Below are 144179 nucleotides of genomic sequence, written 5' to 3'. Positions count from 1 at the left end.
TTGGGAACTTGCCCACTCCATTTGAGTGGACGCGTGGCCTGATCACCCATGGTGTGCCTGTACTGGCACTTCGGTTTTTGTTTTTGACTTGACTTGGATTGCTTGATACTTTGGTTTTGGTTTTGGCCTGTCTTGGGTTTCTGGACACTCTGATTTTGGTTTTGATTTTGGTTTGATGCAAACTGCAAAAGTGTGTGTGTGCCCTTTTTACCTGTTCTTTGTTTTGTGGTGTGCTTGTGGTGTGAGCATGGTGTTTTGTCTCGAGGAAGCATAGGTCAGGCACAAATAAGCCCACCCTACTAGGAACTATGGTGAAAAATTTCAGAAAAGAATTTAAGGGAGACTATGGAGTATGGTGACACCAGGAAAACTTAAAACTTTCTGTAAGACAGACTGGCCAGCATTAGAGATAGGTTGGCCATTAGAAGGGAGCCTGGACAGGTCCCTTGTTTCAAAGGTATGGCACAAGGTAACCTGTAAGCCAGGGAACCCAGACCAGTTCCCGTACATAGACACTTGGTTACAGCTGGTTTTAGACCCCCCCGCCCCCAACACACAGTGATTGAGAGAACAGCAGAATAAGCGGCTGGCAGAGGCAAGGAAAGACCAACAGAGAGAGAGAAAGGAAAGAGACAGACAGGAAAAGAGGCAGAGAGAGGAAGAGACAGAGAGGAAGAGAAAAAAAAAGAGAGAGTCAAGGAGAGAGAGAGAAAGAAAGAGAGAGGCAGAGAGAGAGGAAGAGACAGGCAAAAGGGAAGTCAAAGAGAGAGAGACAAAGTCAAAGAGAGAAAGAAAGAAAGAGAGAGATATACAAGTAGTTAAGAAAAAAAAAGTGTACCCTATTCCTTTAAAAGCCAAGGTAAATTTAAAACCTGTAATTGATAATTGAAGATATTCTCCATAACCCTATAACACTCCAATACCACTTTGTTGTCAGTGTAAACAAGGGCATATCCCGAAAGCACTGAGGGCTTCCTATCAAAAATCCTTAACCCAGTAACCCGCAGATGGACCAAATGCATTCAATCTGTAGCGGCAACTGCTTTGCTAACAAAAAAAAAAAAGTAAAAAAAATAACTTTTAGAGGAAACCTCATTGTGAGCACACCTCACCAGTTCAGAAGTATCCTAAGGAAAAAAAAAAGGAAAAAAAGGGGGGGGTGGAATTTATATAAAAAGAGTATTATATGGTAAATTCTTGTCCTGAAATAAATTAACTGGTTGTTTAAAGAAAGAAATATTTGTAATAAGTCAGAAAGTTGAGGCATGTCGAAGAATTGTCTGCGAAAGTCATGAAAGAGAAAAATGTTATAAAAAAGAATTTATGCAAAAAATGTTGTATAATTTAAAAGTAACTAGGCCTCCTGAATGTAAAACTATTTAAAAAAACAGTTTATGTGCAAGGTGTATCAGAAAAGTAAAATATACCTTTAGTAAAAGGATTATAAGGAGGCATAAGAATGCACATTTTTACCTATATTAAAAAGTTTTTTAAAAATTATTGTTTTGAAGATTTAAGCAAGTTTTAAAACGTTAATTGTAAAGAAAATTCTGTGCGTAAACATATTAGCTAAAGTTAAAGAAGTATCATCCAGTTTTTCTGTGAACTGGACATTAAAGTAAAAGCATAACAGGTTTTTCTTAAAGCACTAACCTGCTCTTTCACAAAAATTATAAAAGGTTAAAAAGAGTCTATAAAATCTTACCTTATGGTCAAACATTAAAAATTAGATAAATATGTCTACAAGGTTTTATTAAAATTAGGTTTAACATTAATAACACCAATATAAAGATAAAATTTAGCTTATCTGGTATAAAAATCATATGAGAAGCATTGTTAAATGTAAAATGGTATTTGGCTTTCTTTGTTTTAAAACCTAATAAAAATAGATGCTAAAGGAAATTTCTCACTTAAAAGGCACTAAGGACTATAAAGTCCACTGCCAAGGTCCCCACATATAAAACAAAAGGTCAGTTTCTTAAAAATTATATACTTGGTTTATCTTCCACTTTCCTTTCTCTCAAAAACTAAAAGTCTTTTAGCACATGTACCACCCCTAGAATTTCTGGTAAACCAGCACCAGCCTGAAGATCACGTTCTCATCAAAGGGTGAAAAGAAGAAAAACTCGAGCCAACCTAGGAAGGACCCCACCTTGTGCTGCTAACCACCAAGACTGCTGTTTGTACAGCAAAAAAAAAAAAAAAAAAAAAAAAAGGATGGACTCATCACACCCGAGTCAAGAAAGTGCCACCTCCTCCAGAGTCATGGGCCATAGTCCCAGGGGAAAACCCTACCAAACAAAAGCTAAGAAAAATTTAACTCGTTTCCTCTATTCTATTACTCTTTCTTCTTTCCTCGTTCTATTGCTGACCATCTAGTTATTAACATAACCAAGTCAATTTCGCCTCAAACTATTGCATTTAATGCTTGCCTTGTTATACCCTGTGGGGACTTGCCAAGTCAAAGACAGCTTTCTTCTTCAGAAAAGTACTTCTGTCCCTCCTGACTCTCCTCAGACTGGGCACTAGTAAACTAGGACCATTTAATCCCAGGAGATTTTGATAAAGACCCCAGTGCCAACCAGGAGTCTTGCCCCCTAATGTGCAGCTTGCATGTCATAGTTGGACCAACGTTCTGTGGACCACTACAGAACAAGGATGGACTGCCCCAACCGGTTTTTGTAATTTCCTAAAACCATACATTCATTTTACTAGAGGATCATAGCAGTTAAAGACTTAAAACAAACTTTAGCAATTAAGACGGGATACCAAGATGCAACTGCCTGGTTAAAATGGATCAAATATTCCATCTGCATGTTAAACAAAAGCAATTGTTATGCTTGTGCACATGGCAGGCCAGAGGCCCAGACTGTCCCCTTTCCACTAAGGTGGTCCTCCGTCGACCAGGTGTGGGCTGCATGGTAGCTCTTTTCCAGGATTCTACAGCATGGAATAATAAGTCATGCCAAGCTCTCTCTGCTATGTCCCAAAGTCAGGCACCCTGCAGGTCAGCCCCCAAGGGCCATCCAGCTTCCGTCCCCCAACACTAAGTTCACTTCGTGTTTCTCACGACAGGGAGGAAACAGCATTCCTTGGAGACCTAAAGGGATGCAGTGAGCTTAAGAATTTTCAAGAGCTTATCCATCAGTCAGCCCTTGTTCATCCCCGAGCGGATGTGTGGTGGTATGTGGTGGACCTTCACTGGGCACTCTGCCGAATAACTGGAGAGGCACTTGTGCTTTAGTCCAGTTGACTATCCCTTTCACCCTGGCATTTCATCAACCAGAAGGAAAAAAAATAAGACATCATAAAGTGAGAGCAGCCTCCTATGGGTCTTTCGACTCTCGTATCTATTTAGACACAATTGGAGTCTCACGAGGAATACCAGATCAATTTAAAGCTTGAAATCAAATAGCTGCAGGATTTGAGTCAATATTTTAATAGGTGACAATTAATAAAAATGTAGATTATATAAACTACATCTATTACAACCAACAGCAATGAGCTTTTCATGAGTTAAAAAAAATTCATGTCAGCCCCAGCCCTGGGGCTACCTGACCTGACAAAATTCTTTGAACTCTATGTGTCAGTGAAAAAATGGCAGTTGGAGTTTTAACCCAGACTATGGGGCCCTGGCCAAGGCCAGTGGCCTATCTCTCAAAACAACTAGACAGGGTTTCCAGAGTCCAGCCCCCAGATCTAAGGGCCTTAGCAGCAACAGCCCTGTTAGCACAAGAAGCAGATAAACTAACCCTTAGGCAAAACCTGAATATAAAGGCCCCTTTGCTGTGGTAACTTTAATGACTACCAAAGGACATCATTGGTTAACAAATGCTAGATTAACCAAGTATCAAAGCTTAAAATCCCCACATAACCATTGAAGTTTGCAACACCCTAAACCCCACCACCTTGCTCCCGGTATCAGAGAGCCCAGTTGAACATAACTGTGTAGAAGCGTTAAACTCAGTTAGACTCTAGCAGGCCCAACCTCTGAGACCATCCTTAAACATCAGTAGACTGTGAGTGGTACGTGGACGGGAGCAGCTTCGCCAACCCCTGCAAAGTGACTCTGAAGAAGACGACAAGCCCTGCTCCAGTCACACCCGGAAGCTGACTGGTCCACGCACGGCCGAAGCATGAGAAAACTCATCACGGGACTCATTTTCCTTAAAATTTGGACTTTTACAGTAAGGACTTCAACTGACCTTCCTCAGACTGAGGGCTGTTCCCAGTGTATACATCAAGTCACTGAGGTAGGACAAAAGGTTGCTATGGTCCTATTATTTTATGGTTATTATAAGTGTACTGGAACTCTAAAAAGAACTTGTTTGTATAATGTTATTCTATACAAGGTATGTAGCCCAGGAAATGACAAACCTGATGTGTGTTATGACCCATCTGAGCCTCCCATGACCACAGTTTTTAAAATAAGATTAAAGACTGAGGACTGGTGGGGGCTTATAAACAATACGAGCAAAGTGTTAGCCAAAACAGAAGAAAAAGGGGTGCCCAAACAAGTCACCTTAAAATTTGATGCCTGTGCTGTCTTTAATAGTAATGTTAGAAATAAGGTGTGGTTCTCTCAATTAGAAAAGAGGCTATATGGCAGAAAATAAGTACATCTGTCATAAATTAGGACTGTGTAGAAATAAATGTAAATACTGGTCTTGTGTCATTTAGGCCACTTGGATTTAAAAAAAATGAAAAGGATCCAGTCCACCTTCAGAAAGGAAAAAATGGCCCTTCCTGTACTAAAGGGCAATGTAACCCCTTAGAGCTAGTAGTAAGCAATCCCCTTGATACTCACTGGAAAAAAGACGAGCGTGTGACCTTAGGAATCGACGGGGCCGGACTGCATCCTTGAGTAAATATCTTGGTTCGAGGAGAAGTTTACAAACGCTCTCCTGAGCCAGTGTTTCAAACTTTCTATGATGAACTAAATGTGCCAGTACCAGAAATTCCAGGAAAAACAGGAAATTTGTTTTTGCAATTAGCCGAGCATGTAGCCCAGTCTCTCAATGTCACTTCATGTTATGTATGTGGAGGAACTGTAATGGGAGATCAATGGCCATGGAAAGCCCGAGAATTAGTACCTACAGACCCAGTTCCTGATGAATTCCCGGCTCAAAAGAATCACCCTGATAATTTCTAGGTCCTAAAAGCCTCAATTATTGGACAATATTGCATAGCTAAAGAAGGAAAAGAATTCACTCACCCCGTCGGACGACTTAGTTGTCTGAGACAGAAACTGTATAATGGTACCACAAAAACAGTCACTTGGTGGAGTTCAAATCCCACAGAAAGAAATCCACTTAGTAAATTCCCAAAGTTGCAAACCATGTGGACCTACCCAGCGTCCCACCGGGACTGGACAGCCCCCACTGGATTATACTGGATATGTGGGCAAACAGCTTATGCCAGATTACCTGGCCAGTAGGCAGGTAGTTGTGTTATTGGCACTATTAAACCATCTTTCTTCCTACTGCCCACAAAAACAGGTGAACTCCTGGGCTTCCCTGTCTATGCTTCCCACGAAAAGAGAAGCATAGCTATAGGAAATTGAAAAAATGATAAATGGCCCCCTGAGAGAATCATACAATATTATAGGCCTGCTACTTAGGCACAAGACAGCTCGTGAGGATACTGGACCCCCATTTACATGATCAACCGAATCATACAGTTACAAGCTGTCTTAAAAATAATCACTAGTAAAACCAGCAGAGCCTTGACTATTCTGGCCTGGCAAGAAACTCAGATGAGAAATGCTATCTATCAAAATAGATCAGCTCTCGACTACAGCTGAAGGAGAGGTCTGCAGGAAATTTAACCTTACTAATTGCTGCCTACACATAGATAATCAAGGGTAAGTAGTTGAAGACATAGTTAGAGATATGACAAAACTGGCACATGTGCCCATACAAGTGTGGCATAGATTTGATCCTGGGGCCATGTTTGGAAAATGGTTCCCAGCACTAAGAGGATTTAAAACTCTTATAATAAGAGTTATAATAGTAATAGGAACCTGCTTACTGCTCCCTTGTTTGCTACCTGTACTTCTTCAAATGATAAAAAGCTTCATTGCTACCTTAGTTCACCAAAGTGCTTCAGCACAAGTGTACTATGTGAATCACTATCGATCTGTCTTGCAAGAAGACATGGGAAGTAAAAATGAAAGTGAGAACTCCCACTATTGAGTGAGATTCTCAAAGGGGGGGAATAAGGGAGGAGACCACCCCTCATATTGTCTTATGCCCAATTTCTGCCTCCAAAGAAAGAAAAAGTAAAAACCAAAAGACAGAAATGAAATCCACAAGCAGGCAGCCTGGCGCCACACCCTGGGCCTGGTAGTTAAAGATCGACCCCTGACCTAATTGGTTATGTTGTCTATAGATTACAGACATTGGATAGAAAAGCACTGTGAAAATCCCTATCCTGTTTTGTTCCGATGTAATTACCGGTGCCTGCAGCCCCCAGACACGTACCCCCCACTTGCTCAATCAATCATGCCCCTCTCATGTGCACCCCCTTAGAGTTGTGAGCCCTTAAAAGGGACAGGAATTGCTCACTCGGGGAGCTCGGCTCTTGAGGCAGGAGTCTTGCCAATGCCCCCGGCCGAATAAACCCCTTCCTTCAACTCAGAGTTTGAGGACTTTTGTCTGCGGCTCATCCTGCTACAGCATAAGCCGCCAAGCCCAGCCATAAAACATGTTTTAAATTAGAAGATGTTCTTCGCACTTTTGTTTTTCTGGAGGAATGTCATGGTACACAGAGTGAAGACCTAACTTAAGGAGGCCTTGGAGCCTGTCAAGCATACAATGATTCAGGTCTGTACCAGGCTGTGGCACTGCCTTCACTCCCCTCCACCCTGGGCAGAGGCAGAGGGCAGGAGAATCTGGTAAGCTGAGGCCACATGTCCACCTGGCGTGGCTGGTGTGGTCACACAGCTGGAATGATAAAAGCACCGCACTCATCCGTGCCAGGCCCGGTGCTACTCATGCTTCTCCTTCACTCTTCACCACATTCCCAGGACTGAAGCATTGGTTTATTCCCATTTTCCAAAAAAGGAAACTGAGGCTCATAGTGTTTAAGCCTCAAGCCTCAGGCCACCATGAATACTTCTTATCTGCAAAAGAGAACACCCAAATGTGCCCACCCACCCTACAGATTCTTGGAGGTCTGGCTCACTTATCTCCAAGAAAGCCCCCTCTGGACCATCCAGAAGCCACGAGATGGTAACAGTGCTTCCTCTGCAGGGGCTCTGATCGACCTTGGGTCTGCAAGGGGTAGCAGTCAGGGGTCGCCTGAGCCTAGCTCAGTGGGTGTGCTCCTCACACTGCATGACCGCATGCTGTGGGTGGGCCTGTGCACATGTGTGTTTGTGCACACAGAGGAAACGAGTGTAGGCGGGGATCGAGGTCATTTTTACAAACAGAAAAGCTGCAGCATCTCCATAACTCAGCTTGTGGGCTAGACACTCACCACAGAAAAAAGGAAGCCAGACCAAAACTGAACCATTGGACCACTGCAAGCCCGCCCCAGCAGGGAGCCAGTGCAGGACCCCTGTGACAAATGGGAACTCTCTGTACTATCTTTATAGCTTTTCTACAAATCTAAAACTCTTCAAAAATAAAGCATTTATTAACAACAATGACAACAAAAGCATTGACTAAGCTCTGTGAACTGAGAATTTTGTTCTTTACCAAATGGGGATTTCTAACACATCTTTTCAAGTGGTTTGGCAGCATCTTGGAGCTTCCCATTGCTAACAGCGTGCTAATGACAACTGCCCTTAAAGGAGGCCTCCTGCAGAGCACCTGCTGCCCCCGTGACCCTCCTCCAGCTGTCTGTGAGATAAGAGTAGTGATAACATAGCTGCTCTTGGAGGAGCATTGTGTGACGGCCAAGGCCCAGAGGCCCCGAAGAGGAGGCGCTGTTACCATCTCTATTTTACAGATGAGGAAACCCAGGCTCTAGAGGGTGAGAAAATGCCAGAGCTGGACCTACAGTTCTGCCTGATTCCAAAGTTCAAATCTTAACCATGGCTAAAGAAATAAAGCAGTATATATACATATATACATATACACACACACACACACACATACATATGTATATATATATACACACACATATACATGCATACATATATATATATGTATTTTTTTTAAATTGAGACACGGTCTCACTCTGTTGCCCAGGCTGGAGTGCAATGGTGCAATCATAGTTCACTGCGGCCTCAAACTCCTATACTCAAGCAATCCTCCCACTTCAGCCTCCTGAATAATTGTGATCACAGGCACACACCACCATGCCCAGCTAACTTTTTATTTTATTTTATTTTTGTAGAGACAGGCTCTCGTTATGTTGCCCAGGCTGGACTCAAACTCGTGAGCTCAAGCAATGCTCCTACCTTGGCCTCCCAGAGTGCTGGGATTACAGGTGTGAGCCACCATGCCTGGCCTCATATATTTTATAAATATGAAGGCTCTCTGTACCTCATCCCAAAGGGTATGGTTTATTACCGTCTCTCAGGATTTTACACACTCAGGAAACCCACATACTTCGAGTTCTAGGAACCAAACCCATAGGCCAGAGTATGGCTGCCCTCCAAAAAGTACTGTGTGCAGTCTTTGTTGTGAAGTGCCTTCTCAGGGTGGCCCCAAGTTTTCCCAGGCTCTTCCATATTGGTGAGATTCTGTGTGTCTCCAGGGCTGTCAGAGCCCTCATGCCTCAGCCATCCCTGTAAGGGCAGGAGGACAGGCACAGACAGGTAGACACTGACTCCCTTTCTACCTAGGTCACATGGCACATGGCAGGGCAGACAGGACCACATCCAGACCAGGGCTTTGGTCACCAGGGAAGGCCATTAAACCACTGCATTATGTGACATTCTCTAGAAGCCACCTGGGCAGGGAGGCCAGGGCAACTTAGGTTTAGGGCCAGGTTAACTGCCATGGCTTTTGGGGAGAGAAAGTGACCTAAAATAAATAGATACAGGAATTTAATACAAATATGACAGCACACACTTGAATATGATTTGTAGGTTCTGACAACTCAGATGAACCTGGCTTTTCATGAAATCAGCGCTAACCAAAGCCGGCATGTATAGCAATGGGAGCCCTTTCCTTCATCCCAACCTAGATCATTCCCTAATCCCTTTTCTATCCCATCCCACTCAGAACTCAGCTCTCAAGAAGCTCAGTTTCATGATGACCTTGAATTTAATCTACCTTCCCTGGGTGCTTTAAGAGTATTTTTTCTACACTAGATTGATTTACAATGCCTTGTTTGTTTCTTTGTAAGCATTCTTGAGCCTTTCTCAGGCGTCTATGTCAAGGCTTTACCTAAACTAATTGTATTGGGCCACAGCTGTGCACAGGGTAACCAATAATTCTGGTCTCCCTGGGACCATCCCAGGTTTCAAGTCTGGGCAAACCTCTCAGCCCCAAGCAAACCAGGAGGGTTGGTCAGCTTAGCTATGAAGCTCCTCTTCAGAAGCCCTTCCAGCTGGTCATAGCTAGAGCAGTATTGTCAGTAAGTGGTGTAGACCCTCACATGTGGTTCTTGGAGAGCAACAGGGTGTCCCCTGGGAGCTTATTAGACATGCAGACTCTCAGGCCCCACCCGGCCCTGCTCATCAGAATCTGCTCTTCAGCACAGTCCCTGGGGGCTCCTATGCTTGTCACAGTGGAGAACAGCTGTGCTGGGGGGGAGACTTCCTGCTGAGAAACACAGTGTGGATGACATCTGCTTTTGAGGCACACTTCCAGGGGAGTCCCCCATTTGAACTTAGCCCAAAGCTTTTGGGAAGCCAGTAAAGCACTAGACTAGACCAATTTGAAACCATCCTAACTGGGGCAGAGATCAGTGATAGTCTCCAACAAGGCTCAGGAGGGCTGCAGGCATGTAGGGCACCCAGCAGAGCCCCCACACTGGCCTTTTCTCTCTGAGAATGCAAGGGAAAGAGTTAGAGGAATGGCCTCATATCTGCTCTAATTATACATACATACATATGTGTGTGTGTGTGTATCTCTCTCTCTCTATATATATATACACATTATATTATATATATATATATTTTTTTTTTTTTTTTTTTTGAGACAAGATCTCAGTGTTGCCTAGGCTGGAGTGCTGTGGAGCAATCACAGCTCACTGCAGCCTTGACCTCCAGGCTCAAGCAATCCTCCCACCTCAGCCTCTCCAGTAGCTGGGACTACAGGCACTCATTGCTAGGCCTGGCTAATTCGCTTTTATTTTTAGTAGCGACGGGGTCTCACCATGTTGCCCAGACTGGTCTCAAGCTCCAGAGCTCAAGTGATCCTCCTGCCTCAGCCTCCCAGAGTGCTGGGGTTACAGGCGTGAGCCACTGCCACGGGCCTCTAATTTGCATATAATGACAAATGATTCACAGGTGTTGGCACCTTAACTATTGTTAGCTAGAAGTTATTTTTGACACCTCATTTCTGATCTTAATACCCTGCAGTTCTCAACTTGGGTGTTGATCAGAAGCTCTATAGAGCTTGTTGTTGTTGTTTTAAAATGCCTGGGGCACACCTCGTACTTCCTGATTCAGGGTCTGTGGTGAGGGTCCAGGTTTCTGTAATTTGGGGATGTCCCCGGGTGGTTCTGAGGGGCACCCAGGGACAAGGCCACCAGGAGAGGATCCTGCGCCGCGTTCAGCCCTGGCCTCTCGCTGCCATGCTGCCTGTAACCAGGTGGGGGCGCCCTCTCCCTCCTGGAGCTGAAGGGACAGCCCCGCCGCTCACCTACCTGGACCCGCAGGCTCTTTTTTGCAGGGGGAGGGAGGTGTGGATTATGAGTCTGGACTCCGGAGAACTCAAACCCTCGGGAGGCCTAGAGACTGCGCAGTGTCCGGATATAGAAATATTGACCCCGTTACTGAAACAGTAACAGCAGACTGCAGCTTTTCATGCACAGAGATGTTCCCGAAGGTGCCACGGGGCCTGTTGGCCCAGGCCTGGGAGTGCTTTCTCAGAGCCCTTCACTCTGCACTTCAGTTTCTGCCCCCCGCCCGCTATGACTTGACTTTGAGAAGAGCTCAGGTGAGGTGAAGGCTCAGTGCAGGACTGTGGGAATTTTTCTCATCAAGTGTCATGAAAGCTCCTCCTAGGAGCCTTTGTGGACACAGCCTCCCCTACGGTTCCCTTGGGGCTTTAGAGGTGAGCTTCCAGGGGCCGGGCGACCCGCACTCCCTTCCCTCTAGACCAGATGGAACTGAAGGCGCTGCGGCTGAGGAGCTGCCTGTGGAGCACAGAGCGGGGCACAGCGATAGAGAGGGCAGGCAGGGGGCCTGGCTCCAGCCCCGGCTTCCTAGGAAGTTGTGACCCTACGGCCCTCTCGGGACTCAGCTGTCCTTTCCATGTAGGATGGGTTGGTGCAGGTGATCTCCGCCTTGTGCTCTGGCTTTAGCAAGCCGTGATTCCCCGAGTGCTTTCATGTGGAGAAGGGTCCCTGTCCGCTAATGCCCCGGCAGAGAATACACGCAGGGCACATGCGTGCAAACAGACTTAGGACCCAGGTTCTGAGGAGTACGTTCCGGAAAGCTCATCTGCCCTTCTTCCCTGCTGGAGGCACAGGCCACTCCCACCCCAGCAATGGTCCCAACACTGGGGACTCTCACCCATCAATGTCCTTGATGTGCCCGGCACTGTGCAAACTCTTTGCACATGAATCTCACTCCACCCTTCCCACAACTCCATGAGGAAGTATCACTATCCCCATTTTGTTTTATCTTAGTTTTAGAGGACAATTTTTATGTCAGTTTAAGCTATCAAATGTACCAGGTCTGCTGAAATGTATAATTTTTGCCTTTTTCCCTGTTGGACTAAAATAGGGCCAATTGTGTCACCATTTGGCTTATAAAGTACCAAGCATTTTTCCATTAAGAATGAACAGATCACCGGGTGTGTGGCTCATGACTGTAATCCCAGCACTTTGGGAGGCAGAGGTGGGCGGATCACAAGGTCAGGAGTTCGAGACCAGCCTGGCCAATATGGTGAAGCCCTGTCTCTACTAAAAATACAACAATTTGCCAGGCATGGTGGTGTGCACCAGTAGTCCCAGCTACTCGGGAGGCTGAGGCAGAAGAATTGCTTGAACCTGGAAGGCAGAGATTACAGTGAGCCCAGATCGCACCACTGCACTTCAGCCTGGGTGACAGAGCAAGACCCTGTCTCAATAAGAAAAGAAAGAAGGAAGGAAGGAAGGAAGGAAGGAAGGAAGGAAGGAAGGAAGGAAGGAAGGAAAGAAGAAGAAGAAAAAAGAAAAGAAAAAAAGAATGAACATATCTCCCCAGCACTTTGGGAGGCCCAGGCAGGAGAATCGCTTGACCCCAGGAGTCCGAGACCAATCTGGGCAACATAGTGAGACCCTGTCTCTACAAAAAAAAGTTTAAAATTAGCTGGATGGGGTGGCACATGCCTGTGGTCCCAGTTACTCAGGGGAGCTGAGGAAGGAGGATCTCTTGAGCCTAGAAGGTCCAGGCTGCAGTGAGCCAAGATTGCACCACTGCACGGCACTCCAGCCTGAGAGATAGATCGAGACTCTGTCTCAAAAAAAAAAGATGAACAGATCTCAAGGTGGGACCAAATTAAGATTGGATTTTAAATCATCACCAAGTATTTAACACCTCTTTATCACATAACTGATTACCCTTAGAGGAAACTGAACTCTTCTAGAACATCAGTTACAGGCATGATTCAGTGTGACAGTGCATCGCAAAACAATGAATTCTAGGGTTTTTTGGTTTGGTTTGGTTTGGTTTGGTTTGGTTGTTTGGCTGGTTGGTTTTTGTTTAGTTTTGTTTAGTTTTGTTTTGTGGGATTGATTGTTTTGTCTGGTTTTGTTTGTCAAAAATTCTGGACATAAATGGCTCAAGATTTTGCTTAAAACTGCTGGAGCATCATCAATATATATTATTTCAAACTGCACCCTCACCTGCCCCACCCACCCTTCAGCCTCTGGGAATGGGAGTTGGGTGCTGGATTTTGAGGTCTGTGAAAACTCTTGAACAGTGAGATCTGATGAGCTTCTAGACTGCAGAACACATGGAGGTGCTGGAGGGTGGGTGCCCAGAGAGGACGTGGAAGCCCTACCCCCTGCCCCACCCCTACCTCGCCCTATCCATCTCCCATCTAACTGTTCCTGAGTTGTGTCCTTTATAATAAGCTGGTAAATGTAGTGTTTCTCTGAGATCTGTGGGCCACTGAATCTGTGGGCCATTCTAGCAAATTATTGAGCCCAAGGGAGGGGGCCATTGGAACCGCTAATTTATAGCTGTTTGGTCAGAAATACCTGAGACCCAGACTTGCCATTGGCATCTGCAATGGGGGCAGTCTGGTGGGACTGAGCCCTGAAAGTGTGGGATCTGACAGGAGCTGCAGCTTGATAGTGTCAGAATTAAATTGTAGGACACCCAGTTGGTGTTGGAGAATTGGTCACTGGGGGAAATAACCCAGACCTCTGGTGTCAGAAATGTTGTGTGGGTGTAAAGAAACTGTTTTTCTCATCTACCCAAGACCTTGTTTTCTGGCTAACTCCTACTTGACCTTCAAAACCCAACTCACGGCTCACCTCCTGGGGATCCTTCCCTGATCCCCAAGGTGCGAGGTAGGTGGTGCTCTTACGTGTGTTCCCTGAGCACAAGCACATGTACTTACCTCTGTCAAAGCACGGAAGACACTAAATGGCCATGATCAAATTTTTTTTTCTCTCTGAGTCTTAGAGAGCAAGACTGTGTCTTAGACAACTTGGGATCCCAACACCTGGAACACAGCTTGGCACATCACAAATGGGTAGTTTTGGTTTGTCAGTTCGATTACCTTGTATAGAGCCAGCGCTTGGAACAGCATGAGGTGTGGAAAGGAGCTGACGTGCTCACCTCATCAGTAAGGCGGCACAGCATGCTGGCACTAGTATGGGCTTTGCAAACAGTCAGACTTGGGTCCAAATCTCTGCTTTACCATAACTCACTAGCTGTGTGCCTCTGGGCAAGTGTTTTAACCTCTCTGAACTTCAGTTGTCTGGACAAGCAACCAGGCGAGTGAATAATGTAACTTGCGATAAGGAGGAGGGAGGAGCAGGTCTGGGGAGGAGGATGTCACTCCTGCAGCCTTCCGACTGGAAACTCCTGTAGGCAATGGATAGATGATCCGGGAAGGAGACATTAGAGATCTGGGGTCACCAACAGGTAATGACAGTGGAAGCCACAGAGGTGAGTGAGTAGGAGGTGTCTGGAGGGGCAGGTGGAGGGGAGCCTGCAGGGTAGAGTGAGGTGAGCAGAGGGTCACAGGCGGACAGTCACCAGCGAAACAGAGTGTGCGGGGAGGGGGTCTCTATCTTCATGACTTTGCCAAGCTCCTATTCTGATGAATCTGAAACCAGCTAAATTCTGCAACATTCATTAAATGAGGAATCTAAAATAGCTCTCCAATAAATGATTTATGTAATTATTGGCTGCTGCTTTCATTAGGAGCTGTTGTTAACAGTGTTAAAAGTGAGGGTTTTTTTAAGCCTAATTGAATGAGAAAGAAAATTAGAATAGAGGAGCAAATTAGAGGTGTCCTCTTCTCCCCGCAATCCTGTGCAAGTATAAACACTGCCCACTGTGATTGTCTTGGAAGGAAGAGATGGGGGGTGGTGAAAGGGACTGAAATAGGGCCCCTAGGGCATGAGGAAAGATAGGTACCAGACAGCAGCAGCTCAACCTGGCCCAGCTGGGTCCATTTCCCAGAAATGACCTTCCTTTCTTTCTGTGCCAAATGAAAGAGGTAGTGGTGGGGTAGGGGGGAGGGGGTTATAATTTGTACCCACGATGGGACAGGCCCAGAAAGGGAAGTCCAAAATTGGAGGAGAAGCCATTCCTCTGGCCACTTTTGCTCTCGCCACGAGTGCAGCAAGCAAGGCTCTCTGAGGCAGCCTCCTCGGAGGACAGCTGTGTCCAGGACCTGCAGCACCTGAGCCAGGGGGCTTTACCTGGCCCCTCAGGCCCTCAGTCCTTATCTACCTGTCCAGGGAACAGCTGCAGCTGCATAAAAATTCCTGGGTGTGCGCCACTGCATTCCAGCCTGGGTGACAGAGCGAGACCCCATCTCAAAAAAAAAAAAAAATTTCCCACAGTAAATGCGCTGCCTGGGACACATAGTCCCTGCTCACACAGCCTAAAGGTAAAGAGCTATGGAGAACAGGAGCCTCCCACGACCTTCTCAGCAGGCCTCACAGGTCACAGCTTCCCACTGCTTCCAACACAGCTTCCTAACAGACGAAAAGCCATTCAACAGAAGGCCTCCAGAAACTAAGGGAAAAGACCTATGTTTGTAAATTGTGACTAGAAGCACAACTACTAACTATACCTCTGTTGTGGGTTGAATTTTGTCCCTCAGAAAATATATGTTGGCATCCTAGCCCTCAGTACTTCTCAATATGACTTTTATTTGGAAATAGGGTCTTTGCAGATGTATTTAGTTAAGATGAGATCACATTGGAATAGGATAGGCCCCTAATCCAATATGACTGGTGTCCTTATGAAAAGGAGAAATTTGGCTACAGACACACACACACACACACAACCCCATGTAAAGATGAAGACAGATTGAGATGATTCGTCTCCAAGCCAAGGAACTCCAAAGATTTGCCTGCAAACCACCAAAAGCTAGGGGAGAGGACTGGAGCAGATTTCTCCCTCACAGCCCGCAGAGGGAACCCACGCTGCTGACACCTTGATCTTGGACTTCCAGCCTCTTGGACTGTGAGACGCTAAAGGTCTGTTATGTAAACCTCCCATTCCATTCTGTGCTACTATGTTACTGCAATCCAAGCAAACGAATGCATCTCTGTCCAGATTACTGTGTGGGCAGGACGCAGAGCGTCACACCTGTGAAAAGGGGACCTCTTTCAGAAGGAAACTCAGCTTCCCCTTGTGGTTTCTCTATCCAGCCAAATTTTGCAGCTGCTCCCAGCAAGTCACATGTGTCCCTACTCCACGATCTGCCCGTGACTGGCTCTGCACTTGTTTATTCACTTACTCATGTTTCCTTGTCCACCTGTGCATTTGTTTTTTCATTCACCCAACACATTCTCTTGCCCACACCTGTATGCCAGCTGCTGGTCCAGTTGCTGGGCACACAGCGTGAACAAGACAGAAAAGAGCCATGTCCTTGCGGAATATTCATTACAGTGGGAGGAAAGGTCGCTGATTAAACAATACTGACATCAGCGTAAAATGACAATGGTGGTTAAGTGCTGCCCATGACAGCAAGTGGATGCAAGAGCGATTAGCTGGCTGTCTTCATCGCCCAGCTAACCCTGACGTTGCCTCTGGCCTGTTTGTGAAGCCTGTGCTTCCATGTGAGGACAAAGACCACTCAGGTGTAGAAGAGCCTCGTTGTGCTGTTAAGTGTTCTGCCAGTTGCAAAACATGCATCTTGAGCACAGATGTGAGCATTAGTTTGTGCCTGTCCCCACTGCAGCAGTGTTTTTGGCAGATGACTGAGGGATGCTCTGGCTGAAGTGGCAGGGATGCATCCTGGATAAAGACCAAACAGTGATAACACTAGAGGGTTGTAAAAGCCCCAGGTGGTCTCTGCAGGAAGCTTGGGACCCCAAGTGTAGTGCAGCGCAGTGCTCTCAAAGGGTGGGTGCCGGACCAGCAGTACTGCCTGAGCTTTTGAGAAAGGCGAATCTGGGCCCCATGCAGACCTAATGATTCAGGAACTGGGAGGGCTCAGCAGGTGGCTTCACCATGCCCTCTGGGGGCCACTGATGCAGGATGCTGATGCTCCTGGAAGTTGAGAAGCCTGGGACAGGGTACAAACATGGCTCTGGGGATAAGCAGACTCCAGTTTAAGAACTGGCCTTCCACTTACTGAGGCTTAGTTCTCTTATCTTTTTTTTTGAGACAGCGTCTCACTGTGTTGCCCAGTCACCCAGGCTGGAGTGTAGTTGCATGATCTCAACTCACTGCAACCTCTGCCTCCCGGACTCAAGCAATTCTCCTGCTTCAGCCTCCCAAGTAGCTGGGATCACAGGCGCGCTACCACACCCAGCTGATTTTTGTCTTTTTAGTAGAGACAGAGTTTCACCTTGTTGGCCAAGTTGGTCTCGAACTCTTGACCTCAAATGATCCACCCACCTGGACCTCCCAAAGTGCTGGGATTACAGGCATGAGCCACTGTTCCGGGTCCATTTCTCTTATCTTTAATAAGGACATAAAAATAGCACCTAACTTCTAGTACTGACTTCTAAAATTGCAAAGATTACATTAGGTAATGCATGTCAAGTGCCTGGGACCTAGTACAAGTTCCATAAACATTAGCTAGTTATGATTTTATTAGAATGATAATTCTCCTGTGTGCTTATGGAGAACAGGCCTACTTAGCCTAAACATTGGAGCATTAGGAGGTTATCAAGCAAACCTCAGTATAACCATAGCCCTTTCTTGAGCTGGCTGCCTGCCTGGCCCTGTGCTCTCTGCCCACCAAGCAGAACTGGTGAGGCCGGAGATGCTTCCTGGCTCAGCACCTCCTTAGCCCGAGGGCTTATAGGACAAGAGTTGTCAGGAATCTGGGCCTCAACTTGCTCCAGGAACTGCAACCTACGATCAGGCTACATTTGCAAACTGTCATCACAACACCAGACAGTTCAAAATCAGTGCCTCATGCATGATCTAAACAAGGGTGTTGGCTTTGTGGGGAGAAGAGGGCACGGGAGAGTGACGTGCTAAATAGGTATGTGTGAAGGGCAGAGTGCCATAGAGTTTTCCATGGAAGAGCCTCAGCACTCCAGGGATTCATGTGCCAGAAAAGCCGAGTGTGTCTTGCCGCTTTGACTTCTTGATTAGTTTGTCTCTTTAAGCATCCCTATTTGTTTACCCAAATAGGAGGTTGCTCTAAGCTGTAATAAAGCTCTCAGCTGTGCCACTGCAGAGGACAGCTGCACAGGCAGGTCAGAAAGGCCAAGGGAGGCTTGCAAATGCACTGAGCTAATTTCCAGAACATGCACATTCTGTCCACCCCACTCCTCTGTACTGAAGTTTTAACTGAGTGATACTGGAGGAATCCTCCTGTGTCTTTAAGACTTCCAGGGCCTGCAGGGCTCAGTGGCTCATGCCTGCAATCCCAGCACTTTGGGAGGCTGAGGCAGGTAGGTCACATGAGGACAGAAGTTTGAGACCAGCCTGGGCAACATGGCGAAACCCTGTCTCTGCTAAAAATACAAAAATTAGCTGGGCGTTGTGGTGCACATCTGTGATCCCAGCTACTCGGAAGGCTGAGGCAGGAGAATTGCTTGAACCTGGGAGGTGGAGGTTGTAGTGAGCTGAGATCACGCCACTGCACTCCAGCCTGTGTGATAGAGAGAGACTGTCTCAAAAAAAAAAAAAAAAAAAGACTTCCAGGGCTGGTTGCATGGTGCAACTGAGTCACGGACACACCTGCTTCCCCCACTTGGGGCCCAGGCACAGCCTTGTCAGAGGACACAGAAATGGGTTTTCCTCAGCACCTTCTAAGAATTCCCTGGGAGGTTGTCAAGTTGTTGGGACAACATATCAGGTTCTCAGGTTCATCCTGTCCCAAAGGAGGAGACACAGACCAGTTTGGAGACGTCTTAGTCTGTGTTGTGCTGCTATAACAGAATACCTGAGACTGGGTACTTTATAAAGAACAGAGGTCTTACAGTTCTGCAGGCTGGGAAGTCAGAGGCGTGTGAACCAGAACAACTCCATCTTGAATAGGAGCTGGGTAAAATGAGGCTGACACCTACTGGGCTGCATTCTCAGATGGTTAAGGCATTCTAAGTCACAGGATGAGATAGGAGGTCAGTACAAATGCAGGTTATAAAGACCTTGCTGATAAAACAGGTTGCAGTACAAGAGCCAGCCAAAACCTGCCAAAACCAAAATGGCAACGGGAGTGACCTCTGGTCATCCTCACTGCTGCATTCCTACCAGCACCATGACAGTTTACAAATGCCATGGCAACATCAGGAAGTTACCCTATATGGTCTAAAAAGGGGAGGCATGAATAATCCACCCCTTGTTTAGCATATCATCAAGAAATAACCATAAAAATGGGCAACCAGCACCCCTCAGGGCTGCTCTGTCTATAGAGTAACCATTCTTTTATTCCTTTACTTTCTTAATAAACTTGCTTTCACTTTGCATTGCGGACTCGCCCTGAATTCTTTCTTGCGTGAAATCCAAGAACCCTCTCTTGGGGTCTGGATCGATACCCACTTCTGGTAAGATGTTTCTGGCGACCACAGAAGCGACATACAGCAGAAACCCCCGACCCAAAGGCTGACTTGGGGTAAGTGGTGGGGTCCAATAACATCTTTCTCTTGGACCACAAAAGGGACAATACTGAGGAGACCCCCGACCCAAAGGAAATAGACTGTTGCACTGATTGGAGGACTTCGGGTAAGTGGTGGGGTACCTGGGTAAAGAATGGGATTGGGTTAGAGGCCCAACTTAGGGGGGTTAGAGTCTCTCCTAAGACAGAGTGGGTTAGAGGCCCCTCTTAATAAAAGGCAAGGACACTTTACCAACCTCGGGTTAGAGGCCCAACTTAGGAGGGTTAGAGTCCCTTTTAAGGTTTAGGGGGTTAGAGGCCCCTCTCAGTAAAGTTCCTCTCGGCTAAAAACAGGTTACTGCTAATTAATCTGCCTTGCACTCTTTGCTGATAGCCGTGGATGACGGGGGTAGGCAGGTACAGGATCGTGGGACTTTGGCAGCTTTTTCCTCCCTAAACGGGGAAACTTGAGAGCTGATGGGATTGCTCGGAAAGATCCCTTTGCTACCGACAAGCAGCCACCTGAACTTTTCATTGTCGGCTGCAATGAGTGGGTCTTTCTCTGGCCTTCCTAAGCTCTTCACCTTCCCCACCCTGCCACAGCCAATACTTTCCTTCTCTGCTTTTCCTTTCCTATCTTTCCTGTTACTCAGTGCAACCATCTTGCCCAGAGACCACGTGTTGAAACTCCAAGCCAGAGGCTGGATTAAAGATGACGGGGCCTATCTGGGGGCAAATTTAGCCCTTGCCAGTTTGATATTGGGTGCTACGCAGAGTGGATAATGTCTATGTTTTATCACACGTATTTTGCGATGGCCAGAATGAAAAAAATAATTTTCCTTTATGATGCAACTTGGCCCTCAGGGTGATGGTGCCTCAAGCTGGATCACTAGGGCTACTCAGAGAAAGGGAACGCAGAAGCCTGGCATGCTGACAAAAGGGTAAGAATTTCTTACCAGTCAGATTTCTGGCTTCTCTCTCTCTGTGCAAACAGTTGAATGAATGGTTAAAAAAAAAAAATGAAATAAATCAGTGTTTATCTCCTCTGTAAAGTTTTGATTAATGCGAAAAAGAATTCTAAGGCTAGTCTTAAGTTGGTGTATTTTGCGCTATGAATTCGTTTTTCTGTGTTGAAGGGTACTCCAGGATAAAACACGGGCTTAGAACACCTGTAAGCCCGCTTTTCAAGATGACCTGCAAGCTGGTCAGTAACAAACTTGGCTGCAGGTCCCTGAAACAACCAAAAAAGTTGGATGAAGTCTCCACCTTGTTTTATGTCCTTGGGAGCTTGACATTTTAACCATGTGGCCATACTTTCTCTTGGTCTCCACCTTCCAGGGAACAGGAATTTTAGGGTTCGTATCATAGTTAGCTCTAAATATCATATGAGATAGTTAGAAGCCTTTGCAAACTCAAAATTAACTACTCTAGACTCCTTCTGGGAAAGCACCTGGACACGGCCCTGTGCTCTAGCTCAGCAGTGAAGGTTTTGCCCTTTCCGGTGGTGATCTGGATTCAATTCCCAACCTAGAAAGTAAGTTGTTTCTGGTTTAATATCTTCGTGACCTTGTCTATTCTCTTCTCCTCCACAGACTATCCTAAATTTTCCTTTCTCTAAGCACCTGGGAGGTTACCTTTGGTAAAATTCAGAAGCCAGAAATATCAGCCATTTGGCATAAGAAATTCTAAAAGTACTTTATTAAAGAGTGCTATGGTTAAAATCAGTTTAATTAAAAGCGAATATTCAAGCTCTAACAGCCTGGACCCCTTGGGAAAAGCAGGAAGCATCAGAGATCCCTTTCCTGGCCCCGTTTTTCCAAGGGCTCCACCATAAAGCCAGTAATCCAATTAAGAAACAAAAACTAGCAAATGAAAAATCTTACAACTACCGTAGTAATCTTCTTCTGCCTTTCTGTGTAGCTATATATGTGTTGTGTGTAATGCTTATATAAAAGAGCTCTACTTAATTGGCTTAAACAAAAATAAGCACTTAAATATTTTGAAAGCAAAATAAAAACTGTAAATAAAAATTTAGTAATCTTTGGGAAATAAAAACAGCTTTAAAAATTATTGATAAGCAAGGCATGGTGCCTCGTGCCTGTAATCCCAGCACTTTGGGAGGCCAAGGTGGGCAGATCACTTGAGATCAGGAGTTCGAGACCAGCCTGGCCAACATGGCAAAACCCCGTCTCTACTAAAAATACAAAAATTAGCCAGGTGTGGTGGCGCACACCTGTAATCCCAGCTACTCGGGAGGCTGAGGCATGAGAATCGCTTGAGCCCAGGAGGCGGAGGTTGCAGTGAGCCAAGAATGCACCACTGCACTCCAGCCTGGGTGATAGAGCAAGACTCCATCTCGACAACAACAACAACAACAAATTATTGATAAAAACATTTAGTCTAAATTATGCAGGTTAGATATTAAGTTGTTAAATGCTTTAAGGTCATAAACTCCTTCTTCTTTTTTTTTTTTTAGATGGAGTCTTGCTCTGTCGCTAGGCTAGAGTGCAGTAGCATGATCTTGGCTTACTGCAACCTCCACCTCCTGGGTTCAAGAGATTCTCCTGCCTCAACCTCCTGAGTAGCTGGGACTATAGGCATGCGCCACCATACCCAGCTAATTTTTGTATTTTTAGTAGAGACAGGGTTTCACCATGTTGGCCAGGATGGTCTCGATCTCTTGACCTCGTGATCCACTCGCCTCGGCCTCCCAAAGTGCTGGGATTACAGGCGTAAGCTACCAAGCCCGGCCTAAACTGCTTCTTTAACTTTAAAAAATTGTTCAATTTACCTACCTGAAAGCCATTGGATTCTAGATAAGGCCTGGGACATGTGGAATTAGCCATGGCCCCTAACTATACAAAGAAGATTATAAAGAAAGAGATTTTATATAAGAAAGGATCTTGTATGGTAAATTCTTGTCCTAAAGTAAAATGAATGGTTGTTTAAAAGGAGGGCAAGTCAGAAAGTCTGAGAATGTCTCAGATGGTCTGTGTAAGTCGTGAAAGGATTTGTGGAAGGGAATTTATATAAGAAATGTTGTACAATTCAAAGGTTGTTTGGCCTCCTAAATGCTTCATAAAATGCCACCATGACTCTTACTGTACAACTTTCCTGCTTCAGTAAGGTAAGGCCTGGGGACATGTGGAGTTAGCTTGAATAGGTTAACTCTCCTAGCTGTGCTAGAGACTCAGCCCTTAGCTGCACTTCTGCCTGGTGTGTCCTAGGCTAGATTCCACACCTAGTACACAATTAAAAACAATTAAAATTGCTTACTAGGAGAGTTAACCTATTCATCACCGCTATTCAGCCTGAAGAAGTGACAGAAGATGGATCTTTGTCCCTCTGCAACCCTTAGGATTAAGGGATCTCTTATAAAAGGGAGGGGGTCAATGTCAGGGGCATGTGAACCAGAGCAACTCCATCTTAAATAGGAGCTGGGTAAAATGAGGCTGAAACCTTCTGGGCTGCCTTCCCACACAGTTAAGGCATTCTAAGTCACAGGATGAGATAGAAGGTCAGCATAAGGTATAGGTTATAAAGACCTTGCTGATAAGACAGTTTGCAGTAGAAGAGCCGGCCAAAACCTACCAAAACCAAGATGGTGACGAGAGTGACCTTTGGTTGTCCTCACTGCTACACTCCCACCAGTGCCACGACTGGTGTTTACAAATGCCATGTCAACATCAGGAAGTTACCCTATGTGGTCTAAAAAGGGGAAGCATGAATAATCCACCCCTTGTTTAGCATATCATCAAGAAATAACCATAAAAATGGGCAACAAGCAGCCCTCAGGGCTGCTCTGTCTGTGGAGTATCCATTCTTTTATTCCTTTACTTTCTTAATAGACTTGGTTTCACTTTGCACTGCGGACTCACCCTGAATTCTTTCTTGCTCGAGATCCAAGAACACTCTCCTGGGGTCTGGATTGGGACCCCCTTCCTCTAACACAAGGTCAAGGGGCCTGTATCTGGCGAGGGCCTCCTTGCTGCATCATCCCATGGTGGAAAGTGGAAGGGCAACAGCGCACCTGTGGGAGAGAGAGCAGGAAATCAAACTCACAGCCTCAAGCTCTTTTTTAATTGGCATAAATCCATTCATGAGGGTGGAGCCCTCATGACCTAAACACCTGCCATTAGGCCCCACCTCCCAACACTGTTGCATTGGAGGTTAACTTTCCAACATGTGCTTTCATTTTCTAGGGGACACATGCAAACCACAGCAAGGCCCTTGACTGCTGGGATGAGGTCGTGGCAGGTTGGGATGCAATGGCCTTACTTGAGGCTGATGGGCCCCGGGCCTTTGTGTATAACTTGCTCTTGACTTAGGTTTCCCTCTGCAGGGCTCTGATCCCTTCCCCCACCCCACCCCGTCTCCACTGCTGCACAAACAACCAGCAAAGGCTCCAGTCCATTTCCCCATGTGCTCCCCTGGCTTCCCCATTGGGGCTCACAAAATGGGGTGAAAGAGCTAATACCCAGCAAAAGATATGCCAGGCCAGGGTCAAACCAGAGGGAAAAAGAGTTATCTATCCCCTTTGACCTCACATTCAGATATCAATTTTCTCTGGTCATGCTGATTTCTATTTTATTATTTATGTTTCTTTTGTTACTTGGATTCTTGAAAGCCACCTAAACTCATTTATAAAAAAAGACAGACTTTTTTTTCTTTTTCTTTTTTGAGACAAAGTCTCATTCTTGTCCCCCAGGCTGGAGTGCAATGGCGCAATCTTGGCTCACTGCAACCTCCGCCTCCCGGGTTCAAGTTCTCCTGCATCAGCCTCCCGAGTAGCTGAAATTCCAGGCATCTGCCACCACGCCCAGCTAATTTTTGTATTTTTTTTGTAGAGACGGGGTTTCACCATTTTGGCCAGGCTGGTCTTGAACTCCTGACCTCAGGGGATCCACCCGCCTCAGCCTCCCAAAGTGCTGGTAATCCCAGCCCAGGCATGAGCCACCATACCTGGCCCTCTTTTTTTTCTTTTTAAAGTAAGTCTACTCTTATCTCAAAAGCAGATACAGTGTGATTCTGGGGGAGAAAATTATCCCCTAGTATGATGGGGCACAGTTACGTCTAAGACATATGAGAAGGTGGGGGGAGCCTGTGGTGTGTTGACCACTGTGCTCACTCAGCTTCCAGAAACATCCTTTTACCTTATTCCTCTCCCTTCTCCCTGTTCCTGCCACCTGCTTCCCCTATTCCCCATCCACAGAAGGAGGGTCAGATGCCACTTGGGAAGAGACAGTTCTCTCCTGCTATTGCTTTGCCCCTCTGAGAGTTCTCACAGAGGTAAAGGAAGAGGGAACCCCCCTCTCATGGCCCCCACCCAGGCCCCTCATGCATAGGCCCCACAAAGCTCCTGGTGCACCCACCCTCACACGTGCTTCTGAAACCCTCCTCTCCCCACCTCACCGCAGCCTCAGGCCCCTCAGTGGCCCTCAGGCCTCCCCCTCGCCCCTTGTGTCTGACTCAAGCGCCCCAGCATCCTGTTGGATCTGACGCTCTCTCCCACTGAGAGCCCGGTGTGGGCTGCCAATCCCTGTTGGTAATAAACCCCTAAACCTGACTCTATGCCAGGCAGACACCTGTGTGATGGGGCTCAAGGCTCTGGGTCCATGTGACTTCTGTCCCGGGAGGCAGCCTATAGCACCGTGCACAAAAGCCTCCAGGCAGGAGCCTACTACTTGGGCTTAAATCTGCCACTTAACTGTGTGCCCTTGGTCAAATCACCTGACTGTTTTTTGTTGCTTGCTATTGTTTTTAAATTTTGTTAAAATACACACAACATAAAATGTACCATTTTAGCCATCTTTAAGTGTACCGTTCAGTGGCATTAAGTACATTTACAATGTTGTTCAAATTACTACCATCCATCTTCAGAACTCCTTCCATCTTGCAAAACTCTAACTCTGGGAAATTCTGACACAGTCTCCAACACGGATGAACCTTGAGGACGTGTGAGTCGGTCATAAAAAGACAAATATTGTGTGATTCCACTTACATGAAGTACCTAGAGTAGTCATGTTCACAGAGGCAGACAGTAGCAAGGATGCCAGGGCCTGGGAGAGACAAGAGCAGGGAGTTGTTAAACCGGCACAGAGCTTCGGTTTTGGAAGATACAGAGCTCTGGAGGTTGATTACACAACAATGTGAATGTACTTAACTCTAATGAGCTATACACTTAAAAATGTATAAGGTGGTGCCAGACGCAGTGGCTTATGCCTGTAATCCCAGCACTTTGGGAGGCCGAAGAGGGCAGATCATCTGAGGTCAGGAGTTCAAGACCAGCCTGGCCAACATGGTGAATCCCCGTCTCTACTAAAAATATAAAAACATCAGCCGGGCATTGTGGCGTGTGCCTGTAATCCCAGCTACTCAGGAGGCTGAGACAGGAGAATTGCTTGAACCTGGGAGGTGGAGGTTGCAGTGAGCCAAGATCGTGCCACTGCACTCTAGCCTGGGCAACAGAACAAGACTCCATTTCAAAAAAAAAAGTGTAAGGTGGTAAATTTTATACTGTGCATTTTTCCACAATTAAAACATTTTAAAAACCCTGAAACTCTGTACCTCATTTTTTTTTTTTTTTTTTTTTTTTTTTTTTTTTTTTTTTGAGACAGGATCTTGCTCTGTCACCCAGGCTGGAGTGCAGTGGTGTGGTCACAGCTCACTGCAACCTCTACCTCCCAGGCTCAAGTGATCCTCTTACCTCAGCCTCCCGAGTAGCTAGGACTACAGGTGTGTACCACCACGCCTGGCTAATTTTTGTATTTTTAGCAGAGATGAGGTTTCACCATGTTGTCCAGGTTGGTGAACTCCTGGCTTCAAGTGATCCACCCACCTCATCCTCCCAAAGTGCTGGGATTACAGGCATGAGCCAGTGCGCCTGGCCCGCTCATTTCTTTTTGCCTCTATTTCGTCATCTGTAAAATGAGAATAATCAGAATATCTACCTCCTAGGGTTGTGGTGAGGATTGGCCCGGGGAATCATTTTCCTTGGTGCCTGGCCATCTAATTGCCCTTGTGTTGGTGATTATGTTTCATGTTGAGAAGGGCAGGAAGCAGGTGTATTAGACGATGAACTTTTCTGAGGAAGCAGATAGGGGTGGAGTTGCAAGAAGGAAGTCCATTCCGAGTCCTTGGGCATCTACCCTGCAAGAGACATGGGTTCATCAATGTTTATTTGAACATCTGGATCCCAGGAGAACTGCTGATTTTTCCTAATTATGTAGACTCTAATAATTTTGAATTTGTGATCATTTATAAAGAGAAGGCAGATGTTCCTGAGTCTTTAACCAGGCAACAGTGAGGCTGACCTCATTTCTGACACGTACTAGACACACACTAGGTTGAGTGCAGAAAATATTTCTAAATTTCTTTCTTTTTTCTTTTTTTTTGAGACAGGGTCATACTCTGTCACCCAGGCTGGAGTACAGTGGTGGAATATTGGCTCACTGCAACCTCTACCTCCTGGGCTCAAGCAATCCTTCCACCTCAGCCTCCCTGGTAGCTAGGACGACAGGTGCACACCACCACACCGGTTGTTTGTTTGTTTGTTTGTTTGTTTTTGCATTTTTTGGTAGAGATGGGGTTTCACAATGTTGTCCAGGCTGGTCTCAAACTCCTGACCTCAGGTAATCTGCCCACCTTGGCCTCCCAAAGTGCTGGGATTACAGGCGTGTGCACTGGAGCCTGGTAATTTGGTGATTTCTAAATTTCTTAACAGAATAAACTGCCTCCCAAACCTTCAGCAGGGGTTTCTAGGAATATGGTTGCGAATTATCTCACCTTCTAGTTAAGCAGATATTCACAGATATTTTTTCTTAATTCATTCTTTAAAAAAATTTTAATAGTTAATTTTGGTACACATAACATTTACTATCTCTAACATTTACTATCTCTCCCAGTACTCACCACATGACTGGGAGGGGGCAGCTGAGCAGGGTCCCCATTCTAAGGAAAGATCCAGCTGTAGATAGGCAGCAAAAGTAAATGAAGCAAAGAAAGGAGATTACTCCAAGGGGCTTTACAGCATCTGTTAAACCAAATGTTTTCTGACATTTGCAATAACTCTTTTGGGATCTTACTCTGAGGACTATAATGACCTCATTTCCCCCTAATTTCCTCCTCCAGCCAACCCTCAGGCAAGCCTGGGACATTCTCTTGAGGTGAAGGGATTGACAGAGCCTGAGGTGAGAGGGGTGAGGGGCGGGAGGCGCTGCCTGCAGTCCAGTCCTGCAGATGTATATGTGCAAGCGAGTGGGCTGGCATGCTGCCACCAGGAGAGAGACCTCCCAAGCCCCTCAGTGCCTCATCCCCTCCCTCTGCCCCCATCCTAATGTGGTGGCCACAGCACTCATGCTGGGAACCTGGAGACACTGGCTTTTCTTTTTTTTCTTTTTTTGAGCTGGAGTCTTGCTCTGTTGCCCAGGCTGGAGCGCAGTGGTGCGATCACAGCTCACTGCAACCTCTGCCTCCCGGGTTCAAGTGATTCTTCTGCCTCAGCCTCCTGAGTAGCTGGGGTTACAGGCATGAACCACCATGCCCAGCTAATTTTTGTATTTCTAGTAGAGACGGGGTTTCATCATGTTGGCCAGGCTGGTCTTGAACTCCTGACCTCAGATGATCCGCCCCCCTTGGCCTCCCAAAGTGCTGGGATTACAGGCCTGAGCCACTGCACCTGGCCAACATCAGCTTTTATCTTTTAGTTTATAGCTTTACTGAGATTATAATTGACGTACAATAAACTGGACATATTCGAAGTATACACTTTGATAAGTTTTGACATGTGTATATACCTGTGAAACCATCACTACCAGATAGTGAGCATATACATCTTCCCTGAATGTTCCCTCCAGCCTCTTGTAATCCTTTCCTGCCCCTCAGTACCCCAGCCCCTTCCCTCCACTCTCAAGTAACCACTGATCTGCTTTTAAATTGTAGACTGATTTTCTTTTATAGAATCTTATATATATGGAACAGCACATTATGTACTTTTTTCAGTCCAGGTTTTTTCACTCAGCATAATTATTTTGATATCCATCTGTTGTTGCACATATCAATGGTTCATTCCTTTAATAGCCAAGTAGTATTCCTTTGTATTAACATACCATAATTGGTTTATACATTTCACTGCTGATGGACATTTGGGTTGTTTCCAGTGTGGGGATGATATGGTCTGGCTCTGTGTCCCCACCCAAATCTCATCTTGAATTGTAATCCAAATTGTAATCTCCACATGTTGGGGGAAGGACCTCATGGGAGGTGACTAGATCATGGGGGCAGTTCTCCCATGCTGTTCTCATGATAATGAGTGAGTTCTTACGAGATCTGATAATTTTATAAGGGGCTTTTCCCCTCTTTGCTCTACACTTCTCCTTCCTGCCATCATGTGAAGAAAGATGTGTTTGCTGCCCCTTCCACCATGATTGTAAGTTTCTTGAGGTCTCCCCAGCCATGTGAAACTGTGAATCAATTAAACCTCTTTCCTTTATCAATTACCCAGTCTCAGGCAGTTCTTTATAGCAGTGTGAGAACAGACTAATACAGGGGACATCACAGATAAAGCTGCTATGAACATTTGTGTTCAAGTCTTTGTATGGACACATGCTTTTATTTCTCTTGGGTAAATACCTAGGAGTAGAAAGGTTGGATCACATGATAGGTGCATGTTTATTTCAGAAACTATCTCATCCTTTTCCAAAGTGGTTGTACCATTTTATAGTCCCACCAGCAGTGCACGAGAGTTCAGGTTGCTCTATATCCTTGCTAGTATTTGGTACTGAAAGTCTTTAATTTTATACATTCTGCTAGGTGTTTAGTAATAACTCATTGTGGTTTTGATTTATATTTCCTTAACAGCAAATAATTTTGAGCATCTTATTTGTCATCTGCATATCTTTTCTGGTGAAGAGTCTATTTAAATCTTTTGCCTATTTTAAAAATTGGGTTGTTTATCTTTGAATCTTGAGAGCTTTAAAAAATATAACCTAAATACAAGTTCCTTATTAGATATAAAACTTGCAGTCTGAGATTTGTCTTTTCATTCTCTTAACAGTGTCTTATGAAGAACAGAAGATTTATTTTTAAAAGTCTAATTTATCTATTGTAAAATTGTATGGATCATATTTTGGTGTCATGTGTAAGAAATCTTTGCTTAACAGAAGGGCACAAAAGTTTTTCTTGTGAGTTCCTCCAGATATTTTGTAGCTTTGGTTTTACATTGATCAATTTTGAGTTAATTTTTGTATAGTAGTCCCTCCTTATCTGAAGTCTTACTTTCCACAGTTTCAGTTACTCATGGTCTGAAAGTATTAAATGGTAAATTCCAGAAATGAACAATTCATAAGTTTTAATGTGCACACTGTCCTGCTCCGTCTCACTAGAGTTGTGAATCAGCCCTTTGTCCAGTGTATCTGCGCTATGTAGTATGTATGCATAGGAAAAAACATGGTCTATACGGTATAGGGCCCTGTACTATCCCTATTCAGGCATCCACTAGGGGTTTCAGAATGTATCCCCTTCAGATAAGGGGGATGCCTACTGTATATGGTAAAAGGTATGAATAAAAGTTTATTTATTTGCATTTGCATATCCAATTGTTGATCATCGTTTGTTGAAAATACTTTTTTCTTCATGGAATTGCCTTTGCACGTTTGTCAAAATGAGTTATGTATTGTATTTGTTTCCTAGGGTTGCATAGCAAATTACCACAAATTTGGTGGCTTAAAACAACAGAAATTTATTCTCTCTCAGTTCTGGAGGCCAGACATCTGAAATCGATGTGTTGCAGGGCCACCCTCCCTCTGGAGGATCTGGGGGAGAACCCTTCCTCGCCTCTTCCAGTTTCTAGTGGCTCCAGACATTCCTTTGCTTGTGGTAGCCTCCATTTTTATAAGGCCGTCTAGCCATATGGCTCTCAGTGTGGCCCTCTTCTTATAAGGATACCTGTCATTGGATTTAGGGCATATTCAAAATGCAGGATAATCTCATCTTGAGATCTTTAACTTAATTACATCTGCAAAGATCCTTTTTCCAAATAAGGTCATTTTCACAAGTCCCAGTGAACACATTTTTTTGGGTGGGATATAAGTCAATCCATTACACACATTTATGTGCAGGTCTATTTCTGGATTCTTTTTTTTGTTCCATTGGTCTTTTCTGTCAATATTACACTGACTTAGTGTAAACTGTAAGCAAGGTATGTCTCTCCATTTATTCAGATCTTTTAAAATTTATCTCAGCAATATTTTATAGTTTTCAGTGTACAGGTCTTTCACATCTATTATCAGATTTATCCCTTTTAAAAAAAACTTTTATTTATTTAATTAATTAATTTATTTTAGAGACAGGGTCTTCAGCTTATCATTCAGGCTGGAGGGCAGTGGTGCAATCGTAGCTCACTTCAGCCTTGAACTCCTGGCCTCAAGCAATCCTCCCACCTCTGCCTTCCAAACCTATTTCATATTTTTTATGTGCTTAAAAAGGGTACCTGATGGGGTTTGGCTGTGTCCCCACCCAAATCTCAGCTTGAATTATAGCTCCCATAATTCCCATGTGTTGTGGGAGGGACCCAGTGGGAGATAATTGAATCCTGGGGGCTGTTTCCCCCATACTGTTCTCGTGGCAGTGAATAAGTCTCACGAGATCTGATGGTTTTATAAGGGGAAATCCCTTTAGCTTGGTTCTCGTTTTTTTTCTTGCCTGCTGCCATGTAAGACATGCCTTTCACCTTTCACCATGATTGTGAGGCCTCCTCAGCCATGTGGAACTGTGAATCCATTAAACCTCTTTTTCTTTATAAATTACCCAGTCTCGGGTATGTCTTTATCAGCAGTGTGAGAATGGACTAATATAGTACCATTGTTTTAATTTCAATTCATTGTTAGCATATACAAATACAATTGATTTGTGTATACCCACCTGAATCTTGCAATCTTGCTAAACTCACTTATTAGCTCTAGTAGCTTATTTGTAGAGTCAATCAGATTTACTTCATATAATCTGAGAATAAACACAGTTTTCTTTCTTTCTAATCTGTTTCTTTTCCTTCTTTACTTATGCATTGGCTGAAGTCTCTAGTAAAATGTTAATAGAAGTGGCAACAGCAGACATTCTGATGGGCTCTTGATCTTAGGAGGAAGGCATTCAGTCTTTCACCATTAAGTCTGATACTAGTTGTAGGTAAGGTGACCAGTGAGCTCGGTTTTCCTGGGACTGAAGGGTTTCCAGGGATGCACAACTTTCACTGCTAAAATTGGGATAGTCCTGAGCAAACCAGGATGTTTGGTCACCCTACTTGTAGGTTCTGGGTCTGTTTCAAGGATTAATTTTCCTCCTCATTATGGGTTGTATTTTCCAGTTTCTTTGCATGCCTGGTAAGTTTTCATTGAATACTGGACATTGTGAATTTTACTTTTTGGATGCTGGATTTTTTTTTTTTTTAACAGAATCTCACTCTGTCACTCAGGCTGGAGTACATTGGCACAATCTTAGCGCAATGCAACCTCCACCTCCTGGGTTCAAACAATTCTTGTGCCTTAGCCTCCCAAGTAGCTGGGACCACAGGCACATGCCACCATGCCAGGCTAATTTTTGTATTTTTAGTAGAGATGGGGTTTCACCATGTTGGCCAGGCTAATCTCGAACTCCTGACTTCAAGTGATCCGCCTGCCTCAGCCTCCCAAAGTGCTGGGATTACAAGCATGAGCCACCACACCCGGCCTGGATATTTTTTGTATTCCCATAAATATTTTAAAATTGGAATTTTGTTCTGGGATGCAGTTAAACAACTTGAAACCGTTTTTTTGTTTTTGTTTTTTGGGTTTTTTTTTAGATGGAGTCTTGCTCTGTCGCCCAGGCTGGAGTGCAGTGGCACGATCTTGGCTCACTGTAAGCTCTGCCTCCCAGGTTCACGCCATTCTCCTGCCTCAGCCTCCCGAGTAGCTGGGCCTACAGGTGCCCGCCACCACGCCCGGCTAATTTTTTTGTATTTTTAGTAGAGACGGGGTTTCACTGTGTTAGCCAGGATGGTCTCGATCTCATGACCTCGTGATCTGCCTGCCTCGGCCTCCCAAAGTGCTGGGATTACTTGCCCAGCCTTGAAACAATTTTATATTTCAGGTCTTCAAGATTTGTTAGGTGGGATGAAAGCAGTATTTAGCCTAGAGCTAATTCTCTTCCACTGCTGAAGCAAGATCCTCCTGAGTACTCTCCCCAATGCTCCGTAGATGATGAATTTTTCCAGGCTGACTGCTGGGGCTGGAAAGTAGTCCCAGCCCTGTGTGAGCTCAGGATACTCTTCTTTTATCCTTTTGGATGGTTCTTTCCTTGCACATATGCTGGTGAGTTCTCTGCTCAATACTTGCAGAGAAGGCTCTGCAGATTTCTGGGGTTCTCCCTCTGTGTGACTCTCTCCTCTTGGGTACTCTGTTCTGTGTGCTGCAGCTGCCTCAACCTCCCCAGACTCCCAGCTCCTCCTCACTTACAAAATCTGCTGGGCTCCACTTTGGTATCACTTCCTTGCACATTTCTCTCCCAAGACAGCAAATAGGGCATTGTAAGGTTTGCCTTGTTTGTTTCCCATCTCTCAAGTATCACTGTCTTTTGTTGCCTGACACACAGGGTCTTGGAAACCATTTCTCCTATATCCCTCCATTGGGCTAGGAGCTCCCAGAAGGCAGGGGCTATGCCTTTTTTTTTTTTTTTTTTTTTTATCAGACTGGGTGCTACTTGAGAGCAGGCAAGATCTAAGCCTCTTCCTTCCTCCTCATCCTTCCCTTAGAGCATGCAAAACAAGCCCATTCCAACAGATACTTAACGCCATAGCATTTTATGGAGTGGTTATTCTCACCCAAGTCCATGTTTGCTTTCATGTGACACAAATTAAGCTTCAGTCCCTTCAGTCTGCTGTTTCTTCCATTAGGTGGCTCCTGAGGTTACACATCCTCCAGGAAGTCTTCCTGGATGGAGAAAGATGACGTTTCTTGCCACGTTATCAGCCCAGGAGTTTGCAAATCCTCTTTCCTTTGTTTTCCGTTATCACAGAGAACGCCTCAGAACTCCTCTCCCCAATCTCAGGTTTCCCCAGGAACGTTTTCATCAACCCTACCAGTCCCATGAAACGTATGTGATTTACAGTTCAAATAACTTTGGGAAGTATTGCTGGCCACATCTCACCCATGAAGATTCACAGAGCATATGATGATTTTAAAGACCCTGATAAGTATGGTAGTGCCGAAACCTGTTTGCTTTGTTGACGCGTTTCCTAAATGTATTTGATCCCATTAACTCTTTTTGCTCTCAGAACCTCTCTGGATTATTTATTATTCCTAGGAACATACTTGAAGGAACACTAAACCAAGTCATCATGAACAAATATGAGATTCTTCTTTTTTTTCCCTTTTCCCTGAGAGCTCCAGAGATTGCATTAGATGAATGTTTGTTGGGTAAATGGTTAAATGAAATACGTGAAATCATTCTCAACAACCCATTGTGATTGTAACTGCCCTCATGGATCAGGTTGGATTACCCTGGGACTGCCCTCGGTCTCTCCCACTGCAGGTGCAGCTGCTCCCCCTACCCTGTGTTCTTCAAACCCCACTTTAGTTCATTTCCTCCTGTTTGGAATTGGTTGAATGCAACATGAGTAAGGCTGTGTGCGCAGACTGATAAGACCGCAGCTGAAGGGCAGCACCACAGTATTGCACAAACTCAGGGGACACCCTGAAGTGTCCCTTGGAGTTGTAAGGGAGAGTCTACAAGTAGAAGCTCCATGGCTTTGTCATTTCTAGATCTCTGATCATACTATTCTTCTGCTTGGAATGCTGTTCTGCTCATTTATTTGTCAAAATTCTATCCAACCTTCATGGCCGGGCCAAATACTAACTCAATGAAATCTTCCTAGGTTCCTCAGGGGGCATTAGAATCCTCTATGTCCCCCCATGGCTTATCAGAGTCTGTCTTTGAACATGATTAGTTGTGTCCAGGCTTTTCTCCCAGACTAGAGTATGTATTTCATAAACATAGGAGCTATGTCTTACTCATTTCTGGATCTCTGGTTCTTAACACAGCACCTGGCCTGGAAGAAGCTCAGTGGTTGTTTCGGGAGTGAATGAATGAACAAGTGAACTGATACCCAGTGGAAACACAAAAGAGCAGGCATTCTCAGCCCTTCTGGGAAAGTCTTAGGCGTAGCATAAAATAATTTTCAGGAACTCATGGCAGACTGACAAGGGAGGAAGAAAGTTTGGGACATTAGGGCACATGTGCATGTGTCATCTCTGGGTAAAGCCAGGGAAGTGGTGAGGCCCAGTTCAATGTCCAGCCTGCTGTGTGGATGTCGTCATGCTGCTGGACATTAAAACCTGGTACATGAACACTCAGTGTGTTTGCAAAAAAGGATCCAGAGTGCACACAACTATGCACACTCATGTATGCACAGGGACAACTTAGGCAAAAACAGGAACTGTCATACGTGATCACACCCACATGGATATCTGCAAACGTACACTTGGATGGCAAGCCATGCAGAGATACTTGTAAAGTGCCCATGAACACACACACGCTCAGCAATCTTTGTGGCCCAAGAAACAAAGCTGAGTGTGATAACGGGTGTTAAGGGGCAAGGACATGAGAGCCCCAAGCAAACATCTGAGCTCTCTCTTGATCACCAAAGTCAAATAAAGTTGTAAAAGCTAAATGTTGAACTACTCCCCACCCTCCTTTCTCTTTTCCAGAAAGTAGGACTTCAGGCAATAGGCAGGCGAGATCCTTACAGCTATTGCCTCCTATAAGGAGCACAGCATCCTGTGAGGATGCCCAGCAAGCAGCAAGCCAGTTCAGACCTTTATTTGCACAGCTCTGCACTAGATGGTAGGGAGGCCTCAGGGAGGTGGGCAACTTCCATGCTAATCTTCAACTTTGGGCCATGCCCCTACTGCAGTGGGGTTAGTTCTGCCTCCTGTTCAATGCTTATATCTTGCCTGTAATTCGTTCCAGCTCCTATCAATAGCAATCATGGTGGGGTGTGTGTGTGTGTGTGTGTGTGTGTGTGTGTGTGTGTGTGTGTGTGTGTGTGTCCACGTCCTCTGTCTGGCCAGGAGCTTCCTAAGAGCAGGGGTCATGCCTCCCACAGTTAGGCTGAGCATCTCTTTAGGGGAGACCATGCCTCTCCTGGGATCCTCCAGTGGGAAAAAAGCATTGTTTTTTGTTTGTTTGTTTGTTTTTGAGATAGTCTTACTCTGCCACCCAGACTGGAGTGCAGTGGTGTGATGTCAGCTCACTACAATCTCCACCTCCTAGGTTCAAGCGATTCTCATGCCTCAGCCTCCTGAGTAGCTGGGACTACAGGTGTATATCACCGTGCCCGGCTAATTTCTGTATTCTTTTGGTAGAGACGGGGTTTCACCATGTTGGTCAGGCTGGTCTTGAACTCCTGACTTCAAGTGATCCTCCGGCCTCAGCCTCCCAAAGTGCTGGGATTACAGGCATGAGCCACCATGCCTGGCCAGAAAAAAGCATTGCTTTTTCCTTGTCTTCACACTCGCCAAGGGCCCTGAATAAGCGTGGTTTCTGAGTCGGATTTCTGTCAATGATCTGTTGCTGTCTCACCCCTACAGATCTTTTGAGAAACGCTTGCTGCAGATAGCTTTTCACATGGGGCCCTCGTGAGCCATCAGACTTTGGGATTCAATCTTTGGCAGGCTCAGAGGCCTGCAGGCCTGGGAACTGATGCCAGCTCAATCCTAGCTGCAGCACCCCAAGGGCTGAGCGCTCTCAGGTTTCTTGGCATATTTGAATCGCTAGGGAATTGTTGAGAACCTGAGATTTCCTTAATAATTTACATCCATGTTCCTCCCTTTACAGGATCACAGGGCCCTGGACAAAGTCAGTGAACATTATCCTGGGGTAACCCAATCTCCTAGGTCTGGTAACAACAACAAGGGAAATAATCCAAAGGATTACCTTGAACTCTGGCCAGCACCATGGGAGACTTGGACCTAGTGAAGGCCAGTGACCCGGAAGGGCCCCTTAAGCTCAGTAATGGGCCTCCACTTGCTGGGAGGTAAAGGGTAATTCAGAAAAAGAAAGCCAAATGCTTTGGGAGACTTAGGAGAAAAGATGGAGGCTCTGTTTTTCCCAACCTCGTAGCCTGGTGGGAGACTGAGTGAGGTTACTCTCACCTTCTAGGGCACTGTCTAAACTGGAGTGTCTGTTGGTCATTCTTGTTCCTTTTCCTTCCACCTGTGCTCTGGGCCCTCCCCTTGTCCCATGGTTTTGCTTCTACTCCCTCCTCCTCCTCTCTCTCCACTGGCTCCATCCCCTCAACATAGAAACACTCCAGGTCTTTGGAATGTTAAAGTCCCTTTTGTCCTTCCAGTTGCTACTCTACCTCTGTCCTTCCCTTCCTGGATAAGCCACTGGAAAGTGACTAAGGACTCTATCCCCTTCCTCTCCTCCCACTGCCCACTGCCCCCTGGTCTCCTCCTCTTGCTCCACAGAAGCAGAGCCCCTCTGTGATTTATTTTATTTTTATTTTTATTTTTTTGAGTTGGAGTCTTGCTCTGTTGCCCAGGCTGGAGTGCAGTGGCACGATCTTGGCTCACTGCAAACTCCACCTCCCAGGTTCAAGCGATTCTCCTGCCTCAGCCTCCCAAGGAGCTGGGACTACAGGCATGCACCACTAGGCCCACCTCATTTTTTTATTTTTAGTAGAGCCAGAGTTTCACTATGTTGGCCATGCTGGTCTCAAACTCCTGACCTTAGGTGATCTGACCACCTCGGCCTCCCAAAGTGCTGGAATTACAGGCATGAGCCACCACACCCGGCCCCCTCTGTGATTTAAATACCCAAATACATCACAGACACCTGGGTGTTCCACAGGAAACTACAAACTTGATATTCGTCAAAAGCTGATTGAACACCTCCTCTGCACCAGATATTGAACTATAAAGTCAACACAATGAGGGTCAAGAAGCTTATGACTTGATGGTAAACAGAGATGTAAACTGACTATTACCAGTCTGGTTGCTAAGGGATACAATTGATATATGCCCAGATGTTATGGAACCCAGGGAAGACCATTGTACTGGGAGAGGAAGAGCAACTGGTCCTTCAGAGAAGGCTTACTGGAGGAATGGGACTGGAACTGAGGTCTGAAGGATGTGTAGAAAGTGAGAAGAAGAAATTGGGATTTTGGATATGGAATGCTTTCAGTTTCAAATGACAGAAACCTTACTCAGGCCAGAGGAAGCAAACCAGGGAACTGTATAACTGGGACGACTGGGTGAAGCTGGCCTCAGACACACAAGCATTCAGGTTTGCTGCTCTCCTCAGACTTATCTCTGCTGCTTCTTCCTCTGTATTGGACTCATTCTCTCCTAATCAGGTTAGCTTCCTCCAGGTTTCAGGGGCAGGAGGGCCCTGGCCACAGGCAGTTCCAGGCTTATATTAACCGAGTTTTTTGGCTCCAGAAAAAAGAGAGGACTTTCCCAGCACCCATATGTAAAATCCCAGGGAAGGGCTCTGATTGGCCCAGCTTGGGTCATGTGCCAATCCCAGGTCAATCACTGTGGCTGGGGGATGGGTACTGTGACTGAACAGGCCTGGATCTGCTACCCAGCACTGGGAATAGGGGACAGGAAACTGTGGTTGGCAGTTCCATTAGGACCACATGGAATGAGGGGGGATGCTGAGAACACTAAAGCAACAGATGTTCATAACAGAGAGCTTTCTAGACAGAGAGAATCACACATGCAAAACCATTCAACAGCCAGGGAACGTGGCTGAGAATTACTAGTAGTTTTATGTTGCTGGAACTAAGGATGAACTTGGGTGAGTGACAAGAAATAAACCTAGAGAAGAATGAATGTGGAGGGCCATACGTGCTAAACAATAGAGTTTGAATGTTATCCTGAAAGCTATAGAGAATCTTTCAAAAATGTTATATCAGATATTTGTATGATCAGGTTATATTATTTGTGGAAAAATCCTTTTGCCCATAGATCTATTCTCTTGCTTTCTTCCTTCAGTTAATGGTATCCTCCATCCCTGCAATGTCATGAACTAGAAACTGGGGGAATCTTGGGGCCATTTCCCTCTGCCAAGTCCTTTTTGGGGCCCCTCTCAAGGAGCCATTCCTCTCTATTCTGTGACGTTGCCTGTGTCTGTTCAGGCCTCTGCCTGTTCTTGCCAGGACTACTATGGTGGGCCCCCTAACTTGTACCAAGGCATCTGCTCTTTCAGGGAATTTCCTGTTCCCCAACCTAGCCTGGGGCAGACTGGTTCTCTCTGCTTTGGTAGCTAATATGGTTGGATGTTTGTCCCTTCCAAATCTCATGTTGAAATGTAATCTCCAGTGTTGGAGGTGGGGTCTGGTGGGAGGTGTTAGGGTCATGCGGGTGGATCCCTCATGAATGTCTTAGTGCCCACCTCGCAGTAATGAGTCTCATTCTATTGATTCACAACAGAGCTGGTTGTTTAAAGAGACTGGCACCTCCTCCCTTCTCTCTCTTGCCCTCTGTCACCATGCGATGTGCCTGCTCCCGCTTCGCCTTCTGCCATGATTGTAGGCTCCCTGAGTCCTCACCAGAAGTAGATGCTGGCGCCACACTTCCTGTACAGCCTTCAGAACCATGAGCCAAAATAAACTCTTTTCTTTATAAATTACCCAGTCTCAGGTATTTCTTTTTAGCAATGCAAACAGACTAACACAGTAGTCCATATCCCTCTCCTAGCAGTTATCACCCTGCCTCATAACCATTTACCGTCTGGCTCTGCACCATGTGCTGTGTGTGCATATGCTCTAAGGATGCCTCAGGGGCAGGAGCTCTGTTTTCACTGCTCAGCCCAGCTGCAGGGATAGCACCCAGTGCACTATAGACATTGCATACACGAATAAACCAACCCCAGCCCTTTAATAAGATTGGCAAATGAAAGCACCCTATAACTTTAAAAAAAAAATAAGAAAGAAAAAAGTTCTAAGGCCTTAGTGAACCACTCTGAAACAAAGGTTTTTCCTCATCAACTTCCAAGCTTCCAATGCTCATGTTTTTTTTTTTTTTTTTTTTTTTTTTTTTTTTTTTTGAGATGGAGTCTCGTTCTGTCAGCCAGGCTGGAGTGCAGTGGCACGATCTCGGCTCACTGCAACCTCCACCTCCCAGATTCAAGTGATTCTCCTGCCTCAGCCTCCCAAGTAGCTGGGATTACAGGCATGTGCCACCACACCCAGCTAATTTTTGTATTTTTAGTAGAAACGGAGTTTCACCATGTTGGCCAGGGTGGTCTCGAACTCCTAAACTCAAGCGATCCCCCTGCCTCAGCCTCCCAAAGTGCTGGCTTACAGGTGTGAGCCACTGGGCCAGGCCCATGTTCTTTTTCTCTATCCTTCTATCTCCCCTATGTAACTCTCTACCTTGTCCGACTATGCATGATACAGAACTGAAATCTATAGTGTGTGTGGATGTATGTGCGTGAGTACATGCAATGCTTTATTTACCTGTTTTAATTTGAAAATGTGAATAGTCATGTAGTTTTTCTGAATTGTGTGGTGAGTTTGAGTTTTAATTTTCATATTACAATAGCCCTTGGTGGTTTTAATTTTCATATTACAGTAGCCCTTATAGTAGGAATACAGGTTTTGTATTCCTAACATAGCTGTATAAAAAACACTCCTTAAGCTATGCACAGGCGCGTGCATGCACGCACACACACACACACACACACTCATAGTCACTCACTCTATCCTTGTTGTCCATGTTACAGGTATTGATGTAAAGTCCTTTAAGTAGTTTTGTAAGAAAACGTTTCTAAGTTGAATCCTCTGAACTGAATATCGTGCCATAGAAAATATATTCTCAAAAGCATCTCTTTGCAGCTCATGGGACTGAAAACATCTATGGGCTCAGCACAAATGCACCTAACACATTCCACTCCTTTTTCAGAGGTAACCATACGGAAATAAATGATAGGAATAATGCCGAATATATTTCAGTTATTTAAAAGTAAGTTATTTACATACTTAAGTACTTTGAGTACACAGAACAGCACCTTGACTTCACTTCTATTTGTTTATTCTGTTGATTTTTTAAAAATTCTGTCTGCTTTTTATGTAATGAGACTTTTATTATCAGAGTTGAATTCAGTATCTATTGCTTTGTAACAGATTACCCCAACATTTAGTGGTTTCAAACCACACGCGTGTATGATCTCCCAGTTTCTGTGTGTTGGGAATCCGGGCATGGCTTCGCTGGGAGTCTTACCCAGCTGCAGTCAAAGTTCAACTGGGCACTGATCCGCTTCTAAGCAGTTGGTGGCAGGATTCAGTTTCTTACAGGCTGCTGGACCAAGGGCTTCAGTTCCTGGTCGGCTGTTGGCGGAGGCCACCCTCAGTTCCTGGCCATGTGGGCCTCTCTAACATGGCAGCTCACTTCATCAAAGCCAGCAAGAGAGAGAGCCTGCATTACAACCTCTTGTGACCTAATCACAGATGTGATATTTCATCAACTTTGCTATATTCTACTTGTCAGAAGCAAGTTACCAGATTCAACTCACACTCAAGGGAAGGGAATTACACGAGGATATTAGTATTGAGATATGGGGGGTCACTGGGGAAAATTTTAGAAGTTGGTCTTCTACAAGATGAAGCCATTAAAAAAAGAGACTATTTGAATATGTCACCTTTGCTCTTTTATATTGAATGAGAGCTCCATCAATACTTTTTTGTTAACCCCCTGATTAAAACACACTGGTTTACTTAAATACTTTATTCTCAAATATTAAATGGAAAACAAAACATGATTTCTTTATTTTTTATTTTTATTTTTAGATAGGGTCTCTTGCTCTGTCACCCAGGCTGGAGTGCAGTGGCACAACCATAGCTCACTGCAATCCTGACCTACTGGGCTCAAGCAATCCTCCTGCCTCAGCCTCTTGAGTAGCTGGGACTACAGGTGTGTGCCACCATGCTCAGCCTGATTTCTAACATTGCCCGGCTTGATTTCTTTTTTTTACTGACCTCTTCATTACCAACATGAGCTAACATTTATTTTTGCAATGCAATGATAATTCAGACTGCTGTGGTTGCCAGTGACAGAAAACAAATGTGAACCTGTTTAGGCAAAAGAGGGGAAAGGGGAAATATGTTGGCTCAAGTAACCAAGGCATGGGAAGGGCCTTAGGGACAGCTGCAACTAAGATTCCCAGGTCCATCAGGCCTCCCTCTGCAAGCCCTGTGTCTGCTCTTCTCTCTGAAGGCCTTGTCCTCGTGGCCACCAGCAGCTTGATCTCCCAGCTTTGCCATTAGGATGGAACTGAGACTCACACTGTCAGGCCCTGATGTCTAAATTGCCAATTGGCTCTGTTTTCCTCAACTTGAATCACACACCCATCTCTGGACAAGTTGAATGCAGTCAAAGGTGTCAAGGGTTGGGCCCCAGGGAGCCCCTGTGCCAGGAAGAGGGCCCTACTAGAGCATGGTGGCCGCCACGGAGCCACGTGATTGGAAAAGGCCAAAGCTGATCTGCCAGAAGAAGAGAGAGGAGAGCTGGACAGGCAAGATAGCAGCTCTTTCCTGCCCTCACTGTCTGTCTTCCTTGCACATAACATACATACAAGGTGTATGTACGTGTGTAAAACTTGGGTGAGGGCCGGGCACTGTGGTTCACACCTATAGTCCCAGCTACTTGAGAGGCTGAGGCAGGAGGATCACTGGAGCCCAGGAGGTCGAGGCTGCAGTAGGCTATGATAGTGCCACTGTACTCCAGCCTGGGCGACAGAGAGAGACTCCATCTCACAAAACAAACAAACAAACAACAACAACAACAACAAAAACTTGGGTGGGGAAACAGTCCTAGAAGAGGAATTTAAATCTGGGATCTATTCCCACCAACTAACTATATAACCATAGGCCAGTTAACTTCTCTTCTCTAGACCCTGGCTTTCCAACTTATATAAAGGCAATAATAGTACTTGTCTTTCTTGCTCCAGTGGGCCACCGCAAAGATAGAATGGGTTGAATAGTGTCCCCCTAAAATTCATGTTTACACCTCAAAGTGTGACCTTATTTGGAAATAGGTTATTTGCAGATAAAATTAATTTCGGATCCTAAGAGGGAATCATCCTTGTTTTAGGGTGGGCCCTGAATCCAATGACTGGTGTCCTTAGAAGAAAAGGAGAGAGCACAGAAAGACTCAGAGAAAGGGGTGATGTGCAGATGGAGGCAGAGATTGGAGTGACGTGTGACAAGCTGGGGAAAGCCAAGGATTGCTGGCAGGCACCAGAAGCCAGGAGAGGCCTGGATGGTTTCTCCTCGACAGCCCTCAGAAGGGTCCAACCTTGCTGACACCTTGATTTTGGACTTCAGGTCTCCTGACCTGTGAAAGAAAAAGAGTGTTGTCTGAAGCCACCAGGTTTGTGGTAATTCATCACAGCAGCCCTAGGAGAGAGATTGATACATAAGATAGAATGAAAAGTGTGAAAAATGCACAGTGTCATGGGATCAAGGATGTTACTACAGCAAGCACAGTGATTACATAGGCTCTATGAAACTCACAGTTACTGTGCCTGATTCAGAGCACAGATCTGTGCCTATCTGTTGCCACACCTTAATCCAGTCAGCAGCCATCTTTCATTTGTGCAGGAGTGACCTGGAGCTTGGAAGTCAATGTTCAATCAGAGGCAGATGTGAAATGGCCTCAGTACCAGCTCAAGATTCTGTTTACTGAGTGTTTGCTACATGCCAGCCATTGTTCTAGGCACCCCATGAGCACACTGTGTGCTTGGTGCTCTTCTGCAGACAGGGGAAAAGGCACAACAATTAGTACATGGTTGAACTAAGATGTGAATCCAAGTGGTCAGGCTCCAGAACTTGTGCACTGACCGCCTCACTATGCTGCTTCAAGGCAGAGGAATCATCCCTTCCTGATTCATTGGGCACAATAGAGCTACCGCCAGAGCCCTGTGCTGCCAGCTGGTCCTTCCTCCTCCCTCTCTTTCCCCATTACCTAAGGGGAGAACAGGCTCTGAACTCCCACGTTCTCTAACCCAAGTCCTGCTCAGGCCAACCCCTGCCTTTCTTCCTCTCACTGGATGTCTAGCCCAGTAGCAAAATATCTTTTACATAGGGAAATTAGCTGGTTAGAAATACGAGCCAGCTATAATCCAGCTCAGGTGCTTAATGTCAGGTGGGACAGAATGAGGGCCTGGAGGAGCTCTGGATGGGCCCCAGGCTGGGTGGTAGATCCTGTTACTCACGGGGAGGCTGGGTTCCTGCAGCATCTGCAGAGCAGGGCTGCAGGGGGTGCCTCCTCAGTTTCTAAGCCCTGAGATTCCACATTTCTCAGATCCCCTTTTACAACTCTCACAACCAGAAACATCAGCTGCCTCTCAGCCTATACTCCCACCTCTGTGGACCCTGTCTGCACACCCAGCCTCTCTTGCCACAACCCACTTCTGTCTGAATCCTGCAGAGGTTCCCAAGTGCCCACCAACCTTCAGGGACCTCATCCAGTTTAATTGCTTCTCAATTTCTCTCTCCAATTCTGACACACCCCTGAGCTTGATTCATGTATTCATGAATACATGTCCTTAGATATTTAGCAAGTGTGTGAAACCTAACATGGTCATAATTGTCCTGCCCTAGTCATCCCCATCTCAGCAAATGGCAACACAATCCATCCAGCTGTTTCAGCTCAAAATCCAGGAGTCATCTTAATTCCTCTCTTTCACTTTCTACATTTAATTCATCAGCAAATCAAGCTTAACTCTTCCTCCAGAATAGACCTGAATCTGTCTCCAGTGCCACAACCTTGATGGAGGCTATGCCGTCTCAAGCCTGGATAGTGCAGTTACCTCCCAACGGGACCTCCACTTCCAGTCTGGTCACTTTGGCTCATTCCCCACACAGCAGCCGGGTATCTGTGAACACCATAGATCAGTTTCGTTGTTCCACTGAAAACTTTCCAGTGACTTTCATGGAACTAAGAATCAAAGCCACAGTCCTCATGTGGCCCTCAGGGGTCTTCTCTCTGCCTCCTCTTTTATTTTTATTTTTTAAATTCTTTTGAGATGGAGTCTCACTCTGTTGCCCAGGCTGGAGTGCAGTGGCGCCATCTCGGCTCACTGCAACCTCTGCCTCCCAGGTTCAGGCGATCCTCCTGCCTCAGCCTCCCAAGTAGCTGGGATTACAGACATGCACCATCACGCCCAGCTAATTTTTGTGTACATATATATATTTTTTTGTTTGTTGGTTTCTTTTAGTAGAGATGGGGTTTCACCGTGTTGGCCAGGCTGGTCTCAAACTCCTGGCCTCAGGTGATCTGCCCGCCTTGGCCTCCCAAAGTGCTGGGATTACAGGCGTGAGCCACTGTGCCCGACTCTCTGCCTCCTCTTGTGTGATGCTTTCCTCTTCCAGTTGCTCCACCGTCCAGCCGGGCTCTCAATCTGCCCCAGCCATGCCCACCATAGCTTTCCCACCCCAGGGCTGGTGCCCCTGCTGTCCCCATCCCCTGGAATTCTCTGCAAAGGTCCTCACGTGGCTGCCTGCTTCTTGTCATTGGGTCTTAGCTCAATTGTCACCTCCCCAAACAGCCTCCTGGATCACCAGCCCCCTTCCAATCATACTCAAATCTATCCCCACTTGATCTTCTTTATTGCACTTATAAATAAAATTACTGTCCTTCCTCATTATTTGGGGTAGCTATGCTTTATAAAGTCACCATGAACACTGAGCTAGTGAGTACTGAACTATTGGGTAAATGGAGGTTAGGTTTTTGCAAGCCACTGGCAACAACATTTCCATCCATCAAGCAATATATAACCTTGTTTTATGTGTGTTTCTGCTTAAAGACACCTTAGTTAATACAGTTGACCCTTGAACAATGAGGGAGTTAGGGGTACTAACCCCCACTGTGCATGTCAAAATCCATGTAGAATTTTTGACTCCCCAAAACTTAAATTACTAATAGCCCACTGTTAGTTGGAAGCCTTACTGATAACATAAACAGTTGATTAACACTCATTTTATATATGTATTATATATACTGTATTCTTATTACAGTAAAGTAAGCTAGAGGAAAGAAAATGTTATTAAGAAAATCATAAGGAAGAGAAAACATATTTACTATTCATTAAGTAGAAGTGATCATCATAAAACGCTTCATCCTTGTCTTCACCTTGAGTAAGCTGACAAGGAGGAGGAAGAAGAGGGGTTGGTCTTGCTGCCTCAGTGGTGGCAGAGGTGGAAGAGGAGGAGGTGTTGGAAGGGGCGGCAGGAGAGGCAGGCACACTTGGTGTAACATTTATTGAAAAAAGTTTGCATATAAATGGACCTATGCTGTTTAAACTCGTGTTGTTCAAGAGTCAACTGTGTATACTGCTGATTCATTTGTAGTGAACTCACGGCCAAGAGCACTAACTCACACCTGAACGAAGCTTATCTAACATACGTATTTTCTCTGTCGGGCCTGTCACTGCTTCCTTGCACTCAGAAACACGAGACAGCACTTCAGCACTAAGCTTGGGGGCCTTTTTAAATAGTGAACTCACCAAATAAAAACACAACAATGCAAAAAAACTGCAGCATCAAACAGACCGTGAAAAGGATGATTGTTTATGATATGAGAGCAGAAACAAGAAGGTCTCGAGCAACTCAAAATTACTGCTTCTCTGCACTTCCGCGAATGACTCCGAAAGTCTGTGAGTATTGATTTTGGTGTTTCAAGTAAGTTTCACTGAGTGGGCAAATTTGCAAATATGGAATCTGTGAAGAAGGAGAGTCAACCGTATTTTATTCAGTTGTTTTCCATCTCTCCTGAGTAGAATACACGCTCCAGGAGACCTTGTCTGTTTTGCACCCTACCGTATGCCCAGCACCTGGCACAGTGCCTAGCATGCAGTAAGTACTCAGTACATATTGACTGAAAGGAAGTGGAGAAGGAAGAATAAAATAATAAAGTCCAGGCTCCTTTTCACTCCCGATTATTGGTGATGCCTGTGCAGGAAGCTCCTGCTCCCAGAGAGACCAGAGGGCCACTGCCCACCTTGTCCCTTCACACAATTATATACCATTTCAAACCACCACCATGGTTCTTTGGCTCCTTCCAGGCAACCTATGTCTTCCTTCCTTCCTTTGTCTCTCTACTGCCCATCTATACGAGCCTGCATGTGCCAGGGAGTCAGTGGCCCCATGCTTGGGAAAGACTGCCAGCCCTTGCTTTACGCTTTCTCAGCTTTCCCTCCTTCCCTCTAGGTGCTTCTTGCGTGGTGCAGGAACAAACGTGCCACCTCCTTCATCTGGCCACCTCCCCAGTCCCGGGCTGTCTGGTCCCCTGCTGTCTGGCTCCTCCCTTCGGGTTCCTGCCAGTCCTCCCAAGACTTCTTGACATTTTCTTCTTCCTTTCCTGGGACTCAAATTCCACTCTATCCCCTCCCCTTTTCTTTGTTCTGACCCATAATAACCTTAATACAACCACCACCACCATAATGGTAAGGACTAACGTACTCCTGCCTAGGAAGAGGGTGAGTATTTATTTTGTGCACTAACTCTCAGATGTTCCAGAAAATGTTTCCAGATCTTGTCTCTGCCTCCCGGTCCACATTAGGCCTGATGAAAGGATGTGTGCTGTGGAATCAAGGTAGAAAGCTTTTCCCCCCAGTCATTACCCCCTGCATCTCTGCAGCGCTTGACCATCTAGCATGCCCCTGTGTAGAACCATTCGCATCTAGCGTGACCCTCCTGGGAACCCGGGAGGCAGACAGGGCAGGCATAATAACCTCCTTTGTCAGATGAGTCACGAGATGAGTCACAAGAGGCGATAGAAAATCAAGGAGTTTGCCCAAGGCCACGGAGCTCCGAAGAGCTGGATCTGTGCATTCCTGGCTCTGAACCAGGATCAAGTGCCCCTGCAGGCCTGAGACAACCCACAATCGGCCTGTTTGAGTGTCCAGTTTAGACTCCAGACCAATGGGAGTTTGACAAGATAATAAGTTCCACATAACAAAGCCCACTGTGTGTGCCACGGGAGAGCGTAGGAGAAGGCACAACAGCAGCAAACGGTGGTTATTAAATGTTATGTTTACATAAAACTCCATTGGTTAGAAAATTCCATTCTCAGGTGTGATTTCATTTGATCTCATGGCAGCTGATTATTGTCTCAAGATGTGGAAACTGAGGAAATGTGACCCATCTGGCTAGAAAGGAGCTGAGCTGGGGTATTTCCCTAAGATTCCTGTTTCCTATGCCTGGATCCTTCCCTCTCGAAGACTGATTAATAACTATGATCAGCTTGCTTCTCTGCTCGAAGATTCAGGGGTTCTGGCCTGGGTAGTTTGCCAGCCCATTTCTCAGAACAATGTGGGAGGCAACAAGGGCCTAGAAAGTGGTTTCGAGGAAATGTGGCCAAGAAAGAGGGCCTTGGGGATGGAAGAACTTGGCAAGGAGATCTGAGCTGGCCTGCTGGATCCAGAGCAGTGTCAGGCAGGCAGCCAGGTGGAGCCTGGATGCGAGCTGCTGCCCGGGCGACTGAGGATGGAGGCAGCACGAGTCTCCAGCATCCTTCTGCCAGCAGTGAAATGTGCTCTGAACCTTTCCCTGAGCTTTGTGCCTCCCTCTCTAGGCAGCCCCTAGGGATTAACCCCTGCCCCAAAGCCCTTCAGCATCGCCACAGCTAATCTCTGTGATGCCATCTGCACATGTCAACATGTGACTGTAATGGTGGCAGAGCTTGTGTCCCATCTCCAGGCCCCTTTCCAGTCTACCCAGTAGACACATTCTGCAAACACTAGCTGACTGATCCCACCCCTTTGTCCTGCTTTCCTGTGCAAGCTGGTTGTCGTTCCATGGTGTGACTGCACAGTGGGTGGGAAAGGGGGCAGCTCAAATAATGGACAACTGCAGTCAGTGAGGAAAGGAAGGGCACGTTAATTCACAGAGCACCACAAATGTTATTTTGTTCACAGACCTTGCAGACCCCACCCCATGCTGCACTGGGAGGCTGGTTCCTCGGGAAGTCTGGTGGCCCCTGTGCAGATGTCTTAGGCGCCCCTGGCCATGTTCCCTTGGCTCAGTGTTCAGCTGCCCTGTGGCAGGTGGCTCCTGCTCCGTGGGACTCATGCTTACCCCAGGCAGCATCTTTCCCACACCTAGAGCCTTTCAGCTTCAGGCCTTGAGGCTTCTCTGGTGCCATGGGAGGCTTTTCCACCCACTGCAGGGGCAGCCCTTAACCACCGGGGGATGGTCGGTGGATGCCTGGTCTCCTGGCCTTCAGGGCACAGTTCTGGGATGCCTTGGCGGGCTGAGCTTCCACACCCTACAGTTTGCTACTCACATCTCCTCCTCTCTAAGAACATCTTGTGCAGTGCCTTGGCAGGAGGGACAACAAGGGGACATGGACCACCCCCAGGGGCCTGGCTCCTTCCCATTGCTCATTTCCTCCTTCGTGGTTCTCATGACAGGGCAGCCTTCATGAGGTGCCTGCGTTTTACTGCTCTTCTGTTGCCGACTTGAAATTCGTAATGCTCTTTGAACAGGGAGTCACATTTTCATTTTGTACTGGGTCACACAGACAACGTAGCTGGTCCTGCCTGGTAGTTTGCTGCTTGGGGAGAGGCCTCTGTAAGTGATGAGAGCAAAATGAGACCTGTCCTCTGGCCAAGCTGAGCTCATTGTTTCTTCCCTCCTCTGAGCACAACAGAAACCCAGGCACAGTGGGAGCTTTTATCAGGGTCCCTGTGACAACGGCGCATGGAAGTTGGGGGCTGGGGGGAGACAGGCCTTAGGGGCCAGGGGGAGACAGGCCTTAGGGGCCAGCTGGTCCATCCCCCAACCAGAGTGGGTTTTCCCACCCAGCACCCTGGCACAGGCTCACCCAGCCTCTTTGTGAATTCTTCTAGTGACAAGAAAGGGCCTTTTTTTATTTTATTTTATTTTTTTATCGTGGACTCGAATTGTCATTGCCCTTCACTCTGGTGAAGTGTTATAAGGTTCTCCAAACCCTTCCATGAGGATTATCTCACTGGATTCTCACCACCCTCTCCTTGTGCAGCAGACATTTTCTAAAGAGTGGAAATTAAGGAAATTCCGGTAATTTTCAGATTAGCAGCCCTTGCACCTCCCACTCAGCCTTTTCCCTTCCTTCAACCAGCGATGGAAATCTCACCTAGGAAGCCTTTCAGCCTGTCAAAAAAGAAGAAATGCCTCCTAATTCCTTGTACTAAATTATTCCCTCCCCCCTCCACCCTGGGCTGTAGGTAATGTAATGTCTTTTTTCAGATGTCCTTCACTTTGAATAACAGTCAGAAAATGGCATGAGGTAGGCAGCCTTTTCATAGGCTTGTTAAATGTATTAGACCCCGGTGGAAAGATGGGAGAATAAAGGAGGATCACAGAGCCTCCCTCTCCTAGTGATGACGGTAGAGCACACACCTTTTAAAGTGCCAGTCAAGGAAAGAAACAGAGGCTCTTAAAAGGCTGTGGTTTTTACGCCACCCCCACCGGGAGGAAATACGCCCACCAAGAACATCCTGAGCACTTCACCAATACCCGTCAGTTAGGAAAGCGACTGCCAGAGGGGATGGGCAGGGACGGTACCCAGAGTGGAGGTCCCCACCAGCTTTAGCGTATGTCTTCCAGTGGGCTGCAGGGTTGAGGGGAAAAGCTGGAGCCCATGCCAGGAGCAACCCAGGCAGAGGAAGCCTCACCATGAGGCCCCCCTGGGGTGCACTGGCAGACAGACACACACACTGAGCCTTGAGATGTCTGGGGCTGAGGCTGTGGCAGGAGCCCCTGGAAGGAGACACATGTGTCCACTCCCACAGGCCCAGTGCTCCTCCTGCTAATGCAGCTTACAGCAAACCCTCAGATCTTTACTTTCACTTGCTTCTTGTCTGTGGTTTGCAGATTCCTAGTACCTATGCTCTGCCCACCCATGCCTGCCCCTCCTCTCCTCCCACTCTCCCCTAACAGTAAATACCTTTCAAATGAGAAACCCTCTGAGCACTCCTGCTTGCTGGCACCCTCTGTGCTAGAATCTCCTGCTGCAGTCAGACAGGTACCTGGGCGGGGGGTGAAGGGGAGCTGGAGCTGGGCTGGTGAGGTAACCCTGCTGTCCTTCCTCTCCAAGGCCTAATAAAGAGGAAGACAGAGTCTGAGGCAATGCTTCCTGTGACACCAGGTTTCTGCATCCCTCAGACATCGCTCCAATGACAATTTCAATTATTATTCCTGATCTGACATGGCACAGATTCTGAAGGCTGGCTTTCAGTAATCAGCTGTTCCATTTCTCTGCCTCCAAGAAGAAATGCTTTATTAATTCCACATTCATTAACTCATTCATTCCCTTGCTTTTTCTAGCCATCCTTTGGGAAAACAAGGACGGGTCTTCTTTATAATAAGCCAGCCCAGAACCACTCTGAATATTGTAATGCCTGAGCAGCCATCTCCATATCCATGAGTTGCTGTTTATGCCAAGCTTCCCACCAGATGATGGTTTGAAGTATTTCCAAATCTTCTCTAAGAGAACAGTTCCATAACCTCATCATGGCCCTGAAGCCTCTCTCTCCTGGAATTCCCAATTTCTGGTGTTACTCTGAAGTTCCGTGAATGGTGGGCTGGACAGCTTGTTGGATATTTGTCTGGGGAATCAAAGGCTCTTAGGGCCAGATGGGGCTTTGAAACATCACCTGCTTCTCATCTCCTCACCCCCACCCCCAGCAGGGCAGAGTTTCGAACACACACCTGCTAATCCAGCTTTGCCTCGTTTCTTTGTGCTCTACCATGATAACCTCAATAGCCATAAGCAATATCTTATTCTAATCTGCCCACTTCCTTCTGATACCCACTAAGAACTGAGCACCCAGAACTTACCACTGGAAGGTAAAGTGTCAATTCTCAAGATATAAACTTCTGAGACTTCTGCAACTAGAAAGGAGAAAGGTTTTCAAAATTACTTTCAATTTCCTGAAGCATTAGGACACTTTCAATGTAGTTTTATATTTAGAATCATATGAATTATACAGAGAACCGTGGGCTGGTGGACAGCTTCCAAATACTAGAAATTATATTTCCCTCCATTTTGATAATTAGTTCAAGGTCTTCACCACAAGTGACATCATGTCTCAGAAGCAAAAATAGGTCCCTATTAAGCCTATGTAATGTCTTGTCTAGCAGATCTGATTTCCTCTTTATGCCCCAGTCTCCTCACCTTCCTAATTGGCGCTCCAACCTCAAAGCTTTTTCTCACTGCTGTCTGGAGCCTTAGATATATTAAATATAGTCTGACTGTGTGGGGTTAGGGACTTGGCTATGCTGATTGCATGTGTCTAACTTAAAAACCAAGAGACCTAGGGCATGATAACAGCTCATTGCAGCCTCAATTCTCGCAGGCTCAAGTGATCCTCCTACTTCAGCTTCTCGAGTAGCTGGGACCACAGGTACACACCACCATGCCTGGCTAATTTTTTTTTTTTTTTAAGTAGACACGGGGTTTCACCATGTTGGCCAGGCTGATCTCCTGTCAGCCTGGTGTCAAACTCTTGGGCTCAAGTGATCCTCCTGCCTTGGCCTCCCAAAGTGCTGGGGTTATAGGCATGAGCCACTGCATTGGGTATGCATGGAACACATCACTTGGAGTTTAGGCACATCTCAATATGAGAATAACTTACATCCTCTGTTAAACCCAGTTGGGGTGAGATAAAAACAGCCTCCTTACTGCACATTCAGTACAATGTGCCAGTGTCTTATGTGCTTCCTGTATATAATCTCACTTAATACTGAAAAGAAGTCTTGGCCCGGCATGGTGGCTCACGCCTGTAATCCTAGCACTTTGTGAGGCCAAGGTGGGCGGATCATGAGGTCAGGAGTTCAAGACCAGCCTGGCCAACATGGTGAAACCCTGTCTCTAATAAAAATACAAAAATTAGCCAGGTGTGGTGGTGCACACCTGAAGTCCCAGCTACTCGGGAGGCTGAGGCAGGAGAATCACTGAACTGGGACCCGGGAGGCAGAGGTTGCAATGAGCCGAGATCACGCGGCTGCACTCTGGGCTGCAGAGCAAGACTCCGTCTCAGAAAAAAAAAAAAAAAAAAAAAAAAAAAGTTTTTGAGCATTTCCCATTTAACACATAAGGAGAGTGAGGTTGAGAGGATAAGAAACTTACCAAAGGGCCAAGGTCGAATTGAAGTCCCCGGTTCTGCTGCTCCTGGGCTCCTACTTGGACAAGCCCTTAACACTTGATGGCGCCATGACAGAGGGATATTTGGGCACTAGTGGCCATCGTGGCCTAGAATTTATTACCTACTCTAGTTCCACACTAGAATTCAGAAAGAAAGAAACTATTATGAGATTGAAATCTGTATCCCCTTTGGTCTAACATAAAAATGTTCTTTTTATCTTCTACTATATAGGGCAAAATTTTTAAAATGCACTTCACTTCCACATCCAAAAAAAAAAAATAATTAATTTCAGGGCTTTTTTCATGGTTAATTGTATCTCTGCAGCAGCTGAGAGGAACATTAATAAAAATTATCTTTTGGGGTTTTGGGATTATTAAAATTGAGGATAAGGATGTTATGGAAGCTTTAGCTTCTAGATCCATCGCCCTTTTAACAAATATACTTGTTCCTTTAGATTTCACTCTTATTTACGAAATACATAAATCTGAACCAAAGCAATATGCTGTTTTGGGGAAAATATATGAATGCAAATAAAAGAAAGCTGGTTCTAGTCCCCACAATTCTACTAAGTAGCCATTTGATGCTACCAGCAATGCACCAAAATTGTATCAGAGTGAAATCTGCCATCCCAAAACAAGGTGACTACTTGCTCTGAAATTCTAAGAGCCAATGAGTCATGCATGAATCGGTGCCAAAAATAATATAATGTCCAAACAAAACCTCCATTCTTTTAGCTAGGTGTCCATTTGATTAATGTGACTTATACGAATGAGGGATGGATCAACAAATCTAATCCTCTTAAGGTATTTGGGAACTCGAAATATTTCTAACTAATGGAAATTATGGGCAAGCCTGCCAAAGGGCAAAAACTCTTTTAGACCCATCTAGTGTTCTTTATTCAAATAGCTTAGGAATTTTTTTTTTTTTAACTGTGGTAGCTGATCTTCAAAGACAGCTCCCAATGAAGCATGCCTCTCAGTATTTGATAGTATTCTATCCATTTATAGACCTTCCCACATTGAATCTGGACTGGCTCTGTGACATGTTAACTAAAGGAATATAGCACCAAAAGTGACTCTGTGCCAGTCTTGGACCTATGCCATTAAGAAGTCTTGGTACCTTCTACTTCTGTGAGCCCTGAGCTGCCATTGCTGCCACTGTCCCACACTAAATATATCAGAATTCAATACAGCCAACGCAGGCCCAAATGCACCATTTCTAATGCCATCCTTTGTCCTTACTGAAACAAGCATAAATCAGAGAAACACAAAAAGCCTGATTGTGGGCTAAGATGCCTTGATTGAAAGAAGCTTCTGTGTCATCAATATTTTGAATTGTCCCTTTGTCACCCTGGAGGGGCATCCCTACTGGCTGAGGTATGCCTTTCCTCAGTAAAATGGGCAGTTATCTGAAATGGGAGGTGGGATCTTTTACAGGTGAGTTCCCAGGGAAGACACTCTGGGTCAGAGTTCTCATGGAAGTTGATTTCTTCCTTGGAAGTCTTTGTGTATGAAGGATATATGTACCTGTTTGTGGACAGCAGGCTCTGGTCTTCCTTTTGTCTTCCAGCACTCCTGGCTTCCTCTTCCTAGCACTCCAAGCTCTTCTGATCTCTCCACTTCTAGGTACCTATTTGCTTTTCCCTCAACTGTCCATCAGCTGGTCCTGATAGTGTGCACTGGTAAGAAACTGAAGGTAAGACCCCTTTCAGGGAGATTTTCCCATCAAAAATGCAACAAGGAAATAAAGATGCAACCACTGATATTTTAAGGGAAGTATCCCAGTGCCAGGTTTTTTCAATGACACCACACAGACAGCTGCTACAATCAAAGAATGGCTGAGTGTTCTCTTGCCTCGGTAAGTCAACAGTGAGAACTTTACCATCTCCATCTCTAGTGCTCCCACACCCAAAAGGCAAAAAGTATTCCAAAGTGGGGCACTAAAATCTTTCCAGGGGAGAACTCAGAAATGAGCTCTGTGATATGCTCCCTGCTCACTAGCAGAAAACATTGTTCCAGTTTCTTCCTTTGTACCTACTAGAGAGTGCTTTTCTGATCATGAAAGGGGCCCATCTCATTTCCAGCGGTTAGCCAACCCTCCTCCCACGTTCCATATGTCTGTCTGTTTCTATGTGATCTGAACTGTTGAGACTTGGTTTATGTTTCTCAAGCCTCTAAGAGTTAAGAACAAGGTTACCCAGATCCTGAGAGGTAAAAATTTATTGATTTCTATCATATCAGCATGTTATGATATGGTCACGCCTGCTCATACAGCTGACTTCTTAGAGCCAAAAGAGAATTTTTTTTCCTTTTAAAAATACATTTGTTCAGCAGGAAAAAACATTTTAAAAACAAGCATTTTCATATTAAGTGGAAATTAAAAACAATGGCTTTCCCCCCGCCAACTCATGAGGAATAGGGCTGGTCAGCAATAGATCTCTGAGTGCTTCCAATTTGTTTTCAGGCCTCTGTCCCCAGTCTGTTCCTTGTCTTCCACAGAAAGTAGTTCCAGGGGAAAAAGAAATTAGAATCTCACCAAAACAGCAGCCTAAATACAGATAGAAAAATAAGAGGTAGACACGACTGTAACGATTTAACTCATTTGGTAGACTGTGCAAGATATTTTAATATTTAAATTTTTCAGTGGGATCAAATAAATTCTACAAATACCTAAACAATTGATGTTTTAAATGCTAACATCTTAGAGATGCCTATACCACAGTTTACTTAGCTTTGAGAAATGAAAAGTATAAAGACGACTTTAGAAATATGCAAGCTTCCCATGTATTTCAGTAAACGTTTTCTTTCTGTCACATTCTTCTAAATCAAAAGTTCGCTGTGTAGGACTGACATTAATGCTTTTCCTACCCTTTAAAGCCCTGGCCAGGGTCAGTGATAGGAATTTCCTGAGTTCAGCAAGTAGATTAACTATGAGAAGTTTATTCAACACTAATAGTTAAGAAAAAAAGGATGGGGCAGTGGTGTGCTGGATACAGCCCCTACTGATTCCCAAGACCCAGTGGTCACATTTTAGAATTTTGCCTGCAGTTGTTAAGCATTGGTTATTAAAATTGAATCATATAAATTTACAATTAATGTTAAAGCTAAAAGTGGTTTCGGCTTAATGAGTCTAATATGTACCATGGTAAGAAACAGTTTTAACAGTAGATCACATATCAGATTGAATGATAATAAATTTATTGGGAAATGAGTTAGATTTGGACAGTCTGCCATTTTTCAAATCACAGTTGAAAGACAATCAATCATAGGTTGACTGTAGGAGTTGAGCAAAAAGCAATTAAGTATCCTTTTAAAAAAGCATTTTAGTTCTTTCCTGAGCAACTAAGTGTACTGTGAGAATCAACTGGCTATATGGGATTTACAATAAAGTATTTGTATCTTATTATTTGTTAATTGTGTTATATGTTCTTGCTATCAGCAAAATTTATAACAAACATGTATAGTTGAATACATAATTTTTTCCCAGAAGAGTGGACTGCTAAACATTTACCAGCACACCACTGGATTGGGAGAATGGGGAGAAAGGGGGAAATATTTTTAAACCAAAGAAGGAAGTCTGATGTTTTTTCATTTGGTTTTTCAGTTTGCCTTCAGCATCCAACTGCCACAGTGTGCTTTAAGTACATGCCTGCAGATATTAATGCCCAAATAGCTCTGGTAAAACACACATGTCCCATCCCCACTGCTAAGAATTAAAAGCACTTTAATTGAAAAAAATCAACTTTATTTTTTCTAGGTTTAAAAAAAATAGAACCAGCTATTAATTTTTGTTGAGAAAATGCTTCTTTTGGTGTTCACATCTAAATTTCTGAAAAGGTGATCTGGTTACCAAAATCATCCCAAATGCATTCATAAACCAGATCCACGTGTGACCAGCCCTTTACAAAAATTAATTACAGTTGCCACAGCCTTTACATTCATTCTTATCACACGTTACAACATGCAGATAACACAAAGAAAGGTCAACAAGCTGAAGTAAACATTACAGCATCAGGAAAATGAAAACCCATCTGTATAAAATAAATACAATTTTATAATAACTGTAAAGAAAATGAAAGCACTTAATAAAAATAATGGCAGTTGAAAGTATAACTGTCTCATCACCCGATCATAAAATAAGTTACTGTAAAATGCATAGACTCCTTACACGTAAAGAATTTGTGCATCACAGTCATGTGTTCAACAGTTTTACACAATAAAAATAAAGCCATTCAAGATATGTGTGCATACTTTGCAACTAGAATACACTTAAAAAACGTTTGCTCTTTAAACTGTTTTAAAAAAATATTAAATGTAAAAACCCTCAGATGGAAATTTTGCAGAAAAACCCATATTTTATCTTCCATATGGCTACAGTCACCCTTCCCCAACAGTTCAGCACCCTCAGCTTATTCCCAGGGTCCAGTTCCTAATTGTTGGGGATTGGTGCAAAATGATTACAATAAAGCACCAACCAATGACTGCTCCAGAGAATACCCAGCCCCTCTGTGATCTGGAAATCTCTAACTTAGATGGTTTTGGTCCCAAACATATTAGTCTCTACCCTTCCTGCTACCCACTGCTGCTTTTGACTTTGTCCTTCATATTAACAGATATAAGGCTCATAGCACTGCAGAGCAAAAAAACATAACAAACCATTTTTATCCATCCTCTGTGGACCAGAGCTGAACACACTCATAATGGTTAACTCTGGAGTGAAGTCCTGTGTAATGACTTCAAAAAAAGAACAAAGAAAACAATTAACTCTTCCTACTCAGTAGTGCAAATAAAACATTTTCTTTTCAAATATAAAAATAATCCAAGAAGACTATCCATGATTAAAGGCTACTCTCTATGATTAACCAGGTCCAACTAGTTCAGAAGAGTCTTTAAGGAAGTGATTGTCAAAAAACACTCAGACAAATCCACAAGAAGTGGGCAACATGAGCAAAGAATGAAGACGCTTCTTAACATGAATCCAAGACAGCAACACTAGAATAATGTTCCCAGGTTTACATTTGGTGATTTCAGATTTCATTTTCATAAAAAGGCTTGAGAACAATGTCAATACTGCCAATTTTTGATTATTCAGGGATGCTTTTCTAACCCATAGATTATTCAGGCTTCTGTATTTCCTCTTCCTGATAGCTGTCTTTCCGCATCATTTCACTACTCATTAACACAGTCATAAATATATAGGCAAAAAACCCCTAAGAAACAACTTAAATCATTTAATTAGTAAGCGTCCCTAGAAAAAAAATGTCTGATGAGAGTAAGAATTCAAACTCCTAAATAAAAGTAATTTTTGATTTACCTATCATTTATTACCAGATTATCTATCCAGAAAGTAATCAATCTAGTAATCCTTCCTTTATAGTGGAAAGTTAAGGATTGGTTGTAATATTAAAGACCGATAAGATAGATCTGAACTCATAGCTATCTTCTTTTTTAATATACTTTTGGAATTCTCAGTGAATTTGTTTGCTTACCCAAAATATTATTTTCCATTCTGTAATTTTTCTTTACCTTCCATTACTTACAGGTTTCTCTGCAATTTAAGTACAGTTCACCACCAATAATTGTTTCTGAAGTTAAGGGTGACCTGCTGGCTTGGTCACTTTTGCAGTGACTGGACCTGCCTGTGGCCAAGCACATGTTCCATCACTGTAACTCATCAATACCAAGATTCCAGCAATGGATTCTCAACCTTGTCTGCTGTGGGAATCTAGGCAGTCTAGCCAAGACCAAGAAGAGCTGAGCTTCTACAAGCTATTGATATAAAACTGGCATAGTTTTATCTTCTTTCCTCTTGACAAAATATATATACTTTAAACGTCCTTTCATCTCCCTTCACAAAGTACAAATTAGGAACTTTTCTTCAGTTTTGTACAGTGGCATATTGCTGCTTCCCCAGATTGCCATATAAGAATACTGATTCTCTCTTTACCTTCTCTAGTGCAAGCAGGAGAACTCCAGTTACTGATAAGGAAAGTACTACCAATGCTTTCAAACATATTTTGCAAACAGAAGAGAGAGAACACGTTAAAGAATCAAAGAAGGATAGGGCAGATCAAATACACATCTATTTACAACTCACGGAGATATTTTTAAAAATTAACCCACATATCTATTGGCATTTGTCACCCTGGAGACTGTGAAAATGACACTGTACTTGAAAAGTAAAGCATCTTATAGAATAGTTTAATGTGTACAGTATATTTAACAATATCATGTTCCTTTGGAGCACAGTGATGGCAAAAGTGGCCCTCAGCCACATTTATGTATGCATGTTCGCATTTATTTTTGGATAGGAGAACTGGTCACTCTACCCTGTGGCTTGCTGTAGCAATGAGGAAAAGGTCTATCAGCTAGGACCGTGCATGCTGTATTTGACAGTGAGCAACTTCTCCCCCAGATGGTTGACTAATCCCTCAAGTGAACAATTTCATTTCATCCAGTAATTTAGTGGTGCTTGCTGGGCCTCAAACAGAAGCATCATTAAGCTTCTATTGGGCTTTCTGTCATCATCCATACCTCTAAATTGAGATTGGTTTCATTTATTCACCGACACTGTAGAACACATAATGAAATGCTTAGATTTCAAAAAAAACTGCATTTTATAACAACCAGTCCCCAAACCAAACACATTAACACTGTCTTCTGCATTTTACCAGTAGTAGTATAATATTCAATGAGGTATTTCAGTTAATGCATCATTCTCTTTCACATATGCACTGAGTTATCCTAAAGATGAAGCTGCTGTGGGCTTTTATTTGGTGTTGCTTTACCTTTCCCACATAACTGGGGAAAATTCACATCTTTTCTGTTTTTTTTTGGTTTATTTAAAAATAGAAAACAGCAACCTTTTTTTGTTTTATAGCCTACTTCTCAAAATTGTTATTTGTGTGATTAGTGACAACGGGGGAATCTACAATGCTCACATCACAGTAAACTACCCTGACTTACTAGGATCTTAATAGTCTTACAATCCCAAACAAAAACCCTACTCATCTCACTGATGCAGTACCAGCACTTTTGGAGAAGGGTGTGGTTCTCTTATGAGATAAATTGTACAAACATCGCAACAAATTTCTAAAAAATGTTTTCTAGAAATAGAAACTTGACTTTACCCTCTTCAAAAGCAACTGGAGGCCGGGCATGGTAGCTCACGCCTGCAATCCCAGCACTTTGGGAAGCCGAGGTGGGCAGATCACCTGAGGTCAGGAGTTCGAGGCCAGCCTGGCCAACATGGTGAAACCCCATCTCTACTAAAAGTACAAAAATTAGCCAAGCATGATGGTGGGTGCCTGTAGTCCCAGCTACTCGGGAGGCTGAGGCAGGAGAATCGCTCGAACCCGGGAGGCAGAGACTGCAGTGAGCTGAGATTATGCCACTGCACTACAGCCTGGGTGACAGAGTAAGACCTGTCTAAAAAAAAAAGAAAAAAGAAAAAGCAACTGGAAGAGATTGGGGGGAGCCTTATGTGCTGGTCTCTTTCCTAATTACACTCACCCTGACAGGGGCAGCTCCTTGATGTAATGATTCAACAGACTACTGTCTGCACAGGTCCTAGGGGTGCCACATGAGAACCTGTCACCATTATAAGCCACTAGCTCTTATTTTTCTATAAACTAGCCTATTTCCCCTTAAACTGATCATTTAAATGTTCTATAGTAATTTGTTTTAACCATCCCCAAATGCATTTAGTGCCAATGTCAAAATGGAAAAAATAAAGCCTCTGAGCTGCAATAGAGGCATCACGTCAGGGTGGTGTCCAGGGCAGGATGGCGCTGGAGAGCACTGGCAGGCAAATAAACACACAGAGACAAGACAGTTCTCGAGAACCTCACACACTGCTATGCTCCCATTTGTTTTCAGGCTATATTACTAATCCTTTGCTATATCTGCATCTCAAAAAAGTGCATTTTGCAAAATTATCAATTTATGATATGCCTCTTATACAAAATGAGAAGTCAGATAAGGAAAAGCACGAGTGTATGTAAACACAGTGTTGGACTGAGCTAGCCTTTGTAAAGAACACATCCAGTACCAGAAGGGGTCCAGTGGACACTGCTTTTCCCCCACAGAGAATGTCAATATTCTAGAGTTTGTTACTGCAACAGACTGGAGTTTGTTACTGCAACAGACTGGAGTTTGTTACTGCAAACGACAGGGAAAGAGTTCTTCACGAGGTGCCAACCAGCTCCCCTCAAGTTTACTGAGTTGGTGGAAACGTGGGCGTTCTAGAGAACTGCCCTAATATAGACTACAGCTAAGAGGGATGAATATAACTTTCTGAGCTTCAACTAAATTGTCAAGTATAACTGGTGGCAACAGAATTTCTCTCAGATAGTCTTCTAGGATGATTTTATGATTTCCTCTTCTCCAAATGTGATGTTTGCTTAAATATGTGATAGAGTGTATCTTTTTAAAACATGTTCTTAAAATATATTAGCAGGTCATTATATTACTAATCCTCATTTTAGTAGAGTTTTAAAATATCCCAAAGGGGGATAAATATTAATCCATCCATTGAATTTCTTTTGCTTTTTTTTAAATATATTCTGATTTGCACATGTAAAATAATGCACACTTATGAAAGAAAGTCTGAACTCCTACGGTGACCTTGACAAGTCCACGTCAATTCCTAAAACAGGCAATGGTAAAAATACTGAATGATGTTGTACCACATATAGCCTGACAAAAATGCAAAAGACTGTATGAGAAATATCCACAAGCTGCTGAGGGTCATCTCCCTGGAAACAGCTTCCTTATGGCCCTTGGAAGGTGGAAAAGCTCCTAAAAGACAAGATAGAAATATTAGTTTGTTTTACTGTAATGGTAGGTCTCCTGGAATAAAAGTTGAATATTAGCTTAACTACATTTGTACATGTTAAAGCACCTTCAGTGACTTTCCAGTGCCCCAGAGGAGAGATTTTATTTGAAATACAATTTCTGTACTACCTAGCCCCTTCTTGCCTCTGAGCCTTTGCCTTTTCTCTGCCTGCAATGCTCTCCTCCTCCACTTAATGAATAGCTGGCTCATGTGCATCCTTTCCATATCAGAAAAGATATTCCCCCTCCCATCTCTGTTTATCTCCTTCCTGGAACTTTTTCCAATTGGACATGATCCCAATTCTCTTTCTTTCTGCAGACTTGTTTGCCATGTCTCCCACTGGAATATAATCTGCATGAGAGCAGGCACTCTAGCTGCCTTGTCTCTGCTGGATCCCTAGAGATTCCCACAGTGATCAGGACCCAGGATTATGTGAGATTGACATGAAATAATTTCTGAAATAGCACACTTTATGCTGATTCCTCTATTTACAAATTTTTTGTCAAAAAAGTAGTTGTATAACACTGACATTATTTTTAAAAGGCAATATGCTTTATGAAATGTATCTTAATAATAAAAGAAATACAAGTAAACAGATGTCTATAAATTCATTTCTGGAAAGGAATACTAGATAACTTCATAGAGCAATATTACCTAAGGTCATCTTGATAACACTCATCAGCATTTCAAGCAGTCTTTGTCCTTGCTGATAATCCCCAGGGTAAGCTGATTCATGAGGGGATTTGCTTCTCACAGGCAATTTACAGAGTGCATTTTCAAGTTTCAAGATCTAATATGCAAACAGCTTTCTTTAAAAGAGGCTTCCATTACTGTTGCTATAATTTAGCAACTATTTAAAGGTTACTGTGTACCTGTTTCATAAAAATGTGATAAGAGGTCTTCTTTTTCAACAAACCGCTGATAGAGCCAAGTGGTAAGGTCATCAGTCTCCAGGGGTACATCTTTAATTGGAAAGATCCTATTAAGGGTTAGAAGAAAAGAACAAAAACCATTTAGTTCAGAAGTCAAAATCATTCAGAACCACAACTTATGATGAAAAGCTGAATAAAATTGTGTTATCATCTTTTGCTTTAACAAGGGTTGGTTTCTTCAGCTTTTCAGGTATCTTGGTTATTAAAAATTGTTGATTACACAAGAGAGTTAATTTACGCATTAATTCAAACATTTACTAGTCTACTATGTTTAGGTCCAGTGTTAGATGCTGAAAACATACTATTAAATTACCTTATATCTATGAATAACTACAGAGAATAATTATGTCTTCCCATGTTTGTGGGTTTAAGTAGAAATGGTATTTAGAACAGATGAAGTTTTAAAATGCAGTTAAATCAGGATGTTCAGTCATTTAGTTAAATGTCAGGCAACGTTCTTTTGGTGGGAAAGTCTGAGAAGCACAGAGACTCTGCCCAAATCGGTAATATCAGTAGTATCAGAGATACTGCTTTCATGAATAGGGGTAACTTTTACCGGTTGGGAGTGGCTACCAGAACACTATTCTCAAGATCTGAGACCATGTCCTGACTCACCAGGAAACACGATTGTGATTAGTGATACCCATGGACTGAGAGGGGACAGGCAGCATGAGGACTATGTATTTGCTGACCTTGAAAAATAGTTTTATTTTTTGTTTTCTAATTTAGTGGGGGATTTTTTGTCCCCTTTATCAAAGGTATAAAGGCACATGGTTTAAAAAGTCAGCAAAAAATGTATTTGTATGAAAAATGGGAGTCCTGTCCCTCTTCCCTTCATTTCTGCCCTCCCCAGAATTGATTATCACCTCTTTTAGCTGATTATCTTGGTATTTATCACCATGTTTCTTCTGTTTTAGGCCTTCTCTACTGACTTCCCAGTATGGAAGATGAGGATGAAGTTCTTTCCTCTTCCTATTCCCATAACATATGCACATTCTTCCCATCTTCCCAATACAATTGTAGAGTAATTTCAGTTAGCTCAATATTAGGCATTTATATTAATACAATCATGTAAATATATTCATTGCTAAGCCACGGAGTAAATCGTGGCTACTTTTCCTTTCTTTACCAATTTTTATTTTCCCTGGATTGAGCAATTATGTATCATTTTTCATTTGCTTAATTTTCCATGTACATGTAACAAATTCAACCACAAACTCTCAGGCAATTGTCTATAATCAATGCTCTAAATCAGGTCTGTAAGGGCCAGACAGAAAATATTCTACGCTTTGCAGGTATAAAAATAAATAAAATTTAAAAGCTATTGGAATCCCCAAAACACTTTAAATCTTGAGAGAGATGTGACCTTGATCTGAGTCACGAAGCATGTAGTTGCAACTTCTGCTTCTTATAGATTAATTCTCCTCATTGTTCTTGTTCTGTAAATGACTAGGAGACACCAGAGACCAGACCTCCTGCCCTTCTAATCTCTGACCTTTGTTAGAGATTAACTACCTCCTTTATTGTCCTGTACCTAACTCAGACCAGATGGTACAAAAGACCCCACGACAGTTACACCTTCGGTGGGGAATGCTAAATATACCTTTCTGGAAAGAAAAAGACCACCTTGCCCAATCAGATCACTGTAACTATGCATTAAACCTTATGTAGAAAGGTGTTGAAATTTTGTTAAGCTTCCCTAAACCTTTTCTATATAAACAACCCCAAACTTCTACACTTTGGAATACTGACTTCCAATTTTTGGAATCTGTGCTTCCTGGGTGGCTGTCCTCAAGCTTTGTGCCTAATAACCTTTACATTTGACATATTTCTTGAATCTTGTTATTTAAAGTTGACACAGGCTATACTATCCTGTCACAACTACTCAATTCTATCTTTGTAGTATGAAAGCAGCCAGAGACAATGTATAAATAATACACAGTAGCTGTGTTCAAATAAAATTTTATTTAAAAAACAGGCAGTGGGCAGGCAGACCTGTGGTCTAAATCTTTCTCCTAAGCAATCCCCTTGCATCAGACATTCTTTCAATTTCACCTTCCTAAAGAAATTTCACCCAGATGCTGCCTGTAGTCTCACATTAGGAGGTCCCTTCACCATTGTCCTGGTGAGTCCCTGCACTCCTAAATCGAATAGAATGTTAACTATACCTCATGTCTCTTTCACTGATTACTTTTGATGAGGACATCCTTTAGCAGTTTCTTGACAAACAGTATTTGAAATCTTGGAGGTCTGCCAATGTCTTTTTTCTGTCCTCGAACTTGGTTGATAGTTTGGCTAGATATAGGATTCAAGGTTAAAAACCATTTTCTTCCATCTCTTATCTTTCTGACCTCCTTTCTGGAAGATTTCTTATTTAACTTCTAAATGTTTTATGGAGTTTTTATTTCCTTTATTGTATTTTATTTTTTTGCTTTTTTTCTTTTTATAAATGAATAAATTGCTCACACTCAGGTCTTTTTAATTTTTAAAGAGTTCCTATTGTTCTCAGTCTTTTTTATAGTATGCTATTATTGTTTTATTGCTACAATATCTTATGTTTATAATAAGTTTTTAAAATTATAATGGAAATTTTTAAACATTCACAAGAGGAGAGAAAAAGGTTAATGAACCCCCATGTACTATTAGGAATTCTAGAAGCAGACCTTGCCCTGTATAGTCTGGTCCTCCATGTCACCTTCTTGTGTTTGCTTTAGTCTTTATCTTTCAAGAGTTCAGGTCCATTAGATTACTAGTTATCTGACATTCTTTGTTGTTCCATCACATTTACAGATGTGGGACTGAATGGCTGATTGAAAGCTCTCAGCTTACAAGTGGAGTCTGTTGCCTGTTACCCTCACTGAGGATTATCTCGGCTGGGCCATTAAAATTGGTCTCTTCTCTTAAACTCATCCCCTTCCCCAAAGAAACATCCTCTGATTTCCTGCTTAGAGAGTGAAGGCCCAATTGCTAGCTTTCCGGTAGCCAGTGAGATAAGAGGGCTGGGAATCTTAGCACTCAGCACACTGACATCACTTCACCATGCTGTTTTAATTATGAGACCTCTGCCTCAGTTGTATCTGTTGTTCCTCAGTCCACAGAGCCCCTATTTCCCTCTCCAGAGTAAGCCTCCAATGTTTGCCAGGGTAGGGAAAAGTAATTACCCAGCTGTGGGATATAGGGTAGGGGCTGCGGGATCTGCATTCTTCTTAGATTTCAACCAGTCTTCCCAAGTTTAGCAATGCTTTCAACCTCATTTCCACAGGTGCTGATGCTGCCAGACTTTTGGAAGTTCTATGGTATAAGGTTGGCTCCTGGCTTTCCCACAGCTGGCTTGGGGTTCTGTTATGTTATTTACTGCTCATTCTTTTTTCCAACTTCCCAACTTTTGCTGCCATTGTCTTTCAGGCTGTTTTCCTCATCCTTGTGGGTTTACACCTTTAAAAACCCATTTAGTGTTATTTTATGGGGGTTTTAGGAGAGCAGGAAGTAAACATAAGTCCAATCTACTATGTCTTTTGAAAAGTTCACCTGTTATTTCTGAAAGATCTAAGATGATTTGCTATCTTTGGCCAGGGCCTACCACTTATCATTCTTAAAGGGGCCTCCATTGCTATTTTGGGTTTAGGCAAAATGAGTGTTAGTTCCTTACTAGGGATTTGAAAATTATAATGATGCATACCATTATAAAAACATCTTAGGCCAGGCGCGGTGGCTCACACCTGTAATTCCAGCACTTTGGGAGGCTGAGGTGGATGGATCACAAAGTCTGGAGTTCAAGACCAGCCTGGTCAAGATGGTGAAACCCCGTCTCTACTAAAAATAAAAAAAATTAGCCAGGCGTGCTGGCAGGCGCCTGTAATCCCAGCTACTAGGTAGGCTGAGGCAGAGAACTGCTTGAACCCAGGAGGTGGAGGTTGCAGCAAGCCGCGATGGCGCCACTGCACTCCAGCCCAGGCGACAGAGTAAGACTCAGTCTCGAAGCGACAGAGCAAGACTCCGTCTCCAAAAAAAAAAAAAAAAGCCAGGCGAGGTGGCTCACGCCTGTAATCCCAGCACTTTGGGAGGCAGAGGTGGGTGGATCACGAGGTCAGGAGATTGAGACCATCCTGGCTAACACGGTGAAACCCCGTCTCTACTAAAAATACAAAAAAATTAGCCAGGCGTGGCAGCATGCGCCTGTAGTCCCAGCTACTTGGGAGGCTGAGGCAGGAGAACTGCTTGAATCTAGGAGGCGGACGTTGCAGTGAGCCAGGATCGCACCACTGCACTCCAGCCTGGGCGACAGAGCAAGACTCCGTCTCAAAAAAAAATAAAAATAAAAATAAATAAAAAATTTTATAGTATAGATAGAAGAACATGATGTTTAGACCAGCAAATAAATATTGGGAAAAAATCAGAAAATAATATTACTTATGAATTACATTATAATGATACCTCTTTCTCTTGTTATTTAAACATTTAAATATCAGATTGGGGGAGTATTTTAAAACCCAAATTTAAGTGCGAGTAGACAGAAAAAAAATAGAGGAAAGAAGGAAGGAGTGTGGCATGAAAAATCTATTAAAAACCAATTTGAAAATCACACAGGGCTGGGCGTGGTGTCTCACACCTGTAATCCCAGTACTTTGGGAGACTGAGGTGCAAGACTCCATCTCAAAAAAGAAAAAAAAAAAAGAACTCACATGCTTTTGATTAAAATTTTACTTTCAAAAATTTGAAAGGATGAAAGATAACCAAAATAGAGTTTTATTTACACAGAAAATAACTCTCCCATTCTTAATAATCTTCTATCTCCCAAAATACAATACTACATTGCTCTACAGCAGTAATATAAAAGCATTTTGGTTGATGAAATATTTTAATGGAGTGGGAGATCCTAAGGTCCAGAAACTTCAAGTTTCAGCTTGCTGCTGTAAAATCCCCTATTATCTGCCTCACGCCTATAATCTCAGCACTTTGGGAGGCCGAGGCAGGTGGATCATGAGGTCAGGGGTTTGAGACAAGCCTGGCCAATATGGTGAAATCCCGTCTCTACTGAAAATACAAAAACTAGCCCGGCATAGTGGCACGTGCCTGTAGTCCCAGCTACCCAGGAGGCTGAGACAGGAGAATTGCCTAAACCCAGGAGGTGGAGGTTGCAGTGAGCTAAGATTGCACCACTGCACTCCAGCCTGGGCAACAGAGGGAGACTCCGTCTCAAAAAAAACCAAACCAAAACAAAAAAAATCCCCTATCATCCCTTATTATTACAACTTGAATTTACCATTGTTCTGAATAAGCTAACAACAGAAAGATGAATTAAAGAATGTCTTTTTTTTGTCTCACTCTGTCACTCAGGCTGGAGCGTGGTGGCATGATCACAGCTCATGGCAGCCTTGACTTCCCAGGCTCAAGTGATCCTCCCACCTCAGCCTGAGTAGCTGGGACCACAGGTGCGCATCATCATGCCCAGCTAATTTTTTTGTTGTTGTGTTTTGTAGAGACGGGGTTTCCCCATATTGCCCAGGCTGGTCTCAAACTCCTGGGCTCAAGAGATACACCCTCTTCAGTCTCCCAAAGTGGTGGAATTGAGTGAGCCACTGTGCTCAGTCAACTTTTAAAAAAAGAAAAAATATTGGAAATGCTGATGCCACATAAAATCATCCTATAGGTTAGCATTCGTAGCCCTTTTAACACCTTTACTCCTAAGTAATTTAAAGATCTCTTTCAAACTAAACATTTTTCCTCTGCATTCTCCAGCTCAGGTTTTGATATGCCTCATTGAGTGAGTGAGTGGGACTCCCTGGCTGAGATTCCCTTCTACAAACAGTGTTTGCTTTGGTTTTTTTTTTTTTTCTCTTCTTTTTTTTTTCCACACATGGAGAGTCTTTGCTTTTTGGGCACAATTAAAATAATCCCAGAAGACAGTGTGGCCTAGTGATTAAGCATACAAACTATCATGCCAGGTGCGGTGGCTCACACCTGTAATCCCAGGACTTTGGGAGGCTGAGGTGGGCAGATCACGAGGTCAGGAGCTCGAGACCAGCCTGGCCAACATGGTGAAACCTCGTCTCTACTAAAAATACAAAAATTAGCCAGATGTGGTGGCAGGTGCCTGTAATCCTAGCTACTCGGGAGGCTGAGGCAGAAGAATAGCTTGAAACTGGAAGGCGGAGGTTGCAGTGAGCCGAGATCGTACCACTGTACTCCAGCCTGGGCAACAAGAGTAAAATTCTGTCTCAAAAAAAAAAAAGCTGTTGGGCAGACTGCCTGGGGTTGAATCCTGACTCCACCACTTGCCAGTTGCGTGACCTTGGGAAAATTGTTTAACTGGTGTATGACTTACTTCCCTTGTGTTTAAGACGGGGCTAATCATATTACTTACCTTACAAAGTTGCTAAATATGTAAAGTGCTTACATATATACATATATTTGGCATATGGTAAACACTCATACAAATGCTAGTATTGGTTGTGCTGATTAAGTGCCAGATCATTTAAGGCCAGCATTATTGTGCTTCCAGGTTTTTTGGGTTCAGCAATAGTTGTAGTGACTACACTGGATCTGCAGGTGTCATGGGTTTAGCATTCCATGACTATTTTCATATAGTCAGATAATAAAGTCAATACCAAGAATTTAAAAGATGAAGTCTTGACAGAGATTCTGAAGACGCTGTTAATATCAATATTGATATAATCAGAGGAACAGAGACAAGGAGATAAAATTTCAAATGAAGAGTCTCTGCCTAATTAAACAAGTTTAACTTTCCATCTCTTCAAAGGGTAACTTCCATCTTTTGAATTGTAAGAAATGCTCATGTTAGAAAAGATGTCTCAATAATTTTATTGCCTCCTCTTTGTGCCCCCTACATTTTAACCAAAAATTCCTACGGTGGGAAAGTTATAGGATATAGAAGATCCTAAGTTTGCTTTGATAGGCTACTTCGCTTGCAGTATATATGAAATTCTACAGAATTCAGCCACCAGGCAAACATGTTTCCATGGAAAAATGTTCTGTGTTCACCATATAATGCTAGGCTTACATCTCCTCGCCCTGCTGTATCTTGGCTCCTTGGCTGCAAAAGGCCAAACTCCTGCCATCATGTCCATTTGAAGTGGATTTGAAAAGATGATTTAAAAATAGTTTCATAAAGTGCCTTTTCCTAACTTCTTTTCTAAGAAGTTTCCAGGTATCTGGTTATATGAAATAGCCATTTACATATAAGGGTTAGGCTCAATTTGAGTCAGTGAATGATTGAATGTCTGTACCTACCAAGGAACCTTACAATTTTAATTTGCAGGTAAAAGACAAATTAATGCAAATAGTGACAATTTTGTTTTTACCTTTCCTATGTTAACACTTTTATTTTTCTTGTCATATTGCTCTGGTAAGAACCTCTAGTACAGGGCCGGGCATTGTGGCTCACACCTGTAATCCCAGCATTTGAGAGGCTGAGGTGGGCAGACCACAGGGGTCAGGAGATCGAGACTATCCTGGCTAACACGGTGAAACCCCGTCTCTACTAAAAATACAAAAAATAAGCCGGGCGTGGTGGCAGATGCCTGTAGTCCCAGCTACTCGGGAGGCTGAGGCAGGAGAATGGCATGAACCCAGGAGGCGGAGCTTGCAGTGAGCCAGGATCGCACCAATGCACTCCAGCCTAGGCGACAGAGTGAGACTCTGTCTCAGAAAAAAAAAAGAACCTCTAGTATAATGTTCTAGTACAGTGATAATAAGCATCCTTCTCTTTCATTCTTAATCTTTCAGGGATAAATATTCAACCAATTAAGTATATTACTTGCTGTAAAATTTTTTATAGATACCATTAATCAGATTAGCCTTAATAGAAGAAATTCCCTTCTATTTCCAATTTGCTAAGAGTGTTTTCTTTTTTATCATCAATGAGTTGCATTTTATTAAAAATTTTTTTATCGATTGAAATGTGTATGTAATTTTTCCCTATATTTTGTTAATATGAACTACTTTGATTGATTTGAATTTTAAACCAACCTTTCAATCCTAGGATGTATGCTGTCACTATATAACATTACATATTTTAATATATATTGCTGGGTTTTATCTTGCATCTATAACCATGTAAGAGGTCTGCCTGTAAATTTTCCTTTCTTATAACATCTTTAGTTCAGGTTTTGGTGTCAATGTTATGCTATCCCGATAAAACAAGCTTAGGAAGTATCCTTTCTTCTTCTATGCTCTGGAAGAGTTGTGTTTAATGTCCTTTTACTATTTTGTTTTGGTTTTTTTAGAGACAGGGTCTTGCTATGTTGCCCAGGCTGGTTTCAAAGGATTCTCCTGCCACAGTCTCCTGAGCAGCTGGGAATACAGGTGCACATATACCATACCCAGCTCCTCTTTTTAGTAACTATAAGATTTGTAGTGATATCCCCCTTTTCATTCTTGATATTGGTAATGTAGTTAACAGTGTTTTCAAAGAAATGAAATTTTCTGGTATTGCTATTTCTACCATATGTTTCCTATTTCAACAAATTCTCCTTCATTTTTCCCGCTTTCTACTGTAATTGGATTTAATTTGCTTTTCTTTTTCTTATTGAGATAAATATTTAGATTACTGATTTTTAGCTTTCTTACTTTCTATAATATTAGCATTCTAAGGCTATAAATCCTTCCTATGCATAGATTAAGCTACATCTCACAACTTTTGATAGATAATATTTTCATTATCATTCTGCAAACAATATTTTTGAATTTTCATTGTAATCTCTTAATACACAGTAAACATTAAATTCCTCTTATGCTCTACTGATAAACAGTTTCTCATCTTTTGTTATTAGAAACAATGTGGCAACAAATAGCATTATACAAATGTTCATTCATATGTAAGTTTATAGGATAAATTTCCAGAAGTGAAATTGCTGTGTCAAAAGCTAAATGTAGTAGTAATTTTGAAAGATATTGCTATATTATCTTTATAAAGACTGTACCAATTTATATTTTCATTAGCAACTTGTGAGACTGATTCTTACTGAAAGATTTTTAAATTGGAGAATTACCAAGTCAGAAGGCTCTCACTTAGGTATAGAGGATGGCTAGTAGTGTTTCTTAACTAACTGGGCTATGCCTGACTGGGGACATATTCGTGGAAATCCATCCATGAAGTCTCTTTAAGAATAGAGATATCGGGCCGGGCGTGGTGGCTCACGCCTGTAATCCCAGCACTTTGGGATGCCGAGGTAGGCAGATCACCTGAGGTAGGGAGACCATCCTGGCTAACACAGAGAAACCCCGTCTCTACTAAAAATACAAAAAATTAGCCAGGTGTGGTGGCACATGCCTGTAGTCCCAGCAACTCGGGAGGCCGAGGCAGGAGAATCACTTGAACCTGGGAGGCAGAGGTTGCGGTGAGCCAAGATTGCATCACTGCACTCCGGCCTGGGCAACAATAGCAAAACTCCGTCCCCCCGACCCCCCTCAAAAAAGAATACAGATATATTGTGTTTTCATTTCAACATTAATCTTCATTAATAAAAACATTCTGAATCATAAGATAAGTATCTATAATTAAGTACTACCATTGGAATTTGGTGCCTATATTTATAATAATTTTGGTACAAAGCAGTACTAAAAAGTAAAGGTCCAGAAAAGGAAATGGGTGCATACTTAAAAGCAAACTCTATTTTCTCACCTCTTAAAATTGATGACCTCTGAACTATGTATGTATGGGGCAGACTCCGAGCAGAATAAAGCTCCGCAATTCTTAGCTAATACATTACGGTTCTAGACAGAAGGGTGCTCGGAGCAACATAGGAACTATTAACTATTCAGGAAATCTAATTGTTTCTTTCTCTTTCCTCCAATTTAAATGTCCTTAAATGTTTGGATGTTTAGGAAGGTCAATTAACTTCACCTTGATATTAGAGGCATGTCTTAAAATTTAAAAATCAGATTTTTCTTAAGTGAAAGGTATTACAAATTACTGAGTTTTTACTTTTAGATAATTTAATATGGTCTTAACACATTTTTGCAGCCTATGTAGCGCTTTTTTAACTATTCACCTTTACCATCCTGAGTAGCAGCCAAATACTTGAATTACTTTTTGACTCCTAAAACTATTCTATTTCTGCTTTGTTGACACTCACCGCTTAGTATAAAAGGCTTATGCATGCCACCACTTGCAGGAATCCTCTCACCAAGGGAAAGGATTATCTAGCTTTTCTTTAAAAAACAAAATAAATTTATCCAAAGCAAATGTCTGCCAATCTATTATCACTCAGCCAATTCTGGTAGTCTTGGCACCCTTCTCATTAAAAACCCATGTCAGACCTGTCATCATATATCATTCTCTTCATGACAAGTATTGGGGTGTAGCAATGGGCTCATAACTAATTAGGGCCAAGGAGATGATAATGAAAGTTCTGTGGGGCTTTAGGGAAAAGTTAAAGAGGGATTACAAGAAAAAAAAATCTATTTTTTCTCTTGTCTTTATCTTCATGGAAGTGTGAGGTCTTACATTTCCTCAGAGCTACTGGCTGAGGATGAAACCAACACAGAGAGGAAAGCAGAACTGGGAGAAACAGAGCTTGAATCACCAGATTAAGTACATCATCCTGTTCTATTTTCAATGTCCAATTATGTGAGCTAATAAATTCCCTTATTGTGAAAGTCTGTTTGAATTGGACTTTGAGTTACTTAGAGATACAAATAGTTAGCTTGGCTTTTAAGGTATACCAAAATCTGAACTCAACTTTCCAACCGTATTTCCCAGAACTTCAATTTATGTATGCATATTACAGACAACTTATTGTTTCTAACACGTGTGCTATACTTCCATAGTTCTGTGTGTTTGTTCATAGTTACTACTGCATAAAATGCCCACCCATCTACCCGTCCCATCTCTAGCTACCTAAATTCTATCCACCATCTTCTAAATCCTAAAATAAATAAAGCTTCCATAAAGTTTCCTCTGGTCTAAGAAGGCCATAGTCCCAGTGGTTAGCACAGAACAGGTACTCTTTGTAAGACAGATAAAAACTTGTTGACTCACATCAGATAATACTTGCAGTATGTAATTACTTTATAAGATTAATTTAGCTTCTGTTAATATAAAATTAGGTCTAATCAACTTAAGGATAACTTAGCAAGGGCCACAGGGCTAAAAGAGATCTCAAAATAGTATCTAAAATATCTTTATAAGGAGAAAATTGACATTAAAAATAAAGCTGAATTAAACAGAAGAACATTAAAAATAAGGCTGAATTAAACCGAGGAAGTTTGGGTTTACCAGTTGAATTCACAAAAGAATGCTGGTGAAGTATCTATTGCTTCAATGGGGTTGAACACGGGGACAGGGCTATGTGTTGAAAGACAACCTCTTCTACCATCTGCCCAGAATAGCTGGGATATTCTCTTCTCTTAGGAGACAGCCAGGAGGGCAGAACAAATGCTCCCTCAAGAGCAATCTACTTCTATTACTCTGATTGGTCACCATAGGATTAAAATATTAAAACGACTAATCCCCTAATATGGCAAAGGATTAAATACATTGAATACCAGTCCTCTTGAAATCAAATCAGAGGAGTGCTTGTGGGATTTAAATAAGTAAATACATATACACCAGAAATAAACCTTTACAATACCAATAGCTACCCAAATGAAAAACTAGCTCCTAATTTTCAAGAAATGAACATTCTTATTATCAATAATTCAGAATGTGCTCTTAAATAGAGAATATACTACCAAAATCCATAGTCAGATTTAAAAGCACTAGATGGAATTACACTTTCAAAAAAAATGTAAAATAATACTTAGCAGCTGGCACCCCCTATACTGGAGTTGGAGCATTTGAATTTTTACGTCAAGACTCCAAAATGTGAGCTGACAAACAACATGGCTAAACCCTCAATTCAATTATGTCAAGATTGTGTAAGGAACTAAGCACCAAAGAAGATTCTGAAATAAACAATTCCTGCTTTCAAATAGCTAATCATCTAGCTGAGGGAAAAGAAAAGTAACAACCAGAATGTGATAAATATTGTGTGAGGATTTTAGAGAACTACTGCGTGAGTTTAAATGAGGGAATGTGTGTATCTACTTATGGCATGGGACATATAAAAGAGATGTCACTTGAATTTGGCCTAAAAAAGTAAGAAGAATGCTATGGTTTGAATGTGTTTGTCTCTGAAACTCAAGTTCAAACTTAATCTCCAATGTCAGTATTAAGAGGTGAGGCCTTTAAAAGGTGATTTGGTCATGAGTGTTCTGCTTTCATGAATAGATTAATCCATTCAAGGATTAATGGATTAATGAGTTATCAATGGAGTAGGTTAGTTATCACAAGAGTGAGTCTGTTTGTTCTAAAAGCCACTTTGGCTCTCAGCGCTTCTCTCTCACCCTGTGATGCCTTCTGCCATGTTATGAAGCAGCACAAGGCTCTCACCAGAAGCCAACTAGATGCAGCCACCTGATCCCAAGATCAGCCTCCACAACTGTGAGAAAGAAACTTACATTCTTTATAAATTACACAGTCTCAGATATTTTATTAAAGCAATAGAAAATTAACTTAGATATAGGATTTTTTTACTTTGTTAAGTAACATACGTATATAATTTCTAAAAGTCAAAGCATACCACAGGGTAGACAACAAAAAATAATGGCCCTATACTTTCCTCCCTCAGACACCTGTTTCTCAGATACAACCCCTCTGTTTCTTTTGCTATTTCCATATAGATTATAAATGTTTTAATAGCACTATTTCCAGATTATCCTATTTAAAATTTATTTGTTGGTTTCCTATTACGGCAGGTAAGGATTTGACTATCTTAAACCATTGTCCTCTTCTCCTTCAGCTTCCTCCTTCTCCTCTCCTAGATAATTAAAAATTCCTTCTTGGGCTGGGTGCCATGGCTCATGCCTGTAATCCCAGCACTTTGAGAGGCCAAGGCGGGTGGATCACCTGAGGTCAGGAGTTTGAGACCAGCCTGGCCAAAATGGTGAAACTCCGTCTCTACTAAAAATACAAAAATTAGCTGAGCGTGATGGCATGTGCCTGTAATCCCAGCTACGTGGGAGGCTGAGGCAGGAGAATCACTTGAACCCAGGAGGCAAAGGTTGCAGCAAGCTGAGATCATGCCACTGCACTGCAGCCTAGGCGACTAGAGAGAGACTCCATCTCAAAAAAAAAAAAATCCTTCTCAGTGCCAACTCTGTCTTTTGTAACTGTGTCTATGATTATACCTATTAGTTTGTGCTCTATTTATTTTCTCATGTGCCTGGTTTGTCTAACAGACTGCGCTATTCTCAGCTTTGCACCCAGTGTATAAATCAGTGCCTAGTCCTTAGTAGGAACTCAGGTTTGCTGAACAGAATTAAATTACAGTAATCTGTGAGCACAAAACTTTATGTGGTGTCATCTGTAGACAATCATCAATGTTCATGGACACTACCAGGGTTAGTGTGGCAACAATAACTCAGAAATCCAGAAACTACTTGTTACAAAAAATAGATTTATGGACAAAAACAGAAACTGTCAAATTTAACGTATCAGAATATCTCCCAGCATTCAATTCCCAGAAGTTTTACTTTAAGCCATTATCCTGAGCTAAGCTGTTAGGCCTAACAACATACTAAAATGTAATATTTATAGCTTCCCCCTGGAACTATTAGAACAGTTTAAAAAAGAAACCACTCAGTTATCTGAAAATAAATTTCAGAAACTCAAATATAAACTTTTACCTACTTTAATACAGGAAATAAACCAAGGCAGATATTTCCAAAGACTATACAGGTAGCAAACCTAGGGACATACCAGCAGATACTTTTGAGTGACTTTAAAGTTTGTGTAGATAGGAAGATGGCAAATACTTAGCACCTAGGCCACTGCTTCCCCTTCTCAGTCAAGGATAACTGAGCCCTCCTCTTGAGCCTTGTTCCTTGCAACAGTCAAGAGCCCTCAAAATGCCATTTGGAGATACAAACAATGAGATGGCATTTTTAGAACTGGAATTTATTATATCTTTATTAATTTTATATCCTTTGAGACACACAGTAAGATGCTTAACAAATGCTTGCTGATTGAGCAGAAGTGAACTCTCCAGTAAGCAAAATCTGACATTGGTTTCTCTGCTTAAGAGAATCACTATTACACTTTCCATGTGTCTAACGATGTTTTTAAACTTTTTATTCTGAAATAATTTCAGACTCAAAGAAAAGTTGTAAAAATAGTATAAAAATTCTCATATGCTTCACCCAGATTCCCCAAATGTTAATATTTCTCACATTTGCTTTACTTTGTCATTCTCTCTATCCATATCTATTTTTTCTGTCATTTTTTTCATTCAAATTTTGAGAATAAGTTAAATGAAAAGGTTAGACAAAAAGATCTAGGTAGTCCTTCCATTTCTCAGATTCAATGACTAAGTAAAAAATAAACAGCAATTATCAGTGAGAATTATGTTTAACCATTGTCCAATTAAAATTAAAACCCTAGGAATTTTTGTATTTGGGGGCATAATATTTCCAACAAAACTATATTAGAAAATAAGAGGTATTTTTGGAATAACAATAGCACTTTGCTAGACCTTAAGGAGACCTAAAAGTGAAAAAGACATGGTAAACCCCCAAAGAGTCAAGGAGGTGGGGAGAGAATTCTTTATTTCCAATGCTTATTTCCAGTTACTTACCAAATTATAATATTTTCAAGATCATATTATATCCACATTCATCTATTGATAATAACCCAGTAAATTAGCTTTGTCTGTTATTATTTTAGTTCTATGTGTATAGGTTAATTTTTCATATCTGGGCTAAGTCTAGACTGGGCTAAGGGATGCCCAGATAGCTGGTAAAACATTATTTCTAAGTGTGTCTGTGTGTGTGTTTCTGGAAGAAAAGAGCATCTGAATTGATGAATTGAGTAAAGTGGACACTCCCTTCCCCCCCAATGTGGGAAGGCATCATTTAATCCATTGAGGGCCCAAGGAGAACAAAAAGGTAGAGGAAGGGCAAATTTACTCTCTCTGCTTGAGCTGGGCCATACATCTTCTCCTCCCCTTCAACATCAGTGCTCCTGGTTCCTGGGCTTTCAGACTGAGACTGGGACTTACACAGTTAGTACCCCAATTCTCAAGGCCTTTCGACTTGGACCAGGACTTACACCATCAGCTCCCCAGTTCTTCGGCTTTCAGACTTAGACTAGAACTGACAACGTTGGCTCCCTTGGTTCTCAGTCCTTCAGGCTTGGACCGGAACGACACCACTGGCTTTCCCAGGCCTCCAGCTTACAGACAGCAGACTGTGGGACTTCTCAGCAGCCATAATCACATGAGCCAATTTCTCATAATAAATCTCTTTCTACATATCTTTATACAGATGATCCTTGACTTACAACGGGGTTACATTGTGATAAACCCATTATAAGTCGAAAATGCATTTAATACACCTAACCTACTGAACATCATAGCTTAACCTAGCATACCTTAAATGTGCTGAGAACATTTACATTAAACTACAGTTGGGCAATCATCTAACACAAAGCCTATTCTATAATAAAGTGTTTAATACTGCACACAGATGGGCATTTTGTAGAGATGATGGGATGTGAAAACAAAAAACACAATATCCAAAAAGTACTGGCAACACAGTACACTGTGGAGTATTGGTTGTTTACCCTCATGATCATGTGGCTGACTGGGAGCTGCAGCTCACTGCCACTGCCCAGTATCTCCAGAGAGTAGTGTACCGCATATCACTAGCCTGGGAAAAGATCAAAATTCAAGATTCAAATTGTGGTATCTACTGAATGTCTATTACTTTCACACCATCATAAAGTCAAAAAATCATGAAGTTAACTACCTTAAGTCAGGGACCATCTATATGTCCTAATGATTCTGTTTCTCTGGAGAACCCTGACTTATTATGGTAACATAAAAAATTTCTTTCATGTATACTTTTTCTAAATATCTGAAATTAGGTATATCTTCCAATTAGAGAATAGAAATTTTACCTTATTTGTAAGGATGATTCACCTGATTCTTCAACATCATTACAGAAACACAGAATTTGATTCACAATATAGCTAAACCTCAATTAAGACCACTTATTTCATGTCTCCATCCTGAATGGCATCAAACTGAAAAGTTTTTTTATTTTTTTCTTTTGAGACATGGTCTCACTCTGTCACCCAGGTTGGAATGCAGTGGCATGATCTTGGCTCACTGCAACCTCTGCCTCCTGGGTTCAAGTGATTCTCCTGCCTCAGCCTCCCAAGTAGCTGAGATTAGAGGCACATGTCACCATGCCCAGCTAATTTTTTTTTTTAGTAGAGATGAGATTTCACTATGTTGGCCAGGCTGATCTCGAACTCCTGACCTCAAGTGATCCATTCACCTCGGCCTCCCAAAGTGCTGGGATTACAGGCATGAGCCATCATACCCAGCCTGAAAAGTTTTATTAGTTTTTTTTGAAGCAAAGGGGGAAAACCTGCTGGTGTGGAAAATAAAAACTTTTAGGCAGTGAACATTTAATAACAACAGTGAAGCAGAACTAAAAACTTGTTTAAAGTTAATATGTAATTTTCCATTTTCCAACTGGTAGCTCTGAACAGTGACTGATGGCGAAAAACATACAGACTTCTCTAGGGAAAAGCAGGATATGGAGGCAAAGCAATAAAAAACAAGTGATGATAAGAAAAGCAGAAAAGAAGAAGAAAATTATTAGATAGCTGAAGTAGGGATGAAATTATCAATAATTATAAGCAATGATAGAGAAAAGTCCTAGCATAAGAAAAACTAAAGATAGGACACTGTTTCCTTCTACTGGGGAAAAAATGAAACTATTAGCTCAAAAATCCTTAAAGGCAATATTATCATTAGGTGAGTAATTTTGGGGCTGGGGCTGAGGGTGGCAAAGACCTGAACATATATCATTACTGTACCCGAGGGTGTATACCTTAGAGTTACTCTCAGTTATTACAAAAAGTTGACCTAAAAGTTGGTCCCCAATATGTTGAATAACTGATTTTTACTATATTAATTTTATTTTACTTTGTTCTAACTTTTATGTCAAAAAAGAATTATGTAAATTAAAATCTCTTAAAGCTCAGTTTTAAATTATGGATAAAACACTAGAATATGAAAATCTAGACTATGTAATTTGAGTATTTCAATATCCTTGATTTAAAAGGGAAAAACCTATTTAGTATCTTATTAAATGGTATGCATTTGAAATGTGAGCTTATTAAATTTTTATACCTACCAGATGAAAATGCTTTTGTTGCAATTATTCAAATAGTTATTAAACCAAAATCCTAAATTCTGTGGGCAATTTCTTTTTTGAATTAGTTATTTTTAATTGAAGAATACATGCATATTGTAAAAAACACTCAAATAGTACAATGAAAAGTACGAGTCCCTCCCCAGAGGCACCCACTGTCAACAGTTGAGCTCTAACCACATGGCAGCCACTATGCTGCCTGCTCTTTTTTTGTGGGGCAGGGAAAGGAACAGCATTTATCATTTAGACTTTTGTTTGAAGTGCTGCCTGCCAAATGTCCAATTAAATTATAGCCAGTGCATTATTACATTGATTTTAAGATGTCTCCCAATTTCAGAGACGTTAATATGTGTCAAAACACATATCTCTATTGTGTGGTTTTCAGAGCTTAATTCTGGTATCTATGGTGTGACATTATCTCTATGAAATGAGCTTTGAATACCATTTTTATAACACTCAAATACAAGAAATATCATTAGAAAATCATCCCAAATCCTCTTAAGCATATTAGACTGAGGGGAACAACCGCAATTTGAAGTAGGGTGGTAAGAGGACATTTGAGCAGGTCTGAAGGCAGTGATGGCGATTTTCATACAGATTTCCAAGGGAAGACTTCTCGTGGAGGAGGAAACAGTCAGTAGGAACATGAAGTAGGAATACGTTTGGGATGTTCAGTAACAGCAAGAAAGCCAGTATAGACACAGGGGAATGACTAAGGAGTAGAAGGAAGAGGTCAAATAAGGCCTTAGATACCACTGTAAGACTTCAGGGGTTTTTAGATGGGAAGCCATGATGGAATTCTGAGCCTAGCACAGACACAATTTGACTTTTAAAAGGAGCACTCTGGATACTATGTTGGAATTCTCCAGGGGACAAAGGTAAAAATAGGATGACACACTAGGAGCTTATGTAGTAATCTAGGAGCAGGGTAGAGGTGATAGTGGCTAGGACCAGGATGAAAAGAAGTGGTCAGGGGATATGTATTTAAATTTAGAAGCAAAAAGATTTCCTGACTGAGTGGATGTGGAATATGAGAGAAAAAGAGGAGCCATGGACGACCCCAAGGCTTCTGATCTAAGTGACAGGAAGGATGGAGGCTGCTATCAGTAATGAGATGGTAAAGGCTATGAAGGAGTATATATTTTTAGGAAAATCCACAGTTCAGTTTGAGAGAGTGTTATGGGAAAGGGGTCCTGATCCAGCCCGCAAGAGAGGATTTTTGGATCTCGGGCAAGAATTCAGGGTGAGTCCATAGACTAAAGTGAAAGCAAATCTATAAAGAAAGTAGAGGAATAAAAGAATGGCTACTCCATAGACAGAGCAGCCTTGATGGCTGCTGGCTGCCCATTTTTATGGTTATTTCTTAATTATATGGTAAACAAGGGGTGGATTATTCATGCCTCCCCTTTTAGACCATATAAGGTAACTTCCTGACATTTCCATGGCATTTGTAAACTGTCATGGCGCTGGCAGGAGTGTAGCAGTGAGGAAAACCAGAGGTCACTCCTGTTCCCATCTTGATTTTGGTGGGTTTTAGCCAGCTTCTTTACTGCAGCCTGTTTTATCAGAAAGGTCTCTATGACCTGTATCTTGTGCCATAACCTCTTATCCTATGACTTAGAATGCCTTAACCACCTGGGAATGCAGCCCAGTAGGTCTCAGCCTTATTCTACCCAGCCCCTACTCAAGATGGAGTTGCTCTGGTTCAAATGCCTCTGACAAGAGGACTATTAGACATACTAGTGAAGGAGTCAAACACTCAGAAATAAAAATCTGTTAAGTATATTCCTTTGAAGAATACATGATATTTTTAATGCTCTCATAACAAAAAATAATACACAATATTTTATTTAGTCATCCCTCTACTAATGGACATTTAGATTATTTCTAATTTGTTACTCTTACAAAATATCTTGCAGTAATATCCTGTCTTTCTCTAGGATATATAGCCCCAAGTAGAACTGCTATGTCATAGATAATTTAAAATATTGCTAAACTGCTCTTCAGATTGGCTGCATCGATTTGTGTGTGTTAATTTCCCTAAAAGCTCACCAATATTTGATATTGATGAGTAAAAAATAGTATTTTGCCCTGTTTTGCATTTCCCTGATCTTTTCATATATTTTTATTTCTATAAACAATGAAAAGTCTTTGTGTCTTTTGCACATTTTTCTTCTGGGTTTTAAATACTATTATTGATTTGTAAAAACCATTGAGCTGTTTACATACATAGTCATGTGCCACATGACATTTCAGTCAACGACGGACTGCATATATGACAATGGTTCCCGTAGATTATAATGGAGCTGAAAAATTCCTGTTGCCTAGTGATGTCATAGTCATTGTAATGCCATAGCACAATTACTTTATTTTAAAAATAAATTTAGTGTAGCCTATGTGTACAGTGTTTATAAAGTCTACAGTAGTATAGGGTAATATCCTAGGCCTTCACATTCACTCATCACTCACTGACTCACTCAGAGCAACTCCCAGTCCTACTAGCTCCATATATAGTAGGCGTATCATTTTAAGACTCTTTTATACTGCCCAGGCACCGTGGCTCACACCTGTAACCCTAGCACTTTGGGAGGCCAAGGTGGGTGGATCACTTGACCCCAGGAGTTCAAGATCAGCTTGGACAACATGGTAAAGCCCCATCTCTACTAAAAATACAAAAATTACCTGAGCATGGTGGCACATGCCTATAATCCCAGCTACCCGAGAGGCTGAGGTGGGAGAATCACTTGAGCCCAGGAGGTGGAGGTTGCAGTAAGCTAAGATTGCGCCACTGCACTCCAGCCTGAGCAACAGAGAGAGAGACACTATCTCAAAAAAAAAAAAAAAAAAAAACTTTTATACGGTATTTTTACTGTACCTTTTCTATGTTTAGATACACAAATACTTACCATTGTGGTCCAATTGCCTACAGTCTTCACTACAGTGATATGATGTACAGGTCTGCAGCCTAGAAGCAAAAGGCTATGCCATATAGCCTAGGTGTGTAGTAGGTTATACCATCTAGGTTTGTCTAAGTACACCCTATGATGTTCGTACAATGATGAAATCACCTAATTTCACATTTCTCAGAAGGTATCCCTGTCATTAAGTGACACATGACTGTATACTCAATACTTATTTTTGTTATGTGCACTTCAAACACTTTATTGTGTCTCTTGAACACTCCAGTTTTTAGATTTTTTTTTTAATTGGACATTTTATTTTTATTCACTTATTTTTATTATTATTATTTTTTTGAGACAGAGTCTCACTCTGTCACCCAGGCTGGAGTGCAGTGGCGCTATTTCAGCTCACTGCAACCTCCGCCTCCTGGGTTCAAGCAATTCTCATGCCTCAGCCTCCCGAGTAGCTGGGATTACAGGTGCTCACCACCATACCAGCTAATTTTTTGTAGTTTTAGTACAGATGGGGTCACCACATTGGCCAGGCTGGTCTCAAACTCCTGATCTCAAGGGATCTGCCTGCCTCAGGCCTCCCAAAGTGCTGGGATTACAGGCGTGAGCGACCGTGCTGCCCAGCCTAGTTTTTAGTTTTGATGTACTCATATTTATCTTTTCCTTAATGACTTATGACTTCTCATTTCTGGGTCTTGTAAGGAAGGGGTACCCTACTTGAAGACATTAAGAGTCTCCTATATTTTCTTCAAATACTTTATTTTTTTTTTTAGAGAAACCCTGTTTCACTATGTTGCCCAGGCTAGCCTCAAACCCCTGGGCTCAAGCGATCCTTCTGAGTAGCTAGGAATACAGGCACGGGCCATTGCACCCACCCAAATACTTTAGGGTCCCATTATTGTTGTTGAGATAAAATCCACCGGGAATTTATTTTGGTATATGGTATGGAGTAAAATTCTAACTTTTCCTCCCATATTGTGAATCAACAGTCCCAAAGCCATTTATTGGATAGTTTGTCCTTTCTCCATTGATACGAAAGGGCTACTCAATCATAACGTGAGTTCACAAATAAATCTAGACCTGAACTTTCTAATCTCTCCATTGATGTGGACTTCCTCCTATAACTACATTGTTTTAATTACATTAGTGTAACTAAACTTGACATCTGGTAGGAAGAACTCCTTTGTTTTGTTCATCTTCAAAACTATCTTAGCTATTCATTTATCTTGACTCTCTCAAATGAATTTTAGAACCAAATTTTTGTCCATTGTCTTGAAAAACCATCCCGAATTCTGTTTGGAATTACGTTAAATTTATAGGTTAATCTGGAAGAACTGTCATCTTTATAATATTGAGTCTTCCTCTCTGTGAACACAAGTATTATCTTTCCATATATTCAGGTCTTTCATGTTTTTAAATTTTAGAGAATACACAATGAAATATTTACAAATAACATTATATGATGCCTGAGGCTTGCTTCAAAATAATCCACTGGGGTCTGAAAATAACGTAGAGGAAATAACATTGACCATAATTTGGCAATTGTCGAGGGGGTGTGATGTGCACATGAGATTTCATTTACAAGTCTGAAATTTTCTGTAATAAAAAGATTTTGAAGGAATAACTATTTCTGAAATTACAGCCCCTAAAATGTATAAAAACTCATGACTGTTTTGTTGTCTTAGGGAGTAAGGGTAAAAGCAGAAGGAAAGACCAAAATGATATATTAATCAAAAATACATACAGGTTTAGGCATAAAATTATGAAATATTATTCTCTGTTTTTAAGTTTTGGTAATTTTTCTCATAAATAACTTTTCCCTCATCTCTTTGACAATAATTCTCACTGTGCAGATGTAATTTTAATAATACTCTGCAAACTAATGTAGGCTATGTATGTGCCCAGCCATGGAAATTGCTAGATCACAGAGTATGTGCATTTTCACCTTAATAAGCATAGTCAATTAGTTCTCAAAGTGGTCACAGTAGATTATAATCTCATTAGCAGTATATATGAGATCACCTTTTCCCATATCGGTGTCAAAGTCACCATCTTTGATTTTTCCAAATCTGATCGGCTTGAAATGGTATATCATTTCTTTTATCAATTACAAATACCCTAAAGCAAATATGTCAAAATGTTAATGTTTGTTTACTCTTGCTAGACAGCATATGTATCTTTAAAAAATATTAATATTTCTTTTCCAAATTAATTCCCCCTCCCCAAATTAAAATAAGTTATTTCCCAAAGTTCATACTTGAATGCCTTCTCCCAAGTAACCAAAGTCCTAATCAAGTTACACATGAAAACAACACCTCTGCTTTTAGTAATCTATCTATGCCACTACACTTATGGTTATATCTTTTCTCAAGATTTTAAACATGAAAAGATAAGCTACTTCTGCACAAGGATCGTTTTCTCTAACTCACTGTCCTAATTGAAGTGAAATGGACATTTATATCAAGGACAGACATTACTTTTGCCTTTACCCCTATAAATACTCTCCCTGTAATTAAAATCTAATCATGTTTAATTTTCCTATTAACCACTGAACAGCAGTGCACTGTGCCCACTACTTGCTTAGCAGGAATAAGCTGTCTTCCAGTTTGATAGAAATAAAAAGAGGAGAGGAGGAGGAAAAAGTTCTTTACTCTCAGATGTTTCCCTTAGGTAAGTCTTAGTTCTTTTAACATAAGCATTACTTTTGAAAAAGTTCAATAATGTAGTTGTATGCATGCTAATAAAAATATTTACCTAGTTAAACAATAAATAATATTGGTAAGAAATGAATTTTTTAAAAAGCATCTTTTCTCTTAAAGTAATAAATGGCTGAGATCCAATATATGGAGAATGCTATTTATAAACACCAGACTTATCAATAATCTATCATTCTTTATATATCTTAATAATGGTGCTTTATATTTACAAAGTGCTTTGTGTTTTTTAAAAGTCTTTTTTTTTTTTTTTTTTTTTTTGAGACAGAGTCTTGATCTGTTGCTCAGGCTGGAGTACAGTGGCACAATCTCGGCTCACCACAACCTCCATCTCCCAGGTTCAAGAGATTCTCCTGTCTCAGACTCCTGAGTAGTACACCACACCTAGCTAATTTTTGTATTTTTGGTAGAGACGGGGTTTCACCATGTTGGCCAGGCTGATCTTGAACTCCGGCCTCAAGTGATCTGCCCATCTCAGCCTCCCAAAGTGCTGGAATTACAGGCATGAGCCACCGTGCACAGCCTAAAAGACTCTTTTACCTGTACATCATTTGCATCTCACAACAATGCATCCGCCAAAGTCAGGGCAACTTCTGGCCACCAGAGTCCCAGCATTAGCAAAGTTGCCTGGGCACTTAATCACCATTTGCCACAAATTTTCTGAGGAATATGCTCTAAATGCACGCCCTAAAAGTTCAATTTTTGAAACACAGCAATACTACCTATTTGTAAGACAGGCTCTAGCATACAACTCTGTCACAAATGTTTACTTTCTCATCTATGTGGTATCTTAAGTACTTCAGTAGTATTTTATATAAAAATAATGTGTATTTTATGGTGTTTCATATATAACATGTCATCTCTTCTAGAAATCCTAAAAACCAACAAAGCCTGGGTAGTAAATTAATGGAGAAAACTGCTATTGGAAGAAATAAACAGTTTCAGAGTATTTAAAATAAGTTATTACATTCTTTTGCTTTTTCCTAAGTGTCAGTACAGAAATTTTGAATCAAGAAAAACATTCTGCTCCACATTCTGGCAATCTAGATATTCTTTTTCTACTTAAATCATTTTTTTTTTTTAAAAAGAACTTATTAACACAGTATGAAGGGAGTTTTACTCTGTGGGAAAACGCCACTTTTGCTCAGAGATCTCCATATACTTGCTTGTCACATTATGTTCCAGTGAGGTACAGAACAGGTAGTGGAATTTATTTGGTAGCTTGGACTATAATTTATAAGAAGTGAAAGTAAATGTATTATAGAAAAATAAAATCTAGCCAGGCGTGGTGGCAGGTCCCTGTAAACCCAGCTATTTGTGAGGCTGAGGCAGGAGAATTGCTTGAACCCGCAAGGCAGAGGTTGCAGTGAGCCGAGATTGTGCCACTGCATTCCAGCCTGAGTGACATAGCAAGACTCTGTCTCAAAATAAATAAATAAATAGACAAACCACTGATTAATGTTAAATAAATTATGCTAACTATATTGTTTCCCAAGTGAATTCTGACGGTAAGGAATGCTATCGCATAACAATGTAATATCCCAGCCACCCAGAGCCACATTTTGTGGCTCTCAGCAGACACCAAGATGTACTACGTAGGAGAGGACAGTTATTGCCCTCTATGAAATCTACCTAAAATATAATAAAAGTATCTCAAATATATAGAAACTTATTATAGATTTAATACTTATGAATTGTTAACCTTTCTCTTAATCTGTACTTTCAACTGGGAGTTTCTCTTAGAATTGTTTCATGGCCGGGCGTGGTGGCTCATGCCTGTAATCCCAGCACTTTGGGAGGCTGAGGTGGGTGGATCACCTGAGGTCGGGAGTTCGAGACCAGCCTTACCAACATGGAGAAACTCCATCTCTACTAAAAATACAAAATTAGCCAGGCATGGTGGTGCATGCCTACTGTAATCCCAGCTACTCAGGAGGCTAAGGCAGGAGAATCGCTTGAACCTGGGAGGCGGAGGTTACGGTAAGTCGAGATCACACCATTGCACTCCAGCCTGGGCAACAAGAGCAAAATGCCATCTCAAAAAAAAAAAAAAAAAGTGTTTCATTTAATTACTACTACCTATGAATTTGTTTTGATTTGATCCATAATAACTGCCTTTTAAGTGGTACTAATGTTCTAGGACTTATCTATGTTAGCTCTTTTTTTTTTCTTTTAATTACAGAACTCTAGGCTTCTCATGCTTGTCAGCTCTATAGATAACATTTTACCAACTACATTATTTCTTTTAAAATGGAGAAATTAAAATACATGAAATATCTTAAGTGGGATCTAATAAAAGCTGAGCAGGATGGATTAACTACTTTCTGACTGTCATATGTCACATTTCCCAAGATTACACTAAAAAACTAGCAACAGGCCAGGCGCATGGCTAAAGCACTTTGGAAGGCCGAGGCTGGCAGATCACTTGAGGTCAGGAGTTCGAGACCAGCCTGGCCAACATGGTGAAACCCAGCCTCTACTAATAATACAAAAATTAGCCAGGCATGGTGGCATGTGCCTGTAATCCCAGCTACTCGGGAGGCTGAGGCAGAAGAATTGCTTGAACCCAGGAGGTGGAGGTTGCAGTGCCCACTGCACTCTAGCCTGGGCGACAGAGTGAAGCTGTGTCTCAAAAAAAAACAAACTAGCAATAGTACTGACTTGCCCAGCTATATACCAAAATCACTAAGTGATCACTTCAGTTAAATTCTCAAGAATGAGGGCTGCTTTATTTATTTATCTTTTTAAGTCTGCTAAGATGAAAACAAATCCTTTCTACATCATGTGAAACAAAATTGGCTAGTACCATATGGCTTAATGTTCTAGAGTTCTGGAGAAATTATGCTTAACTGCAGAAAAAAAAAAAAAACCTTCATGAATAGTTTTTCAAATCTCCCCATAGGTGAAGATAAGGAAGCCAACACGAAACAAAACTACAATTTTTTAGTGAACTTTATAGTTTCCAGACAACCTTTTCCTACACTTTGGGCACCCACTCCCCACTTTAAGCAGTTGATACTACCCAGTTTTTCTTGCCAACCTCCTCACATTACAAGAGAAAGGGATCTAATCCCAATTATTTATATTATTAACATTTGTATATATAATGTGATTTCTAATGCTGCATTTAAAAACTTTTATTGAAACACCTTGTCCTTGTTTAAAATTTTAAAAATATAACCAAATGAACGAAAATTCTGAATTAAAACCATTCTTTCTTTCCCTACGCCCCTTGGTGTCCTGATGGCCAAAAACAATATACAAGAAGTCACTCTACAGTTGATAGACACTATTCCTGGGAGCTGCTAAAGACATGGCCCAAATCTCCTCTCACAAGTTTCTTGCAAAACCACAGTACTATCCTGACACCAGGATACCTCTGTTCTTTCTTGCTGTTTTCATTTGCTCTCCATTTCTGAACACAGGTACTACCTCTCCTCTAATATTGGTTAGACACTAATCTTGATTAAACCCTGGGAAGAAAAGAAAAGTATATCTCCTCACTTGTCCTTGGTAGTTGCCACGGGTTGAGGTCTTTCACATGGAAACATAGTAAGGCTAAAAGGCCTATAAAGTGATCAAAACCAAACAGGCCTTATCATGAAGCCTATGCTTCATACAGATACCTGTCATATTTATATAAACTCCTTAAAAAAACTACATTAAAAAACAAGAAGCTAGCATAGATAATCAATAAATGTTTTTGCTACTGTTGTTTATGCAAATGACATATTAAAATGTTAAAAATTTAAAAGTGTAAGTCATAGCTAAATTACCAATTTAATCATTCAGAAAATCTTATGTGGATTAATGATTTAAAAACAAATTCAATTTCTATCACAGGTGTGTGAACCAGAGCAACTCAATCCTGAATACGGGCTGGGTAAAATGAGGCTGAGACCTACTCGGCTGCATTCCCAGATAGTTAAGGCATTCTAAGTCACAGGATGAGACAGGAGGTCAGCACAAAATACAGGTCATAAAGACCTTGCTAATAAAATAGGTTGCAGTAAAGAAACCAGCTAAAAACCACCAAAAGCAAGATGGCCACGAGAGTGACCTTTGGTCATCCTCACTGCTATGCTCCCACCAGCGCCATCACAGTTTACAAATACCATGGCAACATCAGGAAGTTACCCTATATAGTCTAAAAAGGAAAGGCATGAGGCTGGGCGCGGTGGCTCACGCCTGTAATCCCAGCACTTTGGGAGGCCGACGCAGGCGGATCACAAGGTCAGGAGATGGAGACCATCCTGGCGAACACAGTGAAACCCCGTCTCTACTAAAAATACAAAAAATTAGCCGGGCATGGTGGCGGGCGCCTGTAGTCCCAGCTACTCGGGAGGCTAAGGCAGGAGAATGGCGTGAACCCGGGAGGCGGAGTTTGCAGTGAGCCGAGATCACGCCACTGCACTCCAGCCTGGGCCACAGACTGAGACTCTGTCTCAAAAAAAAAAAAAAAAAAAAAAAGGAAGGCATGAATAATCCACCCATTATTTAGCATATCATCAAGAAAGAACCATAAAAATGGGTAACCAGCAGCCCCCGGGGCTGTTCTGTCTATGCAGTGGCCATTCTTTTATTCCTTTACTTTCCTAATAAACTTGCTTTCACTTTACAGACTCGCCCTGAACTCTTTCTTGCTCAAGATCCAAGAACCTTCTCTTGGGGTCTGGATCAGGACCCCTTTTCTGTAATATCTCTATTAATACATACCTTCTTAACCCAAGTGAGTATATATTTATCCTTGATGTTTGCCCTTTGAGTTAACTTTTACTCAAAAGTGTCAGGCAACCGAATAATCATAGTGCCTCTAGAATATCACTTTTAGAGATCTTTATAACTGAGCGAAATACCTACTTCAAATGATATTTTAATATTAAAAATGCAGCATAAGAATGAACTTGAGCCAACTATTTCTACTGTGTGATTAAAAACTAAATATTAAGACATTCATACTGTTCTGAGGTAGTATTGTTGGATATATACTGAGTACTAATATAGAATTCTTACCTGTAATGTACATGTGTGACTGTTGGTTTCCTGTATCCAAGGATCCAGGTTTGAATATCTATAGGTTCAGCTTTGGGATAAGCTATCGTTGTATCTATTATCCACTGGAGGCCTTTTGATTTGCTGTCTGAGAACAAAGAAAAAAAGACTTAAAATTAAATCAACTTTTATATTATCTGCAGCAAATAACATAGATTACTTGACCAGTGTAAGATATATCACTATACCTTTTGCTTTAAGAAAAATTCTAAGGATGAACTTTGGTGCTCCTGTTCTATAACGCTCTTCAGAAGAAATTAAGCATTACTTATATTATAAAATGGGTGAACCTCGAAACAAAGAACACTATTATCTACTGGACATGCACCATTCAAGTATCTGATACAATTATGCACTATGAAGGTCTAATTTATATTTAACACTCCTATAAAAAACTAACCTATGAAAAGGTCAGAAGCTAAACTCATCACAGAAACAAAAAACAGACTTCGAAACAAAACATCATTCACTAAATATAATATAATATAATATAATATAATATAATATAATATAATATAAACACCAAGACTTATGATACTGAGGATGGGCATTAATAAATATTGGAACATGGCAACAAAATTAAGCATTCTTTATGTACACATTTTGTTGCTGCTCTTGTTTAAGACAAAGCAGGCTGGGTGCAGTAGCTCACGCCTATAATCCCAGAACTTTGGAAGGCAGAGGTGGGCGGATCACCTGAGGTCAGGAATTCAAGACTGGCCTGGCCAGCGTGGTGAAACCCCATCTCTACTAAAAATACAAAAAATTAGCCGGGTATGGTGGTGCATGCCTGTAGTCCCAGCTGTTTGGGAGGCTGAGGCAGGGCAATCGCTTGAACCCAGGAGGTGGAGGTTGCAGTGAGCCAAGATCGCCATCATTGCACTCCAGCCTGGGCACAAGAGCAAAACTCCGTCTCAAAAAAATAAATAAATAAATAAACATAAAAAATTGGCTGGGTGCAGTGGCTCACGCCTGTAATCCCAGCACTTTGGGAGGCTGAGGCAGGCAGATCACCTGAGGTAGGAAGTTCGAGATCAGTCTAACCAACATGGAGAAACCCCATCTCTACTAAAAATACAAAATTAGCCAGGCATGGTAGTGCACGCTTGTAATCCCAGCTACTCGGGAGGCTGAGGCAGGAGAATCGCTTGAACCCAGGAGGTGGAGGTTGTAGTGAGCTGAGATCGCACCATTGCACTCCAGCCTGGGCAACAAGAGTGAAACTCCATCTCAAAAAAATAAAATACATAAAAAATAATTAATAAATAAATAAAGCAAAATATCTCCCTCAGTTTTAGCAAGAGTTATATACACAGAAAGCAATAAAGCTTCCTGCCCTTTGGAAGGTACAACTGGTGACTACTGTTGTAGAGAGAGGATGGTAAGTTCTGCTAAGTTTGATCCTTTGCACACTGTTTTTATCCCAGCATGGGGTACAAAGGTGAGCGAGAACTGAGAGGGGAAACATCACAGAGGATACTGATGGCCAGACTTTAGAGTATAATGGTCCATTCTTTATTTGAAGTATGTAAGAAATCCCTAAAAAAAGAAAACTCATTTTCAAGCATAAGTTCAAATGTGCATTAGGAATCAATGATATATTACTTTTGTATGTCAAATAATTTAAAACTGGCCTTAAATTCTGTAAAGATTTTAGAATAACATTGTGAAGGAGAAAAATATACTTGTAAAACAAGTAAAAAATTAATTTTTAAATAACATATTGCTAAATGAATGGAGTTTATGTAAAGAAACACACTTTACCAAGCTACCAATGATATACATGCTGAAATGTTTAGGAGTAAAGTATACTAATGAAGTTTATTTTTAGACACATTAAAAAATGAAACAACCAAGATGGATTAATGGATAGATAGAAGGATGAAGAGATAATCTAGTTAGTCAGCTCACAGATATCCACTGCAAAATTCTTTCAACTCTTATGTATGTTTGAAAATTTTTATAATTAAATGATGAGAAAAAACACCAAAATTCAGTTTAATATCTGTTAAATCATGTGATAACAAAAATACTAATCCTTTTAATCAGACAGAACTTAATTTTGGTATATATGTATGCATCACATATTAAACACAAAGGCATGGTTTGCGTATACATGGAATAAAATGCTAGTGAATATAAATGCAAAAGAAAATAAAATGCAAAATACCAAAATATGGAAAAGAAAATAATATAGGTAAAACTAGTTTTCAAGTACACTTATAATTTTTCTTCTAAACAGGTAGAATGAAAAGCTTTCAGGTAGGATTAAAAAATAAACTACTCTGCTTTAGTTATAAACTAGTTCTCTCTAAAAGAAAACAACCATTTTTCTTCACTATTATGCAGTCAGTATAATAACTGCCCCTACATTTGAGATCTAGACCACTACAGGGTATTGACTGGGTGGAACTATTTTAAAACAGCAGTCTTTATTAGTGCAACTAATCCTGTTTGGAAGACATTTGCCTTCAAGCTTTGGCTCGGCTGCCATTGCCACAGTGTCTCTCCGGTAGTGAAACTATTCTGAACTTTCCTTTTCTATTAAAAGACTCTTTCAATTTGTCTTTTTAATAGATGATGAAAGATTAAGAGAGCTGACTGCCAAGCAGCTGCTTGGGAAAAACAAATAAAAGGAAAACTCAGTTAAATCTGAGTTAAATCACAGACATTATTTCTACGTCTGGTCCTGATTGCCACTTAAAAACACATTGTTTCTGAGGGCCAATCATTTCAATTCTTATTTTATTTTATTTAAAGAATATGAAAAGAAATAGCAAAATACTGCAAAGGAAACAGGCCTAGTGAATGCCTTTCAGCTTTCTAACTTATAATCAAACTTTCACAGTAGTATCTTAGATAACTTGTTCAAAACAGTCTCCATGCTATGGGCACATATATCTTCTGCAAAACTTTGTAATTTACCAGACTATCTGCAAGATAGTTGCATCTCTGAGAATGATTTGCTTTTTCCTGGTGAGAAGGTAATACATACACATTATTTTTAAAAATGGAAAATTCAGAAAAGCATTAATAAATAGAGAAAAATAATACATAATGTTACAACTCAGAAAAGCAATCACTGCTAACATTTTGGTGTCTTTCCTTTCACGCATTTCCTACTGCCTTGTTGTTTACAGACTTGAATTCAAATTGTTTTCATAAGAGTTGTATGTTTGTCCACCCTATTAACATAAGAGCACAAACATTTTTCCAAGCCAATACAAACACTCCATAAACATCATTTGTAACAGCTGTGTTGTATTCCGTTGTATGGATATTTGATAATTACTAATCCATTCTCATTTCTGGCTAATTCCAATTTTTTGGCTATTATAAATAATTGGCTATTATAAATAATCTGTAATAAACTTCTTTGCCTGCATTTCAGATTATTTCCTTTTGATAAATATTTGCAGTGGAATAACTGAGTCATTTATTAACACTTAATGCTCTTAATACTATCAAATTGCATTAAATTAGTTCTCTGCATTAAAAACAAACAAGGCTGGACATGGTGGCTTACACCTATACTCCCAGCACTCTGGGAGGCCAAGGCAGGAGTATCACTTCAGGTTAGGGGTCTGACACTAGTCTGGTCAACACAGTGAGACCCCATCTCTACAAAACAACTAAAGAATTAGCCAGGCATGGTGGCATGTGCCTACAACCCCAGCTACTCAGGAGGTTGAGGTGGGAAGATCGCTTGAGCCCAGGAATTCAAGACTACAGTGAGCTATGATCATACCACCGCACTCCAGCCTGGACAACAGAGCAAGACTGTCTCCCAAGAAAACCCAGAAAAAAAACAACAACAACAACAACAAGAAAAACCCCAGAAAACCAAAAAGCTTTCTCAATTTGATAAATGAAAATATGTATTATTTGATAAATGAAAAGATTAGTTTTTCAAACATGTTATTTCTATAGTTATATCTTTTAGCCTAGCAATTCCACTTCTAGGAATCTGTACTACAGAAATAGTTCCACCAATATGTAAAGATGTTTATAAGAATGTTTACTGCAGCGGTGGGAATGGCTCCGTATAAGTAGGACAGGAGAAAGTTATCTTTGACTTTACGCATTTCTGTATTATTTGAGTAAATTATTATAAGCATGGACTACTTTTGTAAATGGAAACTTTTTTAAAAAAATTACAGTTTCATCTTCTCCCTGAGTACTATTTTTAACAAAAATTATAAATATAAAAAAGAACAATGATCATCTTCTGTAACTCCAGAAAATCCTTTAACTCCAACAAGGTAAAAAATGCTAAAAACCATCATACCTAATTCTTTAGCATCTCCTCCTGCTGGACTTCCATTTTTCTGTTGTGCTACAAGTGCATTCAAAATAATTTTTGTTGCCCCAGACCTTGGCAGAGTAACATTTGTAAGAAATGGCAAGTTATTTTTCTTGGCAAATGCCTGACTTGTTTCTCGCCTCTTCCTGAGGAAGCCCCCTTCTGGAAACAAAACAATCCATTTTCGATCTCTGCTCCTGTAATTATTTTCTAAGTGCTTCTTGAGAAGCAGCAGCTGTTGGTCACGATAAGATCTTCCCTAGAAGGTACACACACACGTAATAAGTACAGGTATATCCAAAATTAAAATGCCATAAAATTAAACAGAAATTACAGCTTCTAAATTAAAATCCAATCACAGAATAGAATAGTGATTCCCCCACCCCACCCCAACTTACTGCCCTTTTTGACCACAGGGGTAAAAAGAGAGAAGTTATTAGCATTTATATAAATAAACCTTTCTTTCTAAAGGAAAAGGAAATTGTTCTGATTGCCCTTGAAAGTGCAGTCATTCATCAATTCAGTGACTACTTACTGAGTGCCTGCTATGTGCCACGCATTGTCCTAGGCACTAGACATAGAGGAGGAAATAAAGAGACTTTCATGGAGCTTACATTCTAGTTTGGGAAGATGGTAAATGTGGAGTGCAAATTCAACTAGTAATATGTGTTAGGAAGAAAACAGTAAAAGGATAGAAAGGGTCAAGAGGGTCAGAGAAAGCTGCTATGAGGAGGTGACATTTGAGCAGAACTGATAATGTGAGGGAATAAGTCATGTGAAGATGCAAGCCATAATATTCCAGGTGACAAAACAAAAAGGACAAAGGTCATTTGGTGGGAACGAGTATGGCATGTTCAAAGAACAGCACCAAGGCCAGTGTGGCTGAAGTGTGATAAACAAGGAAGTCAGGGGTAGGAAATGAAGCTGCAGAGGGAGGTGGAGACCAAATGAGAAAAGCCTTATGCATGGTAAGTAGTTTTGGAGGGGACATCTTTGGATAGTTTTGAACAAGGAAGTGTTATAATCTTATTTCTGTTTAAAAAAATCTGACCAGCCTGGGCAACATGGTGAAACCCCGTCTATACAAAAAATACAAAAATTAGCTGGGTGCGATGGCACATTTAGTGGTCCCAGCTACTCAGGAGGCTGAGGCAGGAGGATCACTTGTGCCCACAAGTTCGAGGATGCAGTGAGCCCTGATGGTACTACTGTACTCCAGCCTGGGTGATAGAGTGAGACCCTGTCTCAAAAAAAAAAAAAAAGAAAAAAGAAAGAAAATCTGCTGGTTCCTGTGACCAAAAGACCACAGGAGATAAGTTAGAAGACTTGCAGTATTCCACACAAGGGAATTTGATGAGATTCAATTATATTGTATTGATAATAAGTATTTACATTCAGGAAAAATGTGAAAGTAAAGCTAAAAAAGACATTCTAATGGACTATATCTTAGTTGAGAGGGAAAGAGACAAAAGAAGATGACCTGAAGTCTAAAAAGAAGAATCCAGAAAAAATTGTAGGAAGGCCCAAAGCTTACAACTAAATATCACAAAGCTTCTTTTTTTTTTTTTTTTTTTTGAGACAGAGTCTCGCTCTGTTGCCCAGGCTGGAGTGCAGTGGTGCGATCTCGGGTCACTGCAAGCTCTGCCTCCCGGGTTCACGCCATTCTCCTGCCTCAGCCTCCCGAGTAGCTGGGACTACAGGCGCCTGCCACCACACCCGGCTAATTTTTTTTGTTTTTAGTAGAGATGGGGTTTCACCGTGTTAGCCGGGATGGTCTCAATCTCCTGACCTTGTGATCTGTCCCCCTTGGCCTCCCAAAGTGCTGGGATTACAGGCGTGAGCCACCGCGCCCAGCCGGTTCTTTCTTTCAGTGTGATCAGTTTGCCAACATTTTCCAGCCAACAAAATTACAGAAACTCCTCAAAATAATTAGTATGCTTTCAGTCTTTAGATCAAATGTATTCCAAATGCAAAACATGTAAGACATTTTGTTAGTCAGTTTGCTGAAGTGAACTGATTATGATTAAGATAGCTATTAAGTTCTCAAGATTATACGTAAAATATTTTTACTATTCTTGGAAAAGCTTGTCAAAATGGTCTAGTAGCAAAGTCTCAAGAGAATTTTTCTTTTAAACATTAATGCTTTTTCCCTTCCTTCCCCTCATGTTATAGATTTTTATTACTAATCTATCAGGGAAAAACACGTTGCTCTTTAGAAATAAATTTGTAAACTTTCCAGAAACTTCGAAATATAATCTTTATGTATGCAAAACTTCACATAGTAATCACAAGAAAATATTTTGGAGTACCTAATTTTCAACTTTTATCTAAAAGTACACCGATAATCTAGTATAATTTAGCCTCTTTTTTTTTTTTGAGATGGAATCTTGCTGTGTCACCCAGGCTGGAGTGCAGTGACGCAATCTTGGCCCACTGCAACCTCTGCCTCCCAGGTTCAAGTGATTCTCCTGCCTCAGCCTCCCAAGTAGCTGGGACTACAGGTTCATGCTGCCATGCCCAGCCAATTTTTGTGTCTTTAGTAGAAACAGGCCTTCACCATGTTGGCCAGGCTGGCCTCGAACTCCTGGCCTCAAGCAATCTGTCCACCTCGGCCTCCCAAAGTGCTGGGATTACAGGCATGAGCCACCGAGCCCAGCCCCTCTTCTTGATGCCTGATGATCATCATTAGAATCAACTGTTACACTACACTATAAATTCAATTATTTCCTAAAGCTGGAAATGAGGTAAGGTGCTCAGCTAGCTTTTCAGATCCCTGAGACTGCTAAGCTTTCTAATTGTTGGTTCCGCTGCCTTCTCTGAGCTATTACACTAGGATCTTTGTTAAGTTGTCCTGATCAGTTTATTTTGTCTTGACCTTGTGTCCGCTCCCCATTGCCACTTCTTGTGGTTCCAGGGTATGCTTACATTTGTTTCTCTGCTCAGAAGAACAAAGGATGTTTCCAAAATGAAATGATATAATGTCCAGTACATAAAACTGTCTGGAGTAAAGTACATGTGTTTTGTGACACTTATTTTCACAGAACTTAGAAGTTTCTCTACTCAATTCCAGCTTATTTCTGAATTTGTGGTTCTTGGAAAAGGCTTAATTAGATTCACCAATTATTCATTAAGTAATAATTATGTGCAAAGCACGGCACAATCCAGGTTGTTAAATATGTAAACACCAAATAACTGTGGTATTGTCATGCATAAAAGCTCGTACATACCATATTTCAGTTATCCATTCTGGTGAAAATAAAGCATATAATACTAGTAACAAGTCAAGAAAATAATGTAGTGCTGATAAGAGGCTATCATTCTTCTTCCTACACTAAACTATTCCTAATGCTTGGGACTTCCCAATTCACCTTCCTCCATCAAATCCATACCTATTCTTTAAAACTTGTGCCAAATATCTTCTCTGAAGTTTTTCTGGATTCACATAAAACTGATATACTTATTTTTCCTACTATGAATTCCCAAAACATCTCCCATTATTATTATTACATTAACTTATTTATTAATTTATTTAATAATCTGCCTACTAATAATTTAGATATCTACTATATTATACAACAGTGCCTTGTAAATAAAAGTAATAGTGATACAATAGTAGTAATCAAGATAAAGATGATGATGAAGGTAGTAGGCACTGTTCTGAGTGCTTTATAGGTATTACTTCATTTAATCCCCACAACAACCATTGTGGGGGATACTACATATTATTCAAGTTTGGAAAACAAGAAACTTGAGGATTTAAATAATTTGCCCAATTCACATAGCTAAGAAACTGAATAGTGGGGAATGTTTACTAAACTAAAAATGTACCTTCTAAATGGGAGAAGAGTAGAGATTAGAATATTTGCATTTTAAGTATTTTAATACTTATCCATACTCAAATTTAGATTGAAATAAATGGTTAGGGAACAAAGATTCAGAGAAAGAGCTCCCTGAGCCTGGCACAGTGGCCAGTGGCTCACACTTGTAATCCCAGCACTCTGGGAGGCCAGGCGGGTGGATCACTTGTGGTCAGGAGTTCGAGACCCTAACCAACACAGTGAAACCCCATCTCTACTAAAAATACAAAAATTAGCTGGGCGTAGTGGCATGCCTATAGTCCCAGCTACTCCAAAGGCTGAGGCATGAGAATCACTTGAACCCAGGAAGTGGAGGTTACAGTGAGCCGAGATGGTGCCAATGCACGCTAGCCTGGGCGACAGAGCGAGACTCTGTGTCAAAAAAAAAAAAAAAAAAAAAAAGCTCCCTGAGACTGGTTAGAAGCAGCCCTACCTATTATAATTGGTTTTGTTATACCTCTTTTTATAATCAAGAATCAATTTGACCAGGCTATCACTGCGGGGAAAAAGTGCTCATTACTTACCTGTCTTATAAAGAAGTCTCCATGAACTAGAGAAACAATTCCAAAGTTTGTGTACTTAAAAATATGATCCATCAACCACATCATCTGAGCAACAACCTAAAATATTTAAAAGCAAGAAATAATATTGGATAGAAGAAACCTGACTATAGTTGAGCTGAGTCTCCAAGCTTTAAATATAATCATCCAAGCATACTTTTAATTAACCAAAATATCTTAAGTCTAACTCTATTTCTACAAACAAAGCACAGTTACTAATAGTGTCTACATAAAAAATTACAGGTCTTGATTCCAAGTCTTCGAATCCTAAGTCACAGGTACATATATCACTATATAAAAAATGAAACTCAATTAACTTCTTAAATTTGGACTTAATGATTTCAAATTTGTTCTACCCCAAAGTCTCTGATAATTCTTATATAACTTACAAAATTATTTTGAAACAATATAATAAAATGGTTAAGTTATCAAACAAGACTATATATTTAATGAACATTCACTGTGGCTTTATAAAATCTGAGTGTAGCTTCATGGCAAAGTATAAAAATGTAGTGTCCCAAATAAAACATTTAAAAATTAATATAATAGAATGATTTACGTATTCTATTATGAATAATATTTATTAGTTTATGCAAAATCATGGTCTTTGCCAGGATAAAAATATTTATAGTGCCTCAGTCCTTAAACAGAAAAATATTATCCACTGCTGATAAGAGTTAATACCAATATTGAGGGCAGAAGACTTTCTTTCATGCAAATTCAAAAATTAAAACTACAGGCCAGGCACAGTGGCTCACGCCTGTAATCCCAGCACTTTGGGAGGCAGAGGCAGGTGGATCACTTGAGGTCAGGAGTTTAAGACCAGCCTGGCCAAAATGGTGAAACCCCATCTCTACTAAAATACAAAAATTAGCCAGGCGTGGTGGTGCGTGCCTGTAAACCCAGCTACTCGGGAGGTTGAGGCAGGAGAATTGCTTGACCCCGGGAGGCAGAGGTTGCAGTGAGCCAAGATCGAGCCGCTGCACTCCAGCCTGGGTGACAGAGAGAGACTCTTTATTAAAAAAAAAAAAAATTAAAAGTACAAACGGGATCTAATTAATGAATCGGTTAATTGTTCTTTCCTGCTGAGGAAATAGCATTCCTTGCTATAAGCCTTAACTAAAGTGAAAGCTACAACCTCAGTCAAGAATGCAATAAGCTCTACTTTGGTTTCCCAGGGGAACAGTAGATGTAAACATCATCTCTAAGAACCAACTGATGTGAACCTACACATATGGAAAAAACTAAAACACTGATATCCATGTGCTGCTTTTATAAAAGCATTATAAAAGCCCACAGATGATATAATATTACAGCTTCTGCCTTAGTTTTCCAGCTACACAACTCCTACTCCATCAGCTTTACAATATTAAATCTTTTTTTAAAAATGAAGATATATGCCTAGTAAAGAAAGAACTGATTCCTCAATCAATTAATATAGAGTAAGATAATCACCAGCATCCCATCTTGTTTTGCTTTGCAATGATGATTACAGTACTATGTTTAAATAAACTGAGATTTGGACTAAATGAAATTTGTTGAACAGTGTCCCCAAAACAAACAAAAAGCAGTGGATTCAACCTATAAAGCATTTTAGCTTTAGATACATTAAGAAGTGTAGTTGTAATTTATTGACTTCTGGGTTTTAAATGCCAAATAACTAGCTTTTATATTTAACCTTTCATTCATGGTGGATTTATCTCTTCAGTTAGAAGGGTCACTTAAAACATAAATTCAGTAAAGACAGCCAAACTATTTCCTGAGATTTGTAAGGACAGCTCTGTTCCAACTTATTTTAGGGGAAATGTTATAAGTCAATAAATGTTTATAAAACATTTAATAAAGTTCTTTTGACAGAAATAAAAATTCTTAGTTTTATCATAAACTGTCATAAAAGGCCAAGACAATTCACAGACACTTATTATAAGGGTACCAGGCTGGGCACGATGGCTCACGCCTGTAATCCCAGCACTTTGGGAGGCTGAGGTGGGCGGATCACGAGGTCAAGAGATCGAGACCATCCTGGTCAACCTCGTCTCTACTAAAAATACAAAAATTAGCCGGGTGTGGTGGCGGACACCTGTAGTCCCAGCTACTCGGGAGAACTGAGGCAGGAGAACTGCCTGAACCCAGGAGGCGGAGGTTGCAGTGAGCTGAAATGGCACCACTGCACTCTAGCCTGGCGACAAAGCAAGACTCTGTCTCAAAAAAAAAAAAAAAGTACCAACACTTTCAGAAAACACAATTAATCCTTTGTTTCATATTCTTCAAAAGAAGGATGAGTAAACATAAGCTGCCTAAATCAACTCTGTCAATGTTTGATAGGTCTGTCACTCAGAACTTTTCCATTATTTCTAAGAGACAAAATCAATCTATATCAATTATTCTTTATCTGGATGCACAGATTTTCTACGTATCAAAACATCGTCTAGAGACTTAAATGACTGCACTCTTTCTGTCCTTTTGAAATTATAATAAGGTCAATGGTTCTCCATTGGGTGAGTATGGAAACTGCAGGATAATTTTGGTCCTTGTGACAAGAAGGACTAAGGAGTGCTACTAGCATTTAGTGTGTGGCAGTTGGGTACACAAAACGTCTGGCAATGCCCAGGACAGTTCTCAGCAACACTGTTGTCCTATTAAAATGCCAACAGTACTCCCACTGAGAAACTAATGGGGGCTTCAAGAAGTCCCCTGAATTCAAAAAGCTATGTTATAATTACATTACCATCAAAGTAATATTTTTCAACTGGCCCGCAATAGCCTTCCTTCTTCGAAGGTATCCATAAAGTATAAAATAAATCAAGTAAACATTCCTACTAGTGAATACAAATTATATTGCTCTGTAATTATTAGGCAGCAGGGAAAGATTATAATGCTTCCACCCTTATATTCTCAGTTACTCCTTTATGAAAGAAAATAAAATATTCTTCTAGATTTCAAAGTATTCAATATTATCAGAGCATTATTTAGTATTAACTAATCTCAAAATAAAAAAAAAATTACTTGGGATAGAAAAATGAACCTAGCCTAACTAACTTAAATATTTTTATAAAGGCAAACAAGCCAACCAAACTTTCTTTTGTCCACATGACTGGGGAATTTTAAATTACCTAATATTCTAGTTAATACAGTTATCATCTATGCCAAACTGGTGTTAGAATACAGTTAGACATGTTTATATTGACCATTTTAATCACGAGTTTCAAAAAACACTTAAGGACATTGTAGGCCCTCAGGATAATCACTATAAATGTAATGATCCTATCTGTAAGAGTTACAATGTTAACTAATTGGAGATTCTCTTCTATAGAAAGCCAAATCAACAAGTTTTGCAAAATTTTAACAGCATGAACTTAGAGGACAGGCAATAAATATTATTATAAATGCAAATATATCTACATGGTGATACTCTTTTAACAATTCAAGATCCTGAATCTAAGAAAGGATTTAATTTATTCCACATTCCAGTGAGATTATGCCTCTGCTTTTCAGATAGACAAGAAAAACAGATTCTGCAATAATAAAACATATTTTTATTTAATCTCCTCTCATTTTCTGACCCTACCCTAACCTAGTGAATCAAAATCTCTGGAACCTAAACACACCAGGGCTTATTCTCACTTTGATGTTTTTGCCAAGATTGTTTCATTAAGAAAGAAGTCCTTGCTTTACCAGTCTACCTAAATTCTACTCATCCTTCAAGGCCAAGTTTATGTCCTCTCCCCTTCATAAAGTTTTCTATGTCCATGAGGTACACAGTGCACTTACCCTCCACTGAAGCCATCTCACTTGTCAATTAAGTATTGTTTATGGCTCATGCCTGTAATCCCAGTACTATGGGAGGCCAAGAGTGGGTGGATCACCTGAGGCCAGGAGTTTGAGACCAGCAGCCTGGCCAACATGGTGAAACCCCGTCTCTACTAAAAATATAAAAATTAGCCAGGCATGGTACCCGTGCCCATAGTCCCAGCTGCTTGGGAGGCTGAGGCACAAGAATTGCTTGAACCCAGGAGGCAGAGGTTGCAGCAAGCCAAGATTGTGCCACTGCACTCCAGCCTGGGCAACAGTGCAAGACTCCATCTCAAAAAAAAAACAAAAAAACAAAAAAAACATTGTTTGTGATACCCTTCTTCCACCTGCCACTAGGCTGTCAGCACCTTGATAAGATGAATTGTATCTTACAAGATGGTGTTTACACTTCCTATAGTCACTGATCATAACTACTAAGCCCTTAATGAACTTCCATTAGGTCACACATTAACTCCATTAATTTATACACCTTATTTAGTTTTCTATGAACATAACCTCTTTAACTTCTAAGGTGATAATTCTCCTAAGGCTAAAGACTGAATTTATTTTTTAAATCCACTCAGTTTATAAATATTTATTCTATCATAAGCAATATTCCCCAATCTTTTGTTTTAGAGATGGGGTCTTGCTGTGCTGCCCAGGCTGGAGTGCAGTGGCTCTTCACAGGCATGATCCCACTACTGATCAGCACAGGAGTTTTGGCCTGCTCCATTTCCACCCTGGGCTGGTTCACCCTTCTTGTGTGACCTAGTTGTTCACTGCTCCCAGGAGGTCACCATATTTATGCTCAACTTAGTGCAGACTGCCTATCAGCATAGAGAACTATAGCCCAAACTCCTGGGCTCAAGTGATCCTCCTGCCTCAGCCTCCCGAGTAGCTGGAACTACAAGTGGCACCACTGTGCCAGGCTAAAGCTGCTTTTTGTGTTTGTATTTTTCAAACTAGCAATCCACTGCTTCACCTCCAGACAGCCCTCAATTTGAACTATATTAACCTGCTTTCATCCCAGTTACTATTTTTTAAAACAGTCTTATTGAAATATAATTCACATTGTCCCAGTTTTTTTTTTTTTTAAGTCTCTACATTCCCACTTCTGGGTGACTTAGAATGATATATTTTTCCTTTTAATATTTTCTAAATTTTTATTTAAAGTATACATATTAAAGTCTATGTCTATATTTCAAAGCACAGTAAGATATTTGAATCGATTCCCTTTTTTTTTTTTTTTGAGATGGAGTCTTGCTCTGTTGCCAGGCTGGAGTACAGTGGCGTGATCTCGGCCCACTGCAATTTCTGCCTCCCGGGTTCAAGCGATTCTCTTGCCTCAGCCTCCCGAGTAACTGGGACTACAGGTGCACACCACCACGCCCAGCTAATTTCTGTATTTTTAGTAGAGATGGGGTTTCACCCTGTTGTCCTGGATGGCCTCGATCTCTTGACCTCATGATCCACCCACCTCAGCCTCCCAAAGTGCTGGGATTACAGACATGAGCCACCATGCCCGGCCAAATGGATTCCTTTTTAACCTTCCTTTCTGGATGTCTATCTACTGCCTTCAGGGTAGCTTACCAGTCCTTTGTCCTGGAGGCACATCATCAGTGTGCACACATCTCCTGTTGCCTGATGATTCACCAACATCACTGCTTCATCTTTTGAAACTGCTTTAATATCTTCTCCCCATTCCATCACTGTAAGAACAAAAAAGTTTCAAAGCTGTCATTTTAAAGATTTTTATATTATCACAAACCTTATATTAGAAAAAATGATGTATATTAATGATGATATGTCACCTAGCTAAAACATCCGAAAGTTTAGAACTAAGTTTATTTCCTATGCAAATCAGAATGTTAATATAACTTTTATAGAGCCCCCAAATACACATTAAAATATAAAATTATCATACTTTATTTATTTATTTATTTATTTATATTTGAGACAGAGTCTAGCTCTGTCACCCAGGCTGGAGTGCAGTGGTGCGATCTTGGCTCACTGCAACCTCTACCTCCCGGGTTCAAGCAATTCTCCTGCCTCAGCCTCCCAAGTAGCTGGGATTACAGGTGCACACCACCACGCCCAGCTGATTTTTGTATTTTTAGTAGAGATGGGGTTTCACCATATTGGCCAGGCTGGTCTCAAACTCTTGACCTCAAGTGATCCACCTGCCTTGGCCTCCCAAAGTGCTGAGATTACAGGCGTGAGCCACTGTGCCCAGCTATGGTCATACCTTTGATCTAGAAGTTCTATTTCCTAGAATTTATCCTACAGAAACTTGTTCAAATAAGCAAAGATATATGTATAAAGAATGTTTATCACAACTTAAATGTTCACCAACAAGGGAATGGACAAGAAAATTATGATGTAATAGGAGAGTATAAACCCATTAAAATAATGGAAAATATCTCTTATTCACTAACCCAAAAAAGATGTATTATCAACTAACAAAGCAAATCACAAAACAGTAAATATAGCATGATCCCATCTTTTTAAAGCAGGAATACCATCCATGTGTTGTTCAATGCACTGAAAAAAGTCTAGAAAAATAAATTTCAAACTGTTAATACCGATCATCAATGAGAGGTGGTTCCCAACCCTTCAGATTCTATTTTATAAGAAAACATTCAGACATAATAATGCATACTTTCACCTTAAAATAATAAAACTAATAAAAATGCCAAATTATTTGAAGTTATCAGATGAAAAGTCACTGCGCCAAAATCTATACGTACATTCTAAGGGAAACAGTGGTATTTCTATGTAGTTATGCCTCATTTCATTTTATATTTATTTTTAACTTTTTTGAGACAGGATCTTGCTCTGTTACCTTGGCTGGAGTGCAATGGTGCAATCACAATAGCTCACTGCAGCTTCAAGCTCCCTGGGCTCAGTGACCCTCCTACCTCAGCCTCCCGAGTAGCTGGGACTAGAGGTGCATGTCACCAAGTCCAGCTAACTTTTGTATTTTTTTTGTAGACACAGGGTTTTGCCATGTTGCCCAGGCTGATCTCAAACTCCTGGGCTCAAGCAATCCACCGGCTTCAGCCTCTCAAAGTATTGACATTACAGACATGAGCCACTGCACTCGGCCACCTCATTTTACAGTAAATTTATGTCAAGCCTCAGTTTTCAAACATCAGAATTCTGCAAAGAATCTTCTAGCATTTTTTGATATGAATTATCAAAGGCCAATTCTACATTAGTATTCTTTACCCTAACCTTATCTCACTCACTGATGCAAGGAAAGAATTCAAGCCACCTGTGTGTAAAAGCTCAGGATGAAATAGGGATAGGGAGACCTGTTTAGAAGCCAATTTTGCACTATATTTCAAAATTAATAAATGCACAAACCTTTTTACCTAGGAATTCTACTTCTAGAAATGCATCCTACAGATACACTCATTTATGTGCAAAATGACATGTACACAAGGCTACTCACTGCAGCTTTGATTGTAAAAGCGAAGATGAAAACAACTAGAAAGAGAAGCTAACTCAAATTCATAGAAACAGTAGAATGGTGGTTGCCAGGGGCTGGGGGAGGGGGAAATTGTTGTTTAATGAGTACAGTGTTTCAGTTTTACAAGATGGAAAAGTTTTAGATATTGGTTCCACAACAATATGAATATACTTAACAAGACTGAACTGTACACTTGAAAAATTAAGATGGTGAATTTTATGTTAGCACATTTTACCACAATTAAAAACATTTTTAAGGGAGACTAGCTAAATAAATTATATCTATGCAATGGAATATTACGCAAACATAGCACTTATGTACTAAGATGAAATGATATACTTTAAGTAATAAAAGCAAAGTGTAGAATAGGATGATGGATGCCACTAGTTGTGTTTTTTGTTTGTTTGGTTTTTTGTTTTTGAGACGGAGTTTCGCTCTTGTTGCCCAGGCTGGAGTGCAATGGCGTGATCTCAGCTCACTGCAACCTCCGACTCCCAGGTTCAAGCGATTCTCCTGCCTCAGCCTCTGGGATTACGGCATGCGCCACCACGCCCGGCTAATCTTGTATTTTTAGTAGAGACGGGGTTTCTCCATGTTGGTCAGGCTGGTCTTCAACTCCCAACCTCAGGTGATCCGCCCACCTCGGCCTCCCAAAGTGCTGAGACTACAGGCCTGAGCCACCGCACCCAGCCTAGTTATGTTTTTAAAAAGGACAGAGAATATACTAACCAAATGAAAACTCCCCATATGCCCCTGTTGACAACCCTCCAATGGAGACACACGGACATACAAACACACAAACACACACACACATGCACAACATTCTTTCATTAATACAATCTTCATTCAATAAATCAGCATCAGGCATGGTTAGGTGTTGTGGATATAAAATAAGTAAGAACATTTCAAGTATTATTCTAAAGTGAACAGCAGTTAAAACTCAAGAAAAATCTAGCTTGGTTCTATAAATAGTGGGCTATTAAGAGGTAATGTGGAAAGTTTTCTGGCTCTCCATCTGTATTAATAGATGTCTCATCACCAAATAGTCCTTTAACGCAATCTGTGCTACATGAGTGGAAAATACTAGATACCTAGGCCCATGCAGTGGGAAGGCATATATGTCAATATAACTGCAAATAAGAATAAGTTTTTACATAAAATATATCTTACCTGTTTGCTTTATATAAATCAGATAAATCTAGTAAGTGTGACTGGTTTAAATATGAAAATATAAATTGAATTTGGAACCCTCTGTACTGGGTTGAACAGTATACTCCAAAAATTCATGTCCCCCCAAAATCTGTGAATTAAGATGAGGTCATACTGGATTGGGGTGGGCCCTAAACCTAAATCCAATAAGACTGGAGTCCTTATAAGAATAGGAAAATGTGGGTCAGAGAGACACACAGGGAGACCACCACGTGATGACAGAGGCAGAGATTGAAGTGACGCACCTACAAGCTGAGGGACACCAAGGATGGTGGACAACCACCAGAAGAAGCTGGAAGAGGCAAGGGAAGAGCCTCCCTGAGAGTCTTTCGAGAGAGCATGGCCCTGCTGATGCCTTGATTTCAAGACTTCTAACTTCCAGAACTGTGAAAGAATAAAATATCTGCATAACAAATTTGTGGTAATTTGTTATGGCAGCCCTAAGGAATTAACATAACCCCTCCCTCAATTTTCCCCATCCTCTCTCTTCCCTTTCCATTCTATTTTCCCCAAAATTATAGTCTTTCTTTTCTTATCAAGTATAGGAAAAGAATTGCATTATCTTTTAATATTCAGCACATTATATATAATCTAACATTATGTATTATAAATGGTTTTTAATGTTCACTTCTAAATACTTTCAGAAATTATACTTTAAAGTATAATTATTAAGAGTTAATCCACTACATGTTTTATCTCTCAATCAGAACTTAGCCAAAATTTATTTTCAGACCAAATGTCAACTTACCAAGACTCACATAGCATGCTGAATCAAAAAAGTGAAGGTGGTCAGGTGTGGTGGCTCACGTCTATAATCCCAGCACTTTGGGAGGCCAAGGTGGGTGGATCACTTGAGGTCAGGAGTTCGGGACCAGCCTGGCCAACATGGTGAAACCCTGTCTCTTCTAAAAATTACAAAAATTAGCAGGTGTGGTGGCATATGTCCGCAATCCCAGCTACTTTGGAGCCTGAGGCACAAGAATCGCTTGAACCTGGGAGGCAAAGGTTACAGTGAGCCAAGATTGAGCCACTGCACTCCAGCCTAGGTGACAAAGCGAGACTCTGTCTCAAAAAAACAAAACAAAACAAAATGAAGGTACCTAGATCAACTTTTCTTTTCTTTTCTTTTTTTTTTTTTTTTGAGTCAGGAACTCCTGGGCTGAAGCAATCCTTCTGTCTCAGCCTCCCAAAGTGCTGGGATGACATGCATGAGCCACCACACCCAGTTTGGATCAACTTTTTGCCAAGAAATTATCCTGAGGTAGCAATAAGGTCGTGTTGAATTTTATAATAATTCTAATTTTATTCAACAACAAATTTAATTTCCAATATATATGGTATTCTTCTTTTAGAGCATAATTTAAGGACGACTATTAGAAAGTTAAATGACTAACAAAATCAGTATTAAAATGTTTGTAGTGAAAGAGCAATTTATTACACAGATGAAGTAGCTATGCTCCTCAGTTATGCCTTGCTATTCCAGGACCAGTAAATATAGTAATAAAGCTAATATCTTAACCAAGGGATAGAAAAGAAATTATGGATGTCTACAGTTCTTACACTGCACTTGATTAGAAGAACAAAAATATTCTAACACGCTGCTCTATGAAATGAATTCTCAAAAAAGAATTGGGTCAGGTCCACTATTTCCAAAGGGAAAAAGGACAACTGAATAAAAACTGGAGGAAAAATTTTCTAATTGTAATAAATTTTAAAATTCTTATTGAAAACCAAAGCTAAAGGTTATCATCTACTACATACACACAACACACACACATACACACACATTCTAACATGTATATCAATATACTTTTCCCAAAAGTTATAGATTAGAATTAATCTGGACAGTTCACATCTCAAAAAGAAAATAGAAACAACCCATCAAAAACTCCTTAACAACAGTGACACTAAAGCCATTATACTGGCCTACAAAACAGAATTAACAGAGAGAAGAAAGGTTGCTTATTATGCCCGCAAGCTGATGCAACAAACTATTTTATCCTTCTGTGTCTTCATTTTCTCACTTATGAAACAATAATATCATTAATGCTACGTAAACATGTTGCAAAAATGAGGAAGATCTAATTGACAGTACCATAGAGATCCTGAGTAATGGGATTAAAGTCACTTTTGGAATCACTAGTAACTAAAAGAGCCCTATGCCTACTGTGTCATATGAAAATCAGTCTAATAGTAAAGATTAAAGAGCCAGCTGGGCACAGTGCCTCATACCTGTAATCCCAGCACTCTGGGAGGCCGAGGCAGGAGGACCCCTTGAGGCCAGGAGTTCAGGACCAGTCTGGGCAACAAAGTGAGAATCTGTCTCTATAAAAAAATTTAAAACTAGCTGGGTGTGGTGGCATGTACCTGTGGTCCTAGCTACTCTAGGGGCTAAGGCAGAGGATCTCTTGGGCTCAGAAGCTCAAGGCTATAGTGAGCTGTGATCATGCCACTACACTCCAGTCTGGTTGACATATATAGACACTCTCTCTAAAAACAAACAAACAACAACAACAAAAAACAAATAAAAAATTAGAGAGCCAAAATAATCCATAAGTGAATTTCACATAGCTGGAGAACTGTGGCTTTCAGCAGTCCAGGTTTGAGGCAGACAGGATTGGATTCATCCAAGGGAGGGTGTTAGTTCATTAAAAGTGGGCATGAGAGAGTGGCTTAAAGTACTGATTAATGGAGTGGAGACTGGTGAGGAAAAGCAGCCTTGCAAACAAACAGCTGACTACCTAGAAAAGAGAGGGAGGGAGTGCAATCATACATAGAGATGCTGATGCCACCCCCATCTCCATAACATTCTAGTCAAGCTTCCCAAGGGAAGGCCCAGACTTTTGAAAAACCTCCTAATACATACTTCTAAATAAGAACCACTGGAATTGAAGTGCTGATAAGTTTAATTTTATTTTTTTTTAAGCAAGTACATTGTACACACTAGGAAATCATGGTCAGTGTCCCTTTGACTCTTAAATTTTAAGAGGTTAAAATTTGAGAAAGCAAGGCTCAAGAGGTAGCTTTTGGAGGGGTTACATAACTAAAATAATAATAGTAGCAGATATTATTAAATAGATATATAAGTAATAATCTTAATAGCTAACATTTATGGAATGTTTATTATGTGCCATGCACTAGTAATTAGTAATAGAAAATAATTTACATTATTTTCTGATTTAATCTTCACAAAATTCCAAATATGCAGATAGTATCATCCCCAATATGCAAATGAGGAAAATGAGGCACAAAAGGTTAAGCACTGTTTTCAAACTTACATAGTTAGGAAGTAGGGGAACTGGGATTCAAAACCACAATATCATATTGTCACTGCTGGCATGCTTCATGTCAAAGAACCTTAAGGACAGGAACTTGGATAAATGCCCTTGCAGCCCCTAAAGTTGCCCATGATTACGCCAGGGAATAGGGTGGACAAGCCAAGTCCCAAAGTCCTCAACAAATAAGGATGGTGGATGGCAACAATAAGGAGGGGTAGAGAGGTATATAGCCAAATAATCAAGCATTTTTCTCAATGACAGTTGAATAATAACCAAGTCTAAAGGGGCAGGTATCTAAGAAAAAAAATCAACATTGTCTTTGGACCCAAATGGGATTGTCTTAAATATAATATGCTCAATACAGAACTGGCTCTTTTCCCTAGTCTTCCCCATCTTAGCAAAGAACACTGCTGTTCACCCAGTCATCTGAAGACGAAACCTAAGACTATCTTTCATTTCTCCCTTTCCTTAATCTTCCACATTCAATCCATCTCTAAGTCCAGTGGACTGTACCTTCAAAATACATTCAGATCCTCTATTTTTCTTCTTCTTACTACTACCATTCTTTATTATTATTATTATTATTATTGAGACAGAGTCTCGCTCTATTGCCCAGGCTGGAGTGCAGTGGCACAATCTCGGCTCACTGCAACCTCCACCTCCCAGGTTTAAGTGATTCTCCTGCCTCAGCCTCCCGAGTAACTGGAACTACAGGTATGTGTCCAGCTAATTTTTTTTTTTTTTTTGTATTTTAGTAGAGATAGGGTTTCATCATGTTGGACAGGTTGGTCTTGGTGATCTGCCCACCTTGGCCTCCAAAGTGCTGGGATTACACGCGTGAGCCACCATGCCTGGCCCTCTCTACTACTACCATTCTAATCCAAGCCACCAATAACTCTTGCCTAGACTTCTGCAATGACTTCCTAACTAGTCTTCTTGCTTCCACTCCGCCTATCTATGTAAAAGAAATCTTTAGAATTCCAATTTCAAATATCATTAAAATCAGAAACACCACTGTCAAGCATGAATTAGGGAAGAGCAGGGAAATCAAAGATAATAACTGGGAATTAACTTTCACTGTCATTAAGATTTAGTTTAAGTTAAACTTGTACTGTTTTCAAAAGGGGAGCTAGTTGCATTTTGGGTGAGGCAATTCTTCCTCCTACAGCTCATCAGTACTGCAAAACTTTTAGCTTGCCTGGCCAATAGTCTGTCACAATCCAAAAGGTAATTCCAAACATCCTGACTCCACCCCAATCTCCTTTGAGAAGCACTAAGTTAAAATTATGTCAATATAAGCCTGTGGTAAAATCAGGGTGAGGTTAAATAACAAGTGAGAATCATCCTAACAACATTAGGACTAAATAAACACATGTTTATAGCAAACAAAGATCCATCTCTATGATTCCCTTTCCTTCACCCACTAAGCTCCCAGGATATGGCAGCCAAGAGTTTGGAACAATCTCCTCTAGGGAATTTGATCACCTCAAGAGGAAAGACCTAAAAATACTGACATTTGGGGTTCCCCAGTGAAATATTCCAATAAGATTACCCTACAGTGAGGCTCAATGTTGATAAGCCACAGCCACTTGCTTGGCTACAAATCAACATTTTAATCTCTCACTCTTAAAACAAGAACAGACAGTTGAAGGGGATGAGAAAAGCAGATGTGTGAAGGGCTCTATGTTATCCCCACTTCCAGCTTGAAACAAGGCATAAACTCCCCATGCAAAAGTTACCCTCCTGATACTAGGAAGAAAAGAATATTCTTATCACCAGGAATGGGGAGTCAATGCAGGGATGAGTCTGCACAACAAACCGTACTAAAATAATCCTTTCCTTCCATTAGTTTCCCCCATGTAGTTCCTAGTCACTTTCCTACAATTTGCCACCCTTAGAAACTCAAACCCCTTTCCTTCATCCAGTCATTTCTCTTCAATTTATTACCCTTTGTTAAAATGGTATATAAAGCCAGGCTTGGTGACTCTCACACCTATAATCCCAGCACTAAGGCCGAGGTGGGAGGACTGCTTGAGCCTAGGAGTTCAAGATCAGCATGGGCGACAAAGCAAGACCTCATCTCTACAAAAAATTTTTAAAAGAAATTAACTGGGCATGCTTATAGTCCTAGCTATTTGGGAGGCTGAGAAGGGAGGATCACTTGAGCCCAGGAGTTCAAAGCTACAGTGAGCTATAATCACGCCACTGCACTCCAGCCTGGGAGACAGAGCGAGACCCTGTCTCTTAAAAAAGGGAAGGGGAGGGGAGGGGAAGAGAGGGGAGGGGAGGAGAAAGAAAAGAAGGGAAAAGAAAAGAAGAGAAGAGAAAAGAAAAGAAATGGCACGGTGGCTCACTCCTGTAATCCCAGCACTTTGGGAGGCTGAGGAGGGTGGATCACTTGAGGTCAGGAGTTCGAGATCAGTCTGACCAACATGGTGAAACCCCATCTCTACTAAAAAAAATTTTTTTTAAATTAGCCAGGCATGGTGGCACACACCTGTAGTCCCAGCTACTCGGGAAGCTAAGGCAGAAGGATTGCTTGAAACTGGGAGGTGAAGGTTGCAGTGAGCCAAGATTGCACCACTGTATTACAGCCTGGGTAACAGAGTGAGACTCTGTCTCAAAAAAAAAAGAAAAAGAAAAAGAAAAAGAAAGAAAGAAAAAGGTATATAAAATCCTGAATCTAAATGCTTCTTTGGAGTTTTCACTTCTTTTCTATGAAGCCCCCTGTGCCACATAAAAAATGCTAACATCAAATAAAATGTGTACGCTTTTCTCTTATCAATCTGTCTTTTGTTAGCCTAATTAGGCTAACAAAACAGGCGATAGCTACGAAACCTGTCCCCTACATAGTCATGTATTGCTGGAGACCTGAAAAAGGCTGTTGATGTGAAAGAGAGCAAAGCAAACAGAAAAATAAAGAATCTGAGGAAACAGAGGCATTACACAAAAAAGAAAACTTCAAGAGACCAGCATTAATATCTACATTGAGGTAAGAGATGAGATGATGATAATAACCATGAGACAAGAATACGAAAAAAAAGGACCTGCTGGAAATTAACATAATTGTAAAAATAAAAGTCTCAATAGAAAAACCGAGAGATAAAGTTGAGATAATCTTCCAAACACGAGATTGAAAAACAAGAGAAGACTTGAACATTAGAAGACAATTCCACAAAATCCAGCCTTCAAATAACAAGAGTTCCAGAAAAAAGAACAGAGAAAAAGAAATCAAAGATGTAGTTAAAGAGCATTTGAGGGTGTGGATTTCCACTCTGACATGGGACATCAAATGACTAGCACAGTGGATAAAAACAGACCTATACCAAGACATACATCCCCATGAAATTTCAAAACAATAAATCAAAGAGAAGAGCCAACAAACTGTCAGAAAGGAAAAAGAGGACACATATAAGGATAAGGAATCAGATGAACTTGGAATTTCTCAATAGCTTCTGAAAGCAAAAAATATTGTAGAGATTATTATTAAAATAATAATGACTTCAAAATTGTGAAGAAAGGCTGGTCCAAAGGTAGTGAGTTATTTCAACTGATTGTTCACAAAGACTGAACTTGTTTTCCTCACTACTGCACTTGACCTGGGGAAAAAAAAGAGAAAAAAAGATTCCAAAGAAAAACTACTTTTAACCCAGAATTCTCCACCCAGCCAAATAACCAATCAGGTGCAAGCACAGAAAAATATTTTCAAGTGTGTGACATTTTGAAAAATTAACCTCTTGCTCTCATGAAGATATTGGATGATATGTTTCACTAAAATGAGAAATAAACCAAGAAAGAGAAAGACATGTGAAAAAAGAAATTGGGAACACAGCCAAGGAGACAGGCAAAAAGGATTTTCAGGATGATAGGGAAGGAAGATAATCAGGATGTCGGCTGTATACCAGGCTTAGTGGATAACCAGTCCAAATTGGAGCAAGTTAGGCATTTCCCAGACAGACTTTCCAAAAAAGATGAAATTGGCAGAGTAGCATCTGAATGACTTAAGAGGAGATCTAAAAATGAAAAGGAGTTGGGGGTGAATTAGTGATCATTTCATACCAAAGTAAGCAAAAGAAGAAACAAAAATTATTAAATCTAGGAACAACTCTGTGCAGGAAAGTAAAAGTGAACAGTTTTATACATAGCTCAGCTCTGAGTAGATTTACATCTTCATAATAAAGAAAAACTCCAAATACTGACACTACCAAAATTACAATAAAATTCAAATACAAACTAGAAAATGTATTTATTTTTCAGTTTTTCTTTTTTTTTTTTTTTTTTTTGACACAGTCTTGCTCTGTCACTCAGACTGGAGTGCAGTGGCACAACCTTGGCTCACTGCAGCCTCCACCTCCCATGTTCAAACAATTCTCCTACCACAGTCTCAAGTAGCTGGGACCGCCAGCATGCATGACGAAATACAGCTAATTTTTGTATTTTTAGTGGAGATGGGGTTTTGCCATGTTGGCCATGTTGGTCTCAAACTCCTGACCTCAGGTGATCTGCCTGCCTCGGCCTCCCAAAGTGCTGGGATTACAGGCGTGAGCCACCACACCCAGCCCTCAAAATTGGCTTATTTTTATTTTTATTTTTGAGGTTGGGTCTTACTCTGCTACCCAGTTTGGAGTGCAGTGGCACAATCAAAGCTCACTGTAGCCTCAACCTCCCGAGCTCAAATGATCCTCCTGCCTCAGCCTCCACCGCCATGCCCTACTAATTTTTTTTACTTTTTGTAGAGACAGGGTCTCACTTTGTTGCCCATGCTGGTCTCAGATTCCTGGGCTCAAGCGATCCTCCCACCTTGGGCTCCCACAGTATTGGGAATACAGGTGTGAGCCACTACGCCTGACAAAAATTTATTTTTAAAATATTATTTTAAATAGGTTTCTAAAAAGATAAGGCTTTCTGAATATTAAAATAACATACATTCATTGTAGTAAATAAGAATACTAAAAAACACAAGGCAGAAAATTACCCCAAATCTCACTATCCAGGGATAAGAAAACACTATTAAAATTTTATAGTATATCTTCCAGTTATTTTTCTCTGTGTATAAAGACAATTTTTTAAATAAAAAAATGAATGATTCTTAAATTCTGTTTTATACAATTTGAAATTCAATATATCATATAAAATTGGCTGTCATTATTCTCCCACAATATGATTTTTAATGGCCACATAATAATGTATTACATGTAAGTGCAGAGATTAGTTAGTTCTCTAATGTTGGGTCCTGGCTATTGATTATAGTAAAGTGCTAGACCAATAAGTATACAAACCAAAGAACTAATGGGTGTGTGTTACAAAAAGTACTATGACTTTCCTAAAATAAAGAGTAAAAATATTCCTACCCACAAACGTTAAGTCACAAAAGCAAATAAATCAAAAGTATAAAAATTTAGGAGGTAATGGGACTGTGGTAGTGGTCATATAACTGCACATTGTAGAAGACATGAAGACTTTTAAAAATGTTCTTCAAGCCAGCCATTGAATAAATTCATAGAGAAACTTAAAATTGGGGGGATGTAAATAAGTTCCAGATTGACAGAATACTAAATACCAAAGAATCAAAAAACAAAATACCAAAGTCAAAAGCAAACACAGAAATCAATGAAATGAAAAAAAAAATGGAGAAAATCAATGAAAGCAAAAGTGACTCTTTGAAAAGGCCAATACAAGTTATCAAATTAATTTTTAACAACAAAAAAACACAAAAACCATAAATCACCAATAACAGGAATGAAAGAGAAGACATCACTACAAACGTTCCTTGATTTATCATGGGGTTCCTGATAAACCCATTGTAAGTTGAAAATACAGCAAGTCAAAAATGCATTTTAACACAAAGCCTATTTTATAATAAAGTGTTGAATATCTCATGTGATTTATTGAATACGGTACTAAAAGTGAAAGACAGAATGGTTGTATGGATACAAGCATTACTGAATGCATGTCACTCTCATCCCATCATAAAGTCAAAAAATTGTAAGTAGAACCATGAAAAGTCAGGGACCATCTGTACTATGAACTACTTTAGAAACTATAAATTTGACAACTTAGGTGAAATGGACGAATTCCTTGAAAACCACAAATTACTATCAAAACTCATCTAAGATGAATAGATAACCAATTTCTATTAAAGAAATTGATTTTATAGTCAAAAACCTTCCAAAAATAATTTGGCCCAGATGGTTTCACTGGCATACTCTACCTGACATTTCAAAAAAGAAATAATACGAACTGTATGCAATCTCTTCCAGAAAACAGAAAAGGAAGGAATGCTTTCAAGTTTATAAGGCCAGTATTGCCCAGATACCAAAACCAGAAAAAGACAAGCAAACAAAAGCTACAGACTAAAACCATCATGAATAGAGGCAAAAATTATCAATAGAATATTAGCAAATGGAATCCAACAGTATATACCATGACCAAGTTAGGTTTACCCCAGGAATGCAAGGCTGGTCCAATATCCAAATATCAGGCCGGGCGCAGTGGCTCATGCCTGTAATCCCAGAACTTTGGGAAGCCAAGGTGGGTGGATCACTTGAGGTCATAAGTTCGAGACCAGCCTGGCCAACATGGTAAAACATCATCTCTACTAAAAATACAAAAATTAGCCGTGTGTGGTGGCACACGCCTGTAGTCCCGGGTACTTGGGAGGCTGAGACACAAGAATTGCTTGAACACAGGAGGCAGAGGTTGCAGTGAGCCAAGATTGAGCCACTGTATTACAGCCTGGGAAACAGGGCGAGGGTCTGTCTCAAAAAAAAAAAAAAGAAAATCAATCAATATAATTCACCACATTAACTGTCTAAAGAAGAAAACCTTCCACAGCAATAAAAAAAAAAGAATGAAATCATGTCCTCTGCAGCAACATGGATACAGCTGGAAGCCATTACGCTAAGCAAATTAACACAGAAACAGAAAATCAAATACCGCATGTTCTTACTTATAAGTGGGACCTAAACATTGGATACGCACAGACACAAAGATGGGAATGGTAGACACTGAGGACTCCAAAAAGGGATGGGATGGAGGAAGGGGGAAAGGATGGAAAAGCTACCTATTAGGTACTGTGTTCACTACCTGGGCTAGAAACCCAAACTTCAGCATCATGCAATATACTCATGTAACAAACCTGAACATGTACCCTCTGAATCAAAAATTTAACAAATAAAATTTTTTTAAAAAAGAAGGTCTCATGATCATATGAATTGACGCAGAAAAAGCATTCAATAAATTTCAGTATCCATTCATCATAAAAACTCTCAGCAAACTAGGAGTAAAAAAATTTCCTCAGTGTGATAAAGTTTTAAACGTAAAACCTACAACAAACATAGTATTTAGTAGTATTTAGAATGCTTCTCCCTAAGATTAAAAATAAGGCAGAGATGTCCACTCTCATCACTCTTATTTAATATTATACCAGAAGTCCTAGCTAGCTTAATAAGAAGAAACAAAAAATGGGAAAGGAAGAGATAAAATTCTTATTCACAAATGACATGATTGGCTATGTAGACTATCTTAAATGATTTACAAAAAACTCCTATTACCAATAAGTGAGTTTAGCAAAGTTGCAGGATACAAAACTGACATAGCTATCAATCATATTTATTTATATGAGAAATGAACAACAGGAAATTGAAATTTTTAAAAAATACTATTTACAAAAGCTCCTCCCCAAATGAAATACTTAGGTATAAATTTAAAACACATGAACAAGATCTATATACTCAAAACTACCAAACGCTGAGAAAGAAATCAAAAAAGCTCAAAATGAAGAGACATACTATGGTTATGGATTAAAAGACTGAACATAGCAAAAATGTCTATTCACCCACAACTTGATCTACAAATGTAACTCGAATCCAGTCAAAACTGCATTAAAAATTTTTGCACATAAGTGGCTTTTAAAATGTATATAGAAAAGTCAGCAAACTAGACTAGCCAAAATAACTTTGAAAAAAAAATAAAGTTGGAAGAATCGCACTACCCAGTTTTAAAACTTACCATAGAACTACAATAATTAAGATGGTGTGGCATTGGTGAAGGGACAGACACATAAATCAACAGAACAGAAAAGAGGATCCTGAAATAGACTACATAAGTACGGTCAAATGATCTTTGACAAAGATGTAAAGTCACCTGAATGGAAAAAGAATAGTCTTTTCAACAAATAATGTTGCAAAAAAAATGTGAACCTTGACCCAAACCTCATACCTGATAGAATGATTAATTCAAAATGGATCACAGAGATGTATGTAAAATGCAGAACTATAAAACTCCTAGAAGAAAACACAGGAGAAAATCTCCATAACCTGAGTTTGGGCAAAGTACTCTTAGACATGACATGAAAAACACAAGCCATAAAAGAAAATAACATCAATGAACTGCGGAGTCTCTCTCAACCTATTCTGGCTTGGGGGCTGCCCAATTTTTTTTAAAAAATCAATAAATTAGACTTTATCAAAATGTAAACATTTTAATGAGGAAAAGACACTGTTAAGAGAATAAAATGAGAGAAAATAATATGCAATCACATATCCAACAAAGGGTTTATATCCCAAGTATATAGAAAACTCTCGACTGGGCGCAGCAGCTCACGCCTGTAATCCCAGCACTTTGGGAGGCCAAGGCAGGCAGATCACTTGAGGTCGGGAGTTTGAGACCAGCCTGACCAACATGGAGAAACCCCGTCTCTACTAAAAATACAAAATTAGCCGGGTGTGGTGGCACATGCCTGTAATCCCAGCTACTCAGGAGGCTGAGGCAGGAGAATCACTTGAACCTGGGCAGGGTTGTGGAAATTGCAGTGAGCTGAGATCACGCCATTGCACTCCAGTCTGGGCAACAAGGGCGAAACTCCGTCTCAAAACAAAAAACAAAAAACCTCTCAAAACTCAGCATTAAGAGAACAAACTACCCAATTAAAAAAATTAAGAAAACACTTGGACACTTCACCAAAGAGAACACAGATGGCAAATAACTATATGAAAAGATGTTCAACATCATTAGCCACTAGGGAAATGAAAATTAAAAACATGACAAGCTACCTTTATACATTTACTAAAATGAGTAAAATTTTAAAATATTGGCAATACCAAGAGCTAGTGAGGGTAGAGAACAACTGGAACATTGCTGATGGAATGTAAGATGGTATAGCCACTCCAGAAAAGAGTTTGGCAGTTTCTCATGAAGTTAAACATACATTTACAACGTGACTCAGAAAACCCACTTCTGGATATTTACCCTGGAGCAGAACTCAGCAAACTTTTTCTGTAATGGGCCAAACAGTAAATACCTTTTTTCCTCCAGATCAAAGTAATAATGGGAGGCATTACTAAATGGACTGCACTCTTTTTGTTTCGTGTTTATTTTCTTCCATTTACTATCTAACAACCTCTCCCCCAAAGTAGCCTGGTTCAAATTAATTGTGTTGGCCAGGCACGGTGGCTCACGCCTGTAATCCCAGCACTTTGGGAGGCTGAGGTGGGTGGATCACGAGGTCAGGAGATCGAGACCATCCTGGCTAACACAGTGAAACCCCGTCTCAACTAAAAATACAAAAAAAAAAAAAAAAAAATTAGCTGGGTGTGGTGGCAGGCGCCTATAGTCCCAATTACTCAGAAGGCTGAGGCAGGAGAATGGCGTGAACCTGGGAGGCGCAGCTTGCAGTGAGCCGAGACCACACCACTGCACTCCAGCCTGGGCGACAGTGCGAGACTCCAAAAAAAAAAAATTAATTGTGTTAAACCACTGAGAGCTGAGGTAGCTAAGACTTTACATCTTAAGTTTCTTTCTATAGTATGTCCCAATAACAGCACTTCCACCTGTACAAAATCCCCAACTTGCTCAAAGGTTTCTTGTCTCACCCTTTTAAATAACTCCTTTCATTTATGTATAAGTTGAGCAACAACACTGAATTCAGAGATTCAAATGTAAATCAAAGGTCTTTTAATTTTATAACATTGGGAAAACTTTAACTAAGTAATAGAATTTAGCAGTATCGGCCTTAGATTCCTGATATGGTTTGGCTGTGTCCCTGCCCAAATCTCATCTTGAATTATAGCTCCCATAATTCCCATGTGTCGTGGGAGGGACCTGGTGGGAGGTAATTGAATCATGAGGGGCGGGTCTTTCCCATGCTGTTCTCATGATAGTGAATAAGTCTCACGAGATCCAATGGTTTTATAAAGAGGAGTTCCCTTACACAAGCTCTCTCTTGCCTGCCGCCATGTAAGACATGACTTTGCTCCTCATTCACTTTCCACCATGATTGTGAGACCTCCCCAGCCATGTGGAACTGTGAGTCATTCAAACCTCTTTCCTTTATAAATTACCCAGTTTTGGGTATGTCTTTATTAGCAGTGTTAAGAACAGACTAATACAATTCCTAAAATGAGTAAATGGAAAAAAGGAAATTCTAACATCTCCTAAAGGTAAAGGATTACACCAAATTGCCAGGAATACGTGTACAACATGAATACCTCTCTGTTTTGCTAACAGAGCTCTAAAAAGCTTTAGAACTGAACTATTATATATAGTAAGGGTTTTGATCTTAAAGAAATGTAGAGCCGGAAAGGAATTTTGAGATATTTTAAGTCAAGCAGAAGAAACGTAACTCTATGGTTCCTCCCTGCCTGAATGAATTAGTTGAAAAGAAAAACACAGATGGTAAATATAATTAATTTACACCACCTCCTGTTCACTATCCCCCAAAGCACTAATTGATATGTTCATTCATTCAACTGGTTTTATTTTCTTCAGAGAGACACAGGGTTCTACCACTGCAGAAGATATAAAAGTATACTAGAATTCTATCATGAAGTAATTAATGCAATTCAAGAGAAAGTAGAACGTGACGGAAGATAGAGGGTGGAAGGAAAAAAGAAAAATTAAAACAGATAAACATTTTAAATAGTATACACAATTTGCCTGCCTTTCCAGTCAACAGATGTATGCCCTGGAGTACAGATAGACTGGAATCTTGAATATGCTGTTCCCTGTCATATTCAGCTCTCATGCCCATCATCATGTCAGCATCTCATATGCCCATCATCATGCCAGCATCTCACTTAGCTGTGTGATTTTTGCTTTTTGAAGGTATGTTTTCTTCCATATAAAACTTAAGTCAACTTTTTAATTGAGGTAATACAATCCCTGTCTTCAAGAAGTTTGCTCACTTATTGGGAATAAAAAACAAACTGTGAAATAATACAATACACACGAAAATATGTACGTACCACAGAAGCTAGGAAAAGAAGTCACTGTGAGCTGAAATATGAAGGGAAGAGATACAAAAGACAGCGAGAACATGCCCGGGTAGTAACCTTCCTGGGGAGACAGCTGGTACTGAGAAGAAGAGGAAATAAGATTATATCTATAAATACAAATTCAGATTATAGGATTACTTTTAAAAGTCAGATACTAGACTTTAGGCCAGGGAATACAAAATTCCTGTTTTATCACCACACAGGTGACAACAGAGGGAAGTAGGCTTCCTATATGACAATAGGGAGCAGTGGGACTGTGTTTAAATAAAGAGAACATTCACCACCCAAAGTGGGGAGACACTATTCAGCTCTAGTCTCTTGCTGATATTTGGAAACACAGACCCAGGCTACCATATCCTCCAATTCTTTAAAAGTAATTGGAAAGTCAAGAGTTTTTATGAAAGTTAAAGAAAGAGGACATTAACAATGAAGGAAGGTTTATGAGCAAGCAGGGAGGAATGAAATCCAAACAAAAGGACTGGGTCTTGATAGGAGGGACATTCTACACTGCAGCAGAAAGAATAAAGGGAGGGAGCACCCAAAAGATAAGGCAGGCTTGGGCCAGGTTATTAAAGCACGAGAATCCTTAACATTATGTTATAAACAACAGAAAGCCAGTAGGTAAAAGGAACTGATAACATACGGGTCAGAGGGAAGGAATGAAGAGCTGTCGGGAATGATGGAGGCTAGTTTGCTAAATGGGGATTTTTTTTAAAGATGGGAGTATCTTGGCTCAGCGCAGTGGCTCATGCCTGTAATCCAGCGCTTTGGGAGGCCAAGGTGGGTGGACTACTTGAGGCCAGGAGTTCAAGACCAGCCTGGCCAACATGATGAAACTCTGTCTCTACAAAAAATACAAAAATTAGCCAGGCATGGTGGTGTGCACCTGTAGTCCCAGCTACTCAGGAGGCTGAGGCACAAGAATTGCTTGAACCTGGGAGGTGGAGGTTGCAGTGTGCCAAGATCCCGCCACCCGCCACTGCACTCCAGCCTGGGCCACAGAGTGAGACTCTGCCATCCCGCCACTGCACTCCAGCCTGGGCGACAGAGTGAGACTCTGCCATCCCGCCACTGCACTCCAGCCTGGGTGACAGAGTGAGACTCTGCCTAAAAAACAAAAAAGATGAGATTATCTTTATATCCTGGAGGATAAGAGCAAAGATAGAAGGAGATAGTACTAATGAGATGAAGAAAGCAAGATGGGATATTAACCATGCAGAAAAGACTATCTATAGATAAATGAGGGTTTGAATAAATTAGGAGAGGGAGACAAGAAAAAAGAGGAAGTCTCCAGAGCACAGTTCTAAGCCACCAGCTAAAACCATGGCAAAGAGGTAATGAGAGGAGGTAAAAACTGACCTAGGAAAGAGAACTGCTCAGAAAGTTACCACAAATGTAGATATCCTAAGTGGAACTGAGCTACACAAAGTTGGGGATGCCCCTTGCAATAAAAGGGCAGAAAGCAGAATGTAAGAATTCACAACAGCCAAATATCTAAGAGGTTTTAAGCAAAGAAATTCATAGTTGGGGTTAATGTATCCTCTGGTTTGAGGCTTAGCCACATTCCCAAATCTTGAAATCTAGAAAAGGAAAAGAATAAAGTATTAAGAATATTCTGAAATGAGAAACCAATTAATTGTATTTATACTACATAGTAGCAAAATTTTTCTATTTGGAGGGGCTTTCAGTCTATATTTTCTCAATTTCTACAACAGCCCTAAAAGAGATACCATCCAGGTATTAGTGTTATTTAAAGCTAAGGATCAGAGAAGATACTTGTGCAAGGTAATACTGTAAGTAAGCACTGTAAATCTAACTGGAATCCAGTGAAACCAAAACACAAGTAGCCCCTGTCTAACGAGATTACTAACCATTTAACTAAAAGTGAAGTGCGCTGTGTTTTCATGGTATAATGAAAACACATGGGCTTTAGAGCAGCCCTTCACTCAAAGACTAGCTCGGCTCTTGCCAGCTCTATCACTCACATTGTGCACATTACCTAACTTCCACAGACCTTCATTTGCTCACTGATACCACTTCCCTTGACAGGATTGTTTTCAACATTAAGTAAGAAGCCATTTGTAAGCACTTGTTAAACGGCCTGGCACGGCAGATACTCAATCAAGGTGTTTCTTCTCACTAGAAGCATTACTGGTTATCTGTGTTGGCACAGAAGTTAGTCTCCCTACTGCAGAATGAAGTAAAAAGGCTTGGGAGGGCTTTCTTTTTAACAAAAAGTCTTATCAAAGGATAAACAGTTTCTAAGGGAACCAGAGAAATTAACCTAACCAGGAAACTATACATGGAAAAATCTAAGGTTACAAGAAAAAAACATCATTTTGAAAATGGTATTAATAGGATGATTAATGTAAGCATATGACACAGAAACAGGAAAGAATAAAGAGATTAACTAGAACACACTATAGGTATAAGGTTCTCACTGAGCAAGGAGCCCAAACCTAGAGTCCATAGGATCCATTAATGGACTTCAGAGTTGTGACTCCTTGAAACTGTAAAATTGTGACCATGTGCAAAGGTTCTATGGAAAGCTGAAAAATGCACCCCTCCACAACCCCAAAGATATCCATGTCAAATCCCTGGAACCTGTGAATGTTACTTTATATGATAAAAAATGTGATTAAGTTAAGAATATTGAGAGGAAGTGCTTATCCTGGATTATCCAGATGAACCTTAAATCCAACGACTCGAGTCCTTGTGTAAGAGATACACAGAGAAGAAAGGGCAGTAATGTGACCCTGGAGGCCGAGGCTGAGTGATGCAGCCACAAGCCCAGGAATGCAGCCCAGATGTTGGAAGAGGTGAGGGATCTCCCCCAGAACCTCTGGGGGGATCTCGGCCCTGCTGACACCTTGATTTGAATGTCGGGCCTCTAGAACAGTGAGAGAATAAGTTTATGTTTCTTTAAGCACTTCTGTAGTAATTTGTTTTGGTAGTCACAGGAAACTAACACAGGTGCACCCTTCTAGAGGGAGGGGCTATTTACTTTCATCAGATTCTGAAAGAGGTTCTAATAAACCTCCAAAGGTAAAAGAACTACCACTGCAGAAAGTAAGCAAAACTGTCTATAAATAAAAGTATTAAAAAATTTTTAAACCAGCAAAACAAGTAGTTATTTGGATAAGGTCTCATAGCTACTAAATGCTGAAGTAAGAATTTATCTATGAATATAACTCAATATTCATTTCATTATCTCTTGGGGTTCAACTCTACGAATGCATTAAAAGGAAGTGATTCCCAAACAATTCAATAATTTGTTAAAAATATAAGTTCCCAGGCTCCACCCCGATGTACTGATACAGAATCTCCAGGGTACAGGAATATATATATTTATGCTTATAAATACGTATGTTTTCTTACTTAAAGCTCCTCAAATAATTCAGACGTTTAGACAAGGTTAGAAATTATGACTACGAAGCAGGGGTCCTCAAACTTTTTCTATAAAGGATCAGAGAGCAAAATTTTCAAATATGCAGGCCAAGAGGCAAATGAGGGTATTATGTCGGTACTTATGTAACAAATTTGTTTTCTAACAAATTTCTATGAAAATTTTATTGACAAAATTCAAAATAAAAAATTAATAATAATTGAATACAATTTATATAATGCAGGTCTACTAATGACAAGAATGGAATTATTTCTCAGGAGAGAACATTTTGCTTAACTGGAGTTCAAAGTTAGTGTTCTCTTAGCATCAGGTTGATTGCAAATGTTCATCTGTACAAGCTTCTTAGCTGGAGGGGAGTTATGAAACAGGCAGTGAGCTGGATTTGGCCCAAGGGCTGTAGCTTGCCAACCTCTGCAGTAAGGTACAAGAAAGAAGAAAGAACCACAACCCCTGCCCTTAAGCAATTTACAAGTCTGTTAAAGAGACAGGAAAAGAAAAGGTAATAGTCAAGAACATGAAGGAGAAATCTGAATGTTGTACAGCAATGATTCCTAACCTTGTCAAGTATGAACATTCTTTTTTAAGGTCAAAAAATGTGTCCAGCCTTAACACGTCAGTTCTTTTAGAATTGAGTGAAAATATCCATAATAAAAGTAACAACAAAATTTAAAAGCTTTTAAAGGATTTCTTATTAATCAAAACAGCAGCCACATATATTTGAAAAACATTAGCACATATTTACAAGACACATTATTTATTCATCCACAGATGGTACTTAATATGCGTATGGATTCCTGACCCCCTGAGATAACTCTGAAGCACTGCAGGAAATCTCAGCCCAATAGTTAGGAACCACAATTACAGAGTTGATGCCAAAGAGGTTCAGAGCGAGGCAAAGAGTGGAAACTGGAGCAGTGTGGAAGGGTGTCACAAGGTTAGACAGGCAGGTAGAAATTTTCAAAGAAACAAAGAACAGACTTTGGGGAGAGGAAGAATGAAACTGAGAAAATGAGGAGGGGTTGCAGGAGAGCAGCCTTACTAAAGAGCTTGGAACAGGACCAGATCCATGGGGGCTCTGGACCACTCAGCCTGATTCTGCCAACAGAGCCAACATTTAAGTGCTTTCCATGTATGGAGTGCTGATATGCATTCTTTCATTCAATCCTCACCAAGAATAGTTTCCTAACACACTAGCTGTGTAAGTAAATGATCCTGGTTTCATCAGGTACAACCCTAAGTGGGTCAGGATCTAGACTTTTCCACCTTAAAAAATAAAAAATGTAAAAAGTCTTCCCTTGACCCTATATCACTCCCTCCAGTATCACCCTCTACTCCTTCACAGCCAAACTTCTGGAAAATCATACATTCTTGTTTCCATTTTGTCCTCTCCCATTCATCATTCATCTTCGACCCACTCCAATCTAGTTACACTTCTACCACCTCAACAAAGCTGCTCTTCCTAATACAATAAAAGATATGTCAGCTCTCATCTTGGAAAATGTAAATAAATGCTCAGCTGCATTCAGCAGGTCCCTGCATTGAAACACTGTGGACTTCTGTGACCCCACACTCTTAAGGCTGGCATTCCTTCCACTTCTTCCCTTCCCATCTTCCTCTCTTAACCTCCAAATGGTGGCATTCCCTCACAAGTTAATCCTGGGCCTCTCATCACTTCGTACTGAGATATCCCTAGGTGATAGCAGCTTTAAACACCATGGATAATTTGCCAATTTCTCTTTCTAGCTCAAGTTTCCCTTACAAGTTCCAGACTGCACATCCATGTCAATTTCACAGCTCCACTTGGATGTTTTTCATCTACCCTATGCTAAATTTTTACATTTTTAAAATCTTTCCTCTCAGTTACCTCCTCTCTAAACTTCCCCATCTACCCAGCAGCTCACACCAGAAACCTCAGGGGCATCCCTGTCACCTCTCTCTCTACCTCATCCTCCATGTCTAATCTCTCAGCAAGTCCTGACAATTTTCCCTCCTATAAAACTCTCCAATCAGTTCACTTTCCATCTCCACTGCCATCATCACTAGACCAACCATCACCCTCACCTGATAAGGTGAGAATCTTCCACACGGTCTCCTGGCCACACACACTGGCTTCTCTTGAGTCCATTTCTACAAAGCTGCAGAGTAGAATTACAAATGGGAATCTGATTTCATCATTCCCTTACTTAAAACTCTTCGATGGTTTCCTCAAGATAAATTTCAAAATCCTTAATATGCACTACAAAGCTTTAAAGGATTTGGCCTCACCAGCTTCCCTCAACCACTAAACTCCTCTCCCCCTCACTCCCTCCCTGCTGCAGCCACTGGCCTTCCCTTTGTTCCTCAAACATGACAAATGCTTTTCTTTTTTTTTTTTTTTTTTTTTTTTTTTTGAGACTGAGTCTTGCTCTATCACCCAGGCTGGAGTGCAGTGGCACAATCTCGGCTCACTGCAAGTTCCGCCTCCCGTGTTCACGCCATTCTCCTGCCTCAGCCTCCTGAGTAGCTGGGACTACAGGCGCCCGCCACCACGCCCGGCTAATTTTTTGTAATTTTTTTAGTAGAGACGGGGTTTCACCGTGTTAGCCAGGATAGTCGCGATCTCTTGACATTGTGATCCACCCGACTCGGCCTCCCAAAGTGCTGGGATTACAGGCGTGAGCCACTGCGCCTGGCTTTTCTGCCTTTGTGCATGCTGTCCCTCCTCCTAGCTTCACCTGGCCAACTCCTACTGATACCTCAGGTCTCAATTTCAGTGTTCCTTTCTCAAGGGCATCCCTCCCTGGCACCACTAGTCTCAAGCTCAAGTCCTCTGTCTCATCCTCTCATAGCCCTTTACACACGTGATTCCGTGGTTATGATGTGACTCCTCTTGTCTCTCTCCCACACTAACACGTAAACTTCTTAAGAACAGCAACTATGTTGTTTTGTTTGCCACTGTACTCCCAGCCACCAGCACAATATCTGACACAGAGAAGGCACTCAAATTTTTATATTAGAATAGGTGACTGAATTAATAAATTGCTTTGAAGCACTGCAAAATTTACAAACATAAAATCTAATTAGTTAATATTTTATTCAGACTACGGCCTAAATTATTTTTATTGATTGATTAAAGCAAGAACTCGACTGAGCTACACTACTAGCTAGGCCTGAATAGCCTCAGATATATTTCTAAGACTACCTCATAAGTTAGCTTTTATTCATTTACACATGCCTTTTCCCAAAAGGCTAACATAATTATTTTCCTAGACATTAATATAATAATGATCATTCTAATAATAATGAAATTATCATTTATAGAGTGCCAAACACCAGGCTTCACTTTACATTCAAGTTTCATAACCTCCATTTTTACAGATGATGAAACTGAAGCTCAGAGAAATTAAGCAACTAGCTCAAAGATAAAACTAGCAAGTGGGAGAAACAGGATCCAACCTCATACTAGCTCAAAAATCAATGTTTTTTCCCCAACACATCATGCTATCTCTAATATACTTATTTTGCAATATCTATTATTTGTTGAAAATACATCTATATACAAGTATCTGAGGCTTAACACAGCTTAGAATGATTATTTACACTTTATAATGGCTGCTCAATTCAGAGTCTCATATACAAAAACAAATTCTATCCCAACCGTATAAAACAGCCTGCAACAATTATTCCAAATGACATCCTAGTTCCTTATCCATGTAACCTATACTTATAAATTTAGCCCCCAATTAATTTTCTTCCCTTCAAGGACCTCAATTAACTTTAATAAATGGAACCATCATATTAGGGGGACACGTATATATTGATCTCTGTTTTTCAAAAAACTTGTCACAAATGCATTTTGAACATGCAGTTCATAACGAACTCAACTATTCATAAAACCATCCGTCGCTGGGCATGGTGGCTCACACCTGTAATCCCAGCACTTTGGGAGGCAGAGGCAGGTGGATCACCTAAGGTCCGGAGTTCGAGACCAGCCTGGCCAACATGGCAAAACCTCGTCTCTACTGAAAATACAAAAATTAGCCGGGCATGTGGCCGGCGCCTGTAGTCCCAGCTACTCAGGAGGCTGAGGCAGGAGGGAGAATCACTTGAACCCAGGAGGTGGAGGTTGCAGTGAGCCGAGATCGCGCCACTGCACTCCAGCCTAGGGGACAGAGTGAGGCTCCATCTCAAAAAAAAAAAAAAAAAGAAAGAAAGAATTTTTAATAATCTAGATTTTAGATAATTATATTCTTAAGAAGAAATGAGACATTCTACTAACTAATGAGTGTATAAACAACTGGCAACATTTTACCATGTCAGTAATAGGATACATGAAACTTGAAAAACCTTGTGACCACAGCTTTTGGTAATGGTGCTTCATTTTTTAGTTCCTATTAAATGCCTCTGCTTCATAAAATCAGCAGTTGAGATTACTAACAAACTTTCAGGTTTTTTGTTTTTGTTTTTGTTTTGAGACAGAGTCTCACTCTGTCCAGAGACAGGCTGGAGTGCAGTGGTGCGATCTCAGCTCACTGCAACTTCTGCCTCCTGGGTTCAAGCAATTCTCCTGCCTCAGCCTCCCGAGTAGCTAGGACTACAGGTGTGCACCACCACACCAGTCCAATTTTTGTATTTTTAGCAGAGACGGGTTTTCACCATGTTGGCCAGGCTGGTCTCAAACTCCTGACCTCAAGTGATCCACCCGCCTTGGCCTCCCAAAGTGCTAGGATTACAGGCGTGAACCACCGTACCCAGCCAACTTTCAGTTTTTAATGGCAGGGTTCATTAGTCTTAGGCACTACTAGGGCATATAAATGCAAAACCATGCTTAACAGAAATAGACTAGTAATTATAATTTAAATATTTTAAAATGAACATCACCCAAGTCTCTGGGATCCAAGCAAGTATCCTTAATAAGTAAAGTAGGCCCAAAATAAGACAAGAAGCAGGATCTTGGATAAACTGGACAGTAAAGGGGGTGGTCATCACGCAGCTCCGGCAAATCGTTACTATGCAGGAACAAGGGCTCAGCATGGCCAGATCTCTAATTTCTCAAGAATAGCTGGAAATGTGGAATTTGTTTTCATGTTTTGTGAAACCTCCCTAATTTGAAATATTGACAACTAATTTAAGTTTAAATAGTGCTAAGACAAAATAAAACAGATCAGCTTCTGAATATGGCCACTAATTTGCAAACTCTGAAAAGAAACTCCTAAAACAAAGCCTAAATACTCAGCAAACCCTAATTTTAGATTAGGAATGGTAAACTCTTATGTAACAATATTTGTCAAACTTTGGAGTGCACTAGTGATCTTTAAAGTTCTCAAGGCAGACCAGACCCTAGAGCTTTACTGTATTAATGTCACATTTATTTCATATTCCTTACTAAAGTACCAAAGGTAACTCACTCCTTCCATTCGTTTTGATGACATTTTCTTACTGCAGCCAAATGGAAATAGAGTGGATGTCTTAAACATATGCTACTGGTAAGCAGTCTAAGAATCAAAACACGTTGGAAACCACTGGGAGACAAAAGAAACACACTTTGGAGCCTACTTTATGCTTTTCAACAGACCTCAAAGAAAATTAATTAGATGGTAAAATTGCTCTCCATTCTATAATAATCAACCAGTGTACAATAGGATGGTGGCAGTGCTATTTTAATTACAATTACATAGTTAAACAAAAATCTTGTGTTGTACTTTTTGGTATGGACACAGCAGCATTATAGGCATGAATCTTCTGGGAAAATACAGATAGCAACAAGGAGAAAAAACTGCGCAAAACTGCTTTTTCAGAAAACCTAGGAGAAAAACAAAAATATAAAAATCCCAGGCCGGGTGCGGTGGCTCATGCTTATAATCACAGCACTTTGGCAGGCCAGGTGAAAGGACTGCCTGAGGCCAGGAGTTTGAGACCAGTCTGGGCAACTTGGCAAGGCCCCATCCCTACAAAAAAATTAAAATAATTACCCAGGCATGGTGGTACATGCCTGTTGTCTTAGCTACTTGGGCTGAGATGGGAACGATCACTTGAGGCCAGAAGTTTCAGGCTATAGTGAGTTGGAATGCACCATGGTATTACAGCCTGGGTGACAGAACAAGACCCTGTCTCCAACAACAACAACAACAAAAAGCCAAAAAATTTAAATCTAAAAAATAAAACCACCAAAGTACCTGAGAACAAGGCTGAGATCAAACAAGGCATACAATCTATGCTGGGGTGGAGAGCAGCTTATAGGGCAAGACAGCGTGGCATGTGATGAAGAGGGCCTGACAGTGGCAGATCTCAGAAAGCAACAGAACAATACCTTTCCTTAAGAAAAGGGTTGCCGGGCACGGTGGCTCACGCCTGTAATCCCAGCACTTTTGGAGGCCGAGGCGGATGGATCACCTGGGGTCAGAAGTTTGAGATCAGCCTGGCCAACATGGTGAAACCCCGACTCTACTAAAAATACAAAAATTAGCCAAGCATGGTGGCAGACGCCTGTACTGCCAGCTACTCGGGAGGCTGAGGCAGAGAATCGCTTGAACCCAGGAGGCAAGAGGTTGCAGTGAGCCAAGACTGCACCACTACACTCCAGCCTGAGCAACAGAGTGAGACTCCGTCTCAAAAAAAAAAGGCAGGCAGGGGGGTGGTTTACATTGGCATGCTGGAGCCATGTCCCTCCAATCACAGCTGCAAAGGAAGGAGTGGAAAGTTCAGAATTAGCGGCAAAAGACCTTCTAGACTTGTTCTGGTTTAGAGAGGCAGAAGACTTGTGGCCACACAGAGAAACACACCCAGGTGTCATATGTGAAAAAGACTACCTCTGAGGCAGAAATCTGGAAATCTACCCTGGCCCCATCCAAACCTCCTACAAATAACAGATTGAGGAAAATCCAATTCATTAAGTCACAAGGAAAAAAAGGTAACTGGCATGGTACTGACAGAGAGATACTTAAAGAAAAATGATAGATAATGTACCAACTGTCAAAGTACACTAAAAAAAAAATTACAATGAAGAAGACAAAAATTATAACTGAATAATTTTGCTTGATTTTAAGAAAATCAGTGAAGCCATCATCACTAAGAACAAGACCACAAATAAGAAATACAAGAACTCAAGGGAGAAATGTCTAGATAACAGGAATAGGGAAGCATGAATTGGTAGAACTAAACAAAAAAAAAAAATAGAAGAATAAACAAAGCCATCACAGAAATGAAGAAGAAACTGATAGGAGAACAAAGAAGAGACGTTGCAGAAAACACAGTAAAAGACATGAAAGAAACAAACAAATGAAAAACGGTTTAAAAGGATTAAAGGAAAAATAACAGATATAAAAGACATACAAAAGGAGATTCAACATACATATAACTAAGGTCTCCAAAAAGGAAAACCAAAACAATGAGACAAAGTAAATATTTAAAGATATGATTAAAGAAAACTTTCCTGAAATGAAAATACGTTTGAATCTAAATATTAAAAAGGCACACATGTACCAGGAAAAATTGAGCTACACAGTCAATACCACTATATCCTAATAAAGTTACTAGATATGAGAGATAAAGGGAGAATCCCTTTGGGCAGACAGGCAAAAAGACCAAGTCAATAATAGGAAAAAATTCAATCTGGCTTCATATAACATTTAATATCAGAAGACATTTGTATAATACCTGTAAGATACTCAAAAAAAAGAAAGTGTGAGGCAAGGACTTTGTAACCTCCTAAGTTATCCTTCAAGCATAAAGCAACGGGCTGGGCATGGTGGCTCACACCTGTAATCCTAGCACTTTCGGAGGCCGAGGCAGGCAGATCACCTGAGGCCAGGGGTTCGAGACCAGCCTGGCCAACATGGCAAAACTCCATCTCTACTAAAAATACAAAAATTAGCCGGGTGTGGTGGTGCATGCCTGTAATCCCAGCTAATCGGGAGGCTGAGGCAGGACAATTGCTTGAACCCAGGAGGCGGAGGTTGCAGTGAGCTGAGAACGCACCACTGCACTCCAGCCTGGGAAACAGAGTGAGACTCCGTCTCAAAAAAACAAAAAACGTATAAAGCAACAAAAGACAAATTCTGAAAATGTTGTAAGAATAATATCCTCATCTTGTTCCCATGAGCCCTTATTGAGAAACTGCTAGAGGATAAACTTCAGCCAACCAAAGAATAACTCTGCACAAAGTACCTGGGTGAACATTACATTTAACTAAAGAATTAAGACAAAAACAGATGGAAATGAAGCTGATAAAACAGAATGTAAATATTATAGGCTATAACACTGTATAAACTCAAATAACATAAATTGAAAGAAGGGAGAAAGCAGAGAGAAGTATAATAAGCTTACTGATTACCTTGATGTAATAGCTGGGAGTCAATGTATAGTCTTAAAGCTCAAGTAGTAGAAGCATAAGCATACATAATAGCACAGATGTATACGCTATTTTAAATAAATATTACTGACTAAGATTGGGTGAGGAAGAAGAGAAAGGGGAAGACACAAGGATTAAAAAGAGTTTTACCTTTGGTCATAGAAGAGAATGAATGGTTACTATCAATAGAGAACTAAGAATATTAAAGTAATAAGACTGAAATACAAACCTTCCTAAATATCAGAACTGAAAAGCAAAGAAAAAGATACTACACAGTGAAAGACTTAACATTCATATGTATATATAAACAGAAAACATAAAATACAATGGCAGAACCATGACAAATTTTTGACATATGAATAAATATAAATATGGATTCAACTCATATTAACAGAGATTTTCAAATTCACTCACAAAGCAAAACCTAACTCCATGCTGTCTACTAGAGACACATCTAAATCAAAGCAAATTATAAAAATTGGAGTTTGAAAACAAAAGGATTGGCAAAGATATGCCAGGCAAATGTAAACAAAAATAAACCAAAAACTATTTTACCCAGCTCTTTCTGACTCCAGAACGTGAGGTCTTACTACAAACACTACAAATACTGCCCCCTGAGCTTCTGTAATAGTCTATGTGAAGGCGTGTGCATGCATGATTATATATATTTCAAAATAAGTATCTAAAATAAATTATTCAATTATAAACTATCTTTGAAATAAGAACAGACATCAAATTTGTAGTACCACCAAATTGCTGAGTTTAAAGCATTTAGTAATATTTACCTTTAATTACCTACCACAGGGATGGGGAAGAACACAAATATTTCCTTTCATGATATATTTTCCATAGAAAAATCAAAACACTACTGAAAACTCTTCTCCTGGATTTATGTCAAGATCAGTCATCGGCCAGGCGCAGTGACTCACACCTGTAATCTGAGCACTTTGGGAGGCTGAGGCGGGTGGATCACTTGAGGTCAGGAGTTCGAGACCAGCCTGGCAAACATGGTGAAACCCCATCTCTACTAAACATACAAAAAATTAGCCAGGCATGGTGGTACACGCCTGTAATCCCAGCTACTCAGGAGGCTGAGACAGGAGAATCACTTGAACCCAAGAGGCGGACGTTGCAGTGGGCCAAGATCGTGCCATTGCACTCCAGCGTGGGTGACAGAGCAAGACTTCATCTCATAAAAAAAAAAAAATCAGTTGTCAACCTAACATCATGCAGTAACTCCTCACTCTGATGACAATCTACTTTCAAGCACCCAAAACCAGAAATTCCAGTGGAGTTTTTGTTCTCCACATGAGTAGAGAGCCTTAAGGAAGTTAGATTTTATGAAATTTCCATTATACTACAACATTTCCATTGAAGCACCAAGTTTTTAACCTCTTGAAGAAATCTATACCTGGCCAGGCGCGGTGGCTCACGCCTGTAATCCCAGCACTTTGGGAGGCCGAGGCGGGCGGATCACGAGGTCAGGAGATCGAGACCATCCTGGCTAACACGGTGAAACCCCGTCTCTACTAAAAATACAAAAAATTAGCCGGGCGTGGTAGCGGGCGCCTGTAGTCCCAGCTACTCGGGAGGCTGAGGCAGGAGAATGGCGTGAACCCGGGAGGCGGAGCTTGCAGTGAGCCGAGATCGCGCCACTGCACTCCAGCCTGGGCGACAGAGCGAGACTCCGTCTCAAAAAAAAAAAAAAAAGAAATCTATACCTATATTACTTTCAGATATTAAAGAGTTGCATCTTCAGAAAGAGATTCCATGCCTCAAAAGCAAAAGGGCATATGGGTAGTAAAAATTAAGAGACACTCTAGGAACATTATCTAAAGGTCAAAATTGGCTCTTCAAATACAAAAATCAACTTGTGGCAACATCAATCCAGTTAATGCTTCTGGGGAAGTAACTGTGAAACCTCTTTCAATTTCAACATCTATAACAAAAGGAGAAGTGATAACAGTACCACCCTGATAAAATTATTGCGATCATTAAGTGACCGAAGCACTTTGGTCACTGCCTGGTTTATTTTTCAATAAATCTTAGCTAATATAATCACCACAAATATACATATTGCATCTCTTAAATGAATTATAATTATTAAGAATTCAAAGGAATTCAAATTCCTTCAAAGCCTCTCCCTAAGTCCCCTATTCCCTCCCTGTCACCACCTACCACCGATGCTAGATCAGGAGCCCTTCCTTTTACCTCCCCTTGTACCCCTGTATATTTTCATCGTTGGTGCAGTCTCCCCACCAAGGCTGCTGTGAGCTCCTTAAAGTCACTGATTACGTCTTGTGCCTATCAGGTACCTCCAGGGTACCTGTTCCCACAGATAACTGAAGTTCAATAAAGGTGTGTTAAATTAGTAAATGTGGCCAGGCATGGTGGCTCATTCCTATAATCCCAGCATTTTCAGAGGTCAAGGAAGGAGGAGCCCTTGAAACCAGGAGTTCAAAACCAGCCTGGGCAACAGCAAGATCTCATCCCTACAAAAACTTTTTTTAAATTAAAAAGGCACAGTGACGCACACTTAGTGTCACAGCTACTTGAAAGGCTGAGGCAGGAGAATCGCTTTTGAGTCCAGGAGTTCAAGGCTGCAGTGAGCTAAGATCTAGCCACCACACTCTAGCCTGGGCAACAGAGTGAGAATCTGTCTCTCAAAAAAAAAAAAAAAAATTAACAAATGTGGTATTGTAAGAGATTATATATATTAAACATGATGTAATTCAAGGTTTCATATTTTGTGGACTGCAATGACCTTGATAATAGACCTTTCAGGAAGGTAGGCAGCTAGGGAATCTCAGAACCAGGAAAGGAAAAAGAGAACATTCAGCCCGGTGCAGTGGCTCACCACGCCTGTAATCCCAGCACTGTGGGAGCCAAGGTGGGCGGATCACTTGAGGTCAGGAGTTCAAGACCAGCCTGGCCAACATGGTGAAACCTTGTCTCTACTAACAATACAAAATTAGCCGGGCACGGTGGTGGATACCTGTAATCCCAGCTACTCGGGAGGCTGACACATGAGAATCACTTGAACCTGAGAGAGAGAGGTTGTCGTGAGCCAAGACTGTGCAACTGTACTCCAGGCTGGGCAATAGAGTGAGACTGTCTCACAAAAAAATAAAAAAGGATCATTCAAGAACTAGACACTTATTGAGTACTCTGTGAGCATCAGGTAACAAATCAGACCCTAGGGTTATAAGGAAGAACCATCAAGTGGGCCCAGAGTAGGTAAGGATCTCACCCCTACCAGTGATAACAGATTTAAAGTTAAAGCTAGACCACTGACTCCCAGAGTTTTCCAAAATCCCAGTGCTCTTTCCACTAGAACAATGCCTCTCAAATGTTGACTGCACTTATGGTAAAAAATACATTCTGAAGCACCACTCAGTATAAACACATGCATTTCTGATATAGTTTATTGAATTCTATTTTATTTCACATTCTTAAAATGTTCATCTTCACATACTAAATTGGTTTTATGGCTCGAAGGTTACAAGACATTGCTCTCGAAATACATTTTTGAAACTTTCTGTAGAATTTCAAAGTCAGAAATAATTCCTAAAAATTACTTTTTGTCACACAATGAATATGTATCCCTCCCCGAAAAGCAGGACACTATCAAATAATCACATAACCCAGAAAGACAGGGCAGCTGTCAGTTGGGGAGCAGGAGGTAACTAAACGTAATCTCCATCAGCTTTCCCTAAAGCCCCCCCCAAATAATGCCCAATTTAAGGAAAACTGTTTGCTACGTAAAAACAGCTTGGCAGCAAGTCCCCTGGCATTTCAGCTCCCTTCCAGCCAGACTTTGGCCCATGACTCTCTCTCACCCTATATAAAAATAAAAATTCTGGAGTTTGTATTAACAGTAAATATTTTTAAAGTATTTCATGCACAGTCTTCTTTTTTTTTTTTTTTTTTTGAGACAGGTCTCTGTCGCCCAGATTGGAGTGCAGTGGCATGATCACAGCTCACTGTAACCTCGAACTCCTGAGCTCATGTGATTCTCCCACCTTGGCTTCCCAAGTTGTTAAGATTACAGGCATAAGCCACTGCACCTGGCTAAGACTTTAATTAAATGTGTTTGGATGACAATTCCTTTATTAAAATAAGTAAATGAAAATAAAAATAAACTATTTTAAATAAATAGAATACATTTTGTTTGGTATGAAATCTTTCTCTGACATTTACCAATCATCACTTAAACTCCGGGGGGTGGGGTACTGATTTATCCTAGATCCAAATAAAGCATGCAGAAGTGGATCATTAGTTAAGCTAGTATCTCTTTTGGTTTGCCCTTGAAATATTAAGACAAAGGCAATATAAAGCATTTCCTCGATGTGAGATATCTGTACAGCACTTCCTACTAAAGAAAATGTGAAAACAGGCCAGGGGCGATGGCTCACGCCTATAATCCCAGCACTCTGGGAGGCCAACGTGGGCGGATCACAAGGTCAGGAGTTCGAGACCAGCCTGGCCAACATAGTGAAACCCCCATCTCTACTAAAAATACAAAAATTAGCTGGGTGTGGTGGCACACGCCTGTAGTCCCAGCTACTCAGGAGGCTGAGGCAGAAGAATCGCTTGAACTCGGGAGGTGGAGGTTGCAGTGAGCTGAGACTGCACCATTGCACTCTGGCCTGGGCAACAGAGCAAGACTCCATCTCAAAAAAAAAAAAAGGAAAATGTGAAAACAACAATCATTACTACTTTAGTAGCAAGCCGGGGATGAACAAACCCCAGTGTCTTCAGAGTACTTTTTAAAATGTGTAACTTAAAGTCAGAAACAGACCAGAAAATCCCTTTTCCATCTTCTGTGCCTACAGACAGTTTCCCAGCTCTGAGAATGCAAACTAAAGTATAAGAATGTTCATTTAAGTTCTTGGGCTTACTGGCCTCACCATTCCTCATCCAAGAAGCATGTATGAATTTACAGGGCTCATTTTTGTGATGAGTTAAGAGATAGTTTAATAAAACTTTAATAAATCTTCTTGTCTTTCACAAAAAAAATCTGTTTAGAACTAAGGAAAGATTTTTTTAATAAAAATAAAATTTAGTTTTCCTAAGAAAAGAAAACCATGCTTACTATATCAGCTTTGTCCAGTAGTACTTGCTGTGATGATAGAAGTGTTCTGTATCTGCACTGTCCATACAGTAGCCACTAGCCACCTAGTACTGAGCACTTGAAATGTGGTTGGTGTGCCTGAGGAGCTAAATGCTAAATTTTATTTCATTTTAATTAATTTAAATTTAAACAGTGACATGCAGCCAGTGGCTACTATATGGGGCTGTGTAGGTTAGATAATCAACATAAGTCCTCATCAGCAGAGCTGAGTAATTCACTCATATTACACGGAATGTCATAATTTGGAAAAAGATATATATATATATATATATATTCATTCTATACCAATATACCAATATTCAATTTTTAGCTTCCTAATTAGTATTTAAGGTTTCCTCATAAGTGGTTTCTCAACAAAGTTTTGGCAATTTTTATTCTAAAACATGAACATACTTAATCTGCTGAGCAGAATTCCTTTGGCAATGTTCAATTTTCCATCTGTGAAACTTGGGCATAGGGAAAAAAGAACTTCTTCACAAGCCCACCCTCCTATTGATGTAAAGGGAAGAAGTGAAATATATTATCTAAAGAAAGGCTAATATAACACCTGAGATTATTTTATGGGTACACCTGTTCATCAACCTCTGCTTAGATGTGCTTCTTTAAACTCAGCTGAGGCTTTCAACCAAATTCATTCCTACATTTGTTTGACTTCTTGACTATTTTCTTTTATGATCAGACTATGACCAGGCTCTCTGAAATCAAGTATTCTACCTATAGGAAAACCTTTTAAAATATATACATTAAAACAGTCTATATTTAAATGAGACAAACTGATCAAATTGTCAAAATTCAGTAGCCTGAAGAAGAGCAGATGCTTCAGAGAGACTAAAATATGCAGATCATGCCAAGACCACATTCCAAGCAGGTGGCAAAAGAAATTACACAGTTCTACAGTCAGCAAGGAAGAGATACCCCAAGAAAATATGCTTAAAAATACATTGCAGCTATGCTATGGCCATAGGACAACTAACTTTGACTTCAAGCAGCACCACTGCACTCCCAATCTCAAGGTCAATGCCAAATTAATTTTACCTTCCCACCATGCTAACAATTAAATACACTATACACACGCACAAACATTTCAGTAATTTCATTTTAAGCAGAATGAACTTCTAGAACGGGTTTCTGAAAATACTATAAGCTAATTTAAAACAAGCAAACTTAAGTATACTATACAAGAATAAAGCCACTAGTACCATATAACATATATTTGGGAACACTCAAACTATACCAAGCCAAGCAACTCTAAGATAGCAGTGCAATTCAGGTAAGAATTCAGCACCATAGATTAGAACTTCGTTTTTTCTCTACCACTGCTATTGCTACCACCAAGTCCTAAAAAAGGGCTAGAAGCTCACCTACTATATCCAAAAAGCATTGGAATCTCAACAAGACAGATGACAAGGAAGCAACGCATACACTATCCCAGGGGCTTCAGCTCTTGCATTATTATGCCACTGCCTGAAGGAGAAATAAATAAATAAATGCCACTGCCTGAAGGAGAAAAGGCTTCATCTGGGGCAACTGAGAATATTCAGACATAGCAAGAGTCTGTCAGACTCCATAAAAGCTGTATACTATCAGTCCTTCTCTTGTGTGTGTGGATAAAATGTGCAGGTGCAGCCTGGGCAGGAAAGAGGGAGACAGAATTTCAGATGGAGAACTGCCATACTGCTTGACCCTGGGAGTACCCCTCCTCACTCTGCCAAGCTATGAACTACAGCCTCTACTGACCACAGCATCTGCATGATCTCCAAGGAGCCTGCCTATCAGGCAGGAATTTCTGTGCTAAAAGCCTCCACATCTGACAAGTGCCAAAAACCTCTATGATTTTTTCATTATCTTAATTCTTAAGGGAAAAAAATCAAATAAATACAATAAACGATACAGAATTTTCACAGCAAGGGCATAAGTTCTCAAAGCATATAAGGTTTATCTCAGAAAATAAACACTTCTCATTTAGTTCTATAAAAGTCCACTTCTGAATAGTGTTACTCTTGCTTCCCCAAATGCAATTTAAAGGCAGAAATCACAATCTATTTAAAGACACTCAGAAGATAAATTAGCTTAACAAAGTTAACTTAATTTTTTATATTTAATACTCTCAGATTTATGAGATAAAATATAGATTCTAATAAACAAAAGAAACATACGTAAAAGAAAGCCATTTTTGCTTGCTCAAAAGGCTAACAGTACAATATCACGTTAAATGATGAAGAAACTTATTAAACTATCTTAGCACAAATATGGTCCCATTGTTTTTCTAAATTTCCAATGTTTATGGGCATCTTCCATGAAATAGATGAAATATCTTACATCTTCACTTTATAAGCTCTCGAGTCCTATACAACGCACTCCTATTCCTCTACCAGAGCTTTTGCAGACCAGTTTTAATAAATGTATGTCAATCACAATAAAAACACTAAGAAATTTACCAATACATAATTATGAAATTATACTTCTGAAAACATCGGTCTTCCTGAGATTCTGAAGAGAAACCCAATAGAACTGTTTTCTTTTTATTTTTTTCAATAGTGAAGACATGAAAGCATCCTCAACCCAAAGTGTAATATACATTTAATCATGGTTCCTGACAAATTTTTTCTTATGCATTAAAGAAAAGCGTTCTCACTCTTACCTGTATATCCAGCATACCATCCCCAGGAAGCTACCATTCCTAAAAGCCATTTATACATGATTCCTTCGATATACCAGAACCGCTTACTGTCCAGCACTCGAAGGGGCTGAAGTATAATTACATAGCAGATGTAGGATGGAATAGCAACCAGGTTGTTGACGACCATGAAGGCAAACCTCATCAGTGCTTTCACCAAGAGCCAGCCCAGCCACGGAGCTTCTTCCAAAGTTATAGCCATTCTCACACTGGACTCCGTCCTGTCTTTCTGGGGTGAAAGAAAAATTCACTTAAAAAGGAAAATTCATTAAATACATCTAAACAGTCACCAACATAGAAATCGCCCCCAGCACAAAATAAAACAGCGAGGGTCGAAGCTTTCCGGTTGTAGTACCTCGGTGATCTCTCAGGGGAAATTCCAGAGGGGGACAGAGAGCGAGGGAGGAGGAGCCGCACAAGGTCAAGGGAGCTGTTCACCGAGGCACGAAGTATGTCACAATATATTTAGCAAATGATAACACAATTCCCATTCAGTAATCGGTGGCCGTCCCCGCACCGTGTCTCACTGCGGTCGTCTATTGGACTTAGAAAAATAGATCCACTCGCTTCAGACAACCTCAGGATCTCCAAACTGAAGACACAAGTGACATGACCGAAACAGGGTCCCCTCAATAAGATTTCCCAGACACTGAGGACCTCAGTCTCCTCACCACCACGATTCCTGCACACCGATGCATTCCTTTAAAAGGTCTCTGGCTCTAGCGAAGAGTTACCCTCAAAATTCTCATTTGTAGCAATAGGGTTTTTGTTTCCCTTTTTTTTTAAGAAAAAAAATGGGGGGCCTAGAAAAAAAGCTTACAAGGTGAGAGGAAGAAAGTAGGGGGTTATAATGCGAAAAAGAGGAAGGACAGGAGTAGGGGGAAGGGAGCAAAAGCCAGAAAGAGGTAAAAGCCAAGGAACTGGGGATGAAGAGAATGAGATTTCCGACCAGAGGGCAAGGAAGCGGGGGATGATGAAAGGGGCAGAGAAGAGGCGACCGCAGCGCGGGGAGCCGGTGGAGCCTGCAGCGGTTTCCGCGGATGTGGAAGGGTCGTGGCGGCGGGCGCGGCCCGCGCGCCGGGCTCACCTCGGCGGGCGCGGACGGCGGGCGGCTGCGGAGCGCGGGGGCGGGTGTCCCCCGCCGAGGGGTCGCGGTCATGGACGCGGCGGCGGCCCAAGCGGCCCGAGGCGCTGCGCGAGCGGGCGCGCTGGCGCCCTACTCCCCTCGCGGCTGCCTGCGGACAGAGGGACGGCGGGGACTCAGAGGCCGGACCTGTCACCGGGGCGGGTCCCGGGGAGGCGGGCGGACGCCCCGCGCCCCCGCCTCCTCCCCGGGGCCTACCGCGCCCTCGTCCCTCAGGCCGCTGCCGCCTCCCCGGGCCACGCGACGACGACACCCCCTTCCCCGCCCCCAGCGCCTCCCCTGGCCCGGCTCCGCTGCCGCTCCGGGGCCTGCGACCGCCGAGCCGGGGGTTACCTCGGGCTGGCCGGGCCCCGGCCGGGGCTTTGGGAGTCAGAGGAGCCGGAAGAATGCATGGCCGGCGGCGGGGCCGGCGGAAGAAGGCGGTGGCGGGGCCCTGCCCCGCTCCGGCTGTGGCGCGGCCCGCGCCCGTTCCCCGGCGGCGCCGAGACTCGGTCCCCAAGGGCCCGGCCGCGTTCGCCGGTACTGGCGGGGAGGAGCGGCGGGAGGAAGCGGCGGGAGTCGGGACTGCGGCGGAGCCGCCCCCACAGCGCCCTCTAATGAAAGCGCCGCCGCCGCTGCCTGGCCCGCTTGCCCCGCCTGGCCCGCTCCCCCTACCCGGCCCGCTCCCCCTACCCCTGCGCCAGCGAGTCGGGGCCCTCGGGGCTACCTGGACGCTCGGCCAGGACCTCAGTGAGTCCAGAACATACTGAGGGAAAGGGCCGCTCGGAAAGGTCTAGGAATGAACACCCATCCTCACACCCCAGGAGTGCCTTGGTTTCAGTTGAGAGCCCCTTTTCAGCCAACACGGCCGCCTTTCATTGTTAGGGCTCTCTTCTCTGCCCAAACTAGGAACCTGTCTCCTTGACGGCTAAATGTCCACTTTTCATTCTTAATGAAACCCGGTTGCACTCATGGCTTTTCTTCTTAACCTCTGCAGTGTATTATTGTCTAGAGTTTCAAATTCATTCTTTTTACGGTCAAAAGTCTTGTTTCAGGAAAGCAGCTGGAACATTAATGGCAATTCCACTTTCCCATTCATCGCCCCCGCCCCCACCACCCCACCAAGAAACTCAGTGGGAATGAATGGTCTACACAGAGAAACTGAAATCTGGTTAGTCAAGAAGGAAAAAACAACCAAGTGCCTAGCATTAAGTAAGTACTCACCCGCCCGCCATAAAAAGAAAAACCGAAAAGACAAAAAACGGTGGCCATGGGAACTCCTAGACAGACCCCGTCGCTTGGGATACTATAGCTGCATTCTGGTTCAAAGGATGGACCACCTGAAGGAAAATAGAGAAATAGTCCATTGACCTACCCCCTTGAGCATTCTTAAATGATCTGCCTAAATTTTAGTTTTTAAAAATCCTGTTTATAAAACCTTATGTCCCTTAAGCACATTTGTAAATGGAGGGGATGGGGCAGGGCAGATTTCACACTCCCTAGGGAACTGCCATATTTGAATCAGAATGCCACCTATTCTGCCTATTTTGAAAATGTTCATCACAGCGTTTGCTCTGGACTGTCAACTTTCTCTAATTTCAGTTCCTCTTAGGTCCACAGGTGAAGGAA

At 41.3% G+C, this 144179-nt stretch overlaps 1 protein-coding gene and 1 long non-coding RNA gene across 8 annotated transcripts; both read right to left on the bottom strand.

Annotated features, from left to right (window-relative positions):
* Positions 1-40324: 40324 nt before the first annotated feature.
* LOC134729247 (uncharacterized) lies at positions 40325-53964 on the bottom strand. Its single transcript, XR_010110151.1, has 3 exons — positions 52451-53964; positions 51160-51213; positions 40325-50418 (listed from the first exon to the last, which is right to left on the bottom strand). It is a non-coding gene; the product is annotated as an uncharacterized LOC134729247 (long non-coding RNA).
* A 705-nt stretch (positions 53965-54669) lies between these two features.
* Positions 54670-143163, bottom strand: LPGAT1 (lysophosphatidylglycerol acyltransferase 1). 7 transcript variants are annotated; one of them, XM_034946303.3, is made up of 9 exons: positions 142905-143163; positions 142515-142662; positions 141392-141656; positions 104240-104358; positions 98822-98917; positions 94426-94699; positions 90099-90225; positions 62174-62280; positions 54670-61264 (listed from the first exon to the last, which is right to left on the bottom strand). In XM_034946303.3, exons 2-9 carry the CDS (start codon positions 142584-142586, stop codon positions 61113-61115), a joined length of 1212 nt encoding a protein of 403 aa, XP_034802194.1. In that variant the 5' UTR covers positions 142587-142662; positions 142905-143163; the 3' UTR covers positions 54670-61112. The 7 variants fall into 7 exon arrangements, with proteins under 7 accessions (XP_034802194.1, XP_063453375.1, XP_034802204.1 ...); XM_063597305.1 differs by having other exon boundaries at positions 142377-142662; positions 142905-143130; XM_034946313.3 differs by lacking the exon at positions 142515-142662 and having other exon boundaries at positions 142905-143127.
* Positions 143164-144179: the final 1016 nt, after the last annotated feature.

Source organism: Pan paniscus, chromosome 1 (assembly GCF_029289425.2).
Source record: "Pan paniscus chromosome 1, NHGRI_mPanPan1-v2.0_pri, whole genome shotgun sequence".
Lineage (NCBI taxonomy): Eukaryota > Metazoa > Chordata > Mammalia > Primates > Hominidae > Pan > Pan paniscus.
Note: the sequence above shows the minus strand (reverse complement) of the source record. Positions and strands in the feature narration are given on the sequence as shown.

Bases quoted from the DNA above. Each gene is read 5' to 3' on its own strand.
- LPGAT1 (XM_063597305.1), bottom strand. From the start codon at position 142,586: ATGACCGCGACCCCTCGGCGGGGGACACCCGCCCCCGCGCTCCGCAGC. The intron at 62,281-90,098 runs GTAAGAATTCTA...AACCCTTAATAG, and splicing joins GTCACACATGTACATTACAG to GATCTTTCCAATTAAAGATG. The intron at 61,265-62,173 runs GTACACAGTAAC...CTTGTCTTTTAG, and splicing joins ATCACATTTTTATGAAACAG to GAGCTTTTCCACCTTCCAAG.